Source organism: Falco rusticolus, chromosome 8, assembly GCF_015220075.1.
Source record: "Falco rusticolus isolate bFalRus1 chromosome 8, bFalRus1.pri, whole genome shotgun sequence".
Lineage (NCBI taxonomy): Eukaryota > Metazoa > Chordata > Aves > Falconiformes > Falconidae > Falco > Falco rusticolus.
Window position 1 is genome coordinate 64295007 of NC_051194.1, and position 144179 is coordinate 64439185.

Below are 144179 nucleotides of genomic sequence, written 5' to 3' on the forward strand. Positions count from 1 at the left end.
GTAGAGATACTACATTGATGATCTAAATTTGTTCTTTAGGAGTGTGCCTATTTGTTTGTCACTAATAAAACACAGTCTGTAAGCACTACGCCCTATGTAGATGTCTTGGATTTTCACCATTATTTTTCCTGTTTTAGAGCTATACCACCAGCAGGAGAAAACACACGTCTCAGCATCTCTGTGTTGCTAGCATGTGATACTACCATGATGTGTGCTCAGCATCTCTAGTGCTAGTCATATTTGTCATTATTTGATAGTAAAGAATATGTAGGTATGCATTTTTTTTGGTATTCCCAGCAGCACATTGTGTGAGTAACCAAACTGGAAGCAATATATTTCTTATTCTGAAGAAAATGTCATTTCTGCCAGCAAGTATGCCAACAGTTTGCCTTTTTCTGTGACTGTTTGTCTTGGATGTCTTAAAAATTTCCAATTATTTTAGATCTCTAGCAAAGAAATTTGGGCAGAGCTGGCAGGGAAGAGCTGACCTCAGAGAGGATGGACAGCAAGCTGAACAAGGAAGAGCTGATCTCTAGGCCACAGGGCCTCTGCTTTGGTGAACCTCTTCCCAAAAGCTGCCTGCCAAAGAAGTGCTTTGGGCTAATACTCCTTGGCATGGGATGGCAGGAAGTTCTCAAGAGCTGGAGGGCTGGTCGGTGGGATTAAGGTCTGGCTATGTTAGGACTGTCTAAATCAGTACTGATCTTAATTTTACAAGGGACACAGAGGCATCAAACATTTCCTGGTGCCTTTAAGAATCAAGAATGATCAATGTTTGGGAAAATCTATTTTGCTGGTCTCTGCTGTTTGCTACTGTATACTAGATCTTCAGATACTTATCTTGAATTTAAGCTATTTAACTAACTTTTTTACATTTGGTTGGTTGGTTGGTTTTAAGCATTTCAGTTCTTTCAGTTCATGTTTTACCCAAGAGGACAGATTACCAGACAGAGAATCTAAATGGCCTGGCTTTCTCTCAGGGGACAAAAGAGAACAGAAGGGCTGTGCTCCAGCAAGTACGTGGTGGGTTCATTCAGGCTGCGTGGTGCTAATGTGGCTTTCAGACTGTTCTGAATGTAGGCAGATTTGGACAGCCTTTTGGAGTTGGTAAGGCTCCAGAGCGTGGCTTCACTCCATGGGGCACCTTGAAGTGGGAGTGTCATGCAAGGGTCCAAGGTCCTTAACAGTTCACCAAGAATTTTCCACTCCTAACCCTGCAAGCCACTAATGCTGTTCTCCAGATCTTCCTTTGTAGGCACAAAAGCACTTCTGTTTCTGTATTTTACTCGTTCTCTGATCAGTGCTGATGTCAAGCAATGAACAGTTGTCTTCTAACCTGGTGCTGTGGGGTTCTGTGCCCCTCTAATAATATGCTGAACACCTTTGAATTCTATTGGCATCTCTGAGATTTTCAGGTTGTCAGAAATGTTGGGGCTCAGACCCCAGACAAGTCCTCATTTGAAGACAGTATGTGATCCCTCAGTTTCTCCCCCAGCAAAGCAGCATGTGTTTTTCAAGGGCACGTGACAACAAGAGCTACTGCATTTGTTCCATGGACATGACCAGGGAGACGATCTTCCTTTTATGATTCACTTGACATTAATTCAGATTTCCATTACCATGGGAGAAACTCCCTCCTGGGAGGAGTTCTCACTGGGCCTGCAGTCTGTCTGGTAGACCATAGTAGATTTTTCTGCTTCTCCCCATGTTGTAACTTTCTATGGCCAGTTTTGCCCAGCGTTGGCTGGAATTATGTTGTTTAAGGTAAAGGAGAGCTGTGTGATTCCCAGTCTCTGGCTCACCCCTCTCAACATCTGTTTTTCTGGCTATTTATGGCAAGGCTTTGCTTTGCTACCTGCTGTCATGATTCCTGGCAATGGGCAACACTTGTGTTTTCCTGTTTACAGAGTTTTATTCCCAGACTGAATTGTAATTATGTGTGTGCACGTGTGTGTGTGTGCACATGCACGTGTAAGGACGCATGCATGTGTGTTTTAAATCAGTCTCACTAGCTTTAAAACCATAATGTTATCCCAGATCTGGGCTCTTCACACGGTGTTCAAGAGCTGATCCACACATAGATGGATCAAGATATTTGTTTATTGCATGTCTGTGCACAAAGCTAGCACCCCTCAATGCATATCAGAACTTTCTATACACTTTGAACGATTGTTTACAATTACGCTTAGTCGTGCTTAATTCTTACTGGTTCTTACAAGTCTGTCTCCATTTAAAGGTACAGTGTTCTTTTTTTTCCACTGTGCATGTTCTGTGGGAAGGGGGCTTTGTTAGTAGGAGGCTCTCTTCGCTCGAGGTGGATCTTTTAGTATGCTCATTAGGATAATTCACACATAGTTCAGTAATTTTCTGTTTAGTCTCATTAACCACTTGGTTCTCCTCCAGGTTATCTTGCTGTGCCCCAGCTTAGCATATTTATGATGTCTGTTCCTTCTCCCAAAGCCATGTTTTGTTAACTGTTTGTAAGAATTTAATTAACATCCTCTGTTTTTCAAATTCTTTCTCGTTTTTCACTGTATATATTTACTTTTTTGGTTTTCCCTCTCTTTTATAAAGTAAGTAATTCTTATATTAATATGATCTACTATTCCACAGATAAAGTATCACCATGAAAAAGAGAAGAGAAAACAGAAAGAATAAGGTAACTGAGATGGGCACAAAACTGGAGTGAAGAGAAAAGGTAACTATAGAGACAGGATTTCCCCTGGTGAAGAGGACATAAATTTCCATCATTACTCAATAAATCTGGGCAAAAGTTCCAGTGTGGGATCAATTTCTAAGGTCCCTGTCTATATGAATGTTAATTGATGGGCTAACATAATGGTGCTGGTGGTCTTCAGCATGAGTTCACTTCCAAACACAAGAGAAATAGCAGGAACAGCAGGGGAATAAAATACAGATTGATTCATCCAAAAGGGGCAACTGGACTTTGAAATCAAAGACTTTATCCCTGTAGGAAAAGATGTCTCCTGTAGTGCAGCTCCATTAGATGGAGAAATTCTGGCAAGGAGGAGTTTGACCGTTTATTTCCATAATTATGATGACAGACTAACCCTGCCTCAGGGAATCAAATCTGCTCCATTTGTGTCTTCTGAATGCCTAAGGAGAGATACCCGGCTCTCACAGGCTCCATCAAAGCTCTGAATACAGCTTCTGGCCCCTGTGGGAAGTCCTTGCTTTCAGGTACTGCAGGAATTGCAGCTGAGAGGAGCACTGACTGCAGTGGAAGGTGTGAGAGGCAGACAGACAGGAGGCATCCCGAGAGCTCACCACAGGAACATAAACCTGTATCTGAGCAGAGACTTTCACGGGGAATGGCACCTTGAGCCAACGTGTCTGAAAGAGAGGATTAGCATGTAAAAGGAGAATAGGAAGTAGTCTCTTTGTTGCTACCTGGAGATGAGGCCTAGGGAAAGACCCAACAGGGTGGTTAAGGCAGGCTCCCCAAAAGTCGTCAGAATCGGAGTTGCCTACCAATTACTACACTGTGAGTTGTGGGAAAATTACTCTGAGGGGGAATTAGAGAAAACTGGGACCTAACAGAAGCATAGTATTCTAGAAAGCTTTTTAGGATAAAATACAGTTATCACTTTCAGGGTGGCTGGCATGCACAGAATCTACCACAGCTCCCTTAGGCACACACCCTGCCATCTCAGCACTGCTGATAGGAGTAATGGAGAGGGGAGGGGAGTGGAAACCCCACGGCCAGGCTCTGTTGTACTCCCTGCAGGAATGGGAACTTGATGGTACCACACAGCTGATAAGCTGCATAGCAGTTGTCACATGAAAAATATATGAGAAGATGTCCACTGCTGAGCCAACCATTGTGGTGAAATTACTTTCCTCAGATGAAATAATCTCATTATAATACTAACACACATCTCCACCCCAAAGTTACCTGCCTCCAAGGTACTACTATGCCTCACTGGGCACATGATACCAATCAGTAACAAAAATATGTATGACTAGAGTCACTCAAGCTTCACCTAAAGGACTAGTCCTGGACTGGAATAAGTCCAAAGGGTGGTAGGGGGGAATTGTTGTCTGAACTCCTGAATTATCACACACTGACTCAGTGTTTCTCTAAAGCTGTTATGAATGAAGGGACTTCTAATCAAGGGAGTCAGCCTTGGGCAGGACGGGAAGAAAGGGATGGTGAAAAGAACACTGTTATCTAAAGTTACACAGAAAGAAGCCTCCAAGTGATGAAGTTCTGGCTGCAAGAGAAGACAAGCTGATAAGGTGTTAAAATCCACAGAAAGATAGTTGAAAGTAGGACAAAGGTAATTGTGGTAGCGGGAGATCATGACCTCCAATTCAAAGAGCACCCCACCCCCCCCTACCCCCCACCCCCCCCCACCCCTGAAAAAGGACTTGGAGAGCACATGTAGTTAGTGAAAAACTTCTGGGATCAGCTGATGGGCTGAACCTGTCTTCTCCCCCATAGGGATGCCTATCAGGTAAGAACGTTACGATTAACTCATGCTAGCTGTTATTAGGTGTGTTTTAAGCTTGTTTTGCAGTCAGTGTATTATCAATGGCAATCCTCAAACCTTACTCTGTCATGAACTTGTATTTTGTATAATAAAAAACTTCATCTGAAGTTCATTTTGTACAACCCTACAGAGATTTGAGTAGTTGTTATAAGGGCTTTAACTCAGTGATGCTGTCAGCGGAGGTCCCTGAATAGGTTAGTCAAATCACCCTCCAATACAGTAGGCTGTTAAAACACAGGTAGCGGATGTGCTGGTCAGACACAAGGGTCTTGTTTTTCTTGGAAAACTGATAGGCTGATCAAATATAAAGGGTTTGAGGAACCCCCCCCTTCCTAATGTGACATGATTCTTTGGTGTGTAACACCTCATTGCAGCCAGTGCGAACCAAGGGCTCAGCATTTTGGAGACGAAGGGTGAGCATGCTTGTGGAGATGTCACTTTCTCCCTTAGAGCCTTGGAAAAGAGAGACCTACTGGATCTGTTGGATCCATTGGATGCATTGGAGAGTACTTCTAGTAGCCCTCTACCAGGAAATCCAGGTTGCACAGGTTGCACCCAATGCTAGACTCCTGTCAGCAGACTGGAGCCAAGGTGTCTGGCAAGGCTGGTTGGAAGTGAGTTGAAAGAGCCTGACTCCAAACTGCAATCCGTGGAGAGGCCATTAACAGTTTAGGTGCCTTCAGTGATGGCAAGTTGCTCAGGGAGACACTGGCAGTACCTCACACGCATGGCAAGGATCACAGCTCAGAGAGTTTGTGTTGAGGTGTTTGATCTGTACTAGGTTGTAGCAGTAAAGCTAAGTGGAGTCTTGCACCTAATTTGTTGATGTGCTAAACGGTAAACTGACAAAGTGTTAAAGTGACTCAGGCTCCCAGTGGAAGGGATTTTATTCCATGCATACATAACAAGTTCATTTGTCTTGCTCTTCCCAGAACGGAGGGCTTTGCGTCCAGACTGGTCAGTGTTGGGACCATTTTGCCAGCCTGCAATTAGTGTACGTTTATAATTCCTGTGGCGCACAAATATCCATAACATCAAACACTCACTTGATGAGTTTTTGCTGGGTACCCGGAGCAGAAAAGCAAGAGTTGCAGAAGCATACGTATCAGTGGATACCCAGAAGTACCGTCAGGACCTTTCACCATGGCAGTTTGCTGCGACAGAGATTCCTTAGCTTGCTGTGACTCATTTTGATTACAGAAACAGCTTAACTCTGGCCACAGCCAAGCCCCACGCAGCCGCTCGCTCATCCCCCCTTGGTGGGGCGGGGGAGAGGATCGGAGGGGTCAGAGCGAGGGAACTCCTGGGCTGAGATGAAGACAGTTTAACAGGTAAAGCAAAAGCCGCGCGCGCCAGCAAAGCAAAACGCAGAATTCGTTGCCCACTCCCCACGGGCAGGCAGGTGCTCAGCCATCCCCAGCACAGCAGGGCTCCGTCACGCCCGTGGCTTGGGAAGACAAGCACCATCACTCCAAACATCCCCCCTTCCTCCTCCTTCTCCTTCTTCCCCCAGCTTATACATGGAGCATGAAGTTCTATGGTATGAATTACCCTTTAATTAGTTTGGGTCAGCTGTCCTGGCTGTGTTCCCTCCCAGTTTCTTGTACCCCCCCCAGCCCTCTCGCTGGCAGGGCCTGAGAAGCTGAGGAGCCCTTGGCTTAGTGTAAATATCACCCAGCAACAACTGAAACCAGCAGTGTGTTACCAGCATTCTCACACCAAATCCAAACGCAGCACTGCACCAGCGACTGAGAAGAAAATTAACTCTATCTCAGGTGAAATCAGGGATACCGCCCCCCCCCCCCCAACTATGCATCAGTGCATGCCATGCTCAAGTGAGCTGCTGCTGTAGAGAGGCTGTGTGTGCCTAGGTGGAGCCCCAGACCATCATCACTATCTCACTCTTAGTACCTGGACTCTGCTGGTACACTGGTTAGTGTTGAAATCAACCCCATCATGATGCAAAAATAAACAGAACGCCCTCAAGCTCTACTCTAACCAAATGAGTGAAATATAGCCAGGACAAAAAAGTTGTAAAAAACCCAGCACCAATTCTTACTGTGCGACGTTTTCTTGGCGTAGACCTGTCTCCATGGTATGTCTCTCGAACTGTGCAGAAGTGGATGAGGTTTAGAAGCTAAGATATAAGGTGTCCTTCTAGGCTTTAAAGCAATAAAATCATACAGCTGTGCTTTGTCACTTGGAGGTGAATGCTCACAGCGTAGGAGTAGGCATTAGCCTACTTAGAAGCAGTAGCAAGTTTTACCATATTAAAAAAAAAATTTAAAAAATATTTAGAAACATTTGATGTTTCCAGTGCTGGGCTACAGCTGAAGACAGTCATATAAAGTAATGCCACAGCTTTACTAAACCACATTTTGACCATTTCATTTCTACTGCCTGTGTCAGTGGTGCAAGCCCATTGTGCAGCCATACAGGAAACCCGCAGCAGAGGGGCAGTGTGGTGTGATTCACTTCTGGCAGGTTTATATGACGAAAGGATGGGTCCTGTGCAATCATTGACATTATAGATTCAGGTACTGGTGTTTCAAAAGAAGGATTTCCAGGCTTTTCAGTTTGAATGAAAATAATCAGGAACCTAGTCTTTTATTTTTGGCAGCTCTGCCTGTTGTCCAGGTGTAATTGGCATAGATGATGCTGATGTTTTCAACTATACCGCATAGTTATTTGGTAACATCTTACACTATTTCAAGGAATAATAATGAAATTGTCAGTATCTGCTGCAGTTGCAAAGGTGCAATGTTGTCCTGTAAAAATATGTTTGTTAATGTGAGTGCTCCAGTAGATTTATGCACAGTGAAGCTTTGAAAACGTCACTTACACTCCTAATTTTTCTTATCCAGACTGAGGTAAATCTGGTGAGATGGAACAGCTTGTATGTGAGGGCCACTCTGTGGAGGTTCTCTGTGTTGTGTGTCAGTGGCTCATCAGGTGGCTGTAGGCATTCAGGTAGTTCATGGTTTTGTTGGAAAATCATGCTGCCCAGCACGGGCCGTCCCTCACACTGAGGCAGCAGTGGGAAGCAGGCCTCTCCCAGCCCTGCAGGCTGAGGAGCCAGTACAGCCTCCACAGAGCGGGTATCGGCCTCTACAGGGCGGGTATTGGCCTCCACAGCGTGGGTATCACCTTCCCCAGAGTGGGTATCGGCCTCCACAGCGCGGGTATCAGCCTCCACAGCATGGGAGACAGCCTCCACAGAGCAGGTATCGGCCTCCGCAGCATGGGAGACAGCCTCCACAGAGCAGGTAACAGCCTCCACAGAGTGGGTATCAGGTTCCCCTGAGCGGCCTCCGCAGCGCGGGTACCGGTCTCCGCAGCGCGGGTGGCGGCGGCGCGGCAGGCCGCAGTGCGCACGGCGGGCCGGCAGGGGGCAGCAAAGCCCTTCAGGAGCGCGGCGGGCCGGGCGCGGGGGTGCGAGCCGCTCCGGTACCGCCTCAGCCCTCGGGACCCCGGCTGCTGTCCTGTGCGCCCCACGGCTCCCACGAACTCCGGCCCCAGCCTCGGCTGCCCACACTGTGCGGGCGGGGGCAGCCCCCTCAGCCCAGGGCCGGCGGTGCCCCTCGCCCTCCGGGCAGGGCAGGCCAGGCAGCCGCCGCGGCCCTCCTTCCTCCGAGGGAAAAAGCGTTGCTGTTGTGCTAGCGAGACCCTTACCCGGGGAAGTGTTTGTGGCGGGGCTTTGCCGACCAGGACGCGGCAGCGCTGCGGCCGAGGGCTGGGGGCGGCCAGAGGACAGGTACGTGAATGGCTGCGCCTCCATTTCCCGGGGTCCGGCAGGCCGCGGCGGGCTCTGCACCGCGCCGGACCCTCCCCGCCCCTGGAACCGGCCGTGGCCCACTGTCCCACAGGGAATGGCGGCTTTCCTAGTGTGAGGCCTTAGAATCAGAGGGTCGTTTATACTCGGAAAAACCTTTAAAATCATCGGGCCCAGCCGTTGCCCCCCAGCACTGCCCAGCCCGCGGCTGAGCCATGCCCCTCGGTGCCACAGCCAGGCGGTTGTTGAGCGCCTCCAGAGGTGGTGACTCCGCCGCCTCTCTGGGCTGCCTGTTCTAGCGCTTCAGCACCCTTTTTGTGAAGAAATTTTCCCTGATATCCAATTTAAACCTCTCTGGCGCAACTTGAGGCCGTTTCCTCTTGTCCTTCCGCTTGTTACCTGGGCGAAGGGACCGACCCCCACCTGCCCACGGCCCCCTGCCAGGCAGCTGCGGAGAGCCCGCTTCCCTCCCGGGGGAGCGGGTGTGGAGAGGGGAGCCACAAGATGGCAGCCGCGTCTGGGGCAGGGAGCGGGAGCGGGCCCGGGGCGGGCAGGGAGCGGGCCGGGAGCGGGCCCGGGGCGGGCAGGGAGCGGGCCGGGAGCGGGCCCGGGGCGAGCAGGGAGCGGGCTGCAGCGGCTCTCCCGCGGGCCCTCCCGCTTGGGCACGGGACCCCGCCGGCCTCAGCCACCGCCTCACCTTGGTGGCCCTAGGCGGGCCAGCATCGCCATCAGGCTGCCAACGTGCACGGTTTCGGCCGGCTGCAGACAGGTTATACTGCCGCTGTAAAGACTTTGTGAAGATTAAAACTCCGACGTTGAGCGGATCCCACTGAAAACTCCTTATGGCAGGGCAGTTTCACACTATTGTCCCTAGTTTATTAAATGCATAACAATCGGCTGATATCGTGCTCAGTAATTTAACATTTTGTTTCTTGATGACTTCCTACATCTTTTTAGTAGGTTTTGTTTTGGACAAAGGTTTTCTGTGTATTTATTCTCTTCTAAACCAAGCACTGTGTGTAACATTCAGACATATTGTGAATAAGCAGAATTTGTTAGCACGTTAAAATGAAATGATTCCTAGTTAGCACAGGATATAATCCTATATTTAGGCTTCTGACTCTCTTTTATTTGGCACCACAACTTTTTATCTTGGACACACACCTTCAGTGCTACAAATTAATCTTTGAGGTGAGACACCGCATTGCCGCTGGCAAAGAAACCTTAGTTTTGTAGTAGTAGTGACTAATTTACACGCCTGCCCCCGCTCTCTTTCTAGCCTTCTATTCATAAGCAACGTATCAAGGGTGGACGAATGCCAGCAGAACAGCCTGTCTTCGGGAAAGATACTAGCTTTTTTTTCACCCTTCTTTGACTCTCTTCTTGCGCTGGCACAGAAAGCCTGTCAGTACAACCTCCATCGTTACCTTATTTTTCCTTGTTTCGTTTCCTCCTACTCCAGCTCCCTCCAACCCTTCAACTTCTTCCTGATAAATATCTTGACGCTGAGGAAGGTGCTAACAGGAGTTTGTGTGCGTTTTAATTTAGAAGTCATTCTTTCTGAGATTGATTCAGGGAATCGAAAGTCTCTTTGTAACTGTCACCTGACTATTTCACATCTGATACAACTGCCTGGTCTTTTTTGGTCTGGTTTATTACAAGCTGCCTTGTAGCCACTGAAGAACTCGAGCTTCTTGCTGAAATCGCACCCAGCCATGCATGCCCTTCTACAGGGCGAGGGAGAAAGGAGGTCTGCTAGAGTTCACGCTAATAATGACTCTAAATGCCCATTTCCCACACATCTTTCCTAGCACAAACAACGAAAATAGTCCACTTGCAGAGAGTCTGATTCAGCTTTCTTGCATTCCACAATAACAGATGGATTGCTAGACTGTTTACTGTTGCTTCCCACAAACTTCCTGTTAGTAAACTCCTGTATTATTTATGAAACAGAAAAATTACAAAGAAGTATCTTAGCTGATTACTGCCTGCTGATGAACCACTGCCAGAGAAACTTTTTATACAAATATGTGCATGGGAGCAAAGATCACTCCCGCTGCAGGTTTTTTTTGGATATTATTTTTACAATTGTTTCACAATATGCCGTGACCCTGTTGTGCTGCTCTCCCGAGCAGGTATTTCCTGCACCCAGACATTTACAGTTGAATCGAGGTATCTGTGAATGTGTGAAGGGGGTGGGGGGTGGGTGAGGCATGCATACAAGTTAGAGATCAGCTATGAATAAGAAATGTTTAAAGCCTTTTTGTTTTACAATGACAATGATGAATGAGATGTTACTAATGTGATACTAATCTCTGCTGACCTAGTTTAAGAAGTCGGCCTGTCTTGGAGCTGTTGGCAGAAAACTGAGTGCTGTATCGATCACCTTTGTGCTACTTCTGACACAAGTAGACAGTAAATGTGAAGAAACTTTATTTTCCTCACAGTTTAGCTGTTAAACTCCTCAAAACACATGAGCTGAGAAGGGCACTTTGCACTGCATACCGTAGGTTGGACTGATTTTTGACTCTCAGTGGTGTGAGGAGGCCAACCTAAAATCTGTTTGTACAGTTACATCAACAGAGCTAGCAGATTTTAAAAAGTCTGTAATGAAAAAGAGCAAAATGTAATGCAGAAATATGAATGTTGTATATTACCAAAAGTACTTCTAGTGATTTTAGAAATAATACTTGACCTAACATCATCATTCTGTTTTTTTTAAAATAGTTGCTATTATATTTCACCAAGTTTCTATTCTATTTATGTATTCTGTATGAAGGAATTGGCTGCTGCACCTGATATTTTTGATTGTAGACGTGCATTATATATACATACAGAAAAGGAATGAAAATGTTCTGGATCTGAGACACAAATAAGTCTTCCTCAAGATTTTTTGTTTGATTCCCTAAACTGAAATCAAAACTCAAAACAGCACTGCAGATTGAGCACTTTCTAATGTTAGCCCTGCTACCACGGATCAGGCATTGCGTAAAGTTTAACAGAAAAAGCTGCTGTGCATTGTAGGCAACTGCAGGACACCGATTAAATCATCATATACCTTTATAAGATCTGTATTTGCAAAGAACTGATATCAGATGGAACAGGGCATTTGCTGATCCTGGGGCAGAGCTCATTTCTGAGCATTTGTGTGAGACAACATTATGTAACAGAGCACTCATTTCAATTAACAGAACGTGTCTTCTCTGATCAAATTCTCTCTTTTCTGTGCCTCCTTAAATACCCTCACTCAGAGCTCCTATTGACAGAAAAAGAATTCAATGTTATTAAGGGCAGATGATCAGCAGCAGTATCTCCTGATGCTTCAATCCACCAACAGGAATCTTGTGACAGATGTTTCTGCACTTTATGCAAATAGGAACTTCATGGATCAGTTTTCCTTTCCTCCATGGAATATATGCAGCTGGAAAATAGAAATCCAGCTCCACGGCATGAAGTGAAAAAAAAAAAAGCCATGCCACTGACCAAACAGGCAGCTGAGAGAAAGCAAGCCGTGGATGTGAAATCGAAATAATTATACTACTGGTTCTTAGGATCACTTCTGGGTGTCTTAATCAAGCAGTGCGTGCAATGATACAGGTTTTGTGGGCGACAACAGTGCCGCTCACAAGTCGTTTCTGAAAGGAGTGGGGGGGATCTTCCCCGGGTTGTATATGTTTCTTCACAAATCTTTTGGGTTTTTAACCATTTCTGCTATGCTGGTTTCATTTTCACAGCAGTTGTGGATAACTATATTAGGTATAATATGTAAATGTATTAAAAATAGTGAAGCTGAGTTTGCACGAGAAGAAAGGATTTCAGCTTCTTATATGTAATAAATAGGGTATAGGCATTTATATAAACAGTATGGGTTTAGTTACATTCTTTATAATAGCACAGAAAGCTGCATATGTGAAAATGATTGATGAAAAGAAGATGGAAAATTTCCTTCCTATTTATTACAAAAAAAACCCAACCCTCAAACTTAGTGAATTAGTGGAGGTTTAAAGGAAATACAGTTTTACAAATTATTGCATAGTATATAAAAGAACATATGTATTTAGTAATTTGTATAGCATCCTGCAATAAGGACAGGTTGTAGAATCTCACTTACTATAACTCTAGAAAATCATGAAATCCTAAACACAATTATTTTAAAAATGCTATTTTAATTAGAATTATTAAATAAAATTAATACTGTTACTTTAGACTGCTTTGGCCTTCTTCTGATTTTTTTTAAGATGTTTGTGCAAGTATTTTTTATCATCAGACACCAGAAATAAGTATCATGAATTGTTGGTCAACCTGTCTGTAGCTTATTTTCTCGTTGAGAATTTTGTTAATCTTGTATATACATTTTAGGTGTTTCAAAATCTATTGTTGGTCACCAAATATTATTATTTTTTTTAATATTTTCATTTAGAATTTAATTCAAAGCCTGTATTTGGTAGTGTGTAAACATTCAGTCAGGAACTATGATAAATTTTCTTTATATATACACAAAGCCTGGATTTGTATCACGGTATTGTGTAGAATCTTGTCTCCATTTCATGACTAGTCAGATGCTGAGAAGACACCTCTATTCAGTTCAGAAGTGCTACATAATTTTGTTCAAAAATCCTTTTCTGTACTTCTTTTTTCTAATTAATTTTATAATAAACATTACTGATTTTATGTTGATTTATTTTAATTCAGTTCCTTAAAAAAAAAAAAACCAAACAAAACACCCAAAGACATAGTGCCAATACTAGGAAAAGAGGAAAGAAAGGGATACGTGTGCAAGTGATTATCATGCTATACTGAATCTAGTGCAGATGAACGGCAAATAATTGACAATATGTTTGTATGTATTATATCATGTCTGCTTTTGCAAGATGCTGTGCAGCTAGTGATGTTCTGCAGGTAAGGTACAGTTTCAGCTAAGACCTGTGTCTGAAGAGTCAAATACAATTCTAGAATCAAGTATTAATAGAATAAACTTAATTTTAGTTTTTTATAAAAGTGCAGCTGCATTTTCTATTTAATTATAGGTTCTCACAGTAGTAATTTTCCCATGACCTGCTCAATCTCAAAAGTCAGAAAATTGCTTCTTTTTTAAAGCTGACAATAGCACGGTATGTTTCCAAAGGAAAAAGACAAATTACAGAAAATCATTACTTTAAGCATATTTAAATAGTCAGGAAGAAATCCTAATTGAAAAGTTTGCTAAAATGTGAAAAAGTTAGCAGTGCCTTTTTTTTCCCCCCCCCAGATTATTCTCATGTTATTTGTAGCTTTACAAGCTGCTTATGATATGATGCCTTTCCTTTTTCTGCTCACCCTCTACCCCCCACCCCTTTCCTCTCTGATAAGGTTAGACAAAACATCTTTGGGATACAGAGATTTTAACAAGAGAGTAGTGAATTTGTAGGTGTGTTTAATAATCTAAATTGATTATTCTGTAGGAAGCTGAGACAAAGGTGACGGGAATCTTCGCATTTCTTTGCATGGGCTTCAGAGCAGTCTGTGAGCCTTTATTTTCCAGTAGTAGCTACTTTTCCCCCTGTATTTTAAAACAATTTGTAACCTTATAATTATCTTAATATATGTACAGGTGATATAGTAGCATCTTTATGTTAAACTTGAACATGATTCAAGCCAGTAATTGACCTATAAATGAGCAACGTCAGAGTAGTCCTTAAATGAGGATGTGTTTGATGAAGTCTTTTGGCTGGTGGGGTGAAGTGTGAGCATGGCAAGGCTGGGGCTGCTGGCGGACCCACTGGCGGAGGTGTGCAGTGGGGCTCTCCTCCCGCATCGACGCAGGGAGGGGTTAGGAGCTCTGGGACGGGGCTGTGGGTGACTGAAACTGTTGGTGGCTAGTCCCTGTTTGGGCCCTGCTGCTGCCCAGCAAAAAGGGTGTTTGGGCAAAGCCACCCACTGCGCAGCATGGGGTGCACCCTGCGGCAGGCAGGGTGAGGGGCACCACCATGTCTCCTCGACTGCTTCTGCCCCTCACAGGCCTGGCCAGCTGCCTGCATAGTTGCCAGTTACTAATCATTAACTGCATTACTGCCAATTAGTATATTTCTAACCACAGTTGTTCAGAAAGGAAAAAAAAAAAGAGGTATCATAAAATAGTTTGACAATCATGAAGTGCACTCTGTTCCCTCTGCATGCCTCATCCCCAGTAAACCCATGCTCTTCCCCTGTTCCCCCTGGTCCTTCTCCCACTGTTTCCCACCCCTGAGCTCTCCCTTGCTGCTGGCATCTCCTTGTGGAAGAGAGGAGGAGAAAACCTTCACTGGGGTCCCTTCTGCTGCCACAAAATACTGGGGGGGGGGGGGGGGGGGGGGGCGGAGGAGTGGGAAAGAGTTGTCTGCTGAAGTAGGTAGCCATGGTAATGTGTCTTCAGCAGTTTCCCCAAGGGAGCCTACAGAAGGAGTTGCTCTCCTCTATTTGCTGAAGCACTCAAGCTCTTCCCCATCCCCATGTTCTCCATTTCCCATTTCTAAATGACTGTAGCTCTTACAATTAGGCCCCAACCATGGTCCTGTGAGAGAATGCAGTGATTAGTGTGATCCTTGCTACAAAGATGACAGCCATTAGAGGAGGAATTTGCTGTATTTTTGTCTTATTTTCCATGAACCAGCAGATGACATTTACCCAGGTGGCTCTCACTGTAAGATTCACAGAATGAGTTCAGGAGAGTATTATTGTCCCCGCACAATGCTGGGGCAGCTCCATGGTGATAAGAACAGTTGTAACTCTGTCAAAGCTCATACGAGCTTATACTCCATGATGTAATGATTTGACCCAAGCCATTTCTGCATGAGGTGTTCCAGACATATTTGTTAGTTTTTTTTTTAAAAAAATAATAAATTTAAGCTAACGCTTCAGGTTTTGGCTCTGGTTAATCATCCAGTGCATTAGGCACAAAATACTGTTTTCAGCTCCTTGGTTGATCTAGACCTTAGACCTAAAGCAGTGCAAGAGGACAATGTACAGGCTGGTTCCCAGTGTAAGGGGCAACGTGAAGCAAGCATGGGGAGTAGGGCTGCATCCTCCCTTTGTAGTCGTGCTGGCCTGGGTGTCCCACAGCTGTTCAGAGCAGGGATCCCTCGGTCATCTGCCCTCCATCCCAGTGCTACTCTTCTTCTGGTTTGTACGTCAGAGGAGCTGTGCGCAAAGTCAATTGGCATCCAAGGATTGTTTTGATCAGCAGTGGTTTTCATTTAAGGTCAAATGAAAAATGACGTTAAGTTTGTCATACTTGCCTGATGCTTTTGCTTTCTGCCACTTTATTTCTTTCCTTCACTGGTGTGAAAAAATGGGAGTTTACATACGGGGGGATGGGGGTGTGTGGGTCTTTCTTGCATTTTTTGTTTTTGTTGGTCTAATTTTTCAGTCATTTCTCAGACTATGCTGTTGTGTTTTCTGACCCTCCTGGTCCCAGATCACACTCATCTGCAGAGTCTCAGTTTTCATGACAGCTGGCTGATCACCAGCATAGCCGAGTTGGGGGACTCAATGGAAGGACCTTGACCCCCCAGCCAGCATCTCTCGGGGAATTCTCTTTGTTGGGTGCTTTCAGGCTGAGGCCTCCCCCAAAGATGAAGGCATTTTCTATTTGCCAAAGTGGGGAGACAACAGGAGGAAGAATAAAGATGGAAATCTAAGCAGTCAGCTGAACTTGTTCAGACCGATACCAGCCTGCGGTATTCAGACAGCAGCTAACCCAAGGTTTCCCTAACCTTGGCAGAAGTGCGGGAAATAGTTGCAGGAGGATGAAGTGTTCTTGAACTGTTTCTCCCATGTATCAAGCACAAGCAGGCTTTTCTTCAATATTAAGCATGTGCCTCTCTTTTCTTCCCCTTTAAAGAAACTTTTTATTGTAGACTATAAAAGGGGGCGGGGGGGGGAATGAAATAATCAATCTCTCTCTGTGGACCCCTGTGCTGCCTCTACACTATCCAAGGACAAAGATGCAAATCAGGACCTCCCCAGTATAAAAGCATTTATAAGGCAAATGTCTTGCTAAAGTCTTACAGTAAAAGCAAAAGGTTAAAAGAAATAGTTGTGCTCAAGTGTCATTTTAAACAAAAAGGAAAAAAAATAATTAACCACATTCTTTAAAACATCAGCCAGAGCTTCCCTGGAAGCATCAAAAACAGCGTTCCAGATAAAAGCAGCATGATGTGAAAAGACCTGATCAGCAACAGATTGATGTCTGGGCTTGGGGACTAATGTAAGAACTTAAAGACTTGGCTAGAGAATATATCTTGAGAAGCATAAACATATAAGAGGATGCCAAACCATGAAAGGCTTCCTTTGCACTGAGAATTCAGAAATCGGCGTGTTGACAAGCAGGGAAGCCAATGCTGCAAGCAAAGCACACAGGGTGATGAATAAACTCAGCCTTTGGGAGCCTAAGATGAGATCTAGAAAGGGGCCAACCTATTTAGTCACAATTTTAAGTCTCTACACCCAGCATTTAGGTGCTGTCAAGCTTCAGACCTCCCCACCCAGCTGCCGATGCTGACGTCCCATGGACTGGGGCAGCAGAGTTTGATTCAGAAAGTGTCTGCTAGTGTTCGGTTTTAAGAGGAGATGGAGAGACTTCCAAGAAGCTGACTTTATAGCAGGCTGGTTGAGCCATTTGTTGAGGCAATGGGAGAGTCAGGTTTAATTTCCTGCTCAAATGTGCTGCATTTTCTGGCCGTTGGCTTAGCAGTAGGCTCCTGGATTGCTTCCCTGGTGGCCACATATACCTCCTCCTGTGTACCGGGTGAGAGCTTGGAGGCTGTGTGGGGTCTGAGCTGTTCTTTGGCTGGCACGTCAGATCAGAGGCAGACGTATGCCTCTGCGATCTCCATGGTGGCCTCTGTGGAGCTACTGCAGCAGGAATGCTAGCTTTAAACCCTCAAGCAGTGGGCAAAGCAAGGGAACAGATATGGCTCGTGTGGTTCTCAAATGTGAGACCTGGTCACTCTTTATTAACTGGGGAGTCACTCCGGGATGCTAGCAGTGAAGCAGTGTTCTTATCTTGTGAGAAAAAACATGCAGTTTTCCTTTAGCTGTACTTAAAATTGGATAGTTCAATAGTTGGGCTAGAATTAACAGATTTACATATGAAGCAAAATAGCTATGAAAAAGTAGTTATTAGGGAGTTAAACAGGTCCTAGCTAATGTGTAGTCTGATTTTTGATGGATAGGCTCAGTTTAAAAGCTATATTCTAAGGAAACTAGAACTATCTGCAAAAATACGGGATGTGTGTGTTGTAGTCAAATGGAGAGAAAAAAAATAAACTGTTTACCTAAAAGAGCAACTTGAGAGGGCAATCCATAGGCGAAAACGCCAATGGCTTCATAGTTTGTGTTTAGCAAAACCTTACCATGCGGCTGTGCAAGCTAAACCCTGCCTTTCTCTCGTTTGGAAGAGATCTTGAAAGTCCTTTAAACTTGTTGACTTTTCTCCTCTTTTGCCAGGCTTTCCTGTGTAAGCACGCTGATCCAAATGCGTTCATTCCTTGAGATGTACTCCTGTTATTGTCAGATATCTCCTGGAGGCTGAACACCTACCCTGGGAGGATGCTGGTAAGTACTGCAGGCACCTCTTCTTTGAGCAAAGTGATTAACAACTATGCAGCTGATGGCTCTCATTCTTGTTCGGTTGGCAGGGTTGGCATCACTAAACTTGAGCTCACTTGTCACAATGGCAATAGAGTTGGAATTTAATTATCTGCTGGAGAGGAGCCCTGACAGCTGTGGCGTAGGTTTTTCGATGTGGATGTTGCCTGGATCACAAGAAAAATACCAAGGGCTGGTGAGAACAGCCATGTTCTAAAAGCATCTCTGCCTGGGTTAGACCACTGTGTACGAAAGAGGTATGTGTGATTATCTTGAAGCTATTTATTGACTGTCAAGTCAGATTGTGGTTAAAGTTTATCGTTACTGAAAGTTGTCCTCAGGAATCCTTTTACTTCACCAAAAGTAACTTTTCTTTTCCATGTCTTAGTTTGGACGCACAGTGTTTGCTTACCATATTAGCCCTGGGTTTGCCTCTGGCTTGAAATTCTTGGAGGAAAGGGGATGGGTCTGCTGCTGGTTCCTTAAACAGTGGCAGTCTGTGATGGCTTTCTAGTAGTAAAAACATTTTAGTAGTAGCAGCATCAGGTAAGACCTCATTTTCCTATGGTAATGGTTATTATTGGTAAACTAAGGAAATGTTAGCTAAAAAAAAAAAGGGCAACTGTTTTCTTTTTTTGTTTGTTTGGGGTTTTTTTTGATGTGACTTTCCCTTAGCTTGTTATGATGCCCACTTCCCGGGCATCAGAACCAAGGCGCTGGGTTTTTCATGTTTCTTTGGAGGTTTGGTTTAGGGTTTTTTTCTTGGCAAACAAGTGCTCATACCAGTAGCCCTCTGGCATGTCAGAGCATGTCAGTGATTTCAAGGCACTTTTATAATGATTTCTATTATGCACTTGCACAAGTAAAGGACCCACACTATGAATAGAAAGTTGTCCTATTTGGCATTTGGTTGCCCCAACCTTGGAGGAGCACCCCACCATTCAGATGCCGACACACCTCTGGATGCCCTAAGGACAGTACAGGATTTGCCTCCTGACTTGCATCCCTGAATCCGCTTACTTTCCAGCACCCAGAAATGTCGTCCCTCAAAGATCAGAAAAGGAGCCAAGGTATACCCATAGATCTGCTTTCCTTCTCATACCCCAGACGTGACCATGCATGCCTCCTGGGACCTCCTGGCCCTGTGCCCCTGGCTGGTGGTGAGCTCACCCTAAATCCTGGACTACATGGCTGCAGTCCTTTCCTTCCCCTCCTGGGAAGAAAGCATGTTTTCACTTGCGGAGGGGAGGCACTCCATAGCCTCCGTTTAAAGAAGGGTGAGGCTGCCTTTTGCTGTGAGGATGTTTTTTCTGCTGTGGATTTTTCTGTTTGTAGCCTTTCTCTGTATTTAAGAATAGGTGAACTGGAGAGTTGCTTGTGTGCTCTTTAGGCCTCCATCAGATTAAACCCTGTTTGATGCAAGTGGTGTTTCTTGCACCTTTCACGCTGGAGCTTCCTGAGCTAACTTTGGAGGTTAGCCCACAGGGCTGTACTGCCAGATGCCAGGCAGGGCAGGGATATTGCTGCCTGTGCCCTGCCCAGGTGAGAGGCAAGCTGATACTGGGCCTTTGTAAGGCTCTGTGCTGCTAGCACGAGCTAAAAGGGAGGACCTGCCTGGGAGAGAGGGACTTTCTTCTCCAAAAACTGTGCGTGTTGTAATGTGTTTATGTTATGCACTGGCAGCTCTTGCTGACTGCTATCAGGATTAGAAAAAAAATCAGAAATTCTGGAGTTAAAACTCTATAAGTTGCATGAAGATAATACTTAATAAACACGAATACATGGTAGGACTTTTTTTTTTTCCATCCTCTTTATATGACTTTTAGACTTACAAGCTTTTATCTTATTTTATGAGGCCATGTGAAATAAATTAAATGTAACACAAGATGCTGTTAAAAAAGATTTTATGACATCAAGAACTGTTTCTATATTAGGAGCAGATCCTACATCGACTTATGGATGTGAGTAATTTTGCTCCCATAGATAAGCTATTGAATCAACCATGGCTAACCATTTAAATGTTCAGAATCAGGCCCTCATTTTGGACGCACTTCTCATTGTTAAATCAATGTGAAAGTGAAATCTGTCTCCTCTCAAAAGGAAATTGCCAAGACTTTCTATGCTGAGATTTGGGATCTGTAGAAAATGAAGCCTTTTTATTTTTTCTTCCCTCCAATAATCTGTTCAGTGAACAAGCTGTGAAAAATAGTTCTATATTTTTTCCATGTGATGCAGCAGACGGTAAATTTCCATTTAAAAGAATGATCAGAGTAGCTGCTGGCACTGAACTCTGTTGTCTTAGTCAAATCTACTTACAAAGAGTTTACAGCAATACAATAGTTTATTATTTCACTCAACCAGAAATCAGATGAAAAAGGCAAAGGGGAAGCCTGAAGTAGGTTCATGGTCAGAATTCTTTTCTTTCTTAACATCTTGTTTTTTTAAATGCAGGAGTTGAGATCAGTAGTTTTATGTGTAAGGAAGAGAATATTTCTTTTCACCTCTACTTTTGTATGCTGTGAAATAATCAGACTTCGCACTTCTATAGTGCCTTTCTTCTGGGGATCTGAAAGCACTTTACAAACATTAATTAAAGTCTCACAACACCCATGTGGAGGTAAAGAAGCATTGTTTGTGTATCTAATGCAGAATTCTTAACCTGATTCTTTAAGTACTATACAAGGACTACAGTAAAAGAATGGAATAGCCAAAGCAAATTAATCTAACTGAATTGCTAGGAGCATGTGTATGTGTGTATGTATGTGTGTGTGTGCGCGCACATGTGCACACGTGTTTGCAGATCTATGCATTGCTATATGCCTTAGACTACCATGCATCTGCCCTTCATGTCCTGCCCATTGTTGTCTCAGGTGATACAATGAGTGCTGCTGCTTCTTTCTGCATGACGCCTCAGGTCCTTCTAAAAATGTATTTCTTCTAGGAAACCTGGGGAATTCTCTCATCATCATTGATTAGGCAAGGGTTACTTTTAAAAAGCAGAAATGTTCTTTTCTTGATCACCGGTTTGTGAAGGAAAATAACAGGTGGGTGGTGAGGATCCAGAAGGGGACTCTGTTCCCTGAGCTGGGGTGCCCAGGCTCCCCTCTTTGTCCCCCTCGTGCTGTCTCCAAGCCTGGTGGCCTAGCCGTTGCTGCTGCTGCCTCCACAGTCTCCCCATCCCAGGGGATTTTGGAGGCGGCACTGCAGGGGGGAGAGCTGTAGAGCAGGTTGGCTTCCCCTGGGGCTGCCGGCGTGGGGCATTCTCCTACAGCAGCTTAACGTTGGGTTTGGCTTGGCTAGCCAAGATGTTAACAACTTCCACATTAAAATATGTTAAATTATTTTACAGCCTTTATAGAAAGGGTGCTATCCTTTTAACATCAACCCTGCAGAGGTATATTGCCTGTACTGTGCCAGAGAGGAGACTGCCCCACACCCTGAGCAGGTAGAGTTGTGCTGGGTATCTCCATTTCTCCACCTTCACTGCTTTGTTTTCCTGCTGCTGTGGTACTTCACTCCACAGCTGGAGGCCAGAGTTGCCAGCTGTGTGTCTGACAGGGAAGGCTGACTTCATTGTGGCTCTCTAGTTGCACTGTCAGAAATGAAATTAAGTGAGGGAACGAAGCAAAATGCAGGAAGCCCAAGCTGAAGGACTGAGCACCTCTTATTTCTGTGTTCAGCCCAGGGGCACAGTGTACCAACCTTTCTCCCAGTTGTGCAGCCTGGGAGAATGCTCTGCTGAACTGTTGCAGCCCGACTGCTCTTTTCCTTAGACAAGTCAGATGATAAAAAAAAGTATTTTTCTAGGGGTTAGAAGCTGCCATTTGTTTTGTTTGTTTGGGTCAAAGCTGTGGGGAAATAGATCCACACAACCACTGTGAGTATGAGAGGTGGTTGGCTGGCTACTAAAAGCGAAATGGGTGCTAGCTTCCTTCAGCCCTAGTCCCATGCTCTTTACAATTAAAAAATGCTTTTGGGTCACCAGTGTTAGATCTATTTCTTAATCTTCATGTCTTCTTTCTGCGCACTTTGCTTGCTTTGTCTGACGTAGCTTAAGATCTTCAGTGCAAAGAGAGCATCTTTTATCTCTATAAAGTGTCATGCAAACTTGGGGTGGTATGTAAATATTTAATAATAATATTAGTGATGGAGATTAGAGTCCTGGAGGAGCGTGTCTCCTTCTTCGCAGATGCAGAACATACAGTGGAGCTTTTTGTTTGTTTTATTTCCCTGGTGAGCTCATCAGTTTTCCAGTTGTCCCTGTCATCATCTCGGTAAGGTTATCAGGACACACTAATCTTGACCAGGAAAGGCTTAATTAGAACTGGGCAAATAACTGCTTTTTCACCTGAGGCTTTGAAAAAAACTCCCATAAAATACAGATTTCCTTTTTTTCTTGTTAGCAAAATGGAAAACTGGGGAAGAGGGCATACTGTCTTACCATTTCAGCCATCCTAATTCTGAAAAGGAAATTAAATGTCACTTCAAGCATTCTCCAAGTCACATTTCAGAACAGGAAACAGAAACTTCTAATTTACAAAGTATCAGAAAAAACCCACCACACTTTTTGTGGCTTTTCTGAAGTGCTTGGTTTTGGACAATACCTGTTGCTTCATTCAGTTCCTACCCTTGGCTAGATGTAGCATCTTGAGACCACCCTGCTGCAGTGCCCGCTGGCCCTTTGGTGCCAGGAGCTGTGCCGTGGTGCCTGCTGGGCATCCAGGGAGGGCTCCTCCAGTGGGATGGGGGGGCACCTCTGCGGGGCATTGCTCCCTGCCACCCACAGAGGCTGGACATGCAGCACGCCTTGGTCGCCTCTGGGTAAACTGCTGCACTGGTATGGTACCTATATCATAGAAGGGCTATTCACAAAAACGTTTTCCTTTAGCTTGGGATAAGCTTCAGCTCTCAAGGGTCCTTCAGGAGTGAAGGGCTGGAGAAATCAACTTTTGTATTATTTTTAACACTTATTTCAACAATAATATTCTTTGACCTTGCAGAGTAGAGTTGTTAACAGCCTTCTGCTGATGGCATGCTGCCCCACTGCGGGGGCTGCGAGCAGCCCTGTGGCCAGGCGAGGTCTAGGGGGGAAAGTGTCCAGAGGTGCCCAGAAAGGCGACATGTGAGGTCTCATGCTGCTGGAGCTGGTGGGAGAGAGGGCTGCCTGGAGGGTCTGTGGCGGCAGTGGAGGGGCTTCAGGGTGCTCAAGCCTGGGGCAGCATCGCCGGAGGCAGGCTGCGAGAGGCTCAGAGCCATCCCCAGCACTCTGCTCATTGACCCGTCTTACTTCTTCCTTTACAGTAGCCTAAATAATTAAAAGAAGGGTTTGGCTATATAACTAGAATCATTTTATAGGAGGGGTTTTATGGCATACCTTACTTAAATCTTATATTTTCTAATGATTGTAGCCAATAGCAATTAATTTAAAATAATTAAGATAAATATACACATCAAATTGCCAAGCACAATATTTTTCTCATTCATTTATGACTTAATAGACTTCAGTGTATATGTTCAGTCTTTACTAATTGCACAGTTGATAATTCTTTATGACTTTGAGGAGTTCAGTGTTTTCTATCTTTACTTTACTGGCTGCATCCTCTTAGCATAATCATAGTCTTAATTTTGCTTAACTTATGCTAAAGCAAAATATGGATCTAAACCACAGGAGGCAAATAAAACACGTCATTGTACAGTTTGCTACATTTTATAAAACCATTTTACAACATGAACCATCCACCCGTTCTGTTCAATGGAGTAAATGGGATCTAACCATGCTTTAAGGACTGCGCTCATCTTTAAGCTGATTAGTTTATATCCTTATTACAAAATGCAGGCATCTATACCAGGTCTAACATCTAATTTTATATACAATTAAACGGGCAAGCCCTGCTGCCTCCAGCATAACCATTTCATTGCTGTTATTTACCTTGTGGCTGCCTGGGCAGGCTCAGAGCCCCGTTTTGCCCATTGCCACCCAGTGCAGCACAAGCCTTGGTGCGGAGGCGGCCCTTAGGGTCCTGGCTGCCATGGGCAGGATGGGACGGAGATGCAGAGAAACCCAAGCTCATGGCCCGGAGTCAGTGGGAGATCGGGGAAGGCCAAGCCTTACGCCAGCTGGTTAGCAGGGATGGTGGGAAGGTGGAGGCAGCGGCTGGTGTGGTGCGGAGTTGGTGGGTGGGCAGGGGCAGAGAAGTGCTGATTTGGGATGCCGGAGCAGGCTGTGCCCATGTCCCTGTTGTGCCGGCGCTGGGGAATGGTGCCTGTGCTCAAGGCAGGACCCGCCTGAAGGCTGTATGGACAGGGCAGCAATGTGGGGCTGGGGTGCTTGTGAGGCAGCTCTGGAGATGGGTCTGGTGGGGCCGAGCACTTCAGGGGATGCCGTGAGGATGCAGCAGTGTGGCCACAAGCAGGAGCACTCTCCTGCCCAGGGCACCCACATGGCTGTGCATCTTCCCTGCTCTGCACCAGGCAACAGGGAAAGCACACTGTACCTTATCCAAAGGTTAATGCTTAAAAAAAGTCCCCCAAACTCACAGCTTTTTACTTCCTTCTCCCCAGAGGGAAGTGGTGCCCAGCATCACTGCCTGAGCCAGCATCATGCCGTTGGTCCCCATGCCCCAAACCCTCCAGGGCAAGGAGGAGACAACCGGGGCTGGCACACGGCTCAGCTGCTGAAGGGTGGCCAGGAGCCCATTTGCTAATGGTGCCTGGTTAAAACCCCCAGCTGGTACATGGCTTTAACCAAGCACAGTGCTGGCAAGGCAAGTGAGAGGGGCTGCCTTCCGTGTGAGGGCTCTGCTCGGCCCCCCGATTAGGGGAGGAAAGCTGTGGTTTTCAGAGGCGGTCAGGTTTCCTTCTGTTGCTTGCTTTCTCTTCTTCTTCTTCTTCTTCTTCTTCTTCTTCTTCTTCCCCCTTTTTTTTTCTTTTTTTTTTTGGGGGGGGGGGGCGGGAAATTGTGTTTAACACTTGTACAATTTGGTGAAATTACAAGCCTGAGAGGACAGAGAGAGAAGCCAGTCTGTTTAAAAAATAAAAAGAGGACATGATTACTTTGCTAAAGCCGTACTTTCTATTTTCTCTTCCAAAAGAGACAAAGGGAATAAATACTTAAAACCCAGTGGTGACGACAGTGAAGCAATCATGCAGTTGCTGGATACCTTTGTCTCTGGGAGGCATGTAGTCATTTTTACATGTCTGCCACTGGGTGTCAAACCTTTCTTTTCTTCCCCTTTCCATTTTGGATGGCCAAACTGATTATCTAAAATAGAAAATTAGCACACAATGGCTTTACTCTGTGATACCCCTTATGCAACTAATGGGCAAAGCTTGTTAATTGGTTGTAAATGCCAGCAGGTTGCCAAGATAATACTTCAGAAATAAGCGGGTATTCTGATAATTACAGCAATCTTCATCTATAAAAGCTTAAGTAGATGAAGTACTGGCTGGCTTAAAACCAAGATTTATCCCGCTGCACTCACATTAAAAGAAAAAATAAGATGAAAACAATAATGTAGCAAAACAATTATATAGCAGGAAGCGTTGTAGGTTTTAGAAATTGTGAAAACTCAGAAAGTAAAACAGTGCTGTAATAACCAGTTATGGAAAAATAGGCCATTTACATTTGTGTATAATTAAATAGTAGGCTATGCAATTTCACTTTTTAAAGTAAACTGCCTTTTCCTTTTTTTATAGGGCAACGTAGCCATAATTGCTGCATTAAAGCTTTAATGAAAGAAAAAAGCAGCAGATCAAGATGACATGTAACATCCACATTTGTACTGTGGCATTCTGCTTGTTTAGTAATGGGAAGCTACTGAGGAGATTAAAATTGCCGAATTCTTCATAGGTTTTTTTCCCGAAAATTGCTATAGGAAGATGATTCAAAGTCTAAAATACATACAATTTATTTTTCTACCTTCAGTCCACAAGGATTTAATGGCTTTCCTAACTCTCAGAGTGTCTGAAGAAATACAGTCTTGCAAAAGGGGAATATTATTTCAGCTCATCAAAATTATCAAAAGTAAGCTCAAACTTGAAGCATGGAGGTCTAACCTCACATTTTAGACTATTAGTGTAAGTCCTGAATACTATTTTTTAACTCAGTGTTGCTTTTCAGCTTTCCTGTCGGAATTATCAACAGGTTGATATATAATCTTGTTATTTGGCATTTTGAGAAGTTTCTTTTTACGTTACAAACCGCAAAGCACCGTAAAGCCAGGCTCAGCTGTGTTAAAGCTTCAAAATAAGGGTGCATGCTTTCAAACCAGATTTTTGCCTAGAATAGTAAAATAGAAGAGTTGACATTGATGGAGGAGAAAGCCTTTTATTTTTTTCTTGACCTCGGGCATATCTCATAGACTGCGTTGAATCATTGATGCCTCCTGTGAGCAAGTGAGGCAGGTTTTGGCAGGAATGGCTCAGAAGCAGGAGGAGCGTGGGGCAGTGCCAAGGGGCTGCTCTGCCCAGGCTCCCAGGGGGGAAAGGCAGCGCTAAGCTGAGACACCCCTCCTGCCGGGTTGCAGGGCAGTCCATGTTGCGGGCTCGCACATTAGAGGAGTCCACACCTGGTCTGGTGCTGCTCTGCCCGGAGCATTTGCCCAGCCTTGCCGCCTCTGTCACAGCGGGGTCAGACCACGCGAAGGCACAGGGGCTGCACCAAAGCTCTTTCCTGGTGGCTAAATGCACATGCCCAGCATGGCCCCAGGTGCAAGGTGTGAGTCTAGCTCATGCTGGATTTTTTCCACTTGTGGAAAATAGGCTGTGATGTGCCCTGCAGTAGGGTCAGCCCAGTGGGATGTGGGTGGATGTGCTGGAAATAAGGCTTAATCACGTCATGCAATGGAAGGCTAGACTTGGATGTGTACATTGTCTCACGGTAGTCTGCTTGCCAAATATTTGATGAAGGGACCTTTCCTGTCTGTGGTCATGCAACAGTAACCTGAAATCTTCTCTCACACGTTATCCATAAAAAAAATAAAAAGAGCCCATTGGGCAAATGGGGACAACTTGCTGTGCCCACTAACCCCTTACATTTTGGCAAATAAAGAGGTGCATCATGTTACCTAAAGCCCTCTGGGGAAATGAGGTGTGGGAGCCTGGGGCCACTGGGGGAGCGGGGTGCAAGGCCAGCCCTGCCCCTCACCAGCCCACGGCCCCATGCCATGTAATGGACTTTCCTAGTTAGTACATAATATATGGCACTTGTCCGAAGTGTGGCTGCAGGAACCAGTGGAGGAAGACATAACGTGATGAGATCCTTTAATGGATCTGTCTCCCTTGTCTTCCAGGAACAAAATAAATAGAAGACTTTTTCAACCGGCATGTATTTCCATTTATGTTTTAAAAATTCATGAGCATAGGTTTCATATGATGGTGTAGTTACTATGGTAATTGTTTATTAATCTGGAGAAGGTTGGTAATTACCACAGTTCAGTTTATATAACTCAAACCCACAGTTAAAGTATGGGTATGATTTCTTTACGCAACCATCTTTTAGACAACTTTTTTTTTAATTATTTTTTTTATTTAACAGAATATGCATTTTTCCCCTCTCAGTTCTACTTTTATCCAAGTGCGTACATTTCTGGAAGTGTAGAGAGAGTGTAAAAATGAGAGAGAGAAGCTTGCTCAGAGTTGGCAGGCCAGGGCAACCAGGAAAAAATGTGCAGAGTTAAGTAGCAGGTGCCTTTGGGATATTTTTTTAATTAAAAAAAATATATCTTTCTCTTTTCCCCAGAGGAGGGCTCATTTGTGGGAAGGCACTAATGGACAGAGGGAAGCAAGCAGCAAAACGGGGACATTGTGGGAGCCCCCATGTCCAGCCCAGGACTGTCCCCCCAGCTGAGCACGAGGCTGAGGGATGCAGGGCCAAGGGGGACATGTGTGTATCACCCCGCAGCTCTGGTTGTGCGTGGGGTGACACATGCACAGAGGACAAAAAGTGCAAGAGCTGGGTTAAGGTGAATGTCTGCCTGCATTTGCTGGTTGTTTGTTTTTTAGGGATTATGTGTGGTTTTACTAACGGAAAATGCAAGAGTGGCAAGGCGCCTGCCAGGTACACCATGGCCCTTGGGGAAACCCTGCTGCCAGCTCTCCGCAACCCTGCCAGCCACCTGGGGTCTGTGCTCACCTTTCCTGCAGAAACTTAATCTAAAACCTGGGTTTTTTCATTCAAAAATTGTGGGGTTTTTATTTCAGATAGGCACTACCAATCCTATTGCAGGGCAATTTTTTCACACTGGACACTGTGGTGATGCTCTCCATAAACCCAGGAAGCAGAAAATGTGACATTTCAGTGATTTTTCATTTATCTAAAAGCTCTTTTCTCCCAGAAAGTGAAAAATTTTGCCCACTGCGGATCTTTTTCCTCTGTTGATTCTAGTTCGGAGACAATTAATTGCCATCAGTTCATTCAGTAATGACCCATAGGAAACCAGAAGCAGCCCTGTGCATGGGTGACCCCTCCTTGCCTGTCCCCGCTTTGCTCCCTGTTGGCTTGTGCGGCTGGTGGGCTGGAGAAACTCCCTGGCCGGCCTGGCTCCATTGCTGAGAGATTCACATTATTTATATGGAAAAAGTGCAGGATGCCATCTCCCCACTCACTCTGCCTGCATAAATTGTGCGTGTTTATTATTCATCGTAACACAGCACATTCTCTGTTTCTGTGTCACTTGTCACTAATCACTTATGCATCTGATGTGCGGATCCAGAGCAGGTTCCTAAGCATTCTTGGCTTTGAAACATAAGATATGCATGGGTAAGAGTTTATCCCACCCCCAAAATAACAACTTTGATACATTTTCAAAAGGGAAAGTGCATATGTTACAGTACTCAGGAGCAGCAATAACCAAACTAGCTGAGAAGTGACACGGACTTGGGTTATTTTCTTGTTGGTTTTTTTTCTTTTTGGGTTTGGTTTTTTTTGGGTCTCTCTTTAGTATTTCATGAAAGTGGTGTAAAAATCTTAACATTTGAATGCCACACGCTTCGCTCTGCCTGTGAGATAAAGGACATTTCTCTAAAAGAAACATACGCTCCTTGTTCCTTGTTTTGATTCTCCGTACAGCTTGTCACAATGCATTTACATTTCTTCCATACATTTGGAATTGCAACCCGAGCTGTGCTTTTGAGGAAGGGATGCAAACTCTTTTCTTCCACTTTTCGGAAGCAGTTGGGTGCTGCCTGAAGCCTGCCACACGCAGGGGCCGCACGCTGCACGCTGCCAGCTTCTTCTGCCACCCGCTGCCTCTCACCCCAGCGGTCCCTCTCGAGGTACTGGGCCACCACCTGGGGAAAGGCTCTTTCCTGGCGCTTTTCCCACCCCCTTCCCCACCTGGTTCCCAACCCATAAAAGCCGATTGCCAAACCTCAGTGGACGGCGGCACTGTGTCTACCCAGGCTTTTCCCCCCACAATTCTTCCTCCTGTCCCTTGTAGCCTCTGGGAAATGCCAGAAATCACTCTTCCCTTGCCCAGATCTGCTCTGGGAAGCACAGTGGAAACACTGGAAGCCCTGGAAACCTTGTGTTTAAGACACTGCCTTTCCCCCTGACCCCCCCTTCTCATGGCATTGGATGAGCGGCTGTTAATGGTGTGAGGCTGGGGATGAAGACCTGATGCAGCCCCAGAGGGGATAACGCCTGTTGGGAGAGAGCTGGTCTCGTGGAGTCTGGCTATCACTGTGAAAAATGGTCATTCAGCCGGGAAAATCCCATCTATCAAATTAAGAAGATGGAAAAAATTCCTGCATTTTCCAGTGGTTGGCCTAATCCCTCTGTAATGCTGCAAACCTGGCATCCACAGCCAGTGATGGACCCATCTACAGGTCTAAGGAGCGTGAGCTCCTCCGTTGGACATCTGGAATAGATGGCTGTGCCATATGCACATCAGGCTGTGACCCACCTGCACCACAGTCACCTCCAGTAGAAGATCTGTGGTATTGGCCTGACCTCGTGGGAGGGCAACATGTGGACCAGCTGGCAGAACAGTAGCCTGGCTGACCTGTATTTACCAAATTTTATTTTTTTTATCACCAAGCTTCCACAAGCTAGGAATTATTTACTATGGAAATACTGAAAAAGTCACAAAACTGGTCAAATTGTATGATGGGAATGTTTTCTTCTCCAAGACTGCTGAAATAGATGACTCCTTACCAACCTCCCCAGCTGGAAACACAGGGGTTTCATCCAAGGAGACAGATAACTTTAATTGTGCGTTGCTCTGCTGATATCTGATGGGAGCAATCTCAGCAACAACCTCCAATTGCAAGTCCTCCTTCTTGAGTGAAGTCAGCCCTATGATAACACCAGAGAGGCAGCTTGAAATTAGGATACAGGAAACCAATGCCAAAAATATGTCAGCTTGGAAGGTCATTAAGAATTATCCATTTGTGCATGTTTGCATGCCAGCAGTACCTTAAGTCATTACCTTGGAGGGATAGATTTGTCTAATGAACATATGAATTAACAATACAAAATTGTGATCGATAAATCAAATAAGAATTTACAATCTGGCAATGAATCTAACCCGAATGGAGTTTCACTGGATGTGAATGTGAGAGGAGCTGTTGGTGTTCTTTGCTAAAAATGACTCTCGGTGGTATTTTTCCACTTCATGACACCACAGTTGTAGGTAACTGATCTAAAAACCAGCCTGCCTGTACCTCAGGCAGAGACAAGTTGTTCTGAAGCTCTTGGCTCACCATTTCCAGTAGTTATTTTTTTAAACCTCTCCACCTACACCTTTATTGTTGGTTTTTGTTTGTTTTTTTCTCTAAAACTCAGCTTAGAAATTGACCTAGACTGGTACTGGCATAAAAACGAGCAGCTTTTGTATACGAGTTGGTATAGTTCTGGTTAAGTATTTTTAAATTTAGGCACTCAGATAAAAGCAGCTGATGTTTAACTCTGCTTTTCTGCACTAACATAGCTCAGGAGGGAGTTTTGATTTTTGGCTCTGAAAGATAGATTGCATTAGAAGTTTCCTGAGTTGTGGATTATAGCTTCTTCACGTAGAGTTTTAAAAGTCTAAAAGAACAAGAAGTTTAGGTTTAAAAAATGTCTTGTACAGGTAGGCTGGCATTTTTTTTTTTTTTCCTTCTAAAGCCTTACCCTCTTAGTGGCTAAGATCAATGCAATATACTCATTGTTTTTTTAAATAAGCTCTTACTGGAAGATGTACTTCATTTAACATTTATGCAATTCTTCACTGCATCTTCATCTTTTTGGCTTGTGTCGTTTTGGGTTTGGAGCACTCCTAGTGTGCAAGCGAGCACCGTCTCTACAAAATCCTGTTAGAGCTGCCACAGTCTAGCTCTTGTCAAACTGCATATTAAAGACCCAGACAATAAGAAAGTACCAAAGGGGTTGTAATGTTTCATTACTCTGTGTGATTAATACCTCCGTATGTGCTAATGAACCAAAGTTAGGTCATAATGGCTTTGCAATATAAGGTTATCGAGGGTTCCATTGATATAAAGGGGTAAGTTCAGCCTCTTGGGTCTGTAGTTCACCAAGTACCACTTCTTTTACAAATTTAGAATTGCCATGGTAAAATCTGCTATGTAGTTGAGGTGGAAATTTCAAGGGAAGTTCATGCTGGATCTTGCTGTTAAAATGATTCGGGCAGTCACAAAATGGGCAAAATGGGTTACTGAAACCATGCCCATAATGACACCAGACAGAAATGGTGTTCATTTGGGGCCCTCCAGTGCACCCCCAGCCATGGAGCACTTCACGAGGGCATCTCCAGTGCTGAAGCACACACGCGCTGGGAGTCAGCCCAGTTCTCCTGCAGCACCTGTGAACCTCAGTCAAACAAAACTCAGCAGATAGCAGTGTCTCTGTTTCCTGGTAACATTTTGTCCAAGTGCCTCCTGACTCATAAACCTCTCTTCTCTTTTCTTCTTTCCAGTATCTAGCAGCTGTTGATTCAAATTTTTTGCACCAGTTTTTTTGTCCTAGATCTGTGCTGTCCAATTTATCACATGTAATTTTTAAAGTGCGAAAATGTCCCAAATGTAAAAATCAGAGTAAGAACATGAAGGTAAAAGCACTGATCTTTGCCACTGTAACCAGGAAATGGAGCACTAAGACTCACTCTATAATTAATGGATGTCATTGTGCCTATGGATTGTATAGATAATATAGCAAAGCCACATTATACAGCTGGCTTCACAACATGTAGGCTTCGAAGGGGAGTGGGAGCCCATCAGAATGGCTCTACCACAGCCAGCTCCTGAAGGTCAACATGGTCATGGACTGTAATCATACTCCTTCTCCTTAGAAAGGGCAAGATTTGGAACATACTGAGTAAGTTTAAAACAAAAAAAAAAAAAAAGGGAGTGTGATTGTAAGTGCGTTGGAGTGGAGCAGCCTTCCTCGCACGAGAGGGGAGGCGGGTTGCACCGGGCTGCAGCCCTGTGGCTCAGAACATTCTGGGGAAGCTGTGCAGAAAAGCATGACACAAGCCTTGAAACATTTAGGGAGGGGGCATGTTATTTTAATATCCCTTTTTGTGCTTAATAGAAAAGGGGTTTGTGGTTAATTCTTTATTATCTCCGACAGCAGTTCTCGCTTCGGCTCCTCTTTCTTTAACTGCCAAGCTAGCATTTTCCTTTTTTATTGCTCCTTTCTTCGAGGTTTGCTTTGGAATAGTGCCAGTTATCATTTCCCATTAGGGCAAATATTGCATCAAACTCATGATTAGGGATTTGAGGGCTTGGGAATATAATTCTCTAACATTTGTCTTTCATTTTCTAAGTCTTTTTCTCTCTCTTTGTACACACATATACGCACACATGCCTGTATAATCTGTGGATATACATATGCATATATATATTTATAGAGAAGGACAAGGGGCGTGCTGCATGTATATAATGGCACAGGTATCTTTACATGTCCGTGAGAGTTTATTTGTATATAAAGTTTAAACCTCTTCGCTTAGACAAAGGAAAAGGGAAGAGCTTTCTCCTCATGTGAGATTTCAGAGGGCTCGGAAGGTTAATAAAGGAGGAGAATAACAGATTTGTTTGTATGTTTTGGGTTAAATACTTCAGTTTTGCAGTGAAGGAAGGTGTTAAGAACACACACTGTGAGTGTGGAGATGAAGCCACTGCTAGGGAGCTGCTACCAGTTTTACCGACCCTACAAAACCAGGGAACAACACTGCCTATTTTTGAACATGCCTTTTATGTACCTTTTTTATTGCCCACCTGCATATATACAGCCACTTCATGTCCAGCACATTCCTCTAATAAAGTAGCAATAAATATTACATTTGTAGAAATTAACTGTTCTGCTGTATTAACATATGCTGCACCACCTATACTGAAGGACTAGATAGATACGTAGCCTCTGATTTGGGCATCCTGAACTGCTCTTAAAGGCTGCCCATTTCTGCTGGTTAAGCAAACAGGCCTAAATGTCCTGAGGCAGACAAGAGGCTGTGCTGGCCATGTGCACTGGTGTGGGCTTCAAGGCATCTGGATTTTGGCTTAACCTGCCTTTGCCTGCACTTCCCTCCAACATTTAGGCGCTGCTGAGATGTTAAAAAATCTTTCCAGCTGCCGCCTATTTCTGATGCTGGCTTGCAAAACCCAACACCCGCTTTCAGTACCTGATGGTTTTTTGGGGATATTTAAAGAATGTATTTTTTTGCTGGTGAAACTTTTCTTACGCCCAGTCTGGGGGGCAGGTGCACTGCAGGTGATCCCCTGCACCAGCTGCCCTTGTGGGGCTGGGGCAGGTGGCGATGCCTGGGGTCTGTGGTCCCCCCATGGGGCTGGCCACCCACCCCATGCTGCCCCCACTGCTGGATATACGGCGCTCCTGAGAGCCAGGCGCCATCCTCCTTACACCCGGCAAATCACTTAACCTCTCAGCACGGCAGCTTTCACAGCTGTTAACATGGGGAACGGTTTTATTTCGCCTCCTCTCGTAAAGAGCATTGCGGCTCTGATCGACCGGGGGCCACAGCATTATTTCCACTTACAGATAAGTTGGATTTTGGCAGCCGGTGAGAGGAAGGCAAGCGCATTCATCTGGGTAAAATCCCCTGGCTGGAGAAATAGCCAACGGGGAAGTTTTATAAGGCAGGCACAAAGCAATATCAGCAATATCCAGAGCAAATCTTATATCAGAGTTGTCATTTTTGCTCTAGCCCGGCAGTGGCTGGCTGGGGATTTGTGGGGTCGGCCGGGAGATTGGAGCAGGCAAGATGCGGAGTGGTGCTGGCCAGCTCAGCTGGGGTGGTGCTGACACTCAACAGCCACCCGACAGGTTCCTAAATACATATATTTCCAGGCAGCCAATTTGTCTGCCTCCAAAAAATTTATTCTTCAAGGCTTGTTCCCATCTGCCAAAAGAAAACATGTCATTTAAAAAAAAAAATATCTAACATTGACAGACAGGAGTGCGTTGTTGAGCTAAAGCCCTATGCTTTTACCTGAGCCAGGCGCCGGCACCGCGTGGTGAGACAGCCCTGTCACCCACATGCTTTATTAACAGTCAGTTTTTAATCGCGCTTCTCCCTGGCAAGCTGACAAATATTTTCCCCTTTACTCACAGTTCACCCTTTCTTTTTCTGACAAATACGGCGCTTACTTCATTTAAATTTTTGCAAAAATGAGCCCAGGCGAAGTGACTCAGTCATTGTGCAGATTAAATACAATGTCACCTCTTTTCCTGCTTGTAGTACAATGGCTGCAAGTTAAAATTATTACCGTAATTTCAGAAATTTATGCTGTAATTTCCACTGATAAACCTGGCTGTGTGTTCCCAGCCCTGCCTGCTTCCTCTGCCTTCCCTGCCTGAAAAGAAAGTCATGGTCCTCACATGGGGAAGCTTCATGTCGTGGAAGGTACAGTAAGCTCCTAGTTATTTTAGAAATCTTAAAGTGATTAAGGCAAAAGGATGGTTAATTATAATATTCTAAAAACACAGCTGCTAAAAAAAAAAGAAGTTTCAAGCAGCCACCAAGTTGTTATTACTGTGTCATCATCTTATGACATACTTGTGGCATATGGGAAAAATAAAAGATTAAATCTCCACCCCCGAACTGCCCCCGCAGGCGCGCGGTCCTGGGACCAGCAACATCTTTAGGAGGGAGGAGGCTCAGCCTGACGCTGCTGGTGAGCACAGGGGTGGCTTCCAGCCCTGCGTTCCCTTCCAGAGCCTAGAGAGCTGAATCTTCTTCTGGGTTTGCAAAACATCAGCTGGGAAAACTGTGGCTAAATCAAGAGCAACCACAGTTTGCCAGGGAACAAATACCCCAGATGTGGCCATGCCAGACCTTTACTGAACTCCCACTCAATGCTTTCATTTCTCACGTGCCGATGAGATAAAAAAAAAAGAAGTCATTGCTGGTATTGCCAGTGGGGCTGAAATATGGAGCCCCATAAACATTTTCACACTGCCTCGGTAAAGAGTGGCAGCCTTCTCCCCATGCCCACATTTTTGAGGCTACCTCAAAAATAAATCTGCCTACTAGATGAAACCACAGAATTTTCCCAGAGGCAGCTGGTGCTTTGGGTGGGGAAAAGGTCTCATGCTGCCAGCCTGTCCGTGCCCCGAGGCCAAAGTACAGAGCCCCTTGGTGTGCCATTGAACACTGCAGCTGTGCCTGAGTAGCCTGGGCTTAAACGCATCAAACTTTTCAGAGTTACAAAGACAGATGCAACAACAACTTATGTCCAACCCAGAAATGATGGTTCAGATAATAGAAAAACATCTGTACGAGATGGCTGTATGGGGAGCTGGGCCACTGTTCTTGTTGGCAGAGTTATTCATGCTCACGTGCTTTAAAAAAACAACAAACCTCACTTCATTTTAAAACCAGAGATCTAGCAGGATGGCTTCTAAGCAAGGATCAAGGTGGAGACTGCAGAGGAAACTAGAGGCACTCAAAAGTAGATGATGCTGCAAGCAGTAAGCAGGCGTCGTTGCTGCATCAGCGGGCACAGCAATGTCTGCAGTGACTTGGTGAGGAGAGCGGATTTTTTATGACTAAGGTCTGACCATCCTCTTGTTACAATCAAGCTAATGAACAAGCATTAACCTTTGTGGTGCTACACAATCTATATACAATCTATATACAATCTACAAGTTGTATATACTGCAATATCATTCTTTTCAGTTAGATGAAGGACAGAGGCTACAGCTGTAATGGGGTTTGTACAAAGCCCCGGTTAAAGAAACCACCCACACGGGGAGCACAGTGGAGCATCCTTCATTTCCCAGTATAAGCATCAACTATGCTGATGTGGGAGGAAAGAAAGCATGCCACCCCGTGACAGAGACACTTCCAGCTTGTTATAAAAGATGTCGTTGGAGGTTTGGAAAAATACTGGCCAAAGTCAGCCCCAAACCTTTTTAGGTCTGTCTGTGGCTCATCACAGAGTGCTGGTGTCGCTTGGCATTGCTGCCCTGGCTCTGCATGGGGACTGCCCAGTGCCAGGGGCTGCAACTGGCTGTCACAGCACTCCAAAATCTGGGATGTGCCTGTGTGTGCTTTTCTCCCAACCATGGCTTCCTCCAGCCTCACGGTGGGCTGAGTGCTCCTGAAAAAACGAGCTGGCAGTGCTTGTCAGTGGGATGCACAGATTGGGTCTTAGGACTAAACGAAAGTTTGAGCACCTGGCAGATTACACCCATCCTGAATCTAAACATCTGCAAATATTTAAGATGCAACTGTACAGGAGCTGTAAGAGCTCCTGTGCATGCGTGTGTGCTCAAACTAGTGGCACCTGGTGCAGCTCATGCAATGCAAAAGCTCCCAATTACAGGAGATTCATCCCCAAAGCACTGCAAGGAAACATCCCCAGGAGGACGTGACACACGGACTGGGGTCAGCAGCAGGGTGAGGAGCGGTACCCAGCCTTCACTGCCAGCATGTTTTTCCCCATGCTTGGCCCTCTCCAGCCCTTTCTCACTCATGGAGCACATAGGATGCCATCGTGCACATGTACCCAGCTACCCATATGTAAATGCCTCACCGCCATGGGAGCAGTGCCACTGCCCATGCCACCAGCTGGCCACCTGTGCAGAGCTGCAACCTGGCTGCACGGAGCACAGGGGCTCACTCCCTGGCACCAGGGTTGGTGGGGGCAAAGTGTCCGACACCTCTTCTCTGCTCTCTGCCAGCCACTAGTTTCACAAAAATGACGCAGTGACACTACAGTAACAGCAATAACACCGCCAAAATATTCCCGTGGGCTCTCCGGGCTGCAGCACCCACCAGCAGCCACCTTTGGCCCCACGCCAGCACAGGGGAAGGCGTGCTGTCTTTCTGCTCCTCTGAAAATACACCCACCCGCACTCGTGAGGTTTTTCCCACCACGTCCCACGAAAGGCTCGCCTGAGTACCTTCGCTATCACCATGGCTTGTCTTAACTCAGTGTAACACAGACCAGCTTAACTTTATAGTGCTGGTTTTTTATAGAGGAGCATTTATTTCTTGTACCAACTCTCAAGGATGTTTTATCTGTTTTATATCCCATTGAATCCTCTGTGAAACTGCACTAGTTTACAATAATTTTATTACTTTATTAATTAAACGTTTTCCAACAAGCTAGCTATGGCATTTCTTATCATCAAGGGTTCCATTAGTTTTTAATGGTGTGAGACAAAATTACCATTTACCCACATGCAATTTAAGAAGCATCATTAACACAGAGAAAGCACCAGGTGGGATTTCTAATAGTTACTGTTTCTCATTTTTGTTTTTATTTAAAAGGAATAACTGGTTTTGAGGTTTTTGCTCCAAGGTTGCCAAATCCTTACTTTGTTTTTTTATGTTCAAGATAATTTAAAATAATGTTCTTCTATCTCCTAAGGCTCTTCTCGACACTATTTCACTTACCAGCACATCGCTGGGTTTGTACGCAGTGTCTCGATGCAGCCGGGTGAGTGTGTTGTCTGCACAGTAATCACCAAGAACAAAGACTCATCTGCAGGGGCAGCAAGCAGGGTGTGCGTGGGGGGTGTGCGCGCGCGCGCGCGTGTGTGTGTGTGTGTGTGTGTGTGTGTGTGTGCGCGCGCGCTGGAGACACCCCCTGGGTTGTGGGGCTGCAGGCGGGAGGCAGCTGAGCCGGGCCAGCCCCAAGCCCGTGCAGATCCCACCTTGCATGGCTCAGAGCCTGGAGGTGCTGCCCATGGGCTCCCACAGAGCTCGGCCCAGGCGCAGGAGAGCGGGCAATGCTCCTCAGCTGCGCTCCCCCGCAGCATCGGGGGCACGCCAGGGCAGGAAGACACAGCCTGTCTTCTTAAAGTTCTTGAGAAACTTTGACACAGACCCTCACACAGATACTGGTTTTCCATGCGAAAGACAACGGAAAACCTATGGTTGCAGTAAATACTTACCTTGAACAAAACAGGAATAATTAAATAGCACCTTAATACTATATTCTACTCGATTAGGCTGACTGTTGACTAATTGCTGACTCAGACCATTTACATGTTAATAAATGTCTGTGTTTAAGGTCCTCCTTGGTTAATTTCTTCTTTTTCATATTTAAAAATAATATGAAGTGGAATCACTGGGCTTTTTCCACTCCCTGCCCCGTGAACTCATTGCTTTTGCTTCCCCCTGTGCCCTCCTGCTGCCACGCACAGGCACAGGCAGCGTGGACCTGCCGCCGACCATCACAGCCCTGCTGGTGGCCACGGTGGGTCCAAGCCAGGCCTCGCCGCTGAGACGTAGCGCGAGGGTCCAGATGGTGCACGATCCCGCGAACCGCTGAGCGCGAAGCGCGCGGGAGGGTGTTAGGGATATTTAGTGGGATGTGTTTGACAAGGTGTTTCCTTATTTAAAGGGGAGGGGAGGAAAAGGCAGATGGTGTGGCTGTTTCTAATGACATTCCCTGGCTGGGTTTTTTAACAGCAGACATAAGAGGGGCACAGGCACCTGACGCGCCTGTCTGCTCGGCTGCTGGGAGGGAAGGGGACGCTGACAAAACAGGTCCCACCACCATCCCTCACTACCTGTCCTACCTCTTTATTTGCCTGCAGCATTCGCCACACAGCTGTGGCCTGGCACCGGCTGCACAGCTTGGGAGAAGCCACTCGCCTTCCCAGGACCCCACCACCACTGCGTCCCTTCCCATGCCTCCCTCCCTCCGGCCTCATCATGTTTAATTTTCATGCCTCCTCAGCCCGGCGCTCACCTGGGCAGTTGTGCTGGTCTGTGCCGCTGCCAGTGCCGGCTGGCACTGCTGCCTGCCCCACTGGATGCTCTGGGTAGGAGGAGGGGGGTCACAAATGATGTTTTCCTCTTAGAGGTTTTTAAGCTCGCTACAATCAGCAGCAGTCTGATGTTTTTTTTATGGTTAGGAGCATCTATTAAAATAGAAACAAATTTTGTGTTTCCTAAATGGGCAGATAATTGTTCCATGATGAAGAGAGCAAATACGTGCACAGGGATGGCCTCTGCCTTAAACGCATGCCGAACGGAACTTCTGGTCAGATAAATTTCTAATTAATTTGCTTGTGCAAGCCACGGAACAAAAGCTGTAATTATATATTAGAGCAAGAGGTGCAAAAATATCCTCCCACATGCTTTCAGGTTACCCTGCTTCTCGCCTCCAAAGGGGCTTTGGGGTGGCCATCCTGGGGGTGATGGCACTGCAAGCCATGGCGGCAGCCTCCGCAGTAGTCTGACCCCCTGCAGCATCCCCCCATGGCAGGGCAGACCCTGCCACCCCTATGGCAGCCTGCGGCCAGGGACCCCCGCACCTGGGCCAGTGACCAGCAGGGTGGGTTTGGAAGCAGTGCCAGGCGGCTGGGAGCCGGCGGGCAGCACAGAGCGCGGCTGGCACTTTATGCTAATGGTCCAGTCATTATTCCTTTGGAATTCATTACAATCGCATTATTTGGGATTGGCTCATTTGGCGTCACGAATGCATCCATAGGATTTTTTTTGTTGTGACCTAATTAATAATGAATGATTCTATTTTACAGCACTGCTGTACTGGTGCTTTAAAAAGCTGTTTTTAAGGCAGACTTTTAAGACTTACATCAAAGGATGCTGAAGTGGCTTGATTGAGAAACATGCAAGAAAGTGATGTTCAGCTGCTGATGGGCACCAGCTGCACTGGCAGAGGCCAGGCACAGCGCTGCGCCGGCACAACACGGCGCGCTTGTGGCCAGCAGCCCTAAGGCTGGGCATCCTGAGGAGCTGCAGCTCCAGATCTCTCTATATTCAGAGTAAATTTTTTTGCAATGGCAGCTCAGGGCTGACTCTTCTACTGAAACCAAAGTTCAGTACTGACCTTCTCTACTAAACCAAGAAAAATCTTTAACAATGTTTTAGGAAAAGTCTGTCTCAAATTTTGTTGATCAACAATATCTTTGGGTACTGTAAAGCTGTGCAGGAGGAGAAAATCTTCACTGACAGCAATCTTGTTTTACTTAAAAGTAAATATTTTCTTTGAATGTGGCACTTTCTAAAAAAAAAAACAAAATCAAACCACCTTATAATTTTTTACATAAAACTCCCAGGAATATTTCAAGAGTAATTTTATTTTGAAAGCAATGAAATGACTTTGACTCTTCTCATTCTTTTTCTTTAGCACAAGAAACTTGGCAATACCTGAAAGAATACAGACACTTCTTTTTCTCCAGGAAAGGTGTCGCCCAGATCTTTTGCCAAGACCCACGTTTAAGCTACCTCGTGCCCTGCAACTGAAAGGCATCAGCTCCATTCCACACTGACCCCCAGCCTGGGTAAGTAAGCGTGACACCACAGCATGGAAATGGCTTTGCCTTTCCCTGCACAAGACCTCCTTGCTGAAAGCATTTCAGTTTGGCAGCAGGGGTGTCAATTCACACTGACGTCTGCCTTAAATTCATTCCTGGAGAGGCAGTGCAGGGAAGTCCCTGTGCCAGCTAAGCAGGTAAATCTGCTCAGTGTTTCTGGATTTTCATAGAGTCGCATCATTTCAAATCTCCCGTGGACCACTGAGCACATTTTACAAACATTTGTGAAAGCCTATAAATTGGTATAACAACACAAGTAGGAGTTTTGTGAATTCAGAGCTACACCTCTGTATCCTGCAAGCGCAGCCTTTTGCACGATGAGGCTGCAAAAGGGCGACGTGCCATTTGGGTTTGGGCACCAAAGGGGCCCCTCTCCCTGTGGGGTGGCAGGACCGGGCATGGCCAGGCTGCAGCTGCGGCTGCCACCGTGGTTTGCTGGTTTGCGCGGTCGGTTTTGCAGCAGGGAGCTGTGCTGTTCCCAGCCGACCCCGGCAGGTGACGGCTGCGCTGCCAGCAGGCCAGCACTGAGACCCATGCTGCGTGGCAGGGCTGGCTGCAGGCAGGGCCAGGGCGTTGCTGGGTGGCTGCGGGTCTTTTCTATGGAGAGTCAAGGGGGTTATTTGCACGCTAAAACTGATCGCTAAGTACTGAGGTGGCTTCACAGCTCTGCCTTCCTGGCAAAACCAGCAGAAAACCACAGCTGCTCTCTCTGCGTCTCCCTATGGCCTTGAATCCAGTGCAAAGCTCATCAGTGAGTTTCATACCTTTGACACGGGCACTGTAGACAACTCCATTTCAGGTTTTTAAGGTAAATCCAATTTAAGGCAAATCCAATGACCTTGTTTCATTTCATTATAATTAATAGTTATAATTTAGGTAATCAACCTGAACTAACAGCAAAACCCATGTCTTGCGGTGGAGTATTTTATATATATTGCTGCTGTTGCAACACATTATGATTTTTCTTTTACGTAGTCACAGTTGGCATTACATCGCAGAGAATGGCTTGTCTCTGCCGAGAGTTTCAGCTCAGCCTAAGACCTCACATTCTTTTTGAACAGCTGCAAGAAAAACTTATGAAGGACTCAGTAACATAACTTGTGACAGCATCGGATGCAATACAGTGGCAGTTCAGTACCTGATTTCTTTCCTGAAAGTTACAGCCAAGAAGGACTGTTAGAAATCTGTTCTTGCTTATCGTGAGACATTTTGAATAGCAAAGGGAAGGGCTCCTCGCCTGCTCCCTTTGCAACCCCCCTCCCCCTGATAGTGCCGCACCAGTTCCAGGTGGGAAGTCCTTCTGGATCAGCAGGACCTCCTGCCCGCGGCCATGTTGGCACAAGCTGCTGCAGGGCTGCAGCCCTGGGCTGGACACCTCCCACACGCTGCCACTGCCTTTAGGTCCTGACAGAGGAAAGCAAAAGCTCTCTTTAAGGCTCGAAGTAACAGCCTTTTGTGTCGGGGTGGAAAACACATGCTTGTGAATTAGGATGTGCCTATGCAGCTTGCTATGTTTGGCCATGTGGTACCCCTTTTCAGGTATAATCCACTTAGGACACTCCCATAGGAGTATTTAGGTCTAGAAGACATGGGTGCCCCCCCTGGGATATGGCAGTTTCCAGGGAAAGAAGGAATTAGTTGAAGGCCTGAGCCCTTCAGTGCACAACAGCATCAGTACAACAAACCATTAGGAGCACCATTGCCCTCCTGGTGCCAACAGGAGCTGCCTGCTCACGCTGAGGAGACAGTGGTGAGCTGTGTGGTAACACCTGCCTCTCAGGGATGTCACAAAGCTAAATGTATGTTTGTGAGGTGCCTTCAGACCCTCAGATGGAAACAACCAACCCAGTCACTAAAGTACTGCTGCCATTCTAAGAACATGGTTTAGTGGTGGGCTGGGCAGTGCTGGGGTAATGGTTGGACTTGATGATCTCAAAGGTCTTTTCCAACTGGAATAATTCTCTGATGATTCTCTGATAGAGAGAAGCTTGTGAGGTCCTCTCCAGCAGAGCCACCTGGGGGGCCGCACATCACTTGTCCGTTTGTTTTTTCTAAATAAATATAAGTAAGCTACTCTTGCCGGTATATAAAACCACGTAACACACACACATTCATTAGTAGACAAGGCAAGGGATAGTCTTTGTTGTGTATATCTAAATGTACACATGTATACATCTGTACATGTGCAATTCACTATTCTATTGCAGAGTTACATGAAGTTGGTGTGTGTGGAGGGTACACATGTGTTTTGTTTGCTTGCGTGATTACTGCAGCAAAATCCATGTTAAACAGAGAACTGGAGACTGTGTTTCTCTATATGAAATCCAGCTTGATTTTAGAGCAAACGCCGCTACAGAAAGCGCTGCCAGAGCCCACGTTGCACAACTCCAGACAGCATCTTTCATAAAACAATTATATTTTTTTTCTAGATGTAGTGAAAGCCTTGAAAAAGTTTACTTGATGTCTAACCAAGCAATGCTGCATCTTCAAATTTGAAGGAGAGCTCAGAAAGTTAGTTTTTTATTATTCTTCATTTAAGTATTATTTTTTAATTGCAGCGTATTAAACATAAAATCTGGTACAATCTTTAAAAATAAATAGGACCTAACTATAAATGGGCCCTGTTGTGTTTTTATCTTTGACAAGCAAGTAATTGCTTCTCAAATTTATCAGTTTGTTTATGCAAAAACCATTTACCAAGCCTAGCTCAAAAGCATCAATTTCATCATTATCATCTTATTAATTTAGCCAAGCTATAACACAGCTGATTATTCCTGAGTAATATCCTCTGCAGCACATCATGTGTGGCAAAACCATCTGTACAGTACCTATTTAATAAATAAACCCTCGGCTAAATGTCTCTGTTTATTGAGAACTAATGTTTATAGAAAATATAATGGAACTCAATAAATAACTCAGCTTCATCAACCTGCATATGAATCAGTATGAAGAACGCTGACATCATCACCTTTCAAGTACCAGAGAAAGCAAAATTACCCAAAAGAGCTATAGAGTCAATATTAAGGCATTAAAACTGCAATGAAGGCATATTAATGCTTAAAACTTCATTGTTGGCAGTAGAATTGCCACCACGGACATATTTTATAACTCTAAGAATACTTAGGCTTTATGACTGTTTCTTTGTTGAGTGCCTTGCACTTAATGTAGTTTTCCACTTTAAATAAAAAAACCCCTCAAGATCTTAAAAAAAAAATAAAAAAGGGAAAAAGAAAATTGCTGATTCTGAGCATTCATTTTTAAAATAATGCAAACTGCTGATTCCAATTGTTCGGATGGAGGAAAAGGCAAACTTATTTAACTCCATGCTTCCTGAGCTCCTGGCAGCAGGCACGCAGTGTGCTGAGGTGAAGATCGCTCGGCAGCACTGCACAAAGATTACGGAGCAACCCATGCACAGCTAAAGACGTTATTAATATAATGCCTGGGTTTAGGGGGAAGAAAAATGAATTGAGTCAGCGCAGATACTGGGGCTTTGAGCAACCTGGTGGAGCGGAAGGTGTTCTGGCCTGTGGCAGGGGGGCTGGAACCAGGTGATCTTTAAGGTCCCTTCCAACCCAGGCTGTTCCATGATTCTATGATACTGATCACTGGTTGCTCCTACCTAGGCAGCTCTCCCTAGTTTATTTGTTTTGGTGCTTCACGACTGCTTCTCTGCCACAGATCAGGCATTTAGAACATACCTCTTATCCCATCAGCAAACAATAACAGATTAATTTCTTACAAATCCTTTCCTGGGGCCCTCTGAGAAATACTCTATGTTTATATTTTGTTGCCTTTATTTCTGAGGAACGTCACTCTGCACATGCAATGGAAGCAAGGGCACTGCCTGGCTGCAGGCACTGGGTGTGCAGGCACTGGGTGCCCCCCCCCCCCCCAGCATCGCCTTCTGCAGGTCAACCCGAGACACATGGGTGGCAATTTCATAGGAGATGGCTTTTCCCTTGATGAATGCAAAGTCCCGTGACACGGCATCATTGACACGGTACCCCCAGCTCTTGGCAAGGATCAAGGGCACAGCACACTTTCTAAAACCTTCTCATAATGCTTCCCTGCCTGCGGGCACCTCCAGCCTCCTCTGGGTGCCCTGGTGGGAGAAGGCCGCTCAGAAGGACCAAGTGGAAGATACAGACAACAAATTTCATAGTCCACTCATGAGCACTCATGTGGTGGGAAACACTTAGGGGTGTGACTGTTTTTAACACCATACGTGTTTACATTAAAAATGTTATTTACACAAGTCTTCACTTTCTATGCTGCATAAACTTGCTACATGGATTAAAAACAGTCCGTCATGCTTTCAGGGGAGAGACAAAAAAAGTCTGAGAAATGATTTCCACCGGCTTCTATGCCAGAACAAACTGTGGGTGTTTAGGTGATGTTGGGGTGTGGATCCAGCCTTAAGAGGAAAAGTGTTGACATCAGAGGTTTGGTTTTAGGGGCTGTGCACCCATTCGGTGGGCAGCGTGCTGGGGCGGATGCTGGGGGGCTGCTCACACACAGCCTGCCGTGCCGCTTTGGCTCCGGTGTCCAAAATGGTTTGAAGAAAATAAGAAAAAGTGAATTTTTGTGCTTCTGAGTTAAAAAAATGAAATAAAATAATATTTTTAAACTATTAAAATAATATTTAAAAGTCTGCATTTCCAATACTTGCGACATTTTGACCAGCTAACCAGAGAAACACAGAAGCAATAAGCAAGAAATCCCTGAAAACTACAAATGAAAAAACTTGGGAGAGATTTTTCCAAGATTTCTCTGAACGGGAGAAATCCTGGGGGAGTCCCCAGCCGTCCCTCTCAGCCTGTGGGCTGCCGCGGCACCCCAAGGTCCAGCTGCCCCCAGTGCTGGGGCTTGGGTTCAGGGTGGCTGCACCCCTTGGCCCACGGGCAGCAGCAGTCAGGGCCACATCCCTTTCTAAAAGTTGCAGAGAAAGAGTCGCTGCGTTTTGGGGATCAGCTGGATCCCGGCACAAGGGGTGGCTGCTGGGCAGTGGAGACAAACCCCAGCAACCCGGCCAGCCACCCCGTCAGAGCCAGCCTCCTGCAGCACCAAAGCCACCTTTCTGAAGGACTTCCAGGCTGGCAGAGGGCTGGAGCGTCACCGGCCCGAGCACACCGATCTCTGCCAGCACCAGGGCTGATGGAAATGAGCTGGGAGCTGCCCTGCATTCAACCAGCACGTCCGAGCATCTCGGGCACTCGGCAAGTGCCTCAAGTTTTCCCATTCTCCTCAACTTATGTTGCACATATGCAGCTCTTGTTTGCCTTCCTGAATAAAATAGCAGATCCACAGTGCTTCGCCGCCTAATGAAACTGAACATATTTAGAACATATGTGAGCCCGCTCATTGCGAAAAGAACCATTTGTGGTTAACGAAGAAAGTATTCATGGTTTCGCTGCTAATTGCAGGGCGGTCTGCGTTTTCTTTCTGAGAAAAGAAAAAGGTAGTGCCGCAGCCATAAGCACACAATAGAAGTGTGGCGCCTTGTTTTTGCCGAGGTTCGATGCCGTTGGGGATACGCAAATCAATGCACAGGGCAGAGACATGGACAGGGAGAAAGACGCCATCGATAATCTTCATGTGGCTGTACATCAGCTGAAAACCCATATGTTTCTTTTAATTATTACTCACACTGCACACGAAAAGATGGGATTATTTTTCTCGCTCAAAGTCGATGGGAAGTTTGCCATTTATTTTAATCTAGTGGGATCTGCCCCTTTCCGGGGTAGAGGCACGCAGTTCCCAGTGGCCCCGCACAGCAGCACTGCCCAGCACCGCAGCCTCCTGGCCGGGGCTCAGCCGGGGCCCCGGGGCTAGTGGAGCTCCCTTCCCCTCCCGGCCTCCAAGACGGTATTTCTTGGCCTTTAAGGTTCGCTGGGAGCTCAAACTGCTTGCGAGGAATTTTGCGAAGGCAATATATTAGGTGATTGACTGAAAATAAGAGGCATTATTTTTAACCACCGTGTTTCAACCTACTGCCCTGTGGCAGGCATCAATTCTCTGCTAATTTTGGAGTATTGTATCAACACAAATTTTTCTAGCCAATATGATTTTTTATTTTAATTAATTCAAGTGTCTGATTATACCCTACTCTCAAAATTAGCCCTGAACCCTGTCTTCATTTCTAAAGATAAATAACATCATCTTCTTTTAAAAACAGAAAGAAAATGGTGATTAAGGTCTCTTTCGGAAGTATATGCTGCTACATCTACACATGATGAAATGTGAAAAAATCTTTTGTCACCGCCTGTAACAATTTCAGAAATCCATTATAATACATGGCTTGAGAATGTATTAGTAAGTGAGCAAACTGTTACCGAACGAGCACAGAACTGGCAAGTCCCAAATGAACCCTAAATGAGAAGCGCGCAAACCATCAAGGCACTTGAATAGACCAGCAGGCATTTCGGCGGAGAAAAATCAGGATCAAAATATGAGATAAACGCTGCAGGGCAGACTGTACAATTTTAAAGGCTTATTCATACGTTATACAGAGCGCCAAGCTGATGTTACAGTCAGTGCTAATGTATCTGCCTGAGTGGGAGGCTGACAATTTAATTCAAAGAAGGAATTTGGGTTTTGAATGAGTTTGCACATGTATGGAGAGCTGCAAGTGCCAAGGGAAATGGCTTTGTTTCTAACGAAGGAGCATTTCAGAGGGCTGAAGTTTTAACAAACTGCATGGATGTACCTGGCTGCTGGCAAGACCCAGGTCACTGCAGGGGAGCAGCCGCGCCTTGACAGTCATCCCTGCAGATGCCGGGCTGGGGGAGGAACCAGGGGGCAAGGGCTCAGTGGACAAAACACGCTGTTTACCTTTAGCGTGCTGCACGTTCAAAGGCAAAGCTAACACCAGCGCCCAGGCAACAATTCCTCCGGGCAGCCTTGCTGCGAGGACTGTGAATTTTCACCTGATTTTTGAGGCGGCGGGCTCGTGCAGGCTGCCCATGCTCAGCTCGGGGGGGATTCAACACATGTGCCTTTGGTGGCCGGGCTGGTGCCAGCAGGTGGCATGTTGGTGAGGGGAGGAGAGCTGAGGGGCATGCTGCTTGTGCCCTGGCCAAAGCCCAGCCTCCGGCTCACCTGCCTTGGCTCGGCACGGGCTGCGCCGCACGCCGGGGCTGGGACACTGGCGATGTCATTTCATCTGGTTACGGGAACCCTTTGTCAGAGCCGTTTGATAGAACCATGGAATCATAGAATCAGTTAGGTTGGAAAAGACCTTTAAGATCATCAAGTCCAACTGTTAACCCAGCGCTGCCCAGCCCACCGCTAACCCATGGCCCTAAGCGCTGCATCTATGTGTTTTTTAAACTGCTCCAGGGATGGTGGCTCTGCCACCTTCCTGGGCAGCCTGTTCCAGTGCTTGAAATCCTTATGGCAATGAACGCTTTCCTGAAGGGTGCCTGCACCACTGAAATCGCAGCGGCTGCGGGTGAATAAGCTGTGCAGTTCGTGGTTGGTGGAAAAAAAAAAAAAGAGGGAGCAACAGAAATCCAAAATTCCGACAAGGTATTAATTGTTGTCTCTAATATTTTATGAAGAGGAAAGATTCCCTTTGCAGTCACCTGGCTGCTTTTAAAAGGTACCCAGATAGGATACATTTCTGATTATGTTCTTCCGCCCGACTGCTCCGACAGTCGTGCATCACTCTATAGACCAAAATCAAGCTAATGCAAATGCCTTCAAATGGGATGCACTTTATTTTACATTTATAAGTAGTGATTTACAGTGCACTATTACTGAGGCTAAGGGCATGCTGTGTAGTAACGCCATGGCAAAAGTACAGCCAGTGTCGAAATAAATGTAGGGCTTGGGCTGGAGGATAAGCGTTGACAAGTCGCTGCTGTGGGGGACCACCTGGCTGAGGGGGACACTGGGCTTTCTACCTCCTGCCCTCGCGTTTCAGAAGGAAACAAAATACCAGGGATGATAACTCACGGCAATGGCGAAGGGAAGTAAGACCACCTGAGTGACACCAGTGTAACAAGCAAGGCTAACAAAGTAGCAGCGCTCCTGCAGCTGAAGGTCTGGCCATCAGCTCGTGCTGCTGGGCTCTGGGCGCACTGTCCCTCGCCCTGGCCGCGGTGGCAGGGAGCTGTGCCACCACTGCGGCGGGCATGCCGAAATAGCCTCAGCAAGGCTATTAAGAAACTAAATTATATCCTTGGTGTCCGCTGGCTTCCAGAGGGCTGGTTTTGTTTACAGGATGGGTAAGTGCCAGTGGACTCAGCACAGCAAGAATAGAAACCCCTGCGTTACCGCGAGGATGGAAGGAAGGGCACGGGCTGGGCCTGCAACCACAGGCAGCCAAGTGCTGCCCTGGCCTTTGGGGGCAGAGGGGCTCGGCTGGCAGCCCCCCGGCACCCCGGCACAGCGGGCATTTCGGGCACACTGCTCTCCGCGGCCCTGCTGGCACGGCACAGGTCACACAGAGGGCTGTCGGCACGGGCTGCTGCCCGCGGGACGTCAGGCGGGAGACACTCACAGGAAGCTGGCGAGGTCAGGAAGCGGCCCCTGGGCTATTTCAGGTTGGTTATTGCAGGTTATGGCTTTTTCACCCCTCTGTCGTTTGGCTCTAACATGGTCTGAGGGTGAGAGCAGCCAAGGGTGAAGAAGGGCTGCGAGGTTTCTCCGGGGTCAGGCTCATTGGTGGTGGTGGAGCCACCCACAATTTCACCGGGAAGGTGGATAATTATCTACCATCTTGACATCAAACTGAATGGCTGCTCCTGCTGGGGCTGCCTGGAGTGATACACCTTGCTGATGGCTTCCATGGCCACCTCCCAGCAGAGACGTATGGTTTTCCCAGGGCTTCATTAACTCAGCCAGGTCTTTCAGCCCCTACAAGCTTCCCAACTGCTGCGCTCTCAGCTAATGACAGAAGTAATGATGAATTCCCAAGCGTGTGACTTTAGGGCAACAGAGCTGGGGAAGGGGCTGGGGCACAAGGCTGATGGTGGGGCTGGGGGCACTGGGGGGGTTCAGCCTGGAGAGGAGGCAGCTCAGGGGGCCCTGGTCACTCCTTGCAGCTGCCTGACGGGGGCTGTGGGCAGGGGGGGTCGGTCCCTTCTCCCAGGGAACGAGCGACAGGACAAGGGGAAGAGGCCTCAAGCTGTGCTGGGGAGGTTTAAACTGAATATTGGAAAAATTTCTTCACTGAAAGAGTGGTCAAGCGCTGGAACAGGCTGCCCATGGAGGTGGTGGAGTCACCATCCCTGGAGGGGTTTAGAAAACACATAGGTGCAGCGCTTAGGGCCATGGTTTAGTGGTGGGCTGGGCAGCGCTGGGTTAACAGTTGGACTTGATGATCTTGAAGGTCTTTTTTAACCTAAATAATTCTGTGATTCTATGACTGCTGCTCTTCCTTCCAGGCAGCACCCTACCTGTGGCCATCCAGCTGCCCCAGTACCACATCCCGCTCTGCCCTCCCCAGCAAGTTTCAATGGCACATTACCTTGTTTACATTGAGGTAAACAGTTAAAGTATAGAAGCGGTCTGGTCCCTGGAAGGATGCCTGAGAAACTGGAGAAGTAACTGCCCTCTCACACACACATCCTCTTGAAGTGTGTGAAGCTGTTGTCTCCACTCTGCTCACTGCCCTCGCCACCAGGCAGCTATCACGTGGGTTTCCATCATCACCTGTTTAGCTCAGTTTCCCACAGGGCGTTGTATGAAAGGCAATGGATGACATTGCTTTGGAGAAGTCATTCACTAAATGAGGAAATGGGATCGGTATGATACCAACCACCTTTGGTAAACCCATGCCTCATTTTATGCCATTTACCATTTACCCTTCAATATGATTTCTGAAAAAATATGTTTGCGTTATTCAGGCATGGTGGTTTTGCCCTCTGCCGCCCAGCATGGAGGCTGAGCGCTGCTAAGCATGTGTGCCGCTGCTGCCAGCGCGGATGTGGGGATCGCTGCCTTTGTGCAGTGTCACCCGTTAGCTCTCCCCTCCTGCCTGCAGCACCACTATCTCCAGGGCAATTATTTCAGGGCCATTCCAAAATCATCTTTAATCCTTGGCACGTTGTGCCCTCACTCCCCACCCTCCTTTGTTTTCTTCTTTGTTCTGATAAAGAATTGTTCACGGTTTGTTTTAATTTTCTTTGCAAGGTCTACTGCAGCCACTGAGGAGAAGCTACTCTTGCTCTTTACATGATGCTTCATAAAAAACAATAGCTCTCAAATGCGGAGTGAGCCAAAGAGCTTCTTTCTGCAGTGCTTCAGTAATAATGCACACACCATCCTCTGCAAATAAGAAAATAATGTCAATGCCAGGTTAACTGTTGCTTTAGAAATACAGCATCTCTGTTCCTGGGAGCAGCTGCTCTCAGTTTGATCGGGGAGCACACAGGTTGCTGTGGCAAACCAAATTAAAGTGCGGGGCTGCAGCTTTGCCGGAGAGCTGTGACGGTGTGGAGGGCAGCCCACCTCCGGCCAGCCCCAGCCCGCATGGGGGATCTGCCACCAGCTGCCTCTGTGGCGGCGGGGCCAGCGGGGCGGCGGGCAGCCCCCAGCCAGGGTGCCCAACAGCCTGGTGCTGCTGCGCTGCGGAGGGGGCGTCACAGCTCGCCCGCAACTGTCCCCTTGGTTCTGCCCCATTGGCAAAACTGCACATTTCCATGGAAAACAACAGGCTCCTCCGCTTGCCAAGAGCAGAAATCATTCCTATTGAAAGGCACTTGATGGGAACGTAAATAAATATACATTGAAACCGAAACACTGGAGAAGGTTAATTTCTGAAATCTGTAAATCAGATGTCAGATCAGATTTGTGAAGTCGCGAAGAACATAAACAAGTAGATGAGAAGACTGTGATTAATGAAAATCAATTAACTATGTAAGAGGGACTTTTGCAAGCTGAAAGATAAACCCCGGGGAGCAGAGCTCTGCCAGGGTGCTCTTGGTGGGGCAGCCAGGTGGGAAGCGAGGGAGGCTGGGGGCCGGGCCCACTCTTGCCCATCCCTCTGCGGATGGAGGAGCCGCACTGGCTGCTGTGCCAGGGACCTGCCAGGCTCATGCCCTGCCCCGAGGGGACCTCTGACTGTGGGGCATGTGCCTGACGCCTGGCTACGGGGTCCCCTTCTAGCCCCCCCCTTCCCCAGCATCAGCTGCTCACCAACAGCTCTTCTCCCCATCCTCAGCCCCAGCTCACACCGGAGCAGCACAGCTGTGGCCACAGAGAAATGAAGCGTCCCTCAATGCAGGATTGTGCTTAAAAAACACAATCTAAACCTCTAACCCTTAAAAAGAAATTTTAAAGAAATCTCCCTGAGCATGCCCTCGGCACAGGTATCTCCATTCCCCTGTGGCCAGTGCTTTGGTGCAACATAGAGCGGCGTCGGGGCTGCCCCCCGTGCTAGCTCCCTGGTGCAGCACATGGGGCTCGCCTGGCTGGTGCCGCAGGAGCCCCCCCCCCCCACCCCAGCACGGGCCCTGGGCTGACCCCGCTGGGATGTGGCACAGCTTGGCCACACTGCACCCGCTGGCTGGGGCAAGAGCTGTGCCTCACTGCAACTGGGTTTCCCCCATCCTGCAGCTATAATCAGATTTCACAGTCTTAATATGTTGAATTAAACACCTACCTCTGGGAGGGGAGGAAAACAGCCTGCTGTATTTTTTTCCCCTCCGCAAGTAAGCAATTTGCTGCATGCTGTAATTTGTCTGCGTGCTGTCCTTTTTTTGGGACACATGTAATTTTGCTTTGATGAATGACACATATTAGTGATAGCCTTCCTTGCTGGCCAGGCCAGGGAAGGAGGCACTGACAGCCCGCGGGACACTTACAAAGAAACTTTGTCAGCAGCCGCAGGAGTGGCGGCCTTTCCAAAGAAAACAAGCCAGGAGAAGGGGGTTACGGAGGGACCGTGCCGGTGGCAGGTTAACAGCAATGCTTTGCGGATGGGGAAACCTGTCGGGAGTAGAACCCGGGCACATCTTGATTTTGATGGCATTTACCCCAGGTCCCCGTTTTTATGCCAAAGACAAGGGAGGGCAGCAGGGAGGTGCGGGGGAAATGGTGGTCTCGGCAGAGGCAGGGTTCTGCTGGGGAGGGGGTGTCGGCGGGGGGGCTGGTGCTGCCTGCCCCATAAGGGCTGCCATACGGGTGGCAAATAAACCACTTGCCATTTCTTTTCTAATAGGGGCCAGCTGATGGGTGGCAAGAGACAGAAGTGGCGGTTTGCGGCACAGCCTGCCAGCGAATTCGTGACTCCCATCCAAGCACCAGAAAAGCGACTGGCAGTAGGGGAAAGACCTTATGGCACGCAACAATATTTGGAAAACTTTTTTTTTTTTTCCAAACCCTGGGGAAGAGAAGACTAAACATGCAGGTTTTGCGTTAATAAGCCCTGTTCGACGATGAGCCTTGGCTCTCCTGACACCAGTGCACCGCACGGGGTGGCCTTTCCTCACTGAAACTGAGACCAGGGGCTCGGACGCTGAAGCAGGAATTGAGGGCAGGTAGCCCTCGGTGCTGTTGGGAGAGTAGTGCTGCCTCCCTGGTTGTATGCTTTCCTCTCTGCATTTCAAACTTTTGCTCTGTAATTAATGGAGTTAAGGTATAAACAATGCGTTGGTGTTGCCCGAGCACGGGTCCTGTGCACGCCAGGAACCGGGGAGGGATTCCTGCACCCGTGGGAGGCTTTGCTCCCACTCTCCCTGCAACCAGAGCAGGGTTTTGGGGCAGCATGGCCCCTGGGCTGAAGGAAAGAGGCTCTCCCTAAGCACGACGAGGGACACAAGTATGAGCAATTGCTTCCCAAGCAGAGACAATCAGCTGCCTCTGGTGCTCAGTTTTACGAAAGGCGGCTCCGCTCCCTCCCACACAGGCACTGCCGTGGCTGCCGCTTCCTGAGAGCCTCTCACGCCATGATTGTCAGCGCTGGAGAGCACTTAACCTCCCATCGACAAAGCTAGCGTGGATCCAGGTGGGCTCTTCAGCAAGGGTCACCTGTCCCCCAGTTCACGCAGTTGCCACCACATAGCACAAATCACTATGTTACAAACTACTGCAGCCTTCATTTAATTGGTAAACCCAAAGATACCAAATTGAAGGTACCATGCTTTCTTTGCTCCATCACTTAATTTTGCAAAAGCAACTCTCACAAAGATAGAGGCAAATAAACATTTTAAAAGTCAAAATACAAACTAGGTTACTGGCTTGTGGGAAGGTTTTGCTGTCTGAAGGCAGGGACTCGACCTGACTTGCTAAGTGGCTCCTGCTGGAAGGCGAGCCTGCAGGTCAGGTCAGTCCTGCTGCCAGCGCGTTTCTGAAAACCCACACTCTCGCCATGGTCTCCTTCCCTTTGATGTGGGGATCATCAGTTTCCAAGCTGGTAACTAGACCCGTGCAATTCCCTGTATGGCACATGGGCTGCTCCTACAGCTGGGAATGGCTGGATTGGCCCACTGGGCACAGCCCACCCCAAAAACATGTTCTGCCATGTGCAGCTTGGTCTGTGCTGGGGTAACTGGGGATCCAGCTGCTAGACCAGGCTCAGCGGGGCCATGGACCAAGCGTTTTGGGTGCAGAGCAGCAGGGGAATGTGAGATGAAGGCAGAGCTGAAGACAAAACCCCACTGGACCAGCTGGATGTGGCCCCACCTGCATCGCTGTGTGAGAGATGGGAGGGCATGGCCAGTGCTGTAGGGTGTCAGGACCCAGAGCTTTCTGGAGTGATGGGTGGTTTGGGAGGCTTGAGTCTGTGGTGCTTTATGAAGTCCCTTGGGGACTAGACCCACTGTCCCAGGGCACAGGTGGCACGCACTGGGGCATCACAGGGGGGACGGTGCCAGGGAACATGGGCAGTGCATAAACAACATCCCCCCCTTCAGCTTGAGGGAAAATGTGAGCTGCAAAACAGCTGGGGAAAGCTATCCCAAAGCACACATGGTTTTTATCTGCCCGAGTGTTCAGGAGGAGGTGTCTGCTCCGCAAACGGGCGTCTGTGTGGGGACGCGCGCCCTTGCGTGGCTGCCGCAGCCTGGGGACAAGGACCGGCCACCACCGAGGAGGGCACGGGACAGCCTGTGCAGCAGATGCCTGCCCCAAAACGTGCTGGCGATGCACCTGGCCGTGACCAGGGGGAGCAGGAATTGGGAAGGGGCTAGCCCCAAAAGCCAGGGGTGCTGCTGAGGGCAGCATGGCAGCAGCTCCTGGGGCCAGGGGAGCCTTTACAGCTGCAAGCACTTTGGGGCAGATGAGAAATGCCGCTGTGATTTTTTAGCAGTGTCTTGGCAGCATCTGTGGCTGAAACAGGGACAAGGGGCTTCTCGGGTGGGACCCGGGCAAAGGCCTCAGAAGAGGAGAGATCTGATGACCCAAAGTGTTTACAATACCAACGACATGTAGAACTGCTAGCATTCAACAAATCTGGTTGATATCATTCCTGCCCCCTCAGGCAAGAAGAAAACCAGCTTTAAGACAGGACCCCTCTACGCAGCCAAACATAACACCAGTTCCTGTGCAAAGCTTCGCAGGAAAATATTAAAACATCCTGTTGTTTCCCCAGTCTGCTGCAAGCCCCCTCCCCGGACCAGCCCATTGTGCCCCACCAGTGCCGGGCACCGCAAGCAGCACAAACACGTCCGTTAGCCCAGCACTTCCTCAACCTCATCATTTTCCAGCAAAGCTCAGCCTGCCATTTTGTCCTCATTTCTTGTTCACGTGTGGATACTTCACCACAGCACCTCTTGGACACTTCTGTGGAAAAATTCTGATTTTAAAATATTTCAAGTTTCACTTGGAAAAATTCCATCCACACCAGTAAATATGTGCTGGAACTCAGCGAGTTCAGGTTTTTTCCAGTTGCTGTGCACAAGACCTGCAGTATGAGACAAGCCGAGGGCAGGAGATTTAGCTGGTTGAAAATCAACCATATCTGTAGGAGAAGATCTAACTAGGCTGGTGACATAGACCAGCACGCTACAAATGCTCATATGCTTTGATTTCTTTGTATCACCAGGGCCTCCGAGCAAAACCAGGTCCTTCCTGCACCTGAGGACAGAAGTGCCAGAGGACCACCACGGCGTGGAGGTGGCACTGGGCCGGTGGTGCAGAGCTGTGGGCAGGCACAGAGCTGTGCCGATGGCACCATGCTGCAGCAAGGACCAATGGCCAGAGCAGCAGGTAAATCCCAGGTTGCCTACCCTCTCCATCCATTTCCCTCTGGACAAAAGGGTTGGGGCGAAGAGCAGAGATGCTAGCGGGCTAGGCTCGTGCCCAGGTGCTCGGCCCCCCTGGTGGGGCACCGGTGCCCAGTGGGCAGGGGCTGCCTCCTTCCTCCTGCTTTCATGGTGTTTGGCAGTGCAGGTCACCAGAAACATGCCAAGGCACTCTGCACCCCTACCCTCTGCAGCACAGGGGAAAACAATTTATCTCAGCACTGCACTTAGGTATTTGCTGCCAGCTTGCCTGGCTGGTCGCCTCCAAGAGCAGAGCTGGAGGGACAGCAGCCTGTGGGGCATTGTGGTCGGCTTTTGTCAATGGCAAGAAGTGCTTCGAGTCAGTGGAAACATAAACACAATGCTTATGTTTCCATTGCACTGGATGAGAAAGCTGGAGAAGCCCCACATTATTCCCAAGCCCCTAAAACATCTCCCTGGATAACACAATTGTATTTAAGAATGAGAAAGAGAGGGCAAAGATTATTTTGAAGAGCAAAATTAATAGACCCTTCACCTCTCACCTAGGGAAAACTTTCAAGGCTTCCAAGGATAAAGAAAGGGACCCAAGGACCCAAACCACCTGCAATCTGCTGAAGGCACCACTCTGCCGACTCTGGAGACCTTGAAGTGAATATGTAGAGCACAACACCACCAGTGAGGGATGCAGAATCCTTTTGCAAAACACTGAGGTACCATTGATCACCAAGACAATGCCTGGAAAAGCTTCACAGCAGGTGGGAAATAATCGAGAGGGACTGAGGGGTCTGTCCCTCCCAGCCTGTGGGGCTGGAGTGGGGCCAGGGGCTTCCCTACGGCTTTGGCTCCTGGGCTTATCGGCAAGGAGCTGGGGACAAGCCGAAATAGGTGGAGGGCAGACAGCAGCCATGTGTAGCACAGAGCAGCTGCCTGCCATCCTCACAGCCGAGAGGGAGGAGAGCAGCTGAGGCATCAGAGGGAGGAAGACAGCTTCAAAGCTGTAGAGAGCTCATCAGGTAGACTGGATAACCCCAGCCAAACGCTCCTGGTGGGTCTGCATAATGTAAACCTGTAGGAAGATGGCTGGGAAGCTCAGGGTTAATCCTCAGAGCCTCTAAAAAAAGAGAGTAAAGAAGAGGTGTCGGTGAGGGAGCTTCAGGAAAAAAGGGTTTGTCCCAAGAGGAAGGAGGGAGTGTCAAAAAGGAACCGACAGACTTTCTAAGTTTGAAGGAAATAGCATCCCTAAAAGTGGAGGGGCATGTGCATAGGTAGTGCTAAAATGATTCCGCTTTTTATGACTAGTTAGTTGGTGATGTTTAAATATCACCCTGGTACTGGTTTGCCATCCCAACAAGCTGTCCCAGAGATGTTTCTGAACAGATGAACTGTCAGAGACCATCATGTAGGCAAGACAACCAAAGCTACTCCTGCCTCCACTGCCCCGCAGCACGCCTGCACGCCTGGGTGCCTACACCAAGCTCTCCAAGGCTCTGAAGCCAAAAGCTCTCCATCTCCAACCTTCATACAGGTAATTTCTAGCACACCCAGGCTGTGGGCTCTCAAAGCTGCTCATTTTACCCTAAATTCATTCCCACTGACCTCGATGGGCATTTGACTAGGCAGCACTAAACAGCACCATTGCGCCAGCCTCGGGACTCCCACGGCTCATTGCCAAATGCTTTCAGGTACGTCTCAGATATTCAGAGTCACTCAAACCCAACTAGAGCTCCTCAGCAGGTATCGCTGGATTAATCTTCCCTTATGTGAAATTTGGCCCTTGGACCAAACTCTGCAGACTGGAAAAACCTCAAGGGGCAAGTACATGGCTGCAAAACACGATGATGAGCTTGCTGATATGCACAGCGAGGCTGAGAGGAAGGCAAGGCGAAGTAAAGTGAGAGAAAATAAAAATAAAATGAAGATGGGAGCAGGCTTATTTCCCTCGCTCAGTGCATTTTGGGATATTTTTTTTTTTCTTCATGAAATAAATGACTTTTGGAATAAAAGAAGTGCAACAGCAGTTCAGCAGAGCTCTGTCAGTTACATGGATCTCGTACAAGGATGCTGAGCAGGGCACGGAGCTGCAGGGCGCTGGCTGACAGCTCCGCACACGGTGCAGCACATGGCATGCCCCCGCCTCGGCTGGCACGGGCGATGCCTTGCCGCATCTGCAAGAGTGGCCCTGGGCCCTGCCTCGGTCAGCTCCTGGTGCCTGCCCGTGCTGGCTGCAAGGGGCACGTGGTATCCGTATGGATACAGACATAAACTATGGGAACTGCTGCGTTTGGGTCCGTGGCATCATCATGAAAGCTTCCTGTTTCCTCTAGCTTGTCACATAAAAATGCTTCTCTGAGTTTCTCCCGTTGAGCCCCTTGCATGTGTGAGTCCAGCTGGGTCGAAACCCCTAAAAAAAGGTAGGAGTCGCCCTGCAATGGAGCGGAGAACAACCCCAGGAGGTCGTCTAGGGTTGGCGGCTGCACAGAGGCTTTTTTTATTTGGAGTGGAAGATGTGAGAGGCAAAGCTGTGGCTCGGAGGACGACGCCGTGGGGCGTTAGCCGAAAGCTTACGCTTTTTAGGGCAAATGAAAATACAGTAGAATGCAAAAGCTTGAAGCCAGTGGAAAGCATCCCTCTAATTCCAGTGGTCTACGAACCAGGCACATGTAGATTCGCCTGAAAAGATGTTTTATTTTATAGCACTGCATAACAGAATCGCTTGCAGCAAGCCCTTGATGGCAATGGACCTTGAGGTTTTATGGGACAGTGGCATTTCAGCTTAAGAAACGGAGTGCAAAGATCACCGTCGAGAGTGGGTTTGACAGACACCATTTCACTAAACTAATTAGAAAAAGGAAGAATGCGGGAGAATGACAGCTGCCTCTTAAGATAATAGGAAACCTGTCTCTTTAAATGTGCTGGGGTTTTTCAGTGCAGACCAGGCAGGGCTATAATCAGAGCAGCAGCGGGTCGGATTTAGGTTCAGTACAGTATATAATTCTGTTGCAAGGTCCATCCAAGAATACTTTGGCAAGCTCAAATATATTGAAATTGCCTTGGCTAGTGGCTTGCAAAATGGCTGTGGAAAGTCAAGATAATTAGAGCATTGTGGAGAGGAGAGACAGCAAAATAAAGGGTGGAAGACAAAAAAAGGCAAACCAATAAAAAAAGAATTACAGGCACGAAGAAAGTTTCAGAACAGAATAATTGAAGGAGAAGAGCTTACCCACCAGATTTGAGCCGTGTCATTTGTACAAGAGGAAAAGGACAAGCACAAGTAAAAAAAGACCAATCTCCAATGAGATTAATAAATGGATTTAAAAGCATCAAGAAGACACAGCGGGGAGTTACATAGGGTTTCTGAGTGGATTTAAGTTAGAAATCAACAAGGAAGCATGAGAGAAGAAAGTCTCTACTTTTGGAAGTAACATTTTGAGTTGATCCTTGGCGTTTGGCCTGACTGGGAGTAGGACAAGCCAAGTAATAAAAAAAATCAGTTACATAAACTGAGAAACCTTCGGCTGGAGCAGCAGCACCTTAGTCACCGTTAGCAAGCCTGAGCCCTGTGCAGCCAGGTGCTTGAATCCACGCCCAAACACATGCACGGCGCAGACCCACCAACCCCTACAATTACACTCTTACAAGCCCTGCCTAGTACCACATCCCTCGTTACTGGAAACCTGAGATGACCGTATGTTGTAAAACACCCAGGCCAACAGGAATTTTGCCAGCAACTACAATGGGATGAGTTCTGCAGGCATCTATCTTATAAAAAATAGACGCCGTGCTAAAACTGGTGCAGTGACGACACCCTCCCGGTGTTCCCCAGCTCCGGAGTTGCTCGTCCCCCTGTACAAAAGCAGAGCTTGCATCCTCACTGTGCTCCTGTACACAGCGGGCTCGCCCGCAGCTCTGGGACGCGACTGCCATTCACACTGCAGTTCTGAAATCCCGATTTCTGCTTGATATTATTTTTGTGATAAAATATCCAACAAAATGTGTTTGCATAAGAGTTTGGGTCTACACAAACACGGTAACAGAGACATTTCTCTCCTGCACAAGCAGAACTATGCTTCTACGTGTTACTTACGCACGCATACACAATTCATAGGTATTCTTAACTATAAACACATAGATGTATGTATAACCATCATCGTGCAGTTCTGTTTCCCGCAGAGGAAACCACTTTTACGACTAACAAGCGACTCATCATCCATGGCGTGGCGACCACTTACACAGCAGGAACGATGAAGCGTTTTTGAGCCCATGACTGTGCCCGGCTCCGCGAGCCAGGGGTGGCGCTGGGGCTGCGGGAGCGGGTGGTGTTTCCAGCTCACCCCACACCCCTGCAGCCCCGAGCAGGGAGGGCTGCCCACGAGCTGCCCATCGTCTGATGGGCACAGCTTCTTGTCCCCTGTGATCTGCCACCAACATGTTCCCTTCTCTGTGCTCCTACTGGGTGACCGGTGCATTTTTTTTAGGGCTTGTGGGCCTGACCCTTGGCTGTTGTAAGCTGACACAGCTGAACTGGGATGGAGCAGCATCCCTACCACATCGCAGGCAAACTTGGTGCCTTGCAGGTTGGTTTTGCTCGCTGGCTGACACAGATATTGCAGAGGGGGATGTCTCCATGTTCCTCCTTATGTCAGCCTCCCTGACAACTGGCACCACTGCCACAAGAGTTTTATTTACTAGTATTAACCTTCACAGTAGGAAGAGGAAAAAAAAAAAAAAAGGAGGATTTATAAAAAAAATTGCAAGTCCGGACAGACAGTGTTCATTCACAATTGCAGCAGGCAGAGTGCATTTCTGCAGGTAGGGCCCTCTCATGCCTCCGGATCCAGGAAAGGCTTGTTTGCAAAGCTTCACTAACTTTTATTTCAAACTTGGCATTACAAACTTCCCTCTAAATCAGGCTGTGCTTGCGGGGGGTGGGGGTGGGGGCAGGGGGGGCAGGCTGTGAGATCAGGCAGGCCAATGGTCCCTCCAGCTTGGAGATTTCTCCCTTCCTCTAGCCTTACTCTCATTTTCTGCCCCAAAAGGAGGAGACCAGCAAAGCAATGAACTTCTCCCCAGGCTGGCACCCCATGCAGACGTCTGACTGTGCACGTGGCAGCACAGCAGCACGGGTGCTACTTTAGACGAGAGCAACCTGTGTTCAGTGGCAGGGCGCAGCTAGCCTGAGCTGTGAAAATCGTCACCGAAGGCAGCACAAACCACTTCCAGTAAACATCCTCTGGGTATAGCTGGGGAGCTCACAGGCCATAGCCCTCCCTGCCCTGGACAGCAATTTGCAACGCAGCTAATCCTGCCTCCAGATGCACATTCCAGCCAGCAGTGGAGCAGAGCCCAGCCATGCCAGGGCGAGGGGTGCAGAGCTGCTGCACAGTCCCCGCTGCCCGCAGCCCCTGCCGTTACAGAAACAACCTCTGCCAAACGGACACCGCATCTACAGCAGCGGCAGCCACAGCTCAGGCTGTCCCATGGCTGTTTCATCTCACAAGCTGTACAGACACAGGAACACGGAAAAATGTTTCTCACTTCCAACCACGTCCCGAAAGCTTAACATGTTAGCAGGGAGCGCGATGAAAATTTAATTGGGCAGCTGCACCCCGCGGGCATTGCAGGGACTTGTCCCAGTCCTGCAGCCTCCCCCTGTCCACACCAGCAGGTCCAGGTCCTGCAATGAAGCATTTTAATGTACAACATGCAAAAAATACTACCTGGAAACGCCTGGACGTGCAACTCCTGACACCACGAGCATCAGCCCCGCTCTCTTTTCATCCTCGTAGATGTGCTTTGTTATTAACTTTTCATGTGACAACTGTTTGTGCATTAAAAGTGCTTCACAAAACATAAATATTGGAAGCGAGGACTTCTAACAGCCTGTATTAGCAGGTCCAGCCTTTTAAATGCTGGTGACTAGGAAACTGGAACGCAAGTCAGAGGTCTGTTCTGACCATCCTTCCCTAGTTTTCTGTTCTTCAATTAAACCATGGCTTTTAGCTATTCGTTTTTATCAGTATTATATAAAACTAGGACAGAGTAAATGAAAATTTATAATTTATAAACAATCTGGGAAAAAAAAAATCACTGAATTATTTATGGCACTTTTGAAATATGTGTTTGTTACTTGTACAAAAATTAGTTGTTAGGTCTTAATCACAGCAGTGCCACAAATATGTTGGAAATTAGGACTCACAAACCTGCTTGTCTGGAAAGCAAAAAAACCCTGTAACTCTACCTACAGTTGGAAAACCCAAACCAAACTGATTCTGAATGGTCTAGTTAAACAAGTGCCAATTATTGAATAATTCTCTGACCTAAACAGAAAGTTATTGTATATGGAAAGATTTTTTTTCTTTTCTTCCTGGAGAGTGCTTTATACCAGATGCCCTTTTAAATTGTTTTGAATTCTCTGTAGGCAGTAGATAACTAAACCTACAGAATGTAGTAATGGCAAAAAGGAAGCAATCAAGTTGGCCACTTCTAGTTAAGAGTCATGGAAAAGGCATCTGTTCTATATGAATTGCAGACTATAGGAACTTTGACAGTTCATAGACCAGACTTAATTTATTAAACTAAGTTTCTAATATAAACAGTAATTCGTTTCAGGCACTGACACTGAAGGTCTGGATTATGTGAATAAAACATAAAGACCTCCGCTGGCCTCCTGAAAAAAGGTAGTTTTGCTGCATAGGAAGAAAATAACCAAGTGTGCCTTAGCAGCCGGCGTCAGCGCTGAGGCCATGCCCCGTGTGCCCCAAGCGAGGGTATCGCTGGCGGCGCGGCTGGCTGGCATTCCTGCCCACGGCCTGTCACCCAGCTGCCGAGGATCCTGGAGATTACCTTGGGGTAAAAGATATGGGGATCTCAGCAAAACTGCAGTTTGAAGTCTTTGGAGAGACGCTCATTTGCAAACAAAGCAATGTCTAATGGCATGAATGTGGGAGAAAAAGGCCGAGAGAAGAGCGCCTCGATGCCACGCGCCTGCTGCCTCTCCAGGGAGGCTGTTACCCCAGACTAAGCCAGGGCACCGGCTTGTCAGGGACCCACACGCCCAGCCACCCACGCCAGCAGGATAGGGGACAGCCTCTTATGGGGCATGGTGCCCACTGGTGCCTGCGCTGTACATAGACACACGCACACAAAAATACCTTCTCAATGGCAGTTCAGTGTATCTGCTGATGCATTCAGCAAATACTGCTACGGAGCACCCGGACAAAATGAAGTACTCAAAGCATGATTTATGGGAGACCCTTGCTTTGTTTGCCCAGCTCCGGCTTCATCCAGGTCCAGGAGAAGCACAGATCAGGGGGTCTCAGGGCCGGATGTCAGCAAATGTTTATCTTCAAGCACTTTAGTAATTCAGGTGAATACAGTAGGACTATTTCACTGCTTAAAATTAGGCAGGTACCTAAACAATTTCCTGGATCAAGTTCACATTCAGCTCAGGTTTCCAGCACGGGGTTTGCTGTAGCTTTGACCAAAAGTTTGATCATAGCTCAGAAATCACACACAACTATTTCCTTATGTCATCAGCCCTCAGCAAAGACCAAGTATGGAAAACCTCAGTTCGGGTTTTTTTCCCCACCAAAAAAGTTACGGAAAGGAGTGACGAGGTGAAAGCGTTTTGCATCAGCGCTGGCGAGTTCGTTGCTGTTGGTGAGATCAACAGACCAAAGTTTCTGCTGGCAGGAGTGTGAAAGCAGCCACCCCAGGCTCCTCTCCAAAAGCCGAAGGCGAGCTCCCTGCCACCCCGCACGCCAGCAGGCAGCAAGAGGTGGCTTTTGTGTGGCATTTTGCTCAGGCTGAACCCGCTGCATTGCCAACCCCAGCTAATTGCTTGCTTCCCCATCTCATTTGCCTGAGAATGACAGAGAATGCGAGACAGCACAGGGTCTATAAAATCATTAATTGAATTACTAGTGTGGAATAAGTAGCGCATCAATTTGAATTCACCATCATCCCCCTCCTCTCCTCCCCCGTGTTTTAGAGACCAATCCTACTGTTGATATGTGCACAGCTTTGGAAGGAGGCCCAATAAATAGATGTGCTATTCTAGCTAAACAAATTTATTTTTCCAGCTGTTCTACTGAATTAGTAAATTGCAATGTTGACTTCAGACTATCTTCCCCATAAAATATATGCTGGCCTGTATATTTTACTGGCAATTCTTTTGCGACACCTCATTAAGGGCTGATCCAATCTGTATCCCAGTCTATTGGAATTTTGCTTTGACCCGAATGGGCTTCAGATTGGGAGGCAATATCGATTCAGTACCTGTTTTATATTTTATTGTTGAATCATGAGCAACACTTTTTTTTTTTTTTTTTTTGCACACTCTCTCCCCTCACCTGGTTTTCTAAGAGGTTTTAGGGCAATAATTGCAGGTACGAGTGGGCTTGGAGTTTTGTGCCAAACACACTGTCTGCGCACATGCGGTTTCACCGGCACATGTTGATGATTGCTTCTCTGGGAAGGGAACAGGAATTGTCCAGCCTTAATACATAAACTTCTCTTTAGCCTGTCTCTGTGTTCAAATGGACTCAAAAGCTTTTACAGATTGTACAGGTTTGGTTTGCCTTCGTTTGGCATCTTCCATTTCGTTCACACCAGCACATAGCAACAAACAACGCTACAAGGTTGCAACAGCAGCATTTCAATCTCCTACATTAATACAAATTAATTCTGGGCTACGGTTCAGATTTACCGTTTTTAACACCGTCATCACGTTTCAGCTGGCACCGCCCAAGCGAAGCTGAGCCTGGCGGCCCTCGCCCCACAGCTCCCGCCGGGCAGCGGGCAGGCACTGCAGGCACCGCAGGCACCGCCGGGCTGGCCGGGGCCGTTCCCGGCACCGTGTCCCCGGGGTCTGGCGGGCACCGGGCAGAGCCCAGCAGGTGTGCTAGCACAGGTGCGCAGCACAACCCCCGTGTCACCGAAACCTGCTGGCTTCGGCAGAGCAGCAGATAGCCGCGAGAAGCGGGCTTGGCGGGGCCACGCAGCATCACCCCAGTCCCAGCAGCTGGGACGGCTTTCATGCACCCAGACTGCAGCGGCTCCCATTTAACGTGCTCGAGAGATGCAAACAAGACAAAAATATTTGTTGATATTATCCCTCCTGGCCAAAGAGGAAAAATGAATGTTTGTTGTAATATTGATAAGTACATGTAGTTGTTCACGTCTGTGCTTCTAACTTCTTCGAAGGGTTTGGCTTCTACCAACATCTCCAAAATAGTCTTTAATGACACAAAATTCAACCTGAAGTCCAGACGTGGGCTGGCAGCGGTGCCCGTCAGCCACGTTTGGGATTGCCCCTGGAGCACGGGGCAGGGGCCAGCTGAGGCACAGGGGAGCCAGGGGATGCCCTGGCACGGCCATGGCGTGCAGGACCCGCAGAACAGCCCCAGCACGGGGCGGCAGCAGGACGCCGTGTTCCAGCCGGGTGGGCGAAGGGGCTGGGGAGGGGACAGGGAATGCACACCCAGCAAGGAAGGACCCCCATGGTTTCTCCTTGACCATAAAACTAAACCCAAATAAAAATGGAGCAAAACTTAAAACCAAACAAATAAAGAACAAATAACATGCTTTTAATGTCCTGATGCAAGAGGGCTCTAATACCATTTCCACATCCATTAGGCAAAGGATTTTGCATGTTCCCTCACAGAGTGAGCATTTTCAGTGGCTTTCCCTTAAATTAAGATGACAGGTTACCACTGCACAGTGTTGTTAATCTTTTCCTAAAAGCTTAATGTTACTACTTAGTAGTTTACTAATAAATCAGAGAAAATACATAATGTCATTTTGGTTTAGATATAGATGGATGACTTTTTAGTATTTGTAAAGTTGTAGAACAGGTACTGTCATGGCATTCAGCGGAAGGAGCAACACTTGGTGTGGTAGCTGTATTCCTTTCTGCCCTAGGGCCACGGCGCAGTACACCATTCACATGCTCAAAACCAATTCAATACCCTGTCATACATCCTTTCAGCTGTCTTCCATGCAAGATGTATTAAGGATGGTGCTTAATTTTCATAGGATACTTTGATCCTATTTTTCATTACTTTAAACTTTCTTTCCCCTGAAAATATTATATCCTTTTAGGATATTTTTTTTTTTGCAAGCACGCATCATCACTGCTGCTGTCATCCTGCATTTGATTTTGCTGCTGAGTCCCCTCTAGTTTGTGGATTTACTGCTTTTGATGCCATACAAGTGCGTTTAAATTGGTGACTGGGACGTGACCACATCATTCTCTTTTGTGTGCCACTGATGATGGGAGACACTGTGTCTTCACAGGTACGTCCTGAGAGGCAGCCTAAGCGGGCGAGGGCTTGACTGGCTTTATCTTTATTGTCGGGCAATTTATTTTACTGCCCAGGAAACAGTTGACAAAATTAGAAGCAAACAGACTCATCTAGGGGTGAGGATCTTGTCCCTCCAGTGTGACAGGCAGCTGCTAGAGCGTCTGCCACGCATCCCCTGTGCACCACCAAGGGGCTCGCCCTGAGTTCCCACTCATAGTTGCCTATGTGGAGTAGGTATCCCTAAAAACCAGTGGTCACCAGTAACCTGCAGCACTTGGGCCAGGAGCACAGCACCCCATCAGCAGCACCAGGAGGGAGGGCAAGGGCTGCCTGCTGCTTTCTGCTGCAATGGGTCCTGCTTGTTTGGCCACCAGGAGCGGGAGCAAGACCCGTGGGGGAAACTCACATTGTCCGAGTTTTGAAGCCAGCTGACATTTCTGAAAACCCAGGCTCTCCGGGGATGGCCTTGAGCACAAGCTCTCCCACCGTGTCGGTGCAAACCAGGAGTAACCCTGTTCCAGTGAGTAGTGTAAAACCAGTACGAGCAGCAAACAAGACACCTATGGATATACCTGAACTGAACCTACAGGTCAAAAAACCCCACTTGGCCCATAGCACGTGCCTTTCTGAAGGCATTTTTGCCCAGTTACTGTCACTACAGATGGCAAACAGTGTCTCTTAGCTCTCTGTACGAGCGGCATGACCTGTTCTGCAGAAATACAGTGCCTCTCCAGAGAGAGGAGGCAGCAAGTGGAGGAGAACATCTCCACCTCCCTCCCCAGCACCGCCTGCTGTTGCACAGGTGCTGGCTGCAACTGCCCTTCAGAGGGGCTGCGGCTGAGCGGCCGGAGGGGGACCAGAGACGTAGGGGCAAGGGGCCCCTGTGCCACCCCTTGCCTGGCTCCCCTGGGGCGGGAGACAGGCACTGAGGGGGGGAGCATCCAGGTGCTGGCTGTCCGGGGGGCCAGGGACCGCTTCCCCTTTACAAGGAATTTTTACAAGAAAAGCCCCGGCAGCCCATTTTGTACTTTCCAATGCCAGATCCTGTCTATATTCTTATTAGGTGCTCCTAAGGCCTCCTAATTATTGCTTCCTGGTTGTTTTTACTTCTCCTTATTAACTTAATAGGTTCTCTGATGAGCAGAAGCACCCAGGAGCCATCACCTCCTCATTTAAACCAGAACTCACGATTTTGTGCTGGTGAACTATGCATTTTTTGCTGCACAATAGATGGCAGTAGAGAAAAAAGGCTGAGACTAGACAATTTATAGTTTGGAATATGCAGCTGATTTTTTTTTTCCCCCTCCTCAAATCACCGTACAGTATTTGTTGCTTTCTTCTCAACAGAGAGCTTTCCTAGAAAAGGCAGTCTGGTGTGGATGAGCCTAGATGGAATAAAAGATTCGTGCATGAATAATTAACATATTGGAGGCCTCACTTGAACTTCTTGCCTTACCCAGATGAATGAGTTAACATGTTGGAGATTATTATAAAAAGGGACTATTCTGCTCCGGTAGATCAAATCAGCTGAAAATGATGAAGTATTGCCACACATATAAATATATGCTCAGTACTTAAAAATAACCCTTCCAATAAGTATAGTCATATTGGAGTTCAGCTACGCTGACAGTCGCAGCGACAAGATAAAAAGATTTGGCATGAGTCATTCAGTTTGACTTTTGCACTGAAATGAGATGCAAGCCTGGGAACTCGCTTTATGTAGGGCAGCCGCCGTGCAGGCGGGCAGCTCCTACCTCCCCACTTTCGTGGTGCGGGGAAGAGCAGCGGCAAGCAGAGCCAGAGCACCTCCAACTTCAACGCAAAGGCCGCTGGATAAACGCACAGGGCTCGGCAGCTCCTCCCCACGACCTGGCTGCTGCTGCCTGCAGGCGTGCACCCAAGTGCAGGGATGGATGCTGAGCAGGGCACTGCCTGGTGGCCACTGGGCCAGAGCTGGAGCAGAGCACGATGGAGTCTGGCCCCACAGCCAGCAGAAAGTGCCCCTTAACTGTAAATAGCCATGGTTTACCATAGTCTTTTTAATTTAGCAAATGCTTTCCATTACTGCCTACTTCTTTGAAACCTAATTGCTGCAAAAAGGACTCTTCCTTGTAAATCGACATCAAACTGATGCTAACCACAGGAGGGAGAGAAAATTTAATTACAAACTTTAATTCTTACCTCAGCTTTACTAATTTTTAATTGTGCCTAATAATAGTGAAAAACCAAGCTGGGAAAAATGCAGGAGGTTAAATTCACCACAAAGAAATTGCTAGATTCCTTATTCAAATGGATGCCGCAGCTTTCCTGCCTATTCGTACCTCTCTCTATCCCACAGCACTAATAGTAAAATAAGGTTGGGAAAGAAAACTGTATCATCATTTTCCCATGCCTCCGTTAAATAAAACCTTCCTGATGCAGGCGGCACAGAGCTGTGGTGAGGACAGCGAGCCTCCGCCACGCACGTTGCTTGCAGGGTGCCCGGCATGAGAAGGGATGGCGGCCGCAGGCTGGTGCTTAGCAGAGCGCGGGACTTGGCAAGGCGTTTGTAAGCTGAGAGCACAGCACACCCTATCCCAGTTGTGGCTGTCATTGCATTAGCTGTGTAGGAATTATTCTGGAATCTAATGATTTTGCTCCCAGCCAAAGCTCCTCTAACCCCAGTGCAGCCACCGCCCCGCCACACAGTACGTTGCGGTGGCCGCAGCCGGTGCCAGCACAGGCACTGAGCAGGAGCAGCGCCAGGCCGCTCTGGCACGCAGTACCGGGCGGGCAATGGGTCCTCCCAGCACAGGCTTTCTTTTCCAGAGAAAGTTAAAGGTGTGCTGTGCCATGACATTATCCAGGACTGCTTAAAAATAAAAATAGATTGGAAGTATTTTGGAGGCGTTTCTGTATATTCTCTCTCAACTGCGCAGTGCTGTCAAGCAAAACGTCTTCTTTCTTCAATCAGTGCATAAACGCAGACCAGATAGAACAGGGCACAGAGTTTGTGTGCAGGAACGCCCGATTTCTACACTCTACTCAATTTGCAACAACCTGAAAGTTACCACTAGCAGCAGCCATGGTAAAAGCGGAGCGATTCTTGCAGTGCCGGAGGCGAGCCAGGGCTCACCGGCTGCCAGGCTTTGGCAGAGCCACGGCAGTGGCTGAGCGGCACTTGCCCACGCGCAGGTCCCCCGGCTGCTCGCACAGTCACCACGATGCACTGTATTCACACGCACCTTCAGAAAATCGCTGCTTCCCAAAATCTGGGTGGCAGCAGCAGAGGGAGCACGGAGTGCCTCTGCCTGGAGGGTTTGTTCGGCTGTCCTGAGGGCTGCTCCTCAGCTCTGGCACGGCAGGGAGGCCACCCTCCCCGCCACCCAGGCCACCCTCCCCGCCACCCATCGCAGTTCAGCGGTGCTCGCTGACGAAACCATCCTGCCTCAGCAGATAGCTAAGGGATCTGGTAAGAAAACCTTCACCTGCTAACAATATTTTTCCACTTAGATCTGTTCCTAAAGCTTATTGCCACATCAAATCCCATTATAGAAAATAAGGAAATGTTAAAATTAAGAACTAATGTTCACATGAAAGAATTTTTTTTACTATTTCCTTCAGCAAACCAATGAATGTTTAACAGTTGAAATTGCTTTGAAACAGCAATAAATTATTTCATGCATACATGACAAATATTAAAACCAGAAGGTTTCTTAATATGAAGTCACTGGTACCGAGATTCATGTTTGCCTTTGTTAATTACCTACTTGTTTATTAGCTTAGTTTCACAGAGGAGCTGCTGATATCCTCGAGTTAAGGATTTCAGAGCTGTTCACAGGATGTAATAATACGGTTTTATTGGGTGCTTGTTGAGAAAACGGTTTTAGTTGTTTGCACGTAAGCTGTAAAACTGCTGTTTCAGCCAGCCTGAAGCCCCCTGCACAGGTCCCTGCAGGCCCATGCCCCTCCGGGGCGGCCGCAGCATCCGCCTGCGCTGCGGGCATGGATGCTGAGGGAGGCTGGGATGCTGCCCTGGCACTGCAGCGCAGGAAAAGGTCTCCCTTGGGCTAAACCCAGTCTCACCCAGGACAAGCCTGCCCCGAGGCTCTGTTCCCAGCCACCTGAGAGGTGCTGCTCAGAAAGTCCCATGCTGAGCAGGCAAGCCCAAAGAGAGCCAGCCTTTGCTGTGAATTTAGTATTTTAAATTTGAGTAGATTTTTAGATATTATTTTTGTTTTAACCAGCAGGCTGAACATTCTCTACACAGCAAACTGCTCTAGGCTGCAAGTGTTTCCTCTGGGAGGAAAAACCAGCGGCACAGACTCTGGGAGTATGTTATTATTGACTAAATCATTTTTATCACTACCATTAAGGAATTATTCCCTCAAGCTTCACCTCCCAGAGCTGGGGCATTATAGCCAACTTTAAGGGAAAAAAAGCTTCCAGTTGTACTGAGTGCAAGGAAAGGCTTGCAGTCTACAGGTACGTATGGGGCGATAAAACAAATGCCTCCCTACGTCACCAGTCAGCAAGACTTCATGGTGTTCAGCTCTGTCTGATCACCCTTGATGTGCTCACTACTGACCACATCCAAACCAAAACGCATCTTTTCACCCCCCAACCCGCCTGTAGCACCCGCTGCCTCAAAGCAGTCCTGCCCATCCTGCCTGCACGCTGAGGATGCCCTCAGCACCACCGTGACACGGGCACTGGGCAGAGGGGCTGGGAAAAGCACCCTGGTGGCTGGCAGGCACCCATGACCTCCTAAACAAAACCGGGTTTCTACAGACTATAGATACGTTACACAGCATTTACAGCAAAAGAATTATCTCACATTTTCCTCCCTCAAAACCAACACATTACTTGCCTGGAAATGTTTGTTACAGTTTTTTTCAAGGCAACTTTAGAAAGTATCAGTATCAGCTTTGGTTTTGAAAGCCTGCGATATTTTGAAACCCGGCTTTTCCTATTGCTGCCTAAACCAGAAGTATAACACACTGAGAACCGTGCAATTAAAACAAACAAAAAAATCCCATGAAGAATAACAAACTAATCTGACCTGCTCTGGTGCTTTTCAGAGGCAATACAGGTCCTGCACTGCAGCCCCCCGGCAGCGTCATGCTCCTTCGGCCTGTGACCGTAACTCAGCTGCAGGTTACTAGCAGACTTAGAGATGCATTTTTTCAAGAAAAAGAATAATTTTTGGGACATGTGTAGCAGATGGGAATGTTAACTCATAGTGTTAGGAGTTAACCTGGTTGTATTATAATGTGATAGCTCCACAGCTAATGCCCATCAGCACTGTGGGCCATTTACTTTATCATAAAATAAAATTAATTGAGTGAAAATAAATTGCAGAGGGATACAGAAGAATTTGAGACCATATACATGAAATACACGATAGCTCGAGTCTCCCGTGACACATCTTCATTAGGGAGGAAACAATTATTATTAATTCTGTCTTTAAAAATAAATATCCTGAAACCCGCAACGAGATTTACTGCACGGGCTGTGGATGCTGGTATGGGTATGTGAGCGCTAAAATACCTTTTCCTTTGAAGAAGGACTTCCAGACTCAGCAGAACGTTATGGCAAGGCTGGCTGCTGGTGCCCATGCCCTGGCGAAGCCTGCCCGAGCGATGCGGGGAGGGTGACGCGGGGAGGGCCGCGCGGGGCCCTGGCGCTGCTGCAGGAGCAGCACAGGGGCCAGGTGAGCAGCAGGGAGCTGCCAGCGGGGCTGCGGGCAGCTAGAGTTGGCTCGTGGGCTGCAGTATTTCTAACGGAGAATGTTTGTTTGAGTGCATGCATGCATTTGCCAAGTATAGCAAGGTAATGACATTGAGGCTTATTGATAATACAGTTATAATTCCATGTAATGACCAACTGAGCAAAATGATACAACCATCTCTCCTTCATCAATTATGCTTCTGTCCACAGAGACTTCTCAGTTAAGGGCTGTTTATTTCTGCAGCGAGACGTAGACCAGATATGCAGAATATAAACCTCCCTATTAGGATTCACTAGTATACTTTTTTTTCCTTCCAAGCCGTTCAGTGGCATGTCATTTTGGGGATCAGCTTTCTGGCTGTGCAGTGAGATAGGAGCTGGAAACACAGACATGACCGTGGCGCTGAGCGAGAGGCAACAACCTGCCTGGTCCCGGCTGCAGGCACCTCCCGCGCTCCCGCTCCAGAGAAGCTTTTATTTGTTTTCTTACAGGTCAGTCACGAATCCCCATGAGAGGATTTCCATGTGTGTCGGTGATAGCATTCCACTGGTCACCGTTAGTTAGTTTCCCTAAAAAACCAGTAGGGCAAAGGGTTTTCTTCCCCCCCCCAACACCTGTACACCAGCAGTCCCTCCAGATGACCGGTGCAGCTCAACGCTGAGCAGTAGCGCGCAGGCAGCCCTTCCCAGGGCCAGCACACACGGGCGGCAGCGGACATGCCAAGAGCACCGCTCCTGGCACGGCTGCCCCGCTTCCCTGCCTCTAAACCCACAGGCGGTTTACTTCGTTACTGAAGGCTCCACGTGCCTTTTGCAATACGAGTTTTGTTCCCAGCTCTCAGATCTCCGTACCGCTCCAGGTTAATTGGATGTTAGTCATAGAAATGGCCACGTTTGAAAGAGCTGCGTGCATCTGCCTCCCTATTTATAGGGCAGGATAACCGCCACGTGCTTGACCAGCGCATAGTGACTCCAGGTAGGGAGAACTTGAAAGCAGACTGTATCTCCCCCCCTCCCCAGCAATTTCATTTGCGTGCTGCGCAGCAACTGGGGCGCAGGTAGCAGTTATTGGGTCGCAGTGCAAGGTGAACACTGGGTAGTGGCGCAGTCTTCGGGCACTGCTCTGGATGTGCAGGAAGACAGATAAGATGCAAGGGATGTGGTTTAATTAGGCCACAACTTTATTAAGTTAACTCATCTGGGATCTATCCAGCGCAATTCTTTCTTTAATCACTCCCACATGGTGGAGGGTTGCCATTAGCCTTCCTGCTCCCCGCAGATGGTAACCAGTCCTCTGCCACTCATCACATGTACAAGGGTTAGGGCTTAGTTTTACAAGGGAAGAGGCTTGGTTGCTGCCATGGATGTTGTACCCAGCACCAGCTCAGCCTGGCAGCAAAGCATCCCGCTTTGCTGCCACGAGGACAGCCTGCAGCATGACACCTGTCCCCCTGCCATGACAGCCCAAAGATGCTGCTGACACAGGGCAGCTGGGATAAATGACCCCCAAGAGGCAAAGGAGAATTAGCATCGTGTCCTGGGACATAATTATTTAAACAAAAAAAAAAAAAAAAAAAGAAATGTCTCTTAACCCTGTAGGGAGAATGCAACAGCCAAGGTCTATTTTAGTGAGGGAGATCTGTTTCTGAAAGAGAAAAGAGCTCGGCTTCTTCCAGCTATTGTCCGCAGCATTGCATAGCAGCCAGCAGTTGGGTTTTTTTCCTCCTGACAAAACACAGACTACCTTCCTGCGTTAGAACATTTTGGTGACTTTAATTACCCAGTTGTGTGTGTTTGGGGCAGAGAGAGGCGAGCCCGAATGTAGAACAGACATTAATCTGCACTGCCAAGTCCAGCACTGGTCACCAAACTTCACTGGAGGGCTCTTCCCCTGTGCGTGCACTCACGCTTGCACCTTGCCACTGACACGTCTGAGCCAAGCAGTGTCACTCATGCTTTCATGCAGAAACACTGCCTGCACGCGGGTCAGGAGTAGCCAATTTTTCATCTCCTTATGGGCTAAGCGTGCTGTTTTCCTGACCAAAAGTCAACATAAAAAGCATCCTCCAAGGGCCAGCTCCAGCCCATGGCTGGGCTCCACGTGCCAGGCAGGACTGCGCTCCCCAGCCAGGCGCAGCTGGCAGGCAACATACCCTGCCCTGAGGTTGCTCATTGGTGTGCTGCAATGTTTTCACAGCATAACTTGAACTAATAATGCCTGTTGTGTCATGGACGCTCCTCTTTTCTACAAAACATCAAGGGTCAGAGGAAAAGGGCATCATCTGTTGCATGACTTTGTTGTTACATGCTCATTGCACTGGAAGCAGCAGCACTGTGCCCAGGACGGGCTGCAGCGCCATGTGCAAGGCTGTACCACTATGTAGCAGTGGCTATTCCTTCTGCCACATGACCTTTGTTTTTTGCTTTTCTCATACACAGCACTATGGCTTTTTTTTTTTCTTTTTTGTTTTAAATCTTCTAGATTATTATAAGCCTTTATTTGGCTGCTGCAACCCAAGGTCTTAATCAAGCTCAAGGCTAAATTATGCTGGAAATCCCTGAGGGAACAGAGGTAATGCCAAGCTGCAGGCTCCTGGATGGAGCCCAGTCTCTGACTCAGCAGCTGTGTGGCATTGTTTATTTTAAGCTATATATGTATGTGTACATATATATATCTATAGAGCATGCAAACATGTAAAAGACCTGGGAGAGTCAGCAGCCCTGTCCTAAGCACCAACGTTGAGGATGCTGTGGCTGAAGTGGCCGAGATGTGCCCGTGTTTTAGTGTTTCAGCAGAGTGGAAACATGCTTTTTCCTAGAATATAAAAAAATCTTGCTCTGCTTTCTCTCCATCTCCTCCTGGGGGGCTGACTCTGGGTCCCTGCCAAAGCAGTGGAAGTCACAAGCCTCTGAGAAAGTCTGTCCACCAAAACCAGCCCTTTGGGAAAGGAGCCATCTCCTTCCTCAGACCTCATGCTTTGAAGGACATGGAAGAAATCTCCGACTGAGGCAAGCCCTGGCAGCGACACGCTGAGCGCTCAGTCCCCAAGCCCTGTGCAGAATTGGTTTCTCTCAACTGTTTTGCGCCTTCCTGGGCTCCTTCACATGCCTGCTGCAAAGCCAAGCCACCGAACCCCGGTGGTCACTTCACTGTTGCCTGTATTTGCTCTGTGAAAATACAGCGATGTGCCCATCACGTTTCTTAGGTGACACGAGGTTTCCTCTGACAGGAGAGCTGTACCACATTCTTTTTGCTGATGAACAAGAGTGACTTCTGGGGATCCAGAAACCCCCAGATCTCTGATGGATGTAGCACTGAACCTGCCAAGGGGCCAGAGAGGAACATCTATGCTTTCCCACCAAGGAGAAATCGAGGTGACAGGTGAAGCAGAGGACCTTGCACCCCTTTCACTCAGAGCAGGCTGATGCTGCAGGACTGGTGGTGGAGCCCAGGGACATGGCAGCCACTGCTCCCCCGTGTTTCTTTGCTTGCTAACCAGACATCTACCTTCTGAGTGTCACACCTAATGCAACGTGGCTGTCATCACTCATTGACATGGCACCACATATACACGAAACCAGTATCAGATACACACAAACCCAATAAAACCCCAATGGCCAGCAGCCGTCTTCCGACCAGTCTGCAAGAGAGCCCATCCGTCAGCTTTGATAATGCAAACACACACCCTCATCAAGGGACAGTCAGAACTTAAGCGACAGTCTCAAACCTGAGTCACAGCTACTCTGCTTTTGACAACAGCTTTTTTCCATGCTATAAATACACATTTAGGGACACGCAGCCCAAACGAAACAAAGAGGTTTTGCAGTTTTACTCAGTCGTTAGCATCTTCTGTGACTTTGTTCACAGACACTATTTAAAAGCAAAGGCAAATGGAGTGGTATGAAGTTGCACAGATTTCTAAAGGCCAAAACATACGTTTTATGTTTATTTGAAAAATTTATGGCTCTATCTTGCCCTCATACAAGTAGAACTTAGTGCTGTGCGTCTGGGGACTTTAACCACGAGAAAATTCCTTTACCCCTTCCATCCCCAAGGTCTTCCCAGGATCTGAGCACCAGAGGATCTTATAACCCCTTCACCCATGCTCAGCTAGAAAGTGAAAGCAAGAAATTGCATTTCATTTGATTACAGAAGTTCTTTTCAGGATAAACAGTGAAGACACGCTCCCGCACCTGCTCCCTGGGAACATCATCCAGCCTTCAGCCTAGGACCAAACTCAACAGCACAAGGTCTCCCTTAGAACCATTCCCCCTCCAAGTCTCTGCCTAAAATCAGCTTGCTTGACACGTACCTGAAGCCACACTACAAGGCTGCTAGAACATTGGTTGTAAACCAGCTAGAATTTACCCTTCATCCAGGCAGCCCTTAGTATTAGTGCGCTGACCCACTTCTGTTATGTAGATGTTTATTTCTGTCAAAGATACTTGGGTTTCACGATGGGACTGAATCTGAGAAGATCCATGACAATAACTCCTACTTTTTTTCCTTCCCTTTTTTAATGGCATACACCAGCATTTTACAGATGCTGTGATTGCTGTATGGATACACATATAGAGCCAATGATATCTGCCCATGCTGCAGACCACTCACCCGACCCTAGCCCTCACCTCCAACCTGAGCCCCCCTCCTGTTCTGGTGGCAGGCGTCCTGGGAACATGCCTTAACCCAGCGCTGCGCAAAGCTGAATGCGTTTAACACTGGCCAGAGGCTGTTCAAGCTAACCAGGGCTGAAACGGGGCCCATACATCAGAAACAAAGCTATGGGACAGACAAATCTCAGCAGATGAGTGGAGGCACCTCCACCTGGACGGGCTCTTTGCCACATCAACAGCTCCCCATGAAGGGAAAGTTTTATTGTCGCCATTGAATCAGCGTCTTCGCTTGCTCCCTGTGTATTACACTGACTCCATGTCTATCTATGGCATAGATAGACATGGGGCAATTCAGCAACAGGGTATTTTTATGTTGTGAAGACACGTCATTAGAAGCAATTGACTCTTATTTTAACATATCTGCTGCACACTTCCGCTTGCTGGAGGTGATCACAAGAGGTGATCACAAGATCACAAGAGGTGAGCAGCACTATGCCATGTCCTCCAGCCAGTTTCCCAGGACATCCAGTTGCTTGTGCAACAGAAGCAAGAGCTCAGGGCGCACCAGGCACAATGCAGCATCATCAAGCCTCAGTCATCTCTTGTACTGCTGGCCAGTTCCTGGATTCTCAGACCAAATCTAACATTTTTTTTTTATTCTTCAGCTGAAACCAACTGAGATGAAGGAGAGCAGGGAGGCAGCAACTGTGCTGCCCAAACAGTTAAGGCGCTCAAGGAATGTCACTGCTCCTTGACTGAGCATGTTTCCACCCATATCTTTCCTAGGGTTTTTTTTTCTTCTCTGCTGTCCCACTGCTAACTGCTCTCTCTTACCCCAAATAAAGACTTTCCGGAGCTTTTGTCTGCTAACCCTCTTTGGGTTCACTGCTCTGTAGAAGTCAATACAGCTGATATCCCAAGAATATGAGCTTACTCTGTATCTACTGCTGGCTCTAAGGAAAACACTCATGTTTGACCAGAAAGCAAAGGTATCAGAAAGAAAGTAGAAATTTCACTCATACTTGTAGCATCGCTTGCTTTTATTTAGCACATAATGTCAGGGATACCTCTTACAGTACACACATTTCATCCTAAGTATACAATTTTAATCTATAGTATGACTACTACAATATTACAACCCAAAGCAAGATGACACTAATACCACATGTGGCATCCACAAAAGCGCATAGTCTCCTTATAAATCAGCCTATTCTGCACACAGTTAACACCCCCTTCTATTTATGTTGCTTGTATGTTTTCCTTCTGTGTCCCTCAAATACAAGCCTTCCCCTCTTACTGCAATGGAACATTTACCAAGAAGAAAATCAACATTTCTCGTGGAGCAGTTGGAGTTGTCCAGCTCTCCCAGACCATACACACGCACTGAGTGAGGACAGCACGCTGGGGTAAGCAAAGGTTGACAAAGTGACATGTGTCAGGTACAAAACCACCTTGAAGATCAAGATCTTGGAAGACCAAGTTCTCAACACATCTGCTTGTGACTATTTTCTTTATAACGCATGAACCCATGCAGCAGGTTTCAACTTGAGATGCACGGCTTCCAGACTGAACAAACGCTGTGTTGGCTTTGGTCGGCATTGGCACTCACGCAACCCCAGGGCCAAGACACACGCCACACGTCCTGGCCCCTCCTTTCATGTTCCTCTTGCAGCTACTGATGGCATATCAGCAGCTTGTCATTATGTAGGATTTAATCTCAGCTGGCTATTTTATAACCCTCGCTTTGTCCCATCTCCGAAATTAACATCTAACATTAACATTTTTGAACGTGACTTTAAAGCCTTCAAGCAAATATAAGCAGAGATAGAGCCATATAAAATAGGTTTCCTTGGCATGTGGACAAGCCTTTTGAAATGGCAGGCATGAAGGCTGTCTCTCTTCATGGGGTACAGTGCATGCTTTGGAACTGTTTGATAGTTGTAAAATATTTCTGATGCAACGGGTCATAATGTTTTCCAGATGTGTACATGGAGTGCAAAAGGTAACGGTGCAGACCCTTCAGTGTTCTACCTCCCACCCCCTTTCTGCCTATATTAGAAGAAATAGTCCCACCTTATCTCTAGTTCACTAATAAATACGAGTTACTTGCTTCCCCCCATACTAAACTGAAAATGTTGTTAAATGTACCATAAACAAAACTTAGGAACTGGGTTTTTTTTATGTGATTAAAATGGTCATAACTATCTGATGTTTCTTGCTGATTGAATCTGCCACTTCCATTTACTAGGAAAATAAATAACACATGTTTGCTGCCTTTCTAAAAGGTTCCTATTTATTCTGTGGTCATTTCCCACTTATGATATTTCCAGCTTAATTTCATAAAACAGCTTTTACATGGCTAAAAAAAAAGGGCTCTTATTGTACATTGTCTTCAAAATATTTTGCCTTTGAGCTGTGGGCTTTTATTTGTAGGAACAACCAACCACCCTGTTTGTGAGGCCTGTATTCCTCCAAATTAAAAAGAGAAACAGCTGTATGTCTTATAAACGTCTGCAGAGCTCCAGCGAGATACTGTTGAATTGTTTGCTTCCCTATCTTCCCACAGGACATGCCTCCTAAATCCACTGCACGAGAGAAAAACATAGGTAAAAGCCAAACAAATGTTCCCCTCTGGGTGCATGCTTGTAGGCACAAGTCATCCATCCATCTCCAGCAGAGTGTTTACAGCTACTTTTTGGGATTTATGGGATGTAAATACGAACACTGATTGTTTGATAAGAAGTGATGGACCAACACACAAGTCGATTCAATTTTCTGAGCAAGGGCTGCCACACCTAATTTATCAGTCATCAGCACAACACTAATTACAGCCCACTCTTGGCATTTTATCACAAGGCATTTTTCTTCAAGCCCCAAGCTGCTGGATTCAAGGGATTCCTTGAACATCTCTGGCTCACTCAGTGACCCTCCAGTTGTACAGGTGGCATGAGGGGGGATTGCTTTTAAACTACTTGGTATCAGAGCTGTAAGGAACAACTTCAAGAACAGGAGGGACTGTAAACTTGAGGCTCTGGACATAAAAGGCCAAATTAAGAAAGGTTCACTGCTGGATTCGTTGAGAACAACATTATTAAAAATCCAAGCTGATTTTTGCAGCCTACTGCACAAGCCATGAGTGCTTCAGGTGGGTCGTCTTTTGTTGGCTGCTATCGAACGGCCACCACGTGCTCAGGCCTCTCAGGGTCCCACAGGGCACTCGCTGGGGCTGAGGGCTGGTCTCAACTCCCAGTGCAGGATGTGAGCTGCATCCCAGCACATCAGCCCTCACACATGCCTACCTTGTGCAAAGTTGCCGATTTTACAAGATGGGCTGTGTTGTGCTCATACATAACGATAAGCAGATTTGAGCCCTAAATCTGGAGAGCTCAACAGCTGCCCCCAAGTCAAACAGGAACAGAGACAATGCATAACTGAAATGGCAAGTCATGGGATAATTAAATTATTTGTGACAGTAAACCAAAATAGAAAGAAACAAAAAACCTAAAACAAACAAACAAACCAGACAGAGCCATATGCTCCCATGTGCTACATGCTGCAGAGCAAGGAGAGTTACTGCAGCACAGCACAGAGACCCCACAGCCCCGGCCGACAGCTGCGCCAAGCCAGAGCCTCGCGGTGCACGAGGACGGAGGCGAGGTGCAGTTTGGGCGCATGCAGGCTGGACCACCGGTGGGCCCCTCCGTCCCACACACGTGCAGAGACGCATGACGGCTTGGGGCCGCAGCCGCGCTCTGGAGAGCAGTGCTGCAACCCCCGGCTGTTGCACCCTTCCCCCATGCAAAGCTCCGGCCGGCTAGGGTGCTGCCGCTTGCCTCCTTAAAATGACTCTGAGGACAAAAGGCAACGAAAAGACTTTTTCTGAAGCAGCCGACGGGACCCTGGGCGATACAGGTGAATTCCTTCGTAACAGCCCATCTACTAGGTGTGCTGGCATGGCTTGGCTACCTGTGCTCACACTACTCATCTCCTCCCTCGGCCCAGAACAGCGCTGTGCCTTCTCTCTCGTCAGGCTGATGTCTGGAGCACAGGAGTCTGCTCCCAAGAGCAGCGATTTCCCTGCCTCGCCTCTGGTTAACGGCTGTACGGACCTCAACACAGCCACGCTGGCTGGCAGCTGCCGAGCCACTGCCCTGCTGGGTAGAGCATCACACATCTCATCTCTGGTCCCACTTCAGAGAAGGCTGAGCCTCTCTAATGTGCCTCTCCTGGATGATAGACACCGTTTGGCATCGAGTGATTAATGCTAGCAGATGGTAAAAGCCCAGGAAGTCAGGGAAGAAAGTTCCTAGGACTGTTAAGCGAACTACATTAAAGAGGAGGAAAAGAAGTGCTAAACTCACAGTTTGACCCCAAAAACAAACGGTTTCTGTAGACGATCTAAAACTTGCCCATAGTTTTTGTGGATGAATCCTTGAGAAGTTTTCAGCAGGCAGCAATTAACCCCCATCAGCAGCGCGCAGGGAGGGATTGGCAGCTGCATTCACGTCAGTCCCACCACGGCCACGCCAGGGATGCAGGTCCGCAGCAGCGGCGCAGTCCCCCAGTTTTTCCTACCTGTGACAACCCACAGCATGCCGCAAGCCCTGTCCTTTAAATATGCCTTTGAGGCAAGCACGCCCAGCCTGGAAGGGGGCTGTTGGCAGCGAAGGGCAGGCCGGCAGGCCATCACAATGAAAGGCCACGGTGCGAGGGGCTCTGGTGGCCTCGCTCCCACCAGTGGCACCTGCTGTTGCCAGGGCACAGCCCTGCTTCGCTCCTGGCTGTGGGCACTGTCCTTTTTAAAACTGGTGACTTGCAGAACAGGAATACGGAAATATGGTGACGTTTATAGGCGAGAGCAGCCTCTGCCTTCCGATGTTAATAATACATTAGAACTGGACAAACTATTCATTGGAAACAGTTTGGGCTCAGGGGAAAGACAACCTTTTTCTCCTCCAAATACTCCAACCAAAGCCTTTTGGGGAGCATTTAAAATATAGAGAGCAGATTTGTGTGCACACACTTTACAGTACAGCTGCATGACCTGTAGACTTACTCGACAGTTTACACACGTGCCCAAATTTGCTTGCCTGTAAACTGCTAGCAGTTACTCAGATATATTGTTCTTCCTAACATATTACCTCTGCCATGCTGGACGTGTAGCTCCAGCTTGTGCGCCTGGACCTATCCTTGCCTAGAAGTAAAATTGTGGAGGAGCTGGGTTCCTGTGTGCCAGGCAAGGATTCCTGGGGTCTCCTGCCCAAGGTGAGCATTTATCATAGAAATTCTTCGGACACATGAAAAAACTCCTCAAAAACACTGCTTGCTAATAAGTCAGCAGAGAGCGGCCACATTTTATGGTGGCTCAGGTTCCTTCAGCGTGCTCAGAAGTATTTGTCCCATCACCACATCTGAACCCCAGGGCTGCCCAGGAAAGCTGCAGCCACGCCACCCTCCCTGCAGCCATACCCCTCCCCACGGCCCACCCAAGCCCGAACCTCAGGCATTTCACCCCTGTTCTTTGACTGGGTTTCCATGAGTGCTGAAATCCCATTTCCACTGTGCAGCATTCCCAGATCTATTTTTTCATTATCTGCTTCCATGAAACTTTGTAGATTTTAGGAAGACAAGGCCCTTGTATGTAATTTGGTTGATGCTTTGAGAAGAGAAGGGTGGGAAGCAAACCAACACCAAAACTTTACGAGGGAATTTTTTAATGAATTAAAGGAAAAAAATACCCCAAAACACACAACACTAAAATAGAATGGAGTTAGATATTTACAGCTTGATGGTTTTTTAAGTCAGCAGAACAAAACTCTGGTTTTCCTTATTGACTGTTAACCACAATAACATAAGACTTGCTCAATTTTATCTTTGTTCCTATAATATTGGGAATTTCTTTTTTATTTTATTGACAAGAAAACATCCAGTTTTCTGGCTGGAGCCTATTATGTAAAGAAAGCATAAAAGGACTCATTACTTTCTAACTACTAACAGGGAAGCAAATGGAATAACTGCATTATTTTCGGTGAGTTCAGCAGCTGGTAGTATTAGTATTTCAAGCAGCACGTTTATAGTATCCCATCTCCCAAACTCTTTGAAATAACACCAACAGAGGATCTGATGACTACGTCATACACATGTATGTGTGTGGGTTGATGTACATTGCAAACAGTGCATTTGCTAATACACAATGGATTGCACCACAGCCTCCTTTAATTAACCAGCAATCCATTTCAGAGCACACGCGCTGGGATTCACACGCTCAGTTGTGAATTCAGAGGTTCTCCACTCACCAGCCTGGTTGCAGCAGGACCCAACACAGCCAAGCCAGCGGGGTTGTGCTCTGGCTGCTACGCTTGTGCCATGCTGGCACGTCCCAGCCACGAGATCCATGCCCCCTCCCAAAACGCCTGGCTTCCCCCTTGGCAGAAGGGAACCAGACAAATGACAGGGACATCGAGGAAATGCAAACATGTCCTTCCCTCCCTCCTCAAACAGAAATCCTACTCCCAGCGCATCTCTCCACAGCGTCTCTTTCTTCAGAGGCTGTCTAAATATTACATAGGTTTGGAATACAGAATTCAAAGTTTTTTAGGGGTAGCTTTTTTTTTTTTTTCCCCTCTGAACCCACACAGTAATTAAACCATCGGGTTAAACAGCAAAAGAGAGAATCTGCCTTGGGGCTGAGGGCTGTGGAATACCATCCCCACCAGAGACTAAACACTGCAAACCACTCTGCTGGTAATGGATGGGCATTTTAAAGGAGGCAAATGTTAAACAGCAATGGAGCGTAATTGGCACTGTTTGTTGTGCGCTCGCTGATGAAATGCCAGCAAAACTGAGTCGCTTCAAAATGACATGTTTATGTGACATCAAAGAGGCTGAGCTGACTTTACATTATATCTGTGACAAATGTATATATTGGATCACTGTTTGCCATTTAGACCTTCTCTGATTACTTCTCATTGTAAAGAGAAACATTTGCGATTCTGCTCACTTGGTAAATCTGTAGAGTGACTTGTTAGCAACACATGCAGGGAAAGTTGTTGAAAAGCCCTTCTGGGCCTACCATAGTAAATATGTATTCACACACCCGATAATGTGCTGCCGCTCGTTGCCTGAAAGACGAACGCAGGCAGAGAGGCACACACAGTAGTGCTTCAATGTGTGCTCCCAGCCAAGTATTTGCACTTCAGGCATTAAACCCAAGCCGCCTCCTCCACACACACCCCCCTGGACCCCTGTGCGACCCCACTTGGTGTGCTTCTCACCGTCAGACACCGCGGAGGTTTGCTTTGCTGCAGCAGCCCTGGGAAGCAGGGCTTACATAGGCTGCCCAGCTGAAATACTACAATCAAATTGTCCTGGGGATGGAAAATAAGGAAAAAGAACAACAGTGCCCATGTACCAGAAAGAGGTAAAAGCAGAGAGCTGTGCCTTTCCCAAACATATCTCTGTCGCCTTTGGTGGGGTGGGGGGGAGTCTGGGGAAGTGTTCAGCACTGCCACATCCTGGGAAGGCTAGGTTCTTTCCCCAAACCCAGCAGCCCTCACCCTGGCAGCACAGTGGGACACAGCATCCATCAGTGGGGCAGAGGCTGCAGGGGCCGGAGCTGACACAGCCCGGCGGCAGGCTGGGAGGCAGCATAGGTGGAGCATCTCAGCTGCCCCAACCCTCCAGAAACACCACCCAGTTTGTCACCAGGTCCCTCGGATGCCCACAGCTGTCTCCTGAGATGCCTGCATGCCCCATGGCCCCACGGGGAGGTTGACTGCAGTGGTGGAGTGGGGTACCCCTGTGTGGGGAGGCCTGTGGCGAGCACTGGGCAGCTGGTGCCATACCTGAAGCCAGGCAAGCCCTTCTGGTAAGGGCCATCTTTGGCACATGCCACCACCAGTCACAGTTAGCCCTTCTTCACCTGCTTACTGGCCAGCAGGTAATGTATTCGGGCTGAAGGGAGCGTGCTGCCATGGGGATGCTCGAGCACCTGCTTCACCAGGAAAGCTAACAGCTCCCACAAAGCAAGGGAGCAGGGTGCAGGGGAAAAGCACTTCACCAACTGGTAGCTCCTGCCCAGACCTCCCAGGCTAATGGCTACCGCCAGGCTGACAACTTTGCGTGCCCCACAGAGAGAGGCAACTCCTCTCTGTCTTTCTCATCCCCAGAAGACCCCATCCATCAGCCCTCCCAAGGCTTTCCTTAGCCAGATGCTGCCCAAAGCATTCCCAGCAACGTTGCAGGCCAGGGTACTGCAGGGGCCACCAGAGGACAAATCTGGGGCCAAACCTGGCACCGACTGATGACGGCAAGGGCAGGAAATAGCTCCAACAGCTGCCTGCATCTTCACCCGCTCAGGAGCAGTTGCTGCTCACAGGGTGCTCATCCCTGAACAAGCAGAATGAAGAGAAAGGAGCAGTGACTGCTTCATGCCAGGGGAAACCTGAGAAGCAGCTTTCTGCTCAGGACAAGCCAAAGGGGAGAGACTGGCCACAGAAATCTGAGCACGTCTCATCATTAGCTGAGCATCAGCAGACCCAGAACCCTCAAATCAATTTTAAAACCAACCAAACAAGAACCTGTGACACAGCTAACAGCCTTGCACAGTTCACTGCTTCACATGCAAACTGTGGGAAAGCAGGTTTTGAGCCTGAAAACGACGCAGCCGCTTTGGGAAGGAATGGCACACTCCTTGCCCAAGGGACCCGGGCCTGGCTGTGGCCCCATGGCAGCTCCCTCACCCTTGGCACAGGGCAGGCAGCTAACAACAGCTGAACGCACCACAAGCCTTCCCCCCTACCTCTGTGGGTCGATACATAAATAGAGAAAAGGTTTCCAACTGCTTCCTATTACTTCTGTTATGTTTTAGCCTTCCTTTCCGCTCTGCGCCTGCCGTGTGCCTGGCAGGCGGCGAGCAGGGCTGGCTGCTGCCACCGACCCACCCGGCACACCGCTCCTGCAGCGGGCAGCAGCTCCACTGCCCTCCGAGAGGGCAGAGGCTGTCAGGCTGCAGAAGTCCCAGCCTCAGGGGCTGCAGCAGCCTCTTCCCACTATCTGGCCGGTTTCTATGTTTTGTTTCAACCTCATTAGCCTTTTTTTTTTTTTTTTTTTTAAGGCATGTTTATGATTATCATACTGGAGGAATGCACTAAATACATAGCATAACTGGAGGAAGGAATTACTGCTGGGGGAATGTATAACATGTGTGCACACAGCTCTGTAATGCTATCCCCATCTCATTGATAAACTTGGGCAGATTTTAGAGGCAGATATATTTGTAAATATTGCAGGGAGCTGATGGTCTTTGAGCTGATGCCCAGAAAGGGCTCAGGAGAGGCAGCCCACACCCCAGCTTTGGTGTTCCCTGTGCAGGGTGGCCGTGCTTCCCCTTGGCCCCAGGAGAGGGGAGGCAGCATCTCTCCCACCAACCCACCACCCAAACCAGCTGCACTGCCTCTCCTCCCCACACACACTTGTATCAACAGCACGTTCACCTGCGGGGGGCTTTAACCACTAGAGAAAGACTTGCATTCCTGACATTAAAGCAGAAGTCTATTTTTGCCTCTCTTTACAGACATACCCTCACTGCAGCCAGTGGGACTCTCAAAACTTCACTAGTTCCAGGGAAGAAATGAGTAGTCCAGCAGGCACTGGGCATTTTCTGCATTTCACTTGCTAGAGATGCAATTCACGTGGATAAGGAGGACTGAGGCTTAGTGCATTCTCAAACCGATGCCCTAACAGCAGCACCATTCCCCTGCTCTGCACAGGGGAGGACCCAAAGCCCCAGCTGTGCTCTGGCTCACTCGCCACCATCAACCTTCCTACAGGTACCCCTTGGACCCGCTGCAGGAGTGCTTCCCCTTCCACAGCAGGCTACAAACCACTGGCTCACACTATCCCTGGTGCAAGCTGTCCTGCCACTGCCAGAGGCCACAGCAGGGCCCAAGCACCGAGGCCACCATCACCCTGCTGGAGGCTGGACCTTGGCTCTACTTGTTAGCCACCGCCTTTTCGTCTAGCCCACAACATGTAGGTGTAGCATTGCCCACCACAGGCAGCCGCGAAGAAGGAGGTCCAGGCTTTTGTGCCAAGTTTGCACAAGGTTCAACACACGGAGCCCAGAGCGGGCATGGTAGTCGCTGCAGGCAGTGACCTGGAGGTTACCAGTGGAGCAGATCCCCACCCGCAGCCGGTGGAGGACCCCACATCGGAGCAGGGGGATGCCCAAAGGAGGTCGCTGGAGCCGGCTCCTGGCAGGGCCTGTGGCCCCGTGGAAGGGACCCACGCTGGAGCAGTTAGTGAAGAACTGTAGCCCACGGGGAGGGCTCACATCGGAGCAGTTCGTGGAGGACTGTGTCCCGTGGGAGGGATCCCACGCTGGAGCCGGGGGAGAGTGCGAGGAGTCCTCCCACTGAGGAGGAAGGAGCGACTGAGACACCGTGTGAGGAGCTGACCACAGCCCCCGTTCCCCATCCCCCTGTGCCACCCAGCGGGAGGAGGTAGAGAAGATTGGGAACAAAGTGAAGCCTGGGAAGAAGGGGGAGACAGGAGGAAGGTGTTTTAAAATCTAGTGTTTATTTGTCATTATCCTACTCCGATTTGATTGGTAATAAATTAAGCCAATTTCACCAAGCTGAGTCTGCTTTGCCTGTGATGCTAATTGCTGGGTGACCTCCTCATCCTCATCTTCACCCATGAGCCTTTCACTGTGTTTTGTCTCCCCCTGATGAGGGCAGTGACAGAGCGGGCACCTGGCATCCAGCCAGGGTCAGCCCACCACAGTTGGTTTTGGACAGGGCAGAGGAGGTGGCTTTGCCCTCAAGACCCACACACAGCAGCCCAGGAACGTGCATCACTCCTGGAATTCCAGCACTCCTCCTAGGCAGCTCCCTGCCAGCGGCACCCCGCACCCAGCCCACCCGCATCCCAGGGGAGACAGTGCGCTCCCAAACACACTCCTGCCTTCTGCTCTCTGCAGGGGGCCACCAGATTTGGCCTAACGAGCATGTTTACTGGTGGGTTACAAATAATTGCACATGTTGATACGCGATTGTTAATACGTCTGTTGATATTGATTAAATAAGATGTTTCCCTTTTCTTTGGCGTGGCACTTTGCCTGTTTGTTTCTGGCTGGTGCCAGCGCCGAGCGCTGCGCAGCCGAGTGGAGTGACTGCCAGCAGCACTTGGCCATGCCCACGCCAAGGCGCTGATCGACAGAGGCTCGGGAAACGGGCTTCACGTCGGATTTCGCAGCTTGAGCCAGGTCAGCACTAAAAGCGCGTCAAGCCTCTCATATCCCGCTGGGAAAAGCATTTTGAAGCAAAGTATTTTTCTGGGATTAGGAATGTTTTGCTAAACTTTGAGTTCCTCCCTCCACAAACAAAGCTGGGATTCAATGCCTCCCATGAGCACCTAGTTTTCTACATCAGCTCACACCAAAGGCCACAGCTCCCCAAAAAACATTTTTCTTCCTGGCACAAACACAGCCCCCTGCCCCAGCCCAGGAGCCAGAGACCCCTGCCAGCCCCAGTGCTTGTGCCACAGCCAGGACACCAACACCAGCAGCACCCCCAGCACCGTCTGGTAAGGGACCCTGCCCTCACCACCCATGAGGGACAGGGACATGGTGCCACCTGCCAGGAGGGAATCCTGCACTGCAGCCTTTGCCCAGGCTGGGCCAGCAGATCCTTCCACCCCTGGGAACAGTGTTGCAACACATTCAGCCACTCGACAGCAGCGCTTTCGGAAGCCTCAGCCAGATTCAGGAGCGTAAGCAGTTTCCCCTTCACCATGAACCAGCCCAATGTCCTGGCCTCACAAGCTGCATGCATATGCCTCAAGTCAGTCCTGCAAGAGCTCTGCAGCTTCCAGGGCACTGATTAAGGCAGAAAAACTAAGCGTTTGTAGGATCAGAGCCTAATAAGAGAACTAGGTACACTCAAAGCACCACACGAGCAAGCCCCATACACCTTTGCCCGGGGATGTGGGAGACAAGCGACTCTGGTATTCAGTGGCATGTTGTTAACACTTTTCTTTCCCCAGTCTGGTTTCTTAAGGGGGCAAGATTTATGCAACTGCACTGTTACTTCCCAGCCCTTCCTGGTACTATTGCGCTCTGATGGCTGATTTCAGCCAAGTTTAATGCCGCAGAGGGATCCCAGATATACCCAATTCTTATGAGTCTCAAGAAAATACGTAGAAAAACTTGAACTGCTGTCCCCTCTGAAGAACAAAACTGCCATGTGAAATTACCCATGCTATTAGATACCAGAGATCCTACACAGGAAAGCAATGCTATGAATAGTCCAGCCACAGGAATAACTTTAATCAGGATGAACATAAGATAATCAACCAACGGGAGAGCGCACCAAAGAAAAAAACCAGGATTCTTAGGTTCTGCTGCTCTTGCAACAATATTTCCGCCCCCCCCCCCCTTAAGAACTGAATAATCAAGTGGCTCTTTTTCTAGCCTTCTGTTCACGTGCTCTTTATGGATTGCCTTTCTCTAGCTGCTTGCACACAGCACAGAAGTTACTGGTTTTATACTGCACAGCATCCATGAGAACCCAGGGCTGAGCCGACATCAGCAGATACTTTGGCAACTGCACACAGCTGCATCCTTCAAGAGGAGAGAGGAAAGGAGGAAGAGCTGCTGTCCCTGCTAGCTCATAGCCTCAGATTTTAGCTTATGCTGCTTACAAATAGCCAGGTGTGAACCAGGAGCTCAGCAAGAGGCCTGGACACTTTCCCCACCTGTGACGGGCACTCCCCAGCACTGATGGGCAGCCTGCAACCGGTATGTCCTCAACAGGGCGACAACGCGCAGGTATCAGCAGTGTGGCAAGCAAATGTCTTTTCTGGCTAGGGATGAAGAGTAGTCACTGGACAAGAGCAACCAGAGGCTGGTGCCAGCTGTGCTCCCATGGGAAAGGAGCACACACCAGCAGCTCACTGCCTCCCTTTCCCACGCATGCTGTGACTAAGGGCTCCACAAAGCCGTGACAGAGCTGAGCATCCCACGTTTTTGACGCGTTGCCCAGATGCGCAGAGAGCTAGATCAGACTGCTAGAACTACAGCTCAGCAGCTTCAGGGCTTACTGGACCAGGTTTTGGATAAGGCCACATTCTGACCCTGCTGCACCCAGGCACGTCACCCAAGCCCCATTTATCACATGAAGGGGGCAAAGAGCCTGTGGAGCTCCCCATGCTCCCCAACAGCAGGTCCTGGGGGTGGGCAGCTGTTCAGTAGGTCATGCTCCAGCCCAGAGCTGTGCTGTGCTCCGAGCAGGGCAGTAAAGGCAACAAGCAGAATTGGGCACGCAGTGGGAACTGTCTGCCGTGTTCAGTAACAGTGTCCTCTCTGATGGGTTTCCTTCAGAGGGGAACAAGAAGAAAGCATTATTGTTTTGTCTTTGCCCTGTACAGACGGCTAGCGCAAGGGCAATGAGGAACCCTTAGCTGGGGGAACCCTCCACTTTCCTGCCCCACAGCTGTTTCCTCTAATGCTGCGGATGAGCAGGGTTACCCAGCCACTGTGGCATCTCCCTTACAGCCATCTTTGTCCTTTCTGCTGTGCCACGCCACGCAACACAGCTGCTGCCACTCCTCCTGCAGATCCTTCCCTCTTCTCCAGCAACACAGACTAGCCAGCCAACTGTCCCAGTCAACTACACCAATCCTCTCACCACTCACAGCCATCTCAAAGGCATTTAGGCAATACAGATATAATACACAAAACACTTTTACATATTCTAGTAACATCCCACTCGCTTACATTCCCCTGCAAGTTGTAAGGTCTTAGGAAAAGAAAGACGGATGCTTCTGTTGCACAACGCATCTGTACTGCCGGGCACAAGCTGGCCCTGCATGCTCAAACAGGGATGGAAGGCACTGCCCTTCCCCTCTGGGCAAGTCGTGATGCCAAACGTGTGGGGTGCAGCCTAGAGGGGACCGATGCCAGTCCAACTCAAAAAGGTTAAGTACTCCAGCTTCCCCCCAAAATTATGTCAAGCCCATCTGAGCTGGGCACAGAAGGGCATAACCGCAGAAGAGACCAAGACACAGCAAGATCATGCATTTGATCCAGGGACAGCAGCTACACATCACTCCTTTCTTAGGGTGTCTAGTTGTCCTTAGCAAAACAATACTTCAGAGAAAAAAAAAGAAGCTACCTCTACAACTGCTTTTAATCTAACAGTAACAGCTTTGCAGGTGTGGAATAGGGTTTAAAGACAAATAAGATCCACACCCCTTAATGAGACTTAATTGGTTCCATCCACAGCTTCCCTAAGCTATTGAACTCGTGTATACCTATGTTTTATGCATAATGACTTTTCTATCTGGTATCAGACAGTAATCATTCCAGAAGGCAAAAATCTCAAAATAACCACAGTATATGCATACAGAATACATTTAAAAGAAAAATCTAAATTGACTGTTCAGACCTTCCCTCACTTGCCAGTGGATCTTCTCCAAACAGAAGGCATTCCAAGTCGGCGTAGGAAATGCTAAGATAGCATGCTTTCCATATTGTGTTATCAGAGCGTCTTCCAAAAACTCAAGCTTTCCCATACAACAAAATGTCACGAAGAAGGTTTTACTCCAGTCTGCGTATCACAGGCTGTACATACTGCTTCAGCTACTGTAACGTTGGCAAGCAAAGCTTGTAATGACTTGAAGTACAGTTTAGGAGCAGAAAAAACTTTGCTTCAGAGCCACTTGCTCACACTGTCTGATTTTCATTAGGAGGGGTTTGTGTGCCTGTGTTTTTTGCCCCCAGGAACGAAGACAGAGATAAATGTCACAGAGGACTTTTTGGCTTTCAATGCCTTTACTGTGTGCAGCCTGATTAATTGAGCTGGTGTCATATTTGCATTGGAAGTAGGTAGATTTTCCCAGAACCAGCCGGCCCAGCTGAACAGAGAACTAGGTCAAACCCTGGCAGCAACAATGCACTTCAGAGCTCGGCGAGCATCTTGGTTTTAAAAATGGATTTTTACACCCAAGTGTGTAGCTTCCCCTTTCCCTCCCATTAACATTAAACTACTTGCTCTCATCCCTGTTTTCACGAGGCCAGCAAGAAGCAGTCTCTGCAATACTTCACTCAGGCACCACCACAGCAAAACCAGCAGAGCTGGGTTCAGACGGCACAAAAGGCAACAAGTTGCATCACTGCCAGGAAGCCAGGTGTAACAACCCACGAGAGCACCACAAAACAAACTGCCCAGCCACAGACACACGTGGCAGAGTCCAAACCACTCCACAGCCTCCACACAGCACTTCTGCTCCTTCTGCAGCGATGCCAGGTGGGCAACGGGGAGCCTGGGGCAGGCGGAGCCTGGTCTCCGCTGCAGGGGCCCCAGACTGGCAGGGAAACAGCCAGGAAGCCTTTGCTGCACATCTCCCCACCAGGGCTGGGTGGAAGGGATGAATCCTCACCACTGCATCTCCTCCGCAGGTCAGCCCCACTCTCAGCCTCAGCCTTGTTCCTCTGGGCCCCAGCTGTAATCAATGCAAAAAAATAAGCTCACTCAGAGGTTAACTCAGAGCACCTGGTGCCCAGCTTGGGGCAGGCACATCAAATCTGCTCAGTACATCTGTTTGTGTGTGTAAAGATCCCCAGGTGCTTGGCTAGTCCTCTGCCACACTGAAACCACTGGGCAGGACCGCGGCGGTGATGTGAGTGCTGGTGCCTGATCCTGTGGTCAGGCCTGGGCAATAGGGAAAGGAAACAGTTTCACCAGAAACTCGGTCTTTGGCATGTTGATTCAAGTTAAGTTCTGAGTGAAATAAAATATGCTATAAAGGTTTTAATAAAAATCCATTTATCCAAATGAAGTCCTCATTTTCTTTTTTTTTTTTTAACTGTCAAAGAATTTGACAAATTTGATCAGATCATATCGCTGAGCGGAAAGTGTGAGTTCTGGGAATGAGCTATTTGCATCACTGTAGCTCCCCACTTACAGTTTTGGGCTTGCTATGCACCCCCTTCTCTGCCTGCTCCACTATTACAACCCATCTGATCTCGCTTAGGGTGGAAAAACGCACTTCTGCAGGCACAGAAGTCTTCAAAGCAAAAAGGCAGAGCTCTCGCCTGCAGCTTGAATGGGGCAAGGGGGGTGTCCCAGTGGGGTGACACGACTTGCCCCTTCTGGTCCTTTGCCAGCCCCAGCCCAGCCTGCACAGCTCAGTGGCAGAGCCCCGGGGTGCTGAGCTCCACACAACACAGATGTCGGCTGCAAGTCACATGCTTAAATGTAAGCTCGTGTGTAGACACTTACTTACAGAGGTGTGCGTGTGAAATTCAGCTAAGCAACTGTTTGATCCCAGCTCTGATTAGACTGGATAGCACCAGGTAGATCTTTCTGCTGGTGGCACACACCTCCCAAACGTGAGGGCCACATGCAAGACCTGCAGCCTGGCCCAGTCATGGTGACTACACCACAATGGCACGAACAGCGGCCCTCTCCTCTGCCCTGGCCCAGGTGCCACTGGCTCATCATGATTGCCTTTCATCAGAAGATGCCACATGAAGATCACGCGTGTGTGCTGCTCGCAGGCTTCAGTGCCTGCCTCTCCTGGGCAGCAGCTGCTCTTCAGGAGAAACAAGAAGGTTTCAAAAGATGCTTTTGTGAAGACCAAAGTACTGCTTTCATTTATTTATTTTCACTCTGCATAATAAATGCTCTGGTGACAGCAGCAGGACCACCATCAAGCCTTTCCTTTCCAAAACATCACCTTCCCTCAGGACAGGGCACCACGTCCCACAGCAGGGACTACAGCCCAGGCGCCATCTGTTCCCTACAAGCAACAAATGCCAGCATTCTGAGGGATTTGAAAGCTGTAAGTGATCACGCACGAGCATCCTTCGACACTGAGGGGATCCCTAAATATGTTCCTTTTCTATGCAAACGGAAGCTTTAAAAGGAAGCACAGCAGCAAAGCTCCCTGGACATGGGCGGTCACCGCAGCAGCAGCCACCCCCCAGCAGCTGCTCCACGCCCGCTGAAGCAAGAGCCCACAGCTCAAACATGGCAATGCTCCGTGGCATCCACCAGCGCCATGGCATGAAAACACCACCCGAACCAGCCCACAGCTTTATTGATCCACCTGCCTGCTTTACCCGTTAGTCAGCAGAGCAGCGTGCAAACACCCATGGTGCAGTTCCTAAGTGTGAGTCTGGGCAGCCTGGATTGTTCCTGAGGGATAAAGCCACAAGTGAGTTATTCAGGTCATCTCTCGTGTGTGCTCACAGAAACGTGGACCATCAGGTGTTCAGCCTGAGCCAGTTTTCAGAACAATTCCAATGCAAAACTGATTATTCTGGGGAAAAGCTCATGGTGTTGGAGGTGGTGGTAGCGCTATGGTTATCAGCTCATTTGTGTTTTGAGCACTGTTGCCCTTAGAGCCAGCGTGCCGGAAGGAGTGAGCCCAACTGCTCAGACCTGGGATGAAAAATGAACATGTATACTTTCAAGCCCCTCAGGACACATGGAGATATGCATCTGCCCTTACCAGGACCACTGTGCCCCTGCAGTGCACCATTTGTTGGGCATGAGATCTGTCAAGTCACCCGGGCAGGAGAGAAAAGCTGGTGGTTTCATTCTGAGTCACTTCTGGTGGGAAGATGGTGGTGGGGAAACAACACCCGGGGACCTTCTTTCCAAATCCAATTTGACTTTGATGGGCAGCCTCTTACAGCTGCTCTGAGGTGAGAAGCAGCAGCAAGGAGGAGGAGGAAGAGAATACATATGAAGAATAGCTGTGGGGTTCTTCAGAGGCGTGTTTTCCCTTAAGGAGCCCAAACCAGACGGCATTTCCATCAGCCAAGTCAGAAGACCTGTGATACTGCAGAGCCCGGCACTACTCCTGCTCTGCAGAGAGTTTGCTTGCTCAGCTCCTCAAAAAAAACTGAAAAAATTTGTACAAGCCATTAAAATATGATTACTGAGTTATAGATTTCAATTTTTCCCTTTCATGACAGATACTCTCTATTAGAACAGCTTTTATTTTAAAAGGGATCAGAAAAGCAAAGACAAAAGTAAACTTCTCCAGGTGGAACTCAGTTCCCAAACATCACCAACCCAAAAAGCTTTAAAAAGCACTGTAAAACAGGATTGAAATAGATCCTGCATTGTAGTAAACCTGAAATGTGTCCTGACAATTTTGATTTTTTTCTTTCATCTACAGCTTTCAAAAAACTGTTTAAAAGATTACTAACAAAAATGTTTTTATAAAAACAGTTTAATGTGAAAAATCAGAACATTCCCATCCCCATCCACAAGGCTGAATCCAGCTGTCTCAGCCTGCTTATAATACTCTATTTTCATGAAACAGCATTTTTATGACAGAACATTCCCGACCAGCTCCAAGCGTAAGTCAATACACTGCAGCAGACAAGTCCAAGCTTAAGATTCAGGTTCTCATATGTTGTGCTGGCCATTGGGAAATAAAGTTTTTACTCATAGACTGAACTTTTTTGGTATGCACTTGCTGGAATCTAATAAATAGAAGACCCTGGAAAGAAACCGTAGGTAATGGCATTTGAGTGAAGCAGGTTGAACCTAAGTTTGTTTGCCTCAGAGGATTGTGTCCCTTAACAGAGAGTTTTGAGCTGAGTGGGAACACACAGCCATGGATTTGTCCAGTTCCCTACTCCCTCCCTGCAAGCATCCTCACTGGGAGCATGCTGGGTTTACCACATCCGATGGGAAAAGTTCTCTGGCATGTCTGTGGCTACTGGATTAGCAGTAAGTTTCTAAGAGTCAGTGCAGCCTCACAGTAATCAGTCTTTTTATGTCGAGACAGAATACTTCCATTTGGCTTTCCAGGGGGGAAGTTTTTAAAAGAGGAAAACCATCTTTTTTTCCAGCACTGGGGAAGAGTACACGGAAACAAAAAGTTTCCAAATGACCAGCACCTGCTGTGAGGTCAGCTCGGGGAACCTGCCAAGGGGGGTGGTGTTCAGAACAGCAGAAATGGACGGAAGGGCAGGTCTGCACCTGCACATGAAGCGATTCATGGTTTTGGGGAGCACACGCTGCCCCTCTGCAGCTCAGAGTCAACGTGCAGCATCTGGAAGTTTGTACAGTGAAAGTAATTACACAGTATGAATGTTCTTGTTACTTACCATGTGCCCATTTTGGTTACTGGTATGTGCACAGGGCAGTTTATCAGCAGAGTTCATTGGGACACCAGTTCACACCAACCTGTGTCCCACTGGCACTGTAATGGTTAATGCCTAAAACTTGACTTGGCTGAGATCCTTCTGCTGTTTGATGGCTCAACTGAAGCTTGATGTTTATGGTGGAAATTGTCTTGATTTCTTTAGATGAGATGAGCATCCATGGAGTTTGAAAATGTGTTTTAATTAAGATTCTGCTAAATTCTACCAGACACCTACTTGGAAAACAAAGCAACTGAATAATTAACTCTGATGAGAGCAGATGCTGCTCTAATGACAACCTGTTACTGCTCAAGTGCATCATTAGTTGTTCTACTGTGTTCTTTTAATATGTCCAGAGATCCTCAGATAATAAATATATTGGTAGCAATGCATCTAAAATAATTCTTCAATGTGGACTGTTGTAAGAAAAAAAATTAATATAGCCAACAACCAAAAAAACCCAAAAACCAACCCTGCTCAACTGAAATAGTGTTTCCGCTGGCCTGCGTTGTGTGTGTTTGAAAGCAAACACTGCTTTAGTTATCCTTGCGGGATTATTTTAGCCATACATCAAGTGAAGCTTACAAATTGATGAGAATCTAATGATGCATTTATTTACAGATGTGCAGTTCTGTTCCCTCTTATGTTGCCGAGGGGTGAGAAGAGGGAAGGCTTTTTCTTTCCCCCATGTAATACGCACAGTCGTACATTTGACAAAGTGACTAGAAAAATACCACCAGCATGTTATATAATACCTTGTTATTTCTAGCATTCAAAAAATAAATTTATATCACCTCCTAAAATACAGACAGGCCTCTCAAAAAAAAAAAAAAAGAAAGAAAACAGAATATTTATACTTAAATAACCCACTTTAATGACACACTGGACTTGCTGATTTCGTAATATCTTGTGGTTTCATCTTAAAGCATGTATTATTTTTATATGAAAACTTTGGGTTTCTATTTTGGACTATCAGCAACAGGAAGGATCAGCCTGACCATAAAACTGATGAGACGACTTGCAATAAAGTGAGCAAAAACATCAGATGGGAGGATCTAGTTCATAGTTTTTAAAAAATAGAGAAGGAAATATAAGTGTCAGAACTACCTCTCTTGCCTTGAAATAATGAAAAGGTATGTTGCGGAATGATTGAGGTACTCTTTGAAGATGTTTTTCAGAGTCTATTGAGACCAACAGACACCAGTCCAGTGGAGCCAAAGGCAGTGGAAAACTCTCTAACCCCTAGAAAGGAGCTGGAGATTGCTGGGGAATGGGTGCTGAGGCACCTCCGTCAGCCCCTGGGGAGCACACTGTCCCCCTCCAGCCCAGCTGGGTACCCGCAGCGCGGCTTTTAAAGCCTCAGGTCCTGTAAACCCAGCAAGGGTCCAACCAGCACATTTATTTAGCTGGGCATTCTCAGCCAAATCCCCTCTGGCCTTGCTGCGGCAGCACCCCTGAACTCAGCGACACCAGCACCGTGCCCGTGTGCCAGCAGCAGGGCCTCCTCCCGGCACACACGTCCCAGCGAGACCCGCTGGGACCTGCCACCCACATGGCCCACAGGTCACTGCGGTGTCCTGCCACATGGCACCTCCATCTGGGACAGGTCACTGCGGTGTCCCGCCACGTGCACCTGCGGCTGGGACACGTGCCTGGCTGTGAAGCCCTGCGCACCAGCGCGGTGCCAGGGCCTGGCTGCCTGCAGCACCTGGGACGCGCAGGGCTGCGGTTTGCCCCCTCTGAGCCACTGTGTTACCATCTCCCCCCTAGAAACCAATACAGCTATTGCCACTTTTTAATGCTTTTAAGCAAATTTAAAAACAAACAAACAAATAACCAAACCAACCAAAAGGATATGATTATTCACACACTTTCAAGAAAGCGAGTTAGCCAACTCATTTCATCCCAGCATTTCACACTGCCTTTTTAACAAAACTTTACTGCAAACAAGCCAGCTGCATTCTTATTAAGGGGGGGGGGAACCCAACAAAAATCAAAAAAACTTAACAAGTTTGCTTTCTCCTGCAACCAGCTCCTAACCGCAGTATGCAAAGCTTCCCAGGTCACCTTTCCTACATAAAAGATAGAGAAGCCCTCTGAATTTATAGGCTCACAGATGATGGCTACACCTTTTATGGACACTTCTTTGGGTCTGATTAATTAGTAATTGGGGCAGAAGCTGCGCACTTCAGTGACTCCTGGTGCCTTGATTGTAAATCGCAATCTGGTGCTAAATCTCAGCAGGTCACATTGCTGTGACACAACTGATTAAATCTGTGTAAACAGTATCTTAACAGAAATGGTTTTTGGGGGACGGAGGGCTGCCTTCAGTTTGGAAGAACCGAGTTATTTATTTCTGAAGGTTCTGTCTGTTCTAAAGCATTTTCATCAATTGTCAGTTGTCCCAGCTGATCATGCTGCAAACTAATGGTTTTAATTTGGCCTTAGAAAGCTTGCCTACAGCGGGGGCTTTTAAACAGCGAGTCAGCACTCCATTCACACATGCAAGCCTAGAATGATCAACAAGCACTATCCTTGGTAGCTTTAAAACTAAAGAAAGCACAAGGACAGTATTAGAACACAGTTTTTCCTATATATTTTCCTACCTCCTGTCAGGGAGCCCTGCAGGACCTGATGGGCTGCCTCCTCAGCAGGCGTGCGCAGTGTGCATTGCCTTGTCTGTATGTTTTTGACCACGAGACAGGAGAAATGCAGAGCCGTCAGCTTTCCAGGCTGCTTCAGAGCAATTGGAGCGCCCACACCTCGCAGCCCACCTCTGGTGCTCCAGCTGGGACCCTGGCTGCCCCCAGCTCTTTGCCTGCCCAGGCCAAGTCCTCGGTCCTAGCCCATTCTCTGTCTCCATGCAAGCAGGTCTAGTTTTCCATGGTGTGGGAGCCTACCCCTGAGTCACTTCCTCCACGTGCGATGCTCCCGTTCCTGCTCGTTACTGGTGTGCTCCCCACAGACCCTTCCTGCACCCCAGCTCGTGGGGTGCCTTGCTGCACGGACCTGCGTTGCCCTGAGTCTCATGAGGCTTAGCCCTGCCTACACATTTGAAGCAAGGAAAGTGAAACGAGTGTTACTGCAAGACCATAGGAGAAATGTTTGACACGCTGCCTGTCTCAGAAGTCTGGTCATTAAAGACTTGATTTGTCCCTCCCCTTAATTCACAAAAGCATATTAATAAATGTGGGATGCAAACCCACACCATTGCTTTCCTCTGCTCCAGCTTCCTCTCCAACCAGCACAGCCCAGTGGAGGTGATAGGTGCTCCTCAGGCTACTACCTTTGGAATATTGAAGAACAACTGCCTTTGAAGAGACAAGAAATCATTTGCAAGACACTATAATGCCAAACAGCTGTTTTCATACGCTCTTTGGGAAGGAAGTCTGTTTATCTGCAGTTTTGATGAGCTGGAATGTTGTCCATGACCTTGTAGCGATGTTTTAACAACTGCTGTGTGGAAAAGAAGCCAGTCAGTGCTCTCCATAACCTTCCTTGGGGTGAGGAGGAGGGGGTGTTTACATTAGTTTTTGTGATCCATACAAATCCATGGCCTAGGCTGTGGATTCACATTTGAATTACCTGCTGGCTATTGTAGTTGAACAGGGCCTGACCTGCTTTTAAACAATGTAACTTGCGTCTTTCAAACGCAGATGTTTAAATTAGCTCTCAAGAATCCAGCTCTGGCTCCAGAGCAGGCAATTTGGTCCTGGAGTTAAAGGCAGAGCTAAAGAGCCGGTGGCCAGACCTGCTGTCTTGGATGACATTCGTGCAGCAAAGGGAAAGAGCTTGGGGAGCCTGGGGAGTGGAGGCAGCAGCCTCTACAGTTCGCAGAGCTCCTCGCTGCAGTGGATGGCTTTCCTGAGTGCGGTGTCTGGCTGGTGCCCAACCAATGTCCCCACCACAGCCCAGCTCCTGAGGGTTTGCTAAAAGCAGGAGACACCAAGTGCAGAGTGAGGAGGGAAACGTTCCAGCCCCTGGACTTGTGAAAAGGAAACTAGTCAGGAGAGAGCATCAAAAATCCAATTTCAAGTTTGGCATCAGAATTGTGCAGGCCTATCCAAAAATTTTTGTATTATAGAGCTCTGGGATCTGGAACAGAGATTAAAAAAATCTTGGAAGATCAGAGAAATATTTTGGGGTGGATTTCCAGCAGTTCATGACTTTTTTCCCACCGTGGTGTTGCTGCAAGAACACTTTCCCGTGTGTTAATTTGTTACTTCCTCTCCTGATCCAGAAAACAGCAGTAAAGCACACAAAAGTGGCGGAAAAACTACTAAAATTTTAGAAACCTCACACAATAAAGTTCTGGTTGGGTAAAGGTCTAGTCTGTCCTTATCTTGCCTGAAATTGTTTGCCCTGTCTAAAACTTCAGCACAGTCCTGCTGTCTGCAGAGCTAGAGTTGGTCACGAGCTAGAGCACCAGATGAGCCTCTGCATCACCCACTGGGCTTGTCATGATGAGAGATGGGCTCACATCAGCCAGTTCAAGTGGGGAACCATACACAGTTCCAGTGGGGGTTGCTTGGAGCCAGCATTCAGGATAGGTCACTGGGGAAACACATGGGCTTAGCCCTGGATTTTGGCACCACAGACCTAAGGAGCCTTCAGATCCACCGCTGCTGCTGGGACTAAGATTGCTTCTCCTCACATCACCATCTCCTCAGTGTGCAGCCTCATACTGTCCCATATTAAACAGGCTTTGATGCCACCAAATGGGCTTCAGTACCAAGATGCTGTGACAGTGGTCCAGTGCAGGGATGGAGCCTTTCTTCTTCTTCAAGAGTACAGTACATATGGCCATAGGATCTAAATGTTAACCACGTTACATTGATACTTATGGAGGCAGAAGAGGAATGTTCTGATTTCTTTAGCAGGGGTGGGACTGAGGATTTCTTATTGACATGGACAAGACAAAGTGTAAGCGGTATTAAAGCATCAGCCAGAAGGCAAACAGCAGGTCACAGACTGGGTAGCAGTACCATTCTGTCTCCTGAACACTACAAGCCAGGGTTTTACCTGCTGGCCTCTCCAGCCTTTCAGTCAGTTCCTCAGCATAGATTCCTCTTCTCTTTCTCACATTTTTCCAGGGAAGGGAGAGATCCCCAGCTGCTTTCACACGTAGCGTTTTTTATATGACTAACATTGGGGCCTCGTTGAAGACATGAGGATTTTGCTACTGACTTCAGTACTTACGTCTGGAAGTACTGGAGCATATGTTATGCTAACTGCAGGGCAACTATTCACTGTGCATCTCTTAATTGCATCCATACAGACAAGATGTTCTACTGCACATGGTCAATTCCAAATGAGCATGAATGTGGCTAATGAAACTAGATTTTCTCCAGAGCAACTGTAAGTGCTACTCCTGACTGAGGACCTTATTCTTGCCAAATTTCAAGATTTTAGCTCTATCCATTCCTGCAGGAGCCCTGTCTGAATAATCATGGTTGATTGCTCCTGGAGTTGTGTGAACATTCACAACAGCATTTGTCATCTTCTCATTTAGTGTTTTTCTAAGAAAATAATTTTGCTGTCAACAAATCCCTTTCTTGAATGAAAAGCTAGTAGCTAAAGTAGCATGCTTAGAATAGGAATAGGGTTTTGTCCTTGCTTTGCCAAACTCAGCACTGCTCCAGAGCTTAACATCTAAAGGATCACAGTGAATAAGAGGATCCCAAATGTGTGAATTCTTTCTCAGCCAATGGCAACTATCAGTATCCCATTACAATAATTAACCGTGAGGTTGCTTGATTCTTCCTCTATTCTGTGGTACCTATCGCCCAGCTTCTCTTATCTTTAGGTATATGACCATATCTTTCGTTAACCCTCTTTTTCCTTATTACCATACCAAGACAAGGCTGACTTATTCAAACCCGGGTGCGCATTTTACAGTCAAGAGCTAACATGCTCTTAGGGGCAGCCTAAAATGAACTGTTGAGCTGAGTTTAGCTGTGTTTCCTGTTCTTTCTGAGCAGAGATGAAGGCACAGAGCTAAACCTGGGACCTAGAACAAGAAGACAAATGTTCAAACTCAGCATGCGATTTCCTTGGCCAATCTTCTGGACAGCTGAGCAGCTGCAGGCTGAGGGATTGTGGCTCCCATGTTCTGAGGAGCAGATTATTTCAGATGAGGTGTTCCAACATAGGCTCTTCCCAGTCAGATCACTACAGATGAGGCTTCTGCAGAGACTAGACTTTGTAAGTTGTCTTTAAGATTATTTATTGTCTTCTTCATGCAAGATTTCCCTTTTTGCTTGCATTTCATCTTGCTGGCTGAGTCCTGAAACACCACTCTTGCATGTGATACTTCATTGTATATCAGTACAAACCACAGTTCTGCATTCTTTAGAGATTCAAACCAGGTGATTTTTCTGTGCTTCTGGCCTATTCAGTGTTGATTCTTGAGAAAACAGAGCAAGCATTTTGACCGCAGAGCTGGTAGTGGGCCACTTCTGTGAGTTAGGATTGACATTAGCAGGCATAAAGGTGTGCTGCCAGTTTGTTCCTGGATCACATCTGACTGGGAGAATTCAGCTGTGTGTTCATTCACCCGGTGCGGAGAGTCAGCAGGAGGTACTGAGCAGAGGACATATTTCTCCTCTTTGGGAAAAGCACTTTTACTGTCACATTATATCTGGTCATTCTGGATTAATATCTCAAGCAAACAGTTTTGTGTCTTTTGTCCCATGCAGTTAAAAGCACAAGCTGCTTAACCTCACTGCTGGATCAATGAATGGCTATCTGCATTGATGCCCATTTGCTGATATGCTTTTAGAACAAACTATAAATTAATTACTCTAGTCAGGAAGGCTTAAGAAGAGTTAAGACATCAAGGTTTAAATTAAGCATTAAAAAGAACACAGAAGAATACAGCAATCGCAATTAATGGAGGGTAGTCTTTTTTCTATTCTTTTATCTAAATATATATATACACACATATACATACACATACTACTTCTGCAAAAGAACAAGTTTGTTGATAGCTAGCTGAGAGTGGCAGCCTTAAAATTTTTTTCACCTGGGCCAGGGGGAAGGTTTACCGTGCAGGAGTAGGGCACTACCTTTTCTGTGACCATGGTACCACGCTTGGCATTGGCAAATGCCCCGCTGCTCTCCTTGTCTTCTGCAAAGAAAACTCCGAAAGGATTGCTGAAGTGACCTTCAGTGGTCAGGAGGGAGGGATCCTACTCTCCCCAGTGGAACTGCCACCTCTCAGTCTGAGAGGTTTTAAGGCAGCTGCTATGTGCAGAGGCTAGCAGCGAGCCACAGATTTTGCACATTGAGATACAGGCTATTGCCATGCAGTCAGAAGACGCTTAATTGAACAAGTATTTTCTCAGCACGGATGGCAGTGCGCCTGGTCTTCCAATGCCTCTTCACCTCTGCCAGGTGACAGGTTCAGCCTTTTTCGCTTTGCTCAGTTCTCCTGAATCACAGCTGGCATTGGTGGCTGTACAGAGTTAGACCCTGGTCCTGCAGTGGATCTGCAGAGGGTGAATTAATTGGACTGCAGATGGATGTGTGTCTCTGCTCACAATAATCACATTACAGGATCATGGCCATCATCTGGAGCTTCTAAAAACAACATTCCCTCATCTGTTTGCCTAGCTGATGCATAACACATATTTACATAGGCTCTCATCTTAGGAAGTTTCATCATCTCTTGCGTAGGAGAATGCTGAAATGATGTTTGCACCACAAATGTTCCAGATTCCACACATGCTTTCAGTTGCCCAGCATGGTCCTGCAAGCAAAAATACATGAATACTACTGTTCTGTAGGGTAAAAATAAAAGCAAGACATACCTCATTTGAGTTTATTTTCCAGTTTATTTCAGATCTCAAAGGTGCCGGCCTTCAAATATCAGTGAAGGATTATTCATGTGCTCAAAGTAAATATCTGCTTTAGCATTTTCATCAGTAGGATGTTAGGCTGATTCACCAAGATGCCTAAAAATGGGATTAAGGGTGTGAAATGCAGAAGGCAACAGGACCATTTGCTCACTTCAATGTCTTGAGTCAGAGTTTAACCCCAGAATCAGAGTTTAAGCACTAATCACAGACTTGAAAACTACAATCTGAAATTTAGGAAGTGTGTATCTTCAGGCTGAGTTAAACTGGAACTACATACCTGGAGGCAGTCACAATAAAAGGAGCCGATGTAGCCATAGCTGGGGCAGGGGTGTTGCCCAGCCTATGTGCTCCTCTTGTCATATGAACGGGGAACACTGACAGCATGAGGCTAGCCAGTCTGCAGCCCCATAAACAGCCTCCCTCCCTCAGTTATTCCTTGAAATTAATCATTACCAGCCCAATTCAACACATTTTCTAGCCACTGACCTCTAGCAATGATACTTTTTAGACAAAATCAGTGTGAGCTGGATAGACAGATGACAATTACTCATGTCATCATATTATGTGGTTAATACAAATTATTATATAAATGTTCTCTGCTCTTGTTTTACATCTTGTTATTTCACAATAATATGGTTAAGCAAATTAAGAAACTGAACATCCTGTGCGCAAGATCTATTTGGGTGACAATACTATGAAACAACCTGTCAGTCGAGAAAGATGGCTAGAGCTAAGTGTGGAGTTTTCTGGGTTCAAATACATATCACTGCAGGAAGCTTGCAGTTATACAAAGTCCTTTGGTGATGTACAAATATTATTGTGACTTTCGAAGGCTCTCTGCCTAAACTGAGGTCTCCAAACCACACTCAAGTTCCATGAAAACACGGACCATCTCAGTCCTAATGCGTTCTCAGTATCTCACCAAGAAGAATAATTGAAAGTCAGTCAATATGAAAGCTCTGGAAATGCTGGCTCCAAAGAACAAAGCTTAGGGGGCTGGGAAGTCAAGGGGGTAGAAGCCTGCTTCAGAAACAGTAAAGATCAAACAGATTTGGTCAAGCCAAAAGAAACCACATTCTCCTCCAAAACTGTTAATTTTCAACAAATCAGTAAATTCTAGTGTGTTCAAGTTGATTTTAGGCAGACAAAAATAGCAGTAAGCACATTGATGGCAGGACACTGGCAGTAGGTTTCTGCTGGGCTCCACAAGAAATCATTCAACTTTCAACATTTTATGAAATGTGAAAATTTCATAACTGTACTTTAAAGCCTTTAACTGACGTACAATGGAATTTATATATTAAGAGCAACTTCAGAAGGTTCACAGAGGATTATTATTGTGGGTTTTGTACCACTCTGACAACTTGGTTGCCCAAGGGACATGGACTTTGTCAATATGGAAATGTGTGAAATGACAAACTAATGCTACTTTCAGTAATTTTATCCAGTTTTGCTCATGCACTCAAATCGCCTGGGTAATTTCAGGCCCCACCCTTGACAGTGGCATGGACAGGGTCAGGCTAGCAACAAAGACAAGAAGCTGGACACTACAAGAGTGTAAGCATAGCTTGCTTAAAGAAAACTTTCTGAATGAAGTCATTCACTTCTGGTTTGAGAATGAATAGCTCCCATAGTCCCTGGTCCCCATGAGATTTCTGCAGGCACACTTTATTTTATTGCACTTTGAAATCTAAAGGACTCTTCAGGAATGGAAGGTTAAACATGCACGTAAGTGTTCGAGAAGCTGGAGTCTTGACTAATTTCTCCTAGGCTGATAATCAAATACTAAATAGCCCTGGCTCTTGGAGCAAACATTTCCCACTAAGGACAAACCTCTTATAGATCAGAAGTGAGCTGGCACTGTGGAGTTCAAGATAGATCCACTGTAATTAATTCAGTTGATGCACAGCAATTTGGAGGTAGCAGAAGGATGGCAAAATCCCACCCTGTTTCCTAATCTTCCCCAAAGGAACATATTTATTACAAACTCTTAAAATCACCTTTTGATAACGTTGAACAGCCTGTGAGGGGCCCATTAAGGCATACAAGGCAGACCCATTTTAATCCTTAATACCACTTGAAGATTATCCATTTTAAATGGCCTTGCAGAGCTTATCATAATTTTGCAAACTATTAAAAAGTATTAAAAAGCACTACTACATCTATCTGATGAGAAACATGGGCTCCTCCAGCCTGCCTGATAGAAAACACTGTATCTCTGTGACTGGCTGATGGTGATTCCAGCTGTGGCAATCCATCTTCTCACTGGTACAGAAACCTCCCAAGTTTCACTGAGGTTGAATAATACAGTCGTATTATTGCTACCTGGGTTACTCAGCTCCTCAGGCTGAATGCAGAGATCTCATTTTCTTTTCTAGATGGGGTACTGTCAACCAAAACCAAGACAGCTAACTAACTCACAACTGCCCATCCTTTTCAGGATACACAGTAACTGGCATTTAAAAGCATGTTGGCTTTCAAGAGTGTGGCTGAAACAGAGCCATCTTTCATTTGATACTTTAAAAAAGCTCTCCCACATAAACTGCTTGAAGAAGAGAAATCCAAGGCATTCCGTGGCTCCAGAACCAGGCAGCAGTTAACATTGGCTAGAGGTCTTCATGCCCATTGGTAAAGGAAATGTGAGAATAATCATAATTTCCAAGGGGACTCAGGAGTGCAGAGTTTACCAGTCTACTCACTCAAGAGGGAATGAACTAACCTCTGTTCCTGAAAACTTGTAAGATGCATCACAGCAGTTGCAGTTAGTGTCTGCAGGTCCACAGCAGTGTCTCTTGATGCACTTCTTTGAATGCAGCAGCTCCACACTGCTCCTAAATGCAGGGTACTGCATCGGTAACAAATCAGGCTGGAAAAGAAATGAAAAAGAATGAGACAAAGTGCAGTCCTCAATAATGTGCAGTGGAAAGAAACTGAAATGCAGGTTTGCTTGGTTGCCTGAGACCCCTTGGCATGAGGAGAACCCCAGCTGGCTAATCCCCCTGATCTGCTGCCTGAGGAGCACGAGGGAGAGGGAAGAGAAGGAACTGGTCATGCTGTCCACCTTGTCTGATTCACCACTGTGTTTGTAGCTGAGTTTGTAGAGGAGAGGTCAGCATGGACGGGATCTGTTGACTTGTAAACTTGCAATTGGATGATCTGGCCCCTTCTCATTCCCTCAGTTGTCTTCACAGAATGATTAGCTATCACATTTACAGGGCTAAATGCTAAAGGAAAACAAATGTGAGTTCAAGAGAGAAGTGCAGCATTGCATGTTTGCCCTTCAAAGTGAGGAAACCCAGGAAAGCAGGCACAGCAAAGCAAAGAGTATACAAAGCACGGAATGAGTGAGATGGCTTGGAAAAAGGGGGTGCTGATTAGTCTGGCTTAAGCCAGGTAAGCAGAGCTTCTCACACACCAGCACCCATAACCACATCTAAAGCCTGACCTGCAACACCAACCTGGGCTTGTGAGCAGAGAGGCATTCAGACTGAAATCAAGCAGAGAAGAAGTGAAGGGAGCCTGCCAAACTCATTTTCACTGGGGATCTGAACCACAATTCAGTCCAGGTGACATTTTACATATTTTCACCATTGTTTTTGTTTAATTTGTGAAAGCAATTACACAGTCAATTGAACAGTGTAAAGCAACTGCTGCAATAGTCAATATTTCAGTGAGGTACAGCGCAGCTCAGCTTTCCCAGTTAGGATATTCAGGCATAGCCCCACGGTACCTGCACCATCCATCACTGACACTGCCATCTGGCTTACCTGAATCCTCCCCAGCTACAGCTTGTGCTGAACAAACCTGACTTTTCTTTGGGCTCCTTTTGAGGAAAACAAGGCAATGAAACATCCTGCACTGCTGGTGATATGGACAGTGTTAGCTGGCATTCTCAGCTCTTAATCGAAGCATGACAGGGGACAGTTAAGTGACAAACAAGGCCAAATACACTGGGTCTCTGGGGTCACTTGGGTGCAGATAATTGATGGCTCACCCTGTACACAGTGTGAACGCATAATATTAGACCCTACAGGACTGCTTTACCCAGCTGAACTGCTCTCATTTTTATTGCTGTGGCTAAAATCAGACCTGTTTCTCTTTGGTGTGGTGTGGCAGGGGAAGCCCTCCTGCCCCACAGGCTGGGGCTGAGCCAGCAGGGCCCAGTTTGCTGCCAGGACTGTGGTGGGACAAATTGGTGGTACAGGTGAGTTGCTGAGGTGGTGTAAAACTGTCAGTAGAGTAGGAGATACCTGTGCACACAAGTACACCAGGAGCTGGCAGTAATGCTACTGTGTTACCTATGATAAATAGCCTGTGTCACCACAGTAGCTGGTCTCCAGATTGAAGCAGACTTTTGCGAATCAGCAGGGTCAGCATTTGAAAAGCATGTGAATATTGTGCACTTGTAAATATTTGAGCACATCTGTTTAGCTCCCTCTCAAAAACCACTGGGAAAAACTACTTCACTTTGTGCCATGCGATGCTGTTACCCTGCTCTAATTGTCAAATCTGTTGAGTGTTTTTCTCAAGCACACAAAAATTAAAAATTACTATCCTCATTCATGATTAATTCAGCTGCATTGCTGCACTGTGTCACACTGCATTTTTTAAAGTATTAAATTCCACCTCATAATCAGAAGAGTTTTAATTAACTTTTTGCCAGTTCATCTTTTTTTCCCCTCCTTCACAGAGCCTCAGACAATCTCCAGAGCTGCTCTCCCTGCAAACATCTCGGATGCTACCAAGAGAGTGAAGGAGTGCCAAGCTGGCACCGTGAAAATTGTCTGCACCACCCCAAAACTATCTGCTTCTTTCATGCCTCCCTGCTGGAGGCCTGAGGCCAGTTGCCTGTCTGTGCACAGCTGACACGGCCAGGGCATGACAGAGATCTAACCCACGGCGTTTCTTAGTTACCTGGGAAGAGCACCTGGCTATTACTTTGCTTCAGCCCAAATACTCTAGTGGATATGAGCCTGGTCTTTTATATCAAACCTTTAGGGAAGTGAAAGAGATGACTTCCAAGGAGCAATATTCCTGCCTGCATATCTGTCATTTTTCTGTAAAAGCATCTGTCCTCTTCCCTGCACCTGGTATGCTCCAGCATTGCCCCAAACTGTTCATGCACCTCCTACGGGTCTGCAGAGGGACTTTGCAGGCAGGGACACATGAAGAGTCATGTTCCCTCTCTTCCCCAAGCTGGCCCTGATGAGAAGAAAGGAAACAGATTATTAAACCTCACTAATGGTTCAGAACAGAGCAAAAGGAAAAGAAGACAGCATGGAAAGAGGACCCACAGGAGCCTCAACTCCCTCTCACAGGTTTTGTGAACCTTTCCGGAGCAGTGTGATTTTTTAGACTTGGCTTGGAAGTGATTGAAGAGCCAACAGTCACGTGGGCTTGAGCAGGTTTGGATCTCAATATGGGAGTCTTCAATGTGAGCAGCAAGAAAAGACAAAAGCGGCAGGAACTCCCCTGCCCCCTGCCTCTGCCCTTATGGGACCCTGCTGGAAAACTGCCTCAGCAACACAACTGCTGCCTCGAGATGGCTTTTCCTTGCAGGCCCAGCACTTACTAAGCAGATTCCCTTTGGTTTTTCTGACCTTGGCAATATTACAAGGGTCGCGTTTTCACATGGCTGAATTGTTCCTGAACATTTTCTCTGATGTATTAGGCACAAACATGCTTTCTGTCAGCATCAGGCATGTCTAATCTCTCCACCTGCCTTCTCCCTTAGCAGTTACGTTTCGTATCCGTTGCACGGAAAATCCTACTCCTTTTTTTTTAGTAGCAAATTCCCACTGCAGGCTGAGGAAGCTATCACTCTTTGGAGGAATGGGGGCCAGCTGGGTTAAATTTACTTTGTTTTCCCCAAGAAAATTTCTTCCTGGCCCCCTGATTAATATTAACTAGTACGATTGACTGGCATTCTCTCAAACAGATGTCAGATGTACTCTTTCAGGTACAAGGGCACCTGGAGCACACCCCTTATGTCAGCCCATTGGTAGGTGATAGGTCTCCTAAGAGCATGCCCACATAGTGAACCTGCAGCTCTCATCCCAAGTCTCTCGGATTGCTGCAAGGCCAAATGCATCTTCTTGTACAGGGAGAAGGTCTCACCTTACAAGCAGGCAGGGTGAGCAGGCACCTCCTGGCTGAGAGGGAGTGCTCTGGAGCAGGAGCACTTTGAGCCCCGCTCCCCTGGGTACGTGCAGGTGGCTGTGCTGAAGGGGAGCACTGCTGGCATGGGTCAGGGCAGAAGTGTCCCTGTCCTGCTTTTGGCTGGGATAGAGTTAACTTTCTTCTCAGTAGCTGCTGCCCTGCTGCGTTTGGATTTGGTGTGAGAATGCTGGTAACACACTGCTGGTTTCAGTTATTGCTGGGCGATGTTTACACTAAGCCAAGGGCTCCTCAGCTTCTCAGGCCCTGCCAGCGAGAGGGCTGGGGGGCACAGGGAGTTAGTTGGGGGGGGTGCGGGGGCACAGGGAGTTAGTCGGGGGGTGGGCGGACACTGCCAGGACAGCTGGCCCCAACTGGCCAAAGGGATATTCCAGACCACAGAACGCCATGCTCAGCACAGGAGCTGGGGGAAGGAGGAGGAAGGGGGGACGCTCCGAGTGACGGCGTTTGTCTTCCCAAGCCACGGGCGTGACGGAGCCCTGCTGTGCTGGGGATGGCTGAGCACCTGCCTGCCCGTGGGGAGTGGGCAACGAATTCCGCGTTTTGCTTTGCTGGCGCGCGCGGCTTTCGCTTTACCTGTTAAACTGTCTTCATCTCAGCCCAGGAGTTCCCTCGCTCTGACCCCTCCGATCCTCTCCCCCGCCCCACCAAGGGGGGATGAGCGAGCGGCTGCGTGGGGCTTGGCTGTGGCCGGGGTTAGACCAGGACAGTCAGTCCCCTGCACTTCCCTTGGGCTGGCTGCGAGGAGGGAGGCTCTGGTGGAGTGCACACTGCGTATGATGCTCTGCCCCTCCTGCCTGCCTGCACCGAGGCCTCACCTCCCTCATAAACCAGCACTGACAGGTTTTAGGGCAGAACTGGTACCAGCAGGGGCTTGAATCCCTCCTGAGAGGTGAAGGGCTGAAGGGAGATGTGAAAGGGGTCCCTCCACCTGCATCAGGATGGCTGTGCCAAAACACGCAACACAACAGCACTTCTTACAGGGTGCAGGAATTGAGAGATGCAGGATACACCGTTTGGTAGGGTTAATGCTGCTTAATAAGGACTGAGCATTACAGACAAGACACAATAGGAAAATGGAAAGCAAACAGAAAAGAAAGGGAGCAGGATCAAACCGACATTTCATGATGGGCATTTCTGACAGTGGTTTGCAGCATATTTGAACAGAGAAAAATGGGCAGTAGCTGCTCACCAGCCCTGAACCAAAGGGACATGGAATACTCTGCAAGAGCAGAGGTGATGTTGATTTGCTGCTCACACTGACACCTTGCAATGTCCACTGCGTTTTTGCTATTTCTGTGTCCCTTTAAGGATCACATTGCTGTGGAAGCTCTCTGAGCCTTTGGAAGGAGCTGGGAATCCTGTCAGTACTTGGGAGGATCAAATGTGGTTATATCTGATATATGAGGCCAGAGGAAACATCTTCTAAAACATTTGCTTTTCAGTAAGAAAACAAGCAAAGGCATTCCTGGCCCAGGGGTATTTTTAGTGGCATTTCCTTAATACTTTTTTGCTGTCCCCTCCTGTCTGCTTTCTCCCAGCTCTGAATCCACCTGTGTGTCACACAGGTTGGAAACAATCATTCCCATGCCAGAAAAGCATGAACCTTGTCTAGGTGGGAGCTGCTCCAAGGATGACAACTCCTTCCAAGCATTTATTTGCCTGGCATAGCTTGTACTGCTTTCTGGAGTGAAAGAAGCTGTACTCACCAAGACACTTTCAAGCCATTATTTTCTATTTACTGTCAAAACTGTTGTGTGCACACAATAGCTTTACCCCAGCTCTGCAGTGGTCAAAACACTACCAGTCATTTTAGAATAAACTCATGTAATGACTAGGCCCTGGGCTACTAGGGCAAGTCTTAAGACAGTAATGCTGCCTACGCTGCATTTCAAGCAGCATGGGTTTCCAAGGGATAAGCCTGTGTTTATCTGCAAAGGATATACTGATTTAAAACTACACATTCCGTTAAAACTGTGAAGACCCCACTCTATCTCGTCTGCTGTAAATTTGCTGATATCCCAGTCTCCTGCACAGGAGGAAGCAGACCCTCTAGGAGTTTAGTTTTTTATGCCTCTGCTGGGGGCCGCCTCCGCCGCCCAGCACAGTGCAGCACCACGGCACGAAGGCAGCTGCTGGCAGCGCCTTCCTAGCACGGTTTGGCTTCACTTCTTCCCCCCCATTACAGTTATGAGAGGGGAATTGTTAAGTGTTGTATCATGCAAAAAAACCTCCTTTCTCCCCTTTCTGCTGGGTTTCTTGTTCCAACTGATATTAAAAGTGAACTCCCCCATTTGCTGAAATTTTTTGCACTCCTTTGCTGCCACCGCCCGCCAGCAAGCACCCCAGATGGGCAGACTCTCTCCAGACTTTCCTGTGCAGCCTACTGCGCTGCATTAGCTCAAGAGCTGCCCCTCTAGTCTGAAACACAGCCCTTCAGTGCCTGGAGTTTGCTTGGGGGATGTTTCAGTGATTCACAACTTTTCAGAAATAAGTATACCCAAAATATTGCACATACTTTTTGCCACCAGGGATATTCCAGGAAAATGTTTGTGCAGAAAGGAAGGGCCATTTCTTTTAGCTCTGAAGCGCGATGAGCTGAGAACAAAGATTAATAAATGCTGTGTAAATAGAAATGAGAAGGGCCATCAGTGTGGAGTATGGCTGGTAATTATAGGTGAGCACTGCAAGGCTGAATCAGGGATTTGGACACTTTACCACTAAAATTGATCAAAGACATGCACTTTGGTCCCCTAGGCTGATTTGCAAGTTTGCCTGTGGGTCTCAAATGTACAATGCATGTGTGTAATTGTCAGATTTAGTTTATTTTGAATAGAGTCAAAGTAAGATAAAACAGACAAAAATGCAAGTACTCAGGTACATCCAGAATTTGGCAGAATGAAGAACACTGCCCACCTATCTTCCTGACACCCATTTGAAAGTGCCCAGCAACCCTACATGTTCAGCTTGCAGGTTATTCTCAAACGGAAAATAGCACTAGCAATTTTTGTTCAGTACTTAGAAGAAACAGGTAAAAGCAGAGCTGAATCCACAGATTTAAAGGAACCCCTCCCTCCAAACAGTGTAATTCTTACTAACTCAACTTCAGCCACCCCTCTTCTGCTAGAGGCTGTCTTCTCACTGACCCCGCTACCCAGTCTCATGCCATACACAGCTTTTTTGCCTTGCCACTGCCGATTACTCACGACTGCTGCCCCAGGGGCCAGTGCTTTGCACAACAGGACTGTTACCAGCCTCTCTGCTTGTGAATCTCGGCTGTCTTCTGCAATCACCTTCTCTACTTTAAGTGTCAAGGAAGTTCCATCTGTGGGCCATGGATGGTGGCTTTAAAAGTATTTTGTTTATTCAGTAGATTTTCCAGGTATGACAAATTTACAGAGATGCTTTGGCTGCTTTTTGACCTCCGATGCATCTTTTTCCTTACGTAACCACAAATGTAAAATATACAGCATCATGCAGTAGACAAAAAGAACATATTCATGCATGAAACACCGTTCTAGTTTAACAAACACCCTCAAAGTCAAGAATAGGACTGTACTCTGGATAAGCTTGTGAAAGGGGTGAGTTCAGCGTAAGATGGGCAATGAAACAGTATCAAAAGACTCTTCATGAGTTTCCTGACCATTCAGCATGATGGGTTATAATGGATAAGCAGAGTGGAGAACTCCCCAAAGCAAAATGAATGTGGTAGAACCTCTGGCTATGTCAAAGGATAAAACAGGATTCCCCAGAAATAGCTAGGTAACCAAACATGAGTTAAACACAGCTGCTTGGAATCATTTTCCACTGATTTTTGGTCATAAAAGACCATCATTAAGATCTGAAAGTTAAAAAAAACCCCTGTTTTCATTGGATCTGGAAAACAAAATTTGGAAATGTTCTTTATGTTTTCTTGTTTGTTTGTTTGTTTTTCTCTTCCACCATCTCTGCACCTTTCTGTGGTGGGGTATGGGATAAGGGGTAACAAAGGAGAGGCTGGAGAGGAGTAGGAGGAAGTATATTGAAAAAGAAGCATGCAAAAACAAGGAATAAAGAAAGAACAAAACCCAAGATCTTTCAACTGCAATTATTTTCCCTAAATTTCAGTGAAACTATTCAGGAAAACAAAATATTACTCATTTTCTCTCCAGAGGTTTTTGAAATGGTTTCAACATTCTTCCGCAGCCTGCTTTTCTCCTGTCTCCAAGCCATTGTGATGAGTGGTGCCGGAGGAGCCGCTCCACCAGAGCAGGAGCTGGGGAACAGGCCATCGTGCTGTCAGAGGACACATTGCCTGGATTAAGAAATCACCAGGGCCAGGATGAATCTAGCAGGTCTTAGCAGGAATGCACTGGACACCCTGTCACCTCACATTTCTGCATTTCAAAATTAGTTTTATCTAGTGTGGAATGCATGATAGAATTTAGTCAGCTAACAATGTAAACATCTGACAGGCTGGGCATCAAGGAAGAAAAACTCAAAACCTGAGGAGCTCCTTTGTCTGGGTCAGCCCACTGCAATACATTCACAATATGGGCTTCCATGTACTTGGCTGGCAGAGGTGAATTGCTAATTTAACGCACGGGATGTACGTAGGGACCTGCAGAACCTCTCCAGCATTTAGTCCATGCCCAGGGCTTGGGTAGGTTCCCTTGCTGTTGTCCAGAGGGCACCTGCCAGTGAAGAGGGTGCTGGACTTCTAAAACCAGAAAGTGCTGGGGGATGGAGCCCTGCGAGCGCTGATATGAACAGCTTGTGAACCATTACTATCTAGAAGTGTCAAGAAAGATTAGAACAAACATCAAGCAAAGATGAAATAAACAGCTATTGTATGGGCAGAAATGGATTTTCAGTTTCCACAGTAAATAAAATAATGTGCTGTGTTAGTCAGTGCCCCTGTGATGATACAGTTTGCAGAATTTTTACTGGCAAGCTGCCATACTTACTTTCATTTATCTGCCTCAAAGCACCATTTCAAAAAGTGCAAAAGCATGTTGTTGATAGAGTAGATTGTTTATAGCTGAATTGAGTATTTCAGGACAACATGCATTGTAATAAAGCGGGGGAGGGGATGAGGAAGCCAGCACAGCTGCAGTTTCTTGAATCCTTTGTCAAAAATCAATGCCAGAAAGCTGAGACGTATTTGTTGTCTCAGGAAACTCAATCAGCAGCCCCCTTGCAGCTCCACTCCATGACAAGTGCTAACAAAGACCCACGGTACTGCCAAGGCTTCCCCAGCACCTTGCAGCAGGGCTGCTGGTGCCCCTGGATGGCACTGCACTCCCTGGCAGCTCCTTGGTGGCCAGCGGAGCCAGAGGACCCATCACCCCTGTGCACCATCACAGCTCTGCTGCTGCATGTAGGTGATGAGCACATGGTACCGTAACTCCTCCAGCAACTGAAAGACTGTGTTGGAGTGTGTGTGGGGAGAAAGATATTAAAAATAGCAATGTAAATAAACCCAAGGTGCTTCAAGATCAGAGTGCAGCCCTCGTTGCTGGATGGGCAACCTGCTGCTGCTGGAGTGAGGCAAGAAGTGAGGGCAGCCTATTGCAGGTAGGAAGTTGTGGCTGATACAGAAAGATTGCTTGTCCCAGTTCACCAGTCTGCCTCGCACCCACAGCATCTTCAAAAGGACAGTAAGACACACAAACTGGTTCTCCATGTTGAAAAACAGCACTAAAAGCACATGCCTCTGGAGGTTTCCACTGCTCAAGGTCTGGTTTCCTCAGCACAAACAGTAAAAGGCTGATGAGTGAGGACTTCAGTTCCCCTGAGACCATTGCATCTAAACAAAAAATAGACTAAAAAATATGACTAGAATTAAGGTAAAAAGAGAATGAGACTTTATGGGAAGATAACAGTAGCTGCTACCCAGAGTTAGAGGACATAGGGAGAATGTGGGGGTCTCCTTCTCCAGCGCTGCTGGCCCCAGAAGAAAACATCTCATACTCCCACCATGCTGGGGGACAGCAGCTTTTCTGGCCAGTGTTCCTGCAACTTGCTGGCAGTAACGGGGTGGTATTGCCTCCAGCCTGGCGGTGCAGGGTGCCAGAACATGGGTGCTGGGAGATGCACAGCCTTTGCTTCCTCCCTCAGCCCAGGTTCCTGAGCAACCTGCCCCACAGCTCTGTGCCAGCTGGTGCTGCGTGGGGTGGCCCCGCTGCTTGCTCCTGGCCACCTGGGGCCTAGGCTGGCCTGGGAGATGCTGCGCTGGGGCACCACAGCTGTGTGGGTGACTCACTGCCATGTCCTCCTCGGCTGGCCAGCTGACACCAAATGCCACTGGATGTTCACTATGAGCACTCCCAGGCACTGTAGGCTTTCAGGAGATATTGTTTGCGGTCCCTCAGCTCCATTTGTCAGCAGGAGCTCCTGGAGGCACTCAGCACCCAAAAGGAATGCTTGATCCTTGACTGAATCAAGCCCTATTAGCATAGTTCCAGGCATTTACAGATGCCATATTTTCTACATTAATATTTAACCCACCAAGTCTTTCAAAGCCCAACTTTCCAAACCTCAAGTTCCCAGATGCTTTTTAATGCCCTTCTCAATAGTGCAATAAAAGTCTGATATTTTATTACTCCCATGAATTATTATCCTAATTTGTAATTTGCCAGACTTTTTTAAACTTCAAAATCTGTACTGTATTTTCACACACACACCAAAAAAAACCCCAAAAAACAAACCCAAAACAAAGCCCAAACCCAAAAAACTGTGTGTGACACGTTTTTCACTAACAAGCTGAAGCCTAATATTTAAATAGACACAACGATTTTTCTGAAGGGGCGCACTATCTTTGTCACACTGTCATCGAGGTTGCTTTATGTCACCCCAAATAATGTTTAAAGGTTTTCCTAAAATAGAAGGGATAACCTAGAACTGTGCACAAAGGACTGGAAGCAGAATGAAATGGTTATGAATTCTTCTGAACTTTGATGTAAGACTTCCAGGATGGTTTATAGGCACCATTTTTTTATTATTTTTTTTTTTAAGAAGTAAGAATCTTGGTTATCTGGAATGCAGATGCTGGGCAAATTCAGAAGCTCTGGAATGCCTGCAAGCTGTGCTCCCTATGCAGTAGACGCCAAAGATAATGGAGCAAAAGACACTCAAGATCTCATCCAGCATCTACTGAAGTTAACAAGGGCCCTATTACTGACTGAGCTGAGCTGTGGATGAAGCCTCCAAAGAGCACCTTCCGGTCAGTTAACTAGAGACCTGACCGAGTCCAGAACACCACAAATGAGGTGAGTCAAATCAAAGAAAACAGAGGCACTGGAAGCGTGACCTCAAAGCCAAACTTGATACATAAGAATATCTAAACACGGCGAGACTTCTAAAGACAAGAGGCTGATGGTGTCCTACTTCTTTTGGCACGGGTTGCCCCGGAAAGCAGAGCTCTGTTTGTATTGAGCACGACTGATCTACCAATGTGAGGATGGAAACATCCATTTGTCACCCAGTGAGAAATGAGGGTTTAATACTTGTAACTCTCAAAAGTACCTTTTATTGGAATCTGAGTGGTAAGTTCTGGAGAAGCAAAAGTGAAAGCTGTTGGAAACTATTTGCTTTCTTTCTCCTGCAAACCTATTAAAAATGAAGGCAGAAAACTTTTGTGGAGCCCACCTGTAACAGCACAGAGCTGGCCATAGCTTTGTGCAGAGTGCTATGTTGGCAACTTGGGTGGCAGGAGGCCGAAACCTTTTATTTTTCTGGGTGAAAGTATGGCATCAAACTTTCCATATGTACAGGCTAAGTTGTCCTGGAGAGCTTGCAACATTCTAACATTATCTAAACACTCAAATCCTGGAGCATTTAAACTTATCTGTGGTTGGAAAAATCTGACCCAGAGATGTGAGAGCAACCGTTATTGGGGAACCTGGATTGGGGACTAACTGAAAAAGCGCTATACTTTCAGTATTGTTTTTCAAGGATCCTTTTCCACCATGGGAGAGAGCTCCACCTTGCAGTGGACCTTTCAAAGTCTACTTTCAGGCAGCCACAAGCTTTGGATATTAAAGTCTTCTCAGAGAGAAGTGATTCCTCCACAGAGAGCCTGTGCAGGTAGATGAGAAGGTTCTTCAAAGGGACAGAGGTTCTGTTCCACTAGCGGTTTGCTCTGTCTTCAGCCCCTTTAACTACTCCCGTGCAAGGCCACCCAAAATTCACAGTGGAGCAGCTCCATCTAATGCAACAAATGCTCAGCTTGTGCCCAGGCTCTCTCTCCTGTCACACTTACCATTGGTTCTCCTTGGCCTTTCCAGTTGTTTGGGGGGATCTCCTTGCCCACTAACTCTTGCATGATTACTTGTTTGCAGAACTTAGAGAAGTGAAAGTGGATTCCAGAGTTAAAAGGAGGGATCTGCTTTGCTTCTTCCTACAAATGCTGTGCAGAGCTCAAACCTCCTTTGGGAAGAACACATTACTTTTGCAGGTTTCTGATCAGCTCCGTACTCCACATAGGACCAGTACTGGAGTTTAGCCTTAAAAGGGAACGACCTGATCCCCAGACAGGGAACCAGGCAGACCTATCTGAACTGCCAGGGATTAGTCCAGGCATAATTTTAAGCCTGGGAACTAGGGCCAGGTCACTGGAATTACTTAGCTCTGTTAAAGTCAGGATTTGTTTCAGGTATGACTTGAGTAACAAACTAATAGAAAAATACAATACATGCACTTAAGATATAGGCATGGGAATTATTTTCCCTCAGTTACAATTTCTTTTCTATTTTTGCCTTTTTTATTTTCTTTTAAACACTTTTCCTCCAAGGAAATGTTGAAGAAAAGTCTCTGTTCTGCTGAATATGCACTTTCTGCCTTTGACTCTAACTGCTTTGACAGTTGGTAAAGTAGACGTTTCTTGCATCTCATCCAGCCAAGTGGCAGCTCAGAAGAGAGAACTCAAACCCTCTTTTTCATCACTCTTATGGGAGGTTTTTAGAGAGCTTCACCTCAAACCCATGATTTTGCTTGAGGCTGAGGGAGCTGAAAAGTGCAAATTCCCTTCAGCATTCAGGGACTCACAGTTGGGTTGTTAACACGGTACAGGAAAGACGCACAGCTCTGCTACAGGCTGAAACACAAGCATGCACACGGACAGTACTACCCCAAAGTATCACATATCTTAAAAAGTCTTTCAAAGGTGGCGAGGCAGAGTTGTGAAAGCCTGGAAGAAAAGTCAAATACAGTCTTCTAAAGGCCACTGGAAAGGATTCAGAATGCTGCTCGTGTTTTTCAGCGCAGGCACCCAAGGTGCCCACCCCAGGAGTCCTAGCACCAGAAGATTGCCATTGAGACTCAGTCGGCTCTGTTGTCATGTTCCCCCTTGCATCCCTTCCATCACCTCCCTGGGCTAATCCAAAAGCCTGAGTACCTGCAGAGCAGGTGAAGCCCTTCTGAGCAAGCACAGCGATGATACGCAAGAGCCCAGCTTAGTACTCAATAGCATGCGTATATGATTGATGGCCTCTGTGTGGCACTTACCCTTCTGCTTATTTCTCAGGACTGCAATTTATTAACAGTATTACCTTCTCTGATGAAATATCAGGTGTAAGCATCAGTGACAGGCTAATTGCAGACAGTGCCTTTAATCAACAACTGAACATTAATAAGCATATACCCTGAGAATTAACACGATGGGACACTTGATCACTAAAGAGTACTTCTCATAAAGAAAACCTTCTTTTGTTTCTAAAAAGGTCAAAGTCTTCTTCTCTCTATTTGACAAGGAGAGAAAAAAAAACAGAGCATATCTAGACTGCTTTATGTGGCTTAAATTATTTCCATCCATGCGTAAAAACCATTCCTTTTCAAAGATGTTCACCAAGTTTTTGTATGTGATCTGCAGCTCCCAGGGCCTCTGTTCCTGAAATTATTAGGTTAGCTGCTGAAAGCAGCAATCAAGTTTTACTGTTAATCTTAAAAGCTAATCCTTTTTATTGACTTCCCAGTCAATAAACTTGTAGCTCTGAAACTACTTTCAGGTTTCCTTGAGTAAGGAGGGTTTGTGTGTACCTGTGGCATGTGTTTGAAGCTGCTAATTTCCCTGCTAAATTGCGCTCACAGGTTAAAACTATAAAGCATTTTGCTTTATCTCCTGACATAGTGTCCTGCTTCCACAGAAATCAGAACAAGGCTTGAACTGAGAGGACTCGGGGAGTAAGGTCAGGACCTTCATCCGGTCACAGTTTGCAGGGGGCTGTTACAGGGAGTGAATCTTCTTGACTAACAGAAAGGATGAGAGAGGCGGAGGTTTTGAGTTGTGACCTTTTTCTTTTTCTTTTTCTTTTTCTTTTTCTTTTTCCTTTTCTTTTTCTTTTTCTTTTTCTTCTTTTTCTTTTTCTTTTTCCTGTTAAGAAGCCCAGTGGATGTAGTCCTGTCCTTATTCTTGAATTAAAATCTAACCCAGAGAGCTAAAGAAGAAGCATCACACAGATGTATCATTCCTCAGCTCTAGCCAAAGAAAAGAGAATGAAGGACATGCCAGATGTCTCAGACTACTTCAAGTTGCTGTGAACCAGTTTGGACGCATTCAGCCATGCACAAGCCCTGATCACAAAACTCCTCTTACTCATGCGAGTAACCAGCAGCGCGGGACTCCCCAGAAGCCCCAGTATCACCTCAGCAAGAAGAGGACGCAGTATGGGAGAAGAAAAACGGGTCTGTTCTCAGCTTACACGCTATGACAAACACTAAAATATAAATAGCTCTCTGAGCAGCAGGGAAAACATGAAGGCTTCCTTGGCTTTGTAATTTGTGGTGGGATTTTCTTGTGCTGAGCAGTATGCAAGCTCTGACTGAAGCTCTTCCCACTGGTGGGGGGCATTGAGGCTGCTGCTCGGAGAGCAGCCCTTCCCCTGGCAGCAGGATTAATGCTCTTTCTCTTTGTCCATCACCAGTTCTGTGCAGTCTGTCAGAATCAAAATCTTTACCATTCAGAGCTGCTGCCCAAGCTTAGCAGAGACCGGCCCAGCAGACCAGGCTCAAAAGGTGGAGGGGGAAATTTTCCCCTCCCTCACTAAGCGTGAAGTTTTCTCTCACACTACCCCCTTTTCCAAGACCATCCGGATGGCAAGCTGCTGTTCAACCATCGCTTGCGCCAGGACACCACGAACGCCTGAGCACTTCTCACCCCTAGCGTGGAGCCGTGGGCAGCGCTCGCCGCCCGCATGAGCCCGGGCGCCGCGGATCCCGCCTCACACTGCTTGGGTTTCAGGTGGGCCTGTTCCCCACCTGCTCCTAGCATGTACTGCAAGCTTCATGCTCTTAACATTTCCCAGAAATTCAAAGTGACAGAACCGGAGGTATCGCAATCTGGAACTCTTAACTTTCATAAACTGGTGAGAATACGGGAATGTGCATGTTCCTTATTTAACTGCTCCACCAGCTTTTCTTATGTGCTGCTCAGCACAGCCGTTCAGGATACATATTAGACAACTAACATCTGGACTGAATATCTATTAGGACCATATGCTCTACTCGGCTACAGCATCATGTTGGAGATCGGGAAAATCCAAACCAAATGGAGATATCAGAAACTTTCAAAGGTCAAAAATAAAGTCGTTTTGGTTTTCCCAGCCCCATTGAATATGGTATATTGGCCCGCGCTCTACGCCTCATGTGGAAGTCTCACTGTAGAAATAACCTGACTTAAAAAATGAAAACCAACTTGAGTATTGTGGTTGAAAACAGATCTATCTTGATGATTTTTCCCCTAGTAAAGTTTTGAGTGAGGCAATGCTGAATGCCTCTGTCTCCTAAATGAGAATGAACAGCGAGACCCTCAACCTTCACTTTCCTGTCAATAACTTTATGATGGTGTTTCTAGTGTGGGTGTGATGGTTTCCAGTTTCACCCCAGTAGGATTCTCCTGGTTTATGGCTGAAAAGTTTATACAGGCCCAAAATGGACAGGCCTGGGAATGTACCACTTACATAAACAGAAGCAGTGCTTAAATGCCATAAAACCCCCTCAAGATAGCTAATGGAGCATGGCATGACTCCCTCATTCCTGAATAAGGAACTGAGAGCACTGAGCAGCTAAAACCATTTGGTACATGAAAGGAAGAAGGCAGAAGGAGTCTCTTTAACCGGGTTTGGGATCTGATCAAGAAAAAATTACAGATTTCCACAGTCTCACAAATATCTCAGTGCTTTTACAAAATTACAGGTAAAGCCCTGCATCACCAGAGGCCAACAGTGTTCTTTAGACCCAAATTTTCTGTGAACAAGTCAGGGAAAACCAAGACTTGATTGGGGCAAGGAACAGAACTTAATACTCTGGCTTCTTGGTAGTGCTACCACTTAAGATGAATGTGCTTTGGGGCAGTGCACGTCAGTGGTGTCTCGGTCCCCAAATAAAAGGATTTCTCTCCACTTAGCTGAGACAACAGAGGAACTACTGCATTTTATCAAAGAACTATCAATATTGTACTTTTCCAGGTCAAAATGGCAATCCTTCAAAATAACAAACCCAAAAAAGCTTTGCAAGAGAACACAATCCCCCTGTCCACTATTGGGTTGGGGGTTTTGGGGGTTTTGGGGGTTTTGTTTGTTTGTTTTTTAAAAAAATAAATTAATCAAAACCCTATATTTAAAAATTTGACATTAGAAAGTCCTAAACATTCTTTTTTAACACGTGCTTTTATTTTCTTAATAGTTTAGATGTGTAGATGAACACAACAAAGCTGGAGAAAAGAGGGATATTTCTGGTCTGGAGGAGGAAAACTGGAAGAGCTGGGTGACTGGAGCAGCAGAAGTGGGGTAGGGTTCAATAACACAATGTGCCCAGCTGTAAGGAGCTGAAGCAGCATCACTGCTGTGCCCTGGCGGCTGCGTGGGGCCTGGAGGTACTGGCTGGTCAGAGGACAAGTGCGAGTCACCAGCACAGCCCAGTGTGAGAAAAGCAGGAGTCTGCTGTGGCAGGTGAGGCAAGGTAATTCCCCCAGAGATAAGGCAGCATTTAACAACCCTGTTTGAGGCCAGGTGACCTCACCAGGAGTGTGGCAAACTCTTGTCACCACCCACGTTCAGGAAAGATGAAATGGGTAGAGAGAAAGGCTATTAGGGTGAGCAGGGAGGCACAGATCCTGAGGATCTTGGCCAGTTCAACCCAGCAAAATGAAGCCAAAAGCGGACCATGATGGTGGCTGCAGATTCATGACAGCACAAAAGCAAAAGGAGGAATAAGCACCAGAGGGAAATTCTTTTCAATAATCGTGTTGGCGAAAGATATATGACAAGCAATTAACCCATAAATGAACATTGATGTTTTCTTCAGGGTGTTAAATTGAACTATGGTCTCTCAGAGAAAAAATGTGAGGCTTGATAATCCTCCCAGAGCACTGACATCCTGATGAAGTCAACAACAAATTCCTGCCCTCCATCCCCATGTCTGGCTGCCCACGAATTCAAGCAGATGTTACTGAACTCCTTAGTTTCAACTCCTTGCTGAAGACTTTTTTCTTTTTCTTTCTTTTTTTTTTTTTTTTTTTTTTTTTTTTCAAATTCTGAGGTCTAGAGACTTCGTTTTCTTCAGATGAAAGATTAGATTCTGTCAGTTCTGAGTACATATGTGGGCTGATCTGGCCTATGGGCCGTATGTTTGACACCTCTAGTATACTGTGTTATTGTACCCGGGGGAGGTGACGGGGACTTATTTATAGAGACAGTGTCTGTCAGGGGAAGTTATAAGTGCGATTTGTGTGGGTTAAAATAGGAAGAATGTGTACTCTCTTAAGTGGACACTCTCTTGATTTTAGGCATGGTCAGGGCGAGTGCCCTTAACGAATCTTAACAGTTTTCAATTTATTACTTTTTTGTGGGAAGACACAGTATTTTTAGAGTCCTCAAGTATATCTTTAAACTTGGAGAAATGACAAGTCCGGGACTTCTGGGACACTTGAAGCAGATCTAACCTGTCATCTGTGCCGTGAGTAGCTGCAGACGCCACTGCAGAGTTAGTGCAAATGGTACCTCGCTGCAGGGGCGGTGCTCAGCTCCCACGCAGCACAAGGACAACACAGAGCTGGGGCTACCGAGGCTTTGGTCTTCTGAGCCCCCAGACCACACCGAGCCAGGCTCTCTCTTGTCTGCTAGCTGCTCTCCCTTCCATCACAGAGATACTAAAATACACGCAATGCCCTGTACAAGCCTGATGTTTTGGAAGATCACTTCTTCCAAAATTCCTTAATATGAAATAAAAAAAGCACCGTGGCTTATGGAGGAGGAAAACATCTATTGACTTCATGACAATGGGCCTAGGGGATTCAACCTGTCTCACTGAATCTGTTCCTTCTCTAGCGTAAATTATTTAAGAAAGAAAAGTTTCCTGATATTAGTGTTTCACACATCACTGAGCACGTTGCTGGTACTTGAGAGATGGCCAACAAAAATAACTTCCTTGCAAGTTTTAAGTACATAAGGTTTGAAGTAGCCAATGAAGTTTTCAGACTCCTAACACTTCAAACAGAAAAGCTCCAACAGTAAGCATACAGCTTAAAAACTTTAATCAAACACACTAGCTCACAGCAAGAGCAAGTAGATAAAACAGATGCTAGTTTTCTAGACCAAGTCATTCTCACATATTGTACCACCATCCTCTCTTAGGGGGAAGCAATGATGGCAAACAATGAAAATGTCCTTATTTAAAAAAAATTCCTTAGCACGTCCAAACTGCCATCTCTGTTTAATGTCAAACTTACAAAAAAACAATCCCCTTGGTTAGGAGTCTGCTGATACTTTAGGTTTAAAAAAAACAAACCCCAAACCCCCACAATTCCCCCCACCCCCAGTTTCCTGGAGTTGCTGCTGTGTAAGTCTGGGCAAGAGAAATAGCTTGAGAAAGTTTTCTTGGATTCTGGTTTCTGCTACAGTGTACTGAGACAGCATCCTTAAAGGTGGGGTCCAGACTGTGTTAGTCTATTGCCACAGGTCCCTGATGTTTTGCCAGCAGCTAGCAGCAGAGCTGGGACCTCCCGCAGCCTCTGCGTGGCAACCGTGAAACAGAACTGGCCTGCTCGTGCTCACATTTCCTTTACGATTCCTTACATTTAATCAAAAGGGTTGGGGTTTTTTTCCTCTGGTCTGGACTGGATGTGGCTTATGATCTCAGTGATGAAAAAGCCAATAATTCACATCACTAGTCAGCCCTGCATTTTCTATATTCATTTATTAAATTAAATTCCAGCTGTTACCAACTATTCATATGCGCTCTCTCTCGTGCGTACACATCCACATACACCAAAACAGCTATGTTCATTAAAAGGTAGTAGTGTTAGGGTTGCCCATCTAATAGCCAGCTTATTAAGTACTGTTTTCCAACATAAATGAAAGCTGTGAAATCAGTACTGCCTAATGCAAAATTAGAAAAATAACAGACTAGTCTCTTAGGTACGTACACCAGCACAGCACCATCGGGAGGCGTGAGGCTGCTCTCTCGCGTCTGGTGGAAGTCTGCCCCTTTGGCTGTGCTCATTAGCCCCTTTTTCTCAGGATTAAATGCAGGCAACAGAGGATTTCACAGCAAGGAAAAGCTGTCAGCTCAGAGGATGGATCCAGCACCACAGAACCAGCACGAGAGGTGAAAGCTGTGTGTCAGTGCTCTGCAACACTTGCTTCAGCTCCTTTTGAACCCTCTCTTCATGTGCAGGCTGAAGAGGCAGCTTTAAGGCTGCTTTAGCCTGCAGACTTTGCAGGACGGGCCATGTAACTTCTGTTCTCTAGAAAACAGGGAGTCACTCAGTAGTGGTGAAGTTAGGAAAAGCCTGTCCCTGATGCGCTTTGGCTGTCTTACACCCACCCCACGTTTTGGCCACTCAAACAAAATCGGTCACTTCCTGGTTTAACTGGCTGGTGCTGTTTGCAGGCAGAATCATACCCGAGTGGGTGCAAACTGGCATAGCCATATTGGCCCTGGGGAGGGGTCAGTCTCGACACCCCACCTGAGGATCCGGCCCCTGATGCCATGGTTATGGGGCAGCAGAAACCCTCTGTGCCAGTGCGTACGAACAGAACACATTATCTGGATGATCACGCAGCTCTCCAGGCGGCAGATTAGTAACGACTAAACCCAGAGCTCCTCCTCAAACTGAAACAATATCAGCTTTGAGCAAACAGTTGTCCTAAATGAAAATTCATCCCCTGCTAAATTTAACCAGGTTGCATGACAGCACATATGTGTTGATTTCAGAGAGGTTTCTGAGGCATGAGGGAGATCATAAATAGGCCCTAACATCTGAGAAAATTAGACAGAAAACACAGTTTTTCTTTCCATTACATTTTTGTGTAGAATTCAGCTCGGTATCTGCTCTTCCTTAAATGTCCTGGCACACAGCTTAATTATTAGCACAGTTTCCCTCAGAGGGAATAGAAAGTAGAAAAGGTTGTTTTTATTTCAGTGTGATACACAAATTAATGGAAAAAAGTATTTGCAAAGTGAGATATTTTAACTTCTGCAAACTGTGAACCTGGCTGCTGGCACCCCAAGTATCATAAACTGCCCACGTGTTTGTTTCGCTCGATGTCAGGCAGCCACCAGTACTGTCAGGTTAATCATTTCACGTGTGAACAATCACCCAAACAACGTGGATGGTGAACAACAAAGCCAATGACACAGCTTTTCTAACCATGGACCTGAAGTCAGGTGAGACCAGGATGGCTGGGCTGCGGTGAGACTCTAACGCCCTCATGCAACACTGCTGACCCAAAAGCAGAGCTTCAGGTTGCAGGCTTCATCCCTAGGACTTACATCATGCAGAAACAGAGGTGGAGGAAAATCATTAGGAGAGCTGGACTGAAAGAGGCTTTCCATCTGTCTCAGGATAAACAGTAAGTGGACACCAGATTGCCTGGGTGTGTGCTCTGGTCCCTAAGCACTGAAAAACAAAGCCCACAGTGCAAAGTGCAATGCTGCGTGGTGCCACCACATGCAGATGGGATGTACCACCATCTCCTGCTGCCAGCGGCAGGACGTGCCCTGAGGAGACAGGAGCAAAGCTGAGAAGGTGCTGGGAGCAGAAGGAAGCTGACAGTCACCGAAGGCAGTCAGGGCTATGTACCGCCACGCAGTCCCCATGCCTTTCCCCTGCTTGGGTCTGGGCCCTGTGTGCACAACCAGAGGCACTTCCACAAGGAAGCTCCCGAAGCCACAGCTCAGGGGGGCTCCAGCACCCTCCGCCAGCTGCCTCCTGGCCTGGGGAGCCCCCAGTGCCCAGCGAGAGCAGGACTCCACTTCACCCGCAGCCTGACCATCGCCCAGCAGAGCAAGAATCCAGCTGGGCACAGAGCACAGCTGCCATTTGCAGGGAATACTAACCCATTTCAGTTATTTTTCTGAATCGAACAAGAGGCTAAGAAGAGCCATTCCAAGAGCAATTGCAGCACCTTGGTTTTACAGCCATGATTTCCCCAAGATATACTAAATTGTTTTACAATAGGAAGCATGAGAAATCTTTGCCATCTACAAGTTCACTTTTCCTCAGGCCTAAAAGAAAGAAAATCTCAAAAAAAAAAAAATGGAGAAGTTAAAAATCCACTTAATATTAAATGATTTGAAAAGGTCCATCTGATTCACAAATTGTTCCCCTGCTTCTTGCCATATTTCTTTAGAAAGCAATGATGTAGAGAGAGAATGCTGCACACAGCAGGTTTGAAGAAGCCAGGAGAAGGTGACGCATCTGAAGCCAGCCCCTCTGGGGAGCAGAGCAGAGCGGCAGGGCAGTGCATCAGCACCGGCACACCGCTCCCTCTTTTCCTCAACTCATGTAGCATTTACCTATCACTGGCAGGTATTTACCATTTTTCTTCTACCCAGGATACACAGGCAAGCAGTAATCGAGTAAATAGTGATATTAAGCACATGTCAATGTAAAGTAACATTGACCTTGTCACTGTGTAAATCTCTGCTCAAAGTTGAACTGCATTTACCTTAGAGTTGCCAAACGTTATTTGTAACTGATAAAACACCTCTCGTCCACTCAGGAGGAACACACCAAGGCTTATAAAGCTTTCTTGCAGTCAGCATCAAGAAGAGAGGGGCTGCAGCTTTGTCACTAGGATAGACTGCAGGTCCCATTTCAAATCCTTTATTCTAAGATTCTCAGATTTGAAGCTGTGATTCTCAATACAGCAGTCCATTTGTTTACAAATTGTTAAATAAATTAAGTAGAAGACATAATTTTTCCTTTAGATTTTTGGCGACTTGAATATTTTTATATAGATTTATTTATTTATTTATTTAAGCTTATACACAAGTAACGTGTATTTTATGTTTTCCCCTGGGTAGAAGTTGTCAGCAGTGGTACTCTGCGGTTCCTAAATGCCACACATCATGCTCAGATGAACCTTCTGGAGTCTCAGCACAAGAGATTTGCCATAGTTTGGCATGAATATACTACAAAACTGGAGGGGATGAGGCTGAATACAAATGCTCTGTTGTCTTGGGGATTTTACTGTCTCTTTGATTGGCCCTGCTCTCAGGTCTTTGGAAGAAGATGCAGGTCCTCCAGGTGCTGGAGACCATGGCCAAAACCCAAGGCATGAGGGAGGGGTGTTTGAGGAGGCCAGGAAGGCAGCAAGACGAAGAACAAGGTTTAAAAGAAGCACAGCTTGAGAAGGCAGATGAAAGAAAGGAGGGGTAGGCGTGGAGGTCTGAGGTGCGCAGAGGAAGGGGATCTGTGGAGCCTGCTGGTACTGGTGCACGTTGTCCTGCATGCCCTGTCCCCTGGGTCCTTCTGGACTTGCCAGAGGAACATGATGATTTTGTTGGTGGGCTACTCAAACTGTTCAAAAATGTTTTCCTTTTACATGTTGACCTAGAACTGAAATACCTGGACTTTAATATATTAATTTCTGGCTAGATTTCCTAAGGTAGCAGGGTTATATTTTTAATTTTACATACAAAAATATTTTAAAGCTTTTATCTCTGTGTATAAACTATTTTTTTTCTTTTGTTTCCCTCATCAGCTCAAAGAAAGTTTCATCTGTCACAGGAGCACAAACACCTGTGCTTACTATGAGAACTGCTAAAACCCGCAGAAAACTTTGCAAAAGGTGCATCTTGGAGGATGTAGCCAGACTAACAACCTAAATCCATGCAGGAGTATATTTGGATTATGCACAAATAGAGCATAAAGTCAAACTCAGCTAGAATGAAAACGTTACTATTTGGGAATATGAAGTTTCCCCATCTGTTTCCATCAGACATGGCTGAGTGGATGCTCCAGCATCCCCAAAGGAATGTCTCTGTTAGGGGGACAATGTTTTGTACTCAAAGCTTCAGATTTTAAAATTTAATTGAATTTCATTTCTTAAGGAAAAGTCCAAGTGACACAAGGACCCACTAAAGAGAGCTGGAACAGTTTTTATGGGGGAAGCAAAAAAGAAATCAGAATCCCACAGATAAATCAGATTGTACAGGAATCATGCTGTCTCGTGCTTCCAGACTTTCCTAGAAATCTCCAGCCACTAATGAGAACATCTGGCCAGTCTCTTCTAGGATACTTAGGGTTCAGACTCTCCGATAATGGGTAAGGGATATTTACTCAACACACTTCATCCCTTAAACCAAGATAATGCTCTTGGCAAAGAAACATGTTCAAGTCTAAAGGGAGTGGTCTCCATGTCTTTAGGCTTCTACATGAAGAAAGGAAAAAAGAAGAGGAATTTACTCCTCCCCTGGGTAAAAATCTCAGTTTACCCCAAGAAAACATATATGCCTTCCATGTAATGTAATTACAAGTCAGCTGAGAAACTTGGTATGAAGGAAAGCAGATCCATACATTGGCAAATTCATGTAGTCCCTCAGCTTTGAGGGATGCCAACAAATCCATTACTGCAATAGTGTTACACACTGAGAGTCCCACTTGAGGAGTTACAGGCTTAATATAAGGAACTTAGGCTGGAAAGGAAAAAAAATTCCCCTCCCATTCACTATATCCAATGGAGAAGGATTTTTCCCAAGTGAAAAGTAAATTGCTGAGAAAATGCAATTGAAGTGATTAAAATTGCTGAAGGTTTTCCCCTTAATTTTGTTCCCGTCCTTCTCTCCCCAAAATTCCCACGATAGTCAATGTCAGAAGATTTCGCTTACTCTTGAATTCCTCCTCCTGAATCATAAATATTTATCACGTGAATGGGGTCCTTACAAGTCTCTCACATTTGTGAAAGAAAGCAGTTTGCTGCAGGATTTGACCTTGAAAATCTTCCCCAGTCTCATTGACAGGAGCCAATGCTATTTTCCCTTTTTAATAGCCTTGGAAACTTGTGCCAGACAGATGAACAGCCAGACAGACCACACGCAGATTATTAAAAACAGTTAAGGGTGTGTGATTTTGGTATAGGGACATAATGGCTACTACATTACGGGCAAATGGGAGGTGGTAGGGTGGGAGGAGGGATGGTTCATTAACGAACATAAATAATGAAAGGACATTCGAACATGGTTCATTCAACATAAAAAGCCAACTTCTTCAGCTAGAAAATGTCATCAATTTTCTGAAGTGACAGAGGAATTAGAAAACACCGTCAAACTTTATGTTTTGGATTCCTAAGCGGCTATTAGACTTGGATGTTGGAAAAAACATTATGTTACTGCCTAAAAAGCAAGGGGGTAGATTGTACGAACTACTGCCATCTCTTCCACAAACCCCCATACTGAAATAACTAAAGTGCCCATAGGCCCCCAACACAGACCGTAAACACACAGCATGCATCGTACACAGATAAATACTGAGATTCAGTCTATGCTGGAAACTTCAACACTGAAGAAGCAACACAGCCCAAGAAGGAGAATGGACCAGGAAGCAAGAGGCAATGCTGCTTTGGCCAGCTCTGCTGTGAGAAGCAGGAGGAGGCATTTTGTTTCTCTGCATCTGTGCTTTCCTCCTCCATATCTTCTGTTGGATCTGTAAGAGTGCCCGGTCACGGGGCTTGCAGCAAGGACCTGACTCACAGCCAGCCCGCGAGCAGGCATGTGAAGCGCAGAGCCTGTACGTGCACCTTCACTGCGCTCTGAGCACTGCTACCTTGCAGCTGCTCCTTTGACTAGCAGTGATCTTTAAAAAAACCCAACCAACCAATTTCAACATGAAAACTCATGACTCTAAGGGCAGCCAAAGAGAGTGGGAATGTCAGCCAGCTACCTGAGGTGGGCTTGCTCTTGTTCCTATTGAGGAGAAGAGACAATTTCCAACAGTTTCAATGAGTGTTGGATTATCATCCAGGGATGAATCTGACTCGCACATTAAAGTAACGCTAGCCAGTGTACAGCCCCTATATAAAGATACCAGTGGAGGGGGCTGCACAGTCAAAGAAACCTTCCTAAGGAGTTACCTTGCCAAGACCAGAAAAAACTGTGCATAAATACCTGAGGAAGTCAATGCTTGTGGCACAGAGAGAATACCTGGGTCTGTACGGTCACTGCGGCCCACTGAATTTGTCAACCAAGAAAAGGGAAAGTCAGCAAGTCCCGTGGGACAGACCTTCTGGTTCTCTTGCCAAGGAAGCTGACCTGGTCAGGAAAACCACAGCCTGCCCCTTCTTTCCCAGAGTCTTCCCTCTGGCCCCTTTATCTTCCTATGTATGTTTTGATAAAAAAGAGGAAAAAAAAGATGGTTTTGTCAGAAATTTCCTTGGCTTCCCAAGGCTGTACGGTGAAACACAAAGACAAAATTTTTTGGCCAGGTTTCCTCCTTCAACTTACTACTTTGACACACAAGAGTCCCATTCTGGTGGCAGAAAGTGATTACTCATGGTATGTCTGGCAAAGGAACATTTCCATTGAAAAAATGTTTTTTGGAAAACTCACTTGTTTTTCATTGGCCTTAAAAAGACCATTGACAAAAAGACCATTGACTGAAAATGCCTCTCCATTTGAAATCCTGGTTTAAGGTCAGGAGCCTTGTCTGAATTCAGCAGCATCTCAGTATCACTGAAGGAGGGGACAGTTTCCCAAGGGTCATTTGGGCTCCTTGTCACTTCTTCCATTTGCCTTCCCCAGCCTACCACATCGTCTCAAGCACCCAGCCAGCCAGCCCGAATACAAGCCACTAAATCAGATCAGCCACTGCCTGTGCATGAAAGTGCTGTCCCAGGGAAAAAAGAAAAAAAGAGGGGGGAAAAGGGCCTTAAATGTTCTTCAGGATACAAAAAATGGGCTTGTATCACAAAGCAAAAGAAATATTTTCCATCACCACAATGAAATATTTATTAATAGCAGACACTAAATAATCTAGCACAGACTTGTTCACCAGAGTGCAGATTTTAGCAGGAGTCTCTGAGAACCAAAGCCCATTTAATTGTAATGAATAATAGCACAGATTTCCTATATTTGGGCTTATATTTTGCAAAAAGCGTTAGCAAGTAAACATGGATATTCCCAAACTGTGAATATTTAGTTCAGTTCTATTCTGATGTTTCTTGTTCTGAATATTACTCTATGAATTATTAAATTGCAACTGATTTTCATAAGGATGAATTTTTTTGTTTGCAAAAATTGCTACTTTCTTCCTCCTGAAGCTAAATCCACTACGCATGGAGACAACTGGAGGCAATATATTCCTGAAAAGGAACATAAGATTCCAGCCACAGTATAAATCAGATGAAAACCAGAAATGCTACTTTTGCTTGAGTGTCATACACCCATAACGGCTTCAGACAAATGAAGATTTTTACCAAATGTCTTACTGGTATTAAAAGTTCATGAGTAGAAACTTGTTCCGTTGAGCATGCGCCACTGACCAAGCATTTTCACTTTATTTACACCTGTGTCTCTGACCAGAAATATGCAAAAAGCCCATATACCAAATGCAGAGTGTAGGGGGCAGAGAAGAGAAGTCTGGAGAGCAGAAACCAAGATCTCCCTATGCACGGGTCACTGCCTGGGAGAGTCCCCAGCTGCTGCATGGCATGCGCTGGGTGGTGGAGGGTAGCCAAGAACACATGCCCAGGTGGAAACCCATGTCCTGCACTAAACCACTAACTTTCCCTCACCGTGCCTGCTTAAAACTCTCCCACTTCTTCTTTCCTTTGAGACTGGACACTGCTGGGGGCAGCAACTCCTCCCTGTGCATTTGTGTGAGACCCAAAAAAATGACCAAGGCCTCACAAGAGCTTCATCTGTGCCCATCTACTCCACGGAGATGAGAGGTGCTCATATCTCAGCGGTGTTACTAGCAAAGAGACAGATAGAGAACAGACCTCTACTGGCTGAATTCTTTGGGGGGAAAGGAAGGGAATACTTTCAAAGTCACAGAACAAAAGTATCATCTACAGTGAGAATTAAACGATGGTCATATTACGACAGAGGTGTAATAGCGCAGAGGAATAATTAATATGGACACCATTTCGAAGAGTGAGAGTCAGCTGCTTACGCTCCTGCTCCCAGAACTATCCCTACAATGAGTCATGCAGGCACAGTAGAAATATCTTCCACTCCTGTAGAAAACATTTTTCTAATATTGAGTCTATATAGAGACAGGAGAAGAAGATACATGTGGCTATAGCTGCAATTTCCCCATGCCAGGCTTACCACCCAGGCCTGTAAGCACGTACTGATGCTGCCAAGTGGTCAAGCCTCTGCTGCTGTTTGCACGGCAACTTACATGGCATGGCTCATAGTATTTCATGATTTATTATCTCAAAAAATGACACTATTTGACAAGTACCAAGTGACAGTGGCAAACCTATTTAACCACACTGCTGCTGGGTTGTGTTGGAAGCTTAGGCTAGGCTTATGGGTACCTGACAATTGTCTTGGCTACTTTAACATGCCATACACAAAGCTGCAAATTAGCCTGGCAGCATCGAGAAGCCTCTGATTAGACAGCAAACTTCACTTTCTGTCCTTTTTAAGTGTAACATTTTCATTCTCACACATGTGCATGCTCATTTGGGAAGCATCTGACTAGTTCTGGCATCAGATTTGGACACCTTAATGTGTGCATCTTCCTCGCAGTCTCATAGCACTGAATAACACATGAAGCTGCATTTGTCTACAGGTCTGCTCAGTTCAGCCTGGGTGGGTGAGGAGGCAGTTATTTATTTACACTGCTGCCAACAGGGGTGAGATCCTGATGGCTTGGTGCAGGGTGTATGGTACCTGACTGCAAGCTGAGCTGTTGGTTCCAGTGCAAGCCCGTGCAGAGCAAGGCACTGCTCAGGCAGAGCCAATGCCAGCCCTCATCTTCAGGCCTTGTAGGGGCCAGCGCTGTTGGGGGCAACTGGAATGGCTGCCCTTTGCTAGCACTTCCCACCTGCTATCTGCAAAGCAGTTGTATTTAGAAAAATAAACCACAATGGCTACGTAATGTTTGTCAGCAAGTACTGGCTTTCAATGGAAGTGCTAGTGATACACACAAATTCATTTGACAAATCATGTCCTGTCACAGAAAGAAAACCAAACCCTTCCCGCAGAGGAAAACCAGCCTTTAATGCTAGATAGCTCAGGGTTAGGCCTGTGTAGCCTTCTCTCTCACTTACAGCCATATACTCTGTGAGAGGTAACGGGGATAAAGTGATAACTAGGTCATTCCTACAGCAGAGAATACATTTTGAATGGAAAATCCCATCATTTTCTTGTATAAACAAGTCAAAAAGCATTTATAGGATAGGTTTGGTTTTTTTCAGCTTGCAAGAGGGTTTTAATTTTTTTTTTCTTGCCACATGAACTGCCAACTAAACTGAGAAGCAGAAATCCTAAATAAAAGTTTAAAACCAACCACCAACTGTTTAGAAACTGAAAAAGAAACTCTACTAGGAAATCAGCCCTTTTAAGACAGTGTTCCAGTAAGATGTCAGGGACAGGTCACTTGGTTGTCTCATTAGAATAACCACATTTTAGGTTTTCAGAGGAAAATCTATGAGGTTGAACAGCCAAGAGGGTTAGTACAGGGCTCAGATTTTAACACAAAGGGTAATCTGGTCTAGCGCAGTCTGGTCACTGCAGCAGTGTATCTGAAGGTTAGGTTTTATGTTTATTAGCATCAACCAGATGGCATTTTATGTCCTTAATAACTTTGTCCCTGACTAAGCCATGAACCTACTGTTTGACAAACACTGTAGGAAATACCCATCAGCAGAAAAGCCATTTTGTAGTGGGGGGTAGAGCTGGTATGTTTAAGACGCTTACAATTTACTTCTGTGTACCTGTCACCTTTTGCTGTGTACACTTGACATTGTAAAGTACTTAAAGCAGTTGTCCTTAAGCTAAGGGGTCCGGACAAGTGAGTTTGGTACATTTGCAGATGCCTGGGAGCCCCGCAGCTCCTCCCAGCACACTGCTGAGCGGTGTGGGGTCTTGCTTGGCTGCTTACTCCCTGGTCCCCCCATGTGCTCGGCCCTGCCAAAGAAGGAGGGCTGAGGTTTTGGCAGGGCACTGGGGCTGGCTCCCATCCCTGCCACACACCTCATGCCACATGGGGCAAGAATCTTGAGCTCAGAGGTTATCTAAAAGTTGGGGCAAACCCACATTTTTCACAAAGCTGTTACAACAATTCAATTATCGAGTGCCTTGCAGTCCCCGAGGGGAACACATTCTGCACTTCATTAGCAGAGTTATCTCCAACACGTCTTCCCAAACATGGTACACCTCACAGGATGTCCAGAATTTACTGCATTTTGATGACAGAAAGGAAAGCTCTATTTCTAATCAGTGGAACTTGTGACACTGTGTGAAAAACTATTTAACTCGCCAATTGTTAAAATAAAAGGATGGTTGACACTTATTTTAGCAAAACTGTCCTTACCCTGTAGGATGTCTCAGCAACCCAGGAGCTTCTTTCAGCACCTCAGACATGCACAGGTTTTCCCACTTTCAATGTACACTGAAAAATATTTGATTTCTTCCTAACTGCAAAACACATGGTCAAGATATTCCTCCGAAATGAGCAAAAGTTACTGCACATTTGCAAAGACTTGAGCGCAGCTTGTGCCAGGAGCCGGGGCGGGCAGGGCAGCCTGCTGAGTGCAGCCCCCCACCCAGCCCCTCACGAGGTGGGCGCTCTCCTGCTTGTGGAGGCTTGTACAGTCGTATGATTGCGTACCCCAGGCAGCCTTGCGCGCAAATGCCTACATGACATTTAAAACCCAAGCTGTGGCCAGCTATCATATACCAATCAAACGTATGGGCTAAAAGATAATGAGTTTAAACAATCCAGGAGACTCGACATACTTGTCCCACTGGTTTACTGAACTAATTTAAGGTAAATTGGTTCAGCCTCATGATTCAGACAGGGCCAGAATGAATGTTAGCAGCACTTTTAGTGTTTCATGACACAATTTACTTCAAACTAAAGCAACTGGAAAAAACCTTGTGCTCAGGGAAGTATGTATGTATCACTATTGAAGCAGACACTGGCAGTAGTGACATCAGCATGTTTTTTAAAGCATACGTTCGTCTTTTGCAGGGATATTTTGAGACCCTAAAAATGTCACTACAGAACTGTCCCACTTTTTGATTTTGAAAATGTCACCTGTGTCATCATTGGAACTGGGCTGTTATTTCCAGAACTAACCATTTGGGAAATGGTTTACATGAAACTGAAACCTTAGCACCAGCTCTGCAGCGAAAGAGAGAAGGCAAAAGTGCTGGCGCTCACACTGGTGCTGGAGTCATCCAGGAATTGGCTGGCTTACCTCAGGCCAGCCTTTCACTTGCCAGAATTCAGAAATTCACATTTCTTTTCAAATTTGCTATTTTCTTTAGGCATTCATTTTGAACGTGACCAGCTGTTCTCAGAACAGGGATCTGGAGCCATATTCTGTATTTTTAGAGCAGGCATCTTTCCTGTTAAACAGAAAGATGAGAAACTCCAAATTAGAATACGGTTAGGAGGAACAGAAGAAAATTCACAAGTGCAAAGCTGCTGCTGTTCACCCAAAAGGCTTGCAACAAAGATGCAGGGCAACTTTCCTGAGAACTCACAATGGTTTGCCTGAAACGGGAGCAGAAAACAAGCCAGGGCAACCACATAACAAACAAATAACTCACTGGGAGCCCCAGGGTTCAGTGTCATGATCAGCTGAAGGTACGAAAAGGGGCAGCCCCACCCCTCGTACAGGCTCCTGCTCATCCCTTGTGCCAGCACCAACACTGACACAACTGACTCAGGGACTAGATCAAGGATCTCATCTAGCTACAGACTGATCTGGCCAAAAAACCATCCAGTTTTGGACAGAGCAAGTAACTTGGCTGCTCCACAGTGGGCATACTGGTGCTGTCACAAATAACTGCGGTGGGACCGGGAAGAGAGGACTGGGATGAACAGTAGGACTAGAATTTTTGACAGAAAAGTGACAGCAAATGTGCAACCTGAGTAAAATTACCATGTATTTCCAATAGCACTAGAAATACTGAGCTCGCAGAGGCCCTGGGCTGTGAGCTGCTAGTCGAGTGTTGTGGTACCTGGGCCATACAGCACAGCTTCTCCAGGCACACGCACCCCCTGATGCCTGGTAACACACATGTTCATGACACATCCTTTCCATCTGTCAAAACTGACAGTTAGAGCCTTTCTGCTCTAACCAACTACATATATTCCTGAAACTTGCAGAAATTAATTATCTTGAGGCCTTTACTGCTTCAATCAGCTTGGTTGAGGACAGCCAACAGCTTCCACCACCTTTGAATGTGTTAAAAAATACACAAAGCACCATTACTAAGCAATCCCATAGCCTTAACAAATCATCCAACAGAAGAACCAAAACAATGCGAAAAAACCCTAACCGTCAAAACTAAGCTTCAGGGGAAATGTATTTAGAAGACCATCCCTGGGGCACTGTTTCCAAAATGCCTTTGTCTTGAGTGGTCACTTCCCTCTAAGAGGTCCCCAGCTCTTTTGGAGGTCAGCAATTTTATATTGCTGTATAGGTGCGAAGCTGAAGAAGAAAGGTGGAAGACACCCTGCAACTTCAGCGACCAGTAGAGGGTCGCATTTGTTTCCTTACCCACTAGGTAGCGCCACTTCTTTTTAGTTATTTCTATGTTGTCAATCTTCGAAATCTGGAAAAAAACCACATCATAAACCCAAACTATTGAAATATTAGCTCATTCCTATATCCAAGCCTCAAAAGATCACCTGCAATTTTTCACATTGTTCCTAATTCTCACCAAGTTAACCAACATTTCAAAATGTTATGGTTTTATGAAGCCCTACGTTTACCAGGTGACTGCACACGCATCTCTTATCATTTGGCCGTTGTTAGAGTATTTCCTTTTAAAGGAAAGCTTTGGTTTATTCCACATGGGCACATTTCTGAATGAATGATTTAAAATTGTAGCAAGGTAAGTTGAAAATTTTCACTCATCCACTCTGTTGTTAGGATATACAAATCCAGATTAAATGTTCTGTGGGAGACTCTACCCTATTAAGTGTTTAACCAAGGGGAGTTTATCCCTCCGCAGTGGAGGAAGGACCTTTCTCTGTTCTGCTCCAGAATGGATTTCACTGAGCAGGACAACTTGGAAGAGATGCTTTAAAGGACCTGGCTCTGCTCCCTTCTCACCAGCCCCTGGCCAGCAGCATGAGTGGGGCACTGCCAGCACAAGACAGACTGTCCCACATCCCACTGGAATCCAATGAGCCATCCTGCCACCCTGCAAGCACAGCATGTGAAATCCCCTTTTTTATGTGGACTCAAAGAAGAAGGGCTCCTTCAAAGGGCCTTTCCTTCCTTTAAGAAGAGAGAAACCGAAAAATTCAAGGTTGCATTTAACAAGTGTGCTGCATGTTTTCCCAAACTCCTCCCAACTCTTGGCTGTAGGAGAACATTTTAGATGAGGGTGAAAGAAGATCTCTCATGCAAGCGGATGCCTGTTGTTCCCTTGTGTCATTCAGAAGAGATGGCCACTTGCAGCAATGAGGGATTCTCACACAACATACATACTATTCACTAGTCTCAGTCCCAAAGAAAAACATGGGCTCCAGTGAGTAATCCTGTGATAAGACAGAGCACATTTACTTTACATTTGTAACTTTAAAGATGAAGAGGTATGCAACACCCTTGGCTTGTTATTAGGAAATGTCTTGTTAGCCACTTTCTTTTGAATTCGCTCACTTCCATTTGTAGAAAAGCTGTTTCTCCCCAGGAATCATTTCTTTTCAGATCGCTTTTTTCCCTGCTTCCCAGCAATTTCTGTTTTCAGAGTAATGAAGACCAATGTGGTTCTCTTCTACACCATTTCACTACATTTACATTTTTTTAAATAATTGATCATATCTCTGTAATTTTATACTTTTATTCTAAAACATAGGGTGCATACAGTCACTACTCAGCACGGCCAGTGAATTATGGCTTATTTGGTATTTTAAATACAAAGATTATAAAAGCGCTGGTTAAAGTGCTGCCAAGTGATCTAAACTTAGTGTTCATGGTATCTGGCTAAATATATGGGTTTTAAGTAATAAGAAGGAGTTGTCATTGAAACTGCAATCATCTTTCACAATAAATACTGTTTTACTTGAAGGCTTCTATACAATAAAGTTATATCAGTACTTGGGTATGGTGTACTTATAATTAATGCAAATATAGGGAAAACGTACTGACGTTTCTTAAACTGTATTTTGTTTATGCTAATGCAAAGAATAATTTGGTGCGCCACACGTGCAGGGGACTGATAAAGGCATGGCTGAATATTATGCAAAGATGTCTACTCAGAGGTTATCAGGTTGGACAGTTCTAAGTAGGAGCATTGTCAAATGTAATCAATATATTAAAGAGGTGGCAAGGCTCACAGATTGTTAATAGGGAAAGGCTTGGGGGCTAAACGATGAGGATGATATGATTTAGACTGAGATTTCCTAGGTATGTTCAAAATCATGTAAATACAGCCTAGGTGAACACTCCTGAGACCTGCCAAACACTAGAACTCTTTCAGGATGAAAAGTCTGCAAAATTAGCAACTAGCATTACATTTCAGACATGTATACTCCAACCGAGAAAGAAGTTTTAACGTGAGGTCTAAAAGCACGGCTTATAAGCATTTAAAAATCAAAGTTCTGTTTTGTCACTGCCATAACTAAAGGCAATTGAAAAAAACAGCAGATTTTTACTTTTAAATATGTATATACAAATTTAAATAATATACATACAGACATAAAATATATATATTAAAAATATATACTACTTGCCTAAGCAGATCACAGTGACAAAGTACATACAGTAACAGGTTTGCCTGCAGTATCAGGAAAGCAATAAGGAAAAGTTAAAAATGGTCCATTTATATGGGGGAAAGATTGAACGGAATTTGAGACAGAGAGAGGTTAAGTGTGATTTTTTTTTCTCTTGCCTACCAAAAAAAAAAAAAATATATATATATATATATACATACATATATATATATTTTAGCTGTGGTTTCTGTCACCAGAACTTGAATTTCACTTCTATAAAGCATCCTGCAAATTGCACTCACATATTTTACTAAAATCATGTCACTCATCCTGATAAGACCAACGAGGCATTAAAAACATCAATAACTAAAGGATCAGGAGCCCACATGCCTTATTTATTGTAGTACCTTCTGTGCCTTCGGAGTTTATAAGACCCTATATCCTGTTCTTGTACAGCACAGGAACTGGTTTCCTTATGACATATCTTCCCTCTCTCAGGGAGATGCACCTCACGCATGCATGCACTTTAAAAGCCTTGAAGAAGGAACAAGTCTTTTCGGTAAAAGCAACCCAGGGTGTCCTGTTGTCACCATGACAGTAGCCCTTCAGACCACCAAATACAGCCGGCATCTGCAAAGGAGCATCACACAGCTGTCCCCACACAGAGGACTGATGCCCCTCGTCATGAGACCTCCCCAGGCAGATGGGGACAAGATGGGCAGAGCTGGGCTGGGGAACATGCAGGGATGCCAGCCTTCCCACTGGGGATGAAGGTGACGGTCTGTCCCAAGGCTTCTCTGCCTGCCCTGGTTCTGCCAGAAATGCCATACAACACAGTGAGGAGACAGTCCTGCGGCCCACGTGGGTGCAAGCAGGCGAGGGACAGAGGGAGCGAGGGAGGAACCCACAGATTTGTCCTTCATTCCTGACTGCTCTGTGGCTGAAATATATGAAAGCGTCAAAACCCAAAAACGTCAGCAGAGCGCCTGACATTTCAGACATACACGGCTGTGAGAAACTCTCTGATCGACTGCCTCCAGGGAGTCTTCAGTCCTGGATCCCTTCAAATGAGACAGCTTGTGGATGCAGGATGGAGAGCACATCTGGCACATCAAGCCTTGCTCGCCCATCGCCTCTGGGAGGACCCAATGAAGCGGCCACCTCGGGGCCACATCTTCCCTTGCCTCGCACCTCTCCGTGGCCGTGTCCTCCCCCAGAATGCGGCAGGGCCACATTGCCACCCAACATTGCGTGACACCTACCCGAAGCCAGCTGGTCTCTTCAACCCGATGGGCTCCGACTAGACCTCCCGTGGGAGGCTGCCCCAGCCGAGCGGAGCCACCCACCCACCCCCGGGGGCCCTGGCCTGAGCCAGGGCAGCTGCTGGCTGCAGCCCAGCATCTCGTTAGAGCTGGTCCAGCTGCCTCAGTCAACAAGATTTCTCACCGGAAAAAGGTGATTTTTAGAACTTGAAACTTTTTCATGTGAAAATGGCAGTTTTGACAAAGGCCTTTCATTCTGTGATGGAGATAATCAAAATGAAAAATCTCATCTTAAATCAAAATGAAAAGAAATGGAAAACTGAAACAGTTACGCTTTCTGTTTTGACATTTCCCATTCAAAACTCCTCAGAATCCTTTCCCTGCTGTGTGAAAATGTTCCTTTTCTGATTTTTTTTTTTTATTTTTTTATTTTTTGTGTTTCACTGGGGGAAAATAATTTGGAAATGCTGACATTTCTTGCATGAGATATTTCCAGCTTTATCTAGAGAAGTTGTGCCTACAAGTACACTGAGTAAGGCTTGCTTCCTTACACCCCACCCCACGAGTATTTTAGAAGACTTGTTGGAAAATATCAAATTTAAATATTAACCTTCCAATATTAAAAACAAAGTTAATGGTTATATTTTTCTCTTTGAATCCAAACACTTTTCAGGGATTTCAAATATTAAAAGGTAACCAGATTTAAAACGAATTTCACAGCAGAAATCCTTCCGTAGAAAATGTAGACCAGCTGATGCAACTGGCAAAATTCACACTTTCAATTAAAATCATTAAACACAAGAGACCCCATTGCCTGTTTCACGTATAAAACAACAACAAAGTAGGGATTTATGAAAGAAATATTGTATTTCTGTGTATCTTAAAGGAAAAGCTGAGAATTGAATTTAAATTGAGGATCTTTATGTGAGCTGCTGATATTCTTTCCTTCTCCAAACTGCTAGTACAAACCTGAGACTAGCCCAATGTTCAAATTTTATGCTATCAAAGGCAATCTGCTGTTACATACTTCTTCTATAAAATCTATGTATATACACTGGAAGTCTGTGTTAATCTCAGTGATATTCCAGCAGTAAATACAACATGAAATGAATCTTTTCCTCAGTGGTCAAAGGTATTCCTATAGTAAAACAAGTCCCCTCTGAAATATTACATATTTTTACTGTGCTCTTTTACAAGTGTAGCGCAACAATAATTTGTTGGTTTATAATGCAGAACTCCTCTGAAGCAAGTAAACAGCTTTCATGAGGAGATCAAAAAGAATATGTATTTTAAACAACATTAAGTGTAATTCTAGATTATTTTAAACTCAGGTTCCCTGCAAAAATAATAGCATATTCTGTCTGTGGATCTTCCTCTTAATAAGCTTAGTAGAGATGCCTTATTCACTTCCTGGTAAGAAACGCTCTTTATAAGAATTATTTGTATATGCAGTTAAATTAACATCTTCAACTGCTTTTACTCCACAATCATGAAAATAACTACATCCAGAATCATCTCACTTTAAAAAAGTCATTTTAGTCTAAAGTTTGGCAAAAAAATAAACTGAAATGCTTAGAAATTTACATTTTTGTCACTCCATAAATCAAAACTTACTTTACATATTAGAACAATTTTTTGTGAGAATTTTGGATCTGAGCTGATAACCTTTTGCCAAGTTCTAACGAAATGCAAATTAAAACATCTGAGATATTAAACAGACAATCGAGGTTTATGGTTACATCATGAGATTATTGCCCAGTAACACTGCATACTATGGCCCCAATTCCGAAATGCTCACAGGCTTTATGTATGCAAGCAACCCTTGTGAACACAAATATAAGTGCTAATATAACCTCATGGCATCGAGAACACAATGTTGTATCAGCAATTGACATGCAAACTGTTTTGCTAAGGGAACATTCCTCCAAAAGATGTAGGAGGCTGTGTGTGTAGAAAAGGGCAGCAAACGATGGCAGAGGCTTAATTATAGCACCACTAATGGCAGGAAGAGAATACAGTGCTGAAGACAGCCAGCAGCATTAGCTCAGAGCAGCTAGAGAGCGTACAGGACCAGCTCCTCGGCTTCTGTAAGCTGGAATGGGTTCACTGGCATCATGCTGCACGCATTTTTACCAGATCAGGGTCTGACCCATACCTGCAGAGGCTATATAAAGTGCTGGCTGACAAGGAATGAAGACTAGGTACTCTCCCTGTAGGTTATCAAGGAGCATCCTGGCACTAATGCCTTTTCCCTCAGAAGCCCATGCTGTAGATGCACGCCATAATGCAGACCTTACGTAGTGCTGAGGGAAGCATTAATTAATATCTTTAATTGTTACATACTACAGCAAGGTAAGAGTAATTGGCTTGCTGGACATAAAATCTTTCCAGACACTGCATGCAAACTCAGTTAGAGCCATTGCCCACTCCCACACCTCGCAGAGGCAATAGTGACGGTTCCTGTTCAGCCTGGGATTGGCTTTCACAATACTCTCCAGGAAGAGTTAAGCATGCAGAACTTAATGCATTTGTGGCTTGTATTAATTCATCCTTGGCCTCTGTAAAAACTACAAACTTCTGACAATGGAGAAATAGTTGTTTTAAACAGGCCATTGCTAATAATGAAGGGTACACAATACTCAAAGTAGTAAGCAAGGTCAGATTTGAAGAGGAGGGATTCACCTAGTGCTCAGAGATACACCGATACCAAATCTGGGTCCTCAGGGGGAAGGACCAGCATGAGGCTGTCAGGTGAGGCTGGCACCAGTTTCATGAGCAGGGTGGGGTTCCTCCTCCCTTGGTGTCCAAAGCAGAGGAGGCAACAGCAAGTCCTTTGAGGGGGTCCACAGACACCCCCCCAAGAGGGATGCCAAATGCTAAAAAAATACATGCACCACAAATGGCTCACCATGAGGTTACAAACCGGTGGATGCCCCCAAAATCTTGTTGTTCAGCTCTTCTAACCAAATAAATTGAGAATAAATTGTAGGCTAAGATGTAGAAAGATGTTCCCACTCAAATTTCACTGTTCTAATTGCAGAAGCTGGAAATAAAAATACTTTCATTCAAATAACCAGCATTCAAAATGCTTTCAGATGGACTTTGACTCCCAAAAGAAGCAAAGGGGCATGAAGGATGTTCTGTATCATCACTTTTATTGGT

At 46.6% G+C, this 144179-nt stretch overlaps 2 long non-coding RNA genes across 4 annotated transcripts; one reads left to right on the forward strand and one right to left on the reverse strand.

Annotated features, from left to right (window-relative positions):
* Positions 1 to 7934: 7934 nt before the first annotated feature.
* Positions 7935 to 60723, forward strand: LOC119152752. Of its 2 annotated transcripts, XR_005105872.1 has the most exons (7): positions 7935 to 8268; positions 17752 to 17859; positions 17943 to 18149; positions 40459 to 40612; positions 52815 to 53600; positions 55638 to 55801; positions 56365 to 60723. It is a non-coding gene; the product is annotated as an uncharacterized LOC119152752 (long non-coding RNA). The 2 variants fall into 2 exon arrangements; XR_005105873.1 differs by lacking the exons at positions 52815 to 53600; positions 55638 to 55801; positions 56365 to 60723 and adding an exon at positions 50038 to 50557.
* A 42708-nt stretch (positions 60724 to 103431) lies between these two features.
* On the reverse strand, positions 103432 to 106600 carry LOC119152967. 2 transcript variants are annotated; one of them, XR_005105993.1, is made up of 3 exons: positions 106534 to 106600; positions 106192 to 106338; positions 103432 to 103568 (listed from the first exon to the last, which is right to left on the reverse strand). It is a non-coding gene; the product is annotated as an uncharacterized LOC119152967 (long non-coding RNA). The 2 variants fall into 2 exon arrangements; XR_005105992.1 differs by lacking the exon at positions 106534 to 106600 and having other exon boundaries at positions 106192 to 106522.
* Positions 106601 to 144179: the final 37579 nt, after the last annotated feature.